At 38.4% G+C, this 144,179-nt stretch overlaps 1 protein-coding gene across 1 annotated transcript; it reads left to right on the top strand.

Annotated features, from left to right (window-relative positions):
• The first annotated feature begins 6,039 nt into the window (after positions 1–6,039).
• Positions 6,040–62,620, top strand: CLVS2 (clavesin 2). Its single transcript, XM_038132670.1, has 5 exons — positions 6,040–6,891; positions 15,914–16,088; positions 46,754–46,864; positions 49,371–49,591; positions 54,325–62,620. Exons 1-5 carry the CDS (start codon positions 6,503–6,505, stop codon positions 54,410–54,412), a joined length of 984 nt encoding a protein of 327 aa, XP_037988598.1. The 5' UTR covers positions 6,040–6,502; the 3' UTR covers positions 54,413–62,620.
• The last annotated feature ends 81,559 nt before the right edge of the window (positions 62,621–144,179 follow it).

Genomic DNA, 144,179 nt, shown 5'->3' on the forward strand with positions numbered 1-144,179 from the left:
CAGTTTTATTTTTTTTTATGAATCTGTGAGTAGGCTTGTCATACTGAAATATTTCTCTGGTTAGGGTTTGATGCTATGCCTTGGCTCCTGTAAAGCTATTTATCCTTATGTTGTTAGAGACCTATGATGATGAATAAAAGACAGATGCCTAGTTTGTTCTCAGAAACCAATTTTTCAGCCAGTTGGCATCTGGAGCCGCAGCCAGATTTCCTACAGAGCTCAGCTCTAGAAGTTCCTTTGTTTCAGATATAATGGGACTTTCTAGGTCAAGCATCCTGACATTTTCTACAAACATGCTTAAGTAAAGAACTCCCATCATGCTCCGAGACAGAGCTGCATTCCTGTACCTCACCTAGTTACAGAATGAGATCTGAGTTGATCCTCAGCTTCAAGTGGCTTCCACTGAGATTAAAACTGCAAAGATTTATTAGTTATTTGTAGTGACACAAGGTCATGAACGAGATCATTAAGGTTCTGGAAAGACCTTATAGAAGCTTTCCAGTCCCTAAAGGGGGACTGTAAGAGCTGGAGAGGGATTTTTGGCAGGGGTTAAGGATTACTTTTCACAAGTGACAGAACAAGGGGTGATGGCATTAGACTGAAAGAGGTGGGTTTAGATTAGGAAGAAATTCTCTCCTGTGAGGGTGATGAGACACTGGAACATGTTGCTCAGAAATGTCATGGATGCCTCATCCCTGGAAGTGTTCAAGGCCCATTTGGACAGGGCTTTGACCAACCTGATCTGGTGGGCGGCATCCCTGCCCATGGCATGAGAGTTGGAAGTAGAGGATCTTTAAGATACCTTCTGACCATAGTTATTCTATGATTTTAGAATCAGTTGCTAAGTCCCAGTTGTAGTATAAGAACTTGTTAAGTCACAGCAGGCTTCAAAGATTAACTCATACTGAAGAAAATATTTCAGGAGTCACAGAGCCTAACATTAGCTGATGCTGCTCTTGAGGCTTCCACATTAAGCCACTTTGAAGGCACACTATGAACCGACAAAGATGCTTGTTCAGACCACCTATAGCTGTTCTTAGGCTCTTAAAATGTTTGAACGAAGTTTCTAAATTGATTCTGAAAATGGGATCTAGACTTTGAATTTAGCTGGTTTTGATTTAGGTTGACAAAGTTGTATTTAGCACTCTTCAAAAGCTTCAAGGACACACTTAATATGTACCCACAAAAACACGGCTGAAGAGGAGTGGATGTGAGCCTGATGACATTCCTGGTTACATGAACTTTCAAATATATTTCTCAGCTCTTTTTAGCTAGATCACAGCTATGTAGGACAAGCTGTCTTGGAAATTTGATCCTAAGTGAACAACTGTCCTGAAGGAATGCCCAGAGCAGAATGCTGAGGACAATGTTACTCTGAAATCAAAACCAAGAATTGTCTAGGATCTTAAACTAGTTCAGAAAAAGTGTGGTACCAACGTTGGTCTTAATACCATTGGTCTTAACCAATACAGCGTTGGTTATTTTCTTATCCACCAACATTATTTCTTTTTCTAAATTTTATTTCTGCGTTCTATTTTTGGTCCTGAATACACTGCTCTATTGCTGATTTTAAACAATTTAATTCTGAATGTGAGTTAAGATCTCTGATATCAAACACCTACACAAACACCTTTGTGCCTTATTTGTGTTTAAGTTCTATTTCAAATCAGGTACCTAACTGCAGTGCTTGTAGAATTGCAGAGCACTTGGATTTTAATTGTATCAAGTTCAGGGAAAAGTGACTATAAATGCCTCAAAGAAAAATAATAGTTTCTAAGTGCAAGTGAAAAGATGCTGAGATTTACATAATGGATTTAGTCAGACACCCCTACTGTTTTATAGAGGGAAAAGTGCATGAGCACAATAAATAAATTACAATCTGCCATCAGCAGGCTGCATCTAATTGCATTGGTGGCTCCATTTTTCCCCTCACGACATAGGTGGGGTAACATGTTGGAAAGCACATATTTTTTCATTATCTTATTTAATTGGTTTGATAAATCTGCTTATAGATGACAGAGTTTTTTATTCCTTCTACCAAGTTACTTATATTTAAACCAGATCTTTTGTGTGTTTACATGCAAGACCTCAAAATATTGAAAAAAAAATTTTTATTGTCTGTGGCTCAGATAGAACACGACCAATATCTTATTCTTTCACCTACTGTGCTTCAGGCTGCCTTGCTACATGTGCTTTTCATAGTGTCCACCTCCTAAATCTAATCACTTCAGGAAAGAGCTGGCTAAAGCACCTCCTTCCACCTCCACACTGCCCTCCACAAGGGTGTTTTGATCTGTCATTCAACAATTCATTGCCAAAATGATTCTCTTGAAATGCTGTTCAAGTTGAGTGAATCTTATTTTAATATGACAAAGTAAAATTTAGAAATTGTTACATGATTAAAACAATTTTTATGGTGACTGAACCTGTCTTTAAAAAGGAAGTGCATAGAAAATGAAGAGTTTTTGATTAATTTATTTGGCTTCAATATTTCTTTATCCTCTTCCTTCATACTTTTCCCTGTATTGTTTGGATGTTCTTAAATTTTAAAAATGGTAAGAAGATTGCCTTAAATGTGGTCAAAAGGGGAAAACCAAAAAATGGAACGATAATGAAAGTTTCCAGATAAATTATCCTTTTTTGTTGTTGTTGTTTGTTTATTTGTAGGGTTTTTTGTGTGTGTGTGGTTTTTTTTAATTAAGAACCTTTAGAAATAGCCTTTCCTATCAAAATTTTTAACTTTTTAATTTTGACTAGCTTGCTTCTTTTGTCTATTCAGTGAATATACTCTGGAGTAAAGGAGAAAATCTAGTATAGGTGTTATATTTTCATTTGCAAAACAAAACTAAAGCAGATTAAGGATTGGGTTATAGAAGTCTGTATTGGGTTTGTACAGCCAGGTTTTGGTAGCAGGGGAGCTACAGGGATGGCTTCTGTCAGAAGCTTCCAGAAGCTTCCCCCATGTCCAGCAGAGCCAATGCCAGTCAGCTCCAGGATGGACGTGCTGTGGCCCACCAGAAATGGTGGTGATGCCTCTGGGATAACAGATTTAACAGGAGGCAAAAAAGTTTCTGTGCAGTTGTCATTGTGGCCAGAGAAGAGCAGAGTCAGAGTGAGAGTATGTGGGAGGAACAGCCCTGTGACACCACGGTCAGTGCAGAAGGAGGGGCAGGAGGTGCTCCAGGCACCAGAGCTGGGATTTCTCTGCAGCCTGGGTTGCAGACCATGGTGAGTGAGGCTGTGCCCCTGCAGCCCATGGAGCTCCACAGCGATGCAGAAATCCACCTGCAGCCCATGAGGAGATCCACGCTGGAGCAGGTGGATGCCTGAGAGAGGCTGTGGCCCCATGGGGGGCCTGTGCTGGAGCAGGCTCCTGACAAGAACTGCAGACCCATGGAGAGAGGTGCCCACGCTGGAGCAGGTTTCCTGGCAGGATTTGTGACCCCATGGGGGACCCACACTGGAGCAGCCTGTCCTTGAAGGACTGCACCCTGTGGAAGAGGGACCCACATTACTGCAGTTTGAGGATTGTGCCTGTGGGATGGGCTCACATTGGATAAATTCAAGGAGAACTGTCTCCTGTGGGAGGGACCCAAACTGGTGCAAGGAAAGGACTCCTCTCCCTGAGCAGTGTCAGAAACAATGTGTGATGAACTGACCCTAATCCCCATTCCCTGTCTCCCTGCGGCACTGGGGGGGAGGAGAGAAACAGGAAAGGGTGCAGAGAAGGTCTTACTTTACTTCTCCTTATCCTGCTCTGATTTTCTTAGCAACAAATTCAATTAATATCTCTAATTCGAGCCTGTTTTGCCCATGACAGTATTTGATGAGTGCTGGTCCTTATCTCAACTTATGAACCCTTTGTTATATTTTCTCTTCCCTGTCCAGCGGTGGGGGGAGGGAGAAGTGGCTTTGGTGGGTGTCTGGCATCCAGCCAGCGTGAACCCACTACAGGGTCACAGACAGGATAGATTATGGACTTGATTTTGCCAGACACTGGATGCCCGCGGCTTGCCTCGCACCGAGTGAATTTAAGGCTCTTGTCACATGACCTACTCTTTTATTAGCTTAGTTGCAATGGAAAAGGCAGAGCAGAAGCATCAGAAATGGAAAATGATAGCAGGAAAAGTCTGGCAGTTTGTTCCACAGGCTGATGGGAACTGCTATTCTGAAAGGCTCTCTGCGGAGGTAATGTAGAGGAAGATAGTAAGAGCAAAGGGAAATGAAGATTTCAGAATAATAGAAAATAATAAAAAAAGCACACAAACTATTTCAGGAGCAATAACTGCTCTAAGAAAAAGGTATCAATCCAGATGAATCACATCTACAAAAGGGGGGTAATTTAAAGTCATTTTATCAGACAAAGAGAAATAAGCATTTTTAGAGAGTGATTCAGTCCTTAGATAGATAGCATATCTTTCTCTCTTGTGAGACATCTCAAAACACATAATGAAATTTAGATTGAACAGAGCTGGGGCACAATGACTGGGCATTATTAGACTGGTCCTTCCAAAAGTTTCTCCCTAAACTAGGACATATGGGAAGTCTGATCCCAGCGCAGGAGCCCATATAAAATCCAGTAAACCAAAAAAAATACCTCTCTTTAGCCTCCAAAAGAACACAAATTTTGCTACCGAAGCATCGCTCACTGCTTGGACCTTGTTCACTGCAGAGGGCTCCCTCCTGCTGCCAAGCACCTGGTTATGGCCTGCAGCCCACGCAGGATATCACTGAAATGTTTCTATGAGCCCTGCGAACCCATCCTATACTTTGTTCTGGTGTATTCCCCCTGGTGTATAACCTCTGAACAGAGCAGTGGCCTCAGTGCCTTTTCAGTAATTCAGCCTGTATGCACTGGCTTTGTCACCTTGGGAAAGGAGCCCAATGCAGTACCAAAGAGCTGCCCTTCCCATAGGAAGGAGGAGGAGGAGGAGGAGGTACATGTTGCAGGCTTTCCCATGTTTGCCGTGTCTTTTGTGTAAGCTTCATTTTCACAGATGCATTTGCATCAGGAAGGTCCAATCCTGCAGACAAAGGCCAAATGCTTTTCAGTGGAAACTTTTCCCCAAAAGAGACTGCAGCATCAAACTTTCCTGCATGAAAAGACATCTTTCATCAGGGAAATATTCTGCACACAGAAGCAAGATATTGTTGCCCTTCGCACTATAAAGCAACTAAAGACATGCCGCCTCCAACACGAGGCCTCAAAAGAGGGCTCCTTTATTTTATTCCCAGATTTTTGAGCTCACAATGCTTCACGTTAGGAAATTCGGTCACAAGAGAGGATTACTCGGAAAACCACCGCTTGACGAACAACACCTCGCTGTTGTCACGACCTCGAGACCGGACTCTTGGTCCAGCTCCCGCGCGACGCTCCGTGGGGGCGTACGCGTGGCCCCGCTGACCCCGCAGCCCCCCGGCCACCGCCCCGCACCGGGCCACCACCATCTTCTTCCGCGCCCCCCCGGCGCCGGCGGCAGCGGCGCGGGTCTGCGGACGCGCCCAGCTCCGTCGCCGGGAGCGCCGCGGGTCGCGCTGCGCTGCGCGGTGCGGGGAGCGGCGGAGCGCCCGCCCCGCGCTGCCTCCGCGGCCGGGGGCGCGCCCGAGCGGCAGCGGGAGCGGGCCCGAGCGGGGGCGCGCACGAGGCGGGGCCGCGCAGCGGGCAGCCCCGCGCCGGCTGGTGCCGTCTGCGAGCGGAGCGGAGCGGTGCGGAGCGGAGGAGGGCGCGGGAGGGGGGCACGAGCATCCTCCAGGCCGAAGCTCCGTTTGGCTTTCCGGGCTCCGCGCCGGCGAGCGGGAGGCGCTTCGGCAGCAGTACCGGCGAAGTACCTGCGGATCGGCTTTCCTCCTCCTCGCTGCTCGCTGGCTTCTTTCAGTTTGGTGGCGGTGGAGCTTTTTTTTTTTTTTCCCTTCCTTCTTAACCCTCCCTCAAATCCAGGGAGACGCTTCTGAAGCGGGGTGAGCGCTGATCTTACGTAAATGGTGCTGCTCCGGGGAGGGCATCTCCCCTGCCAGCCCCGGGCCAGGGGAGCATCCTCGGGCGCCGCTCGCCCTGCCTAGCGACCGGGCTTCTCGCTGCCGCCCTGCCCGAGATCCGCACCGGCAGCGGCACCGGCGGGGGCGGGCGGTGAGCAGCAGCCGGCAGCCCGCAGCCCCGCTCCCGGCGGGTTTCGGCGCCTCCGCGGACCGGCTGCGGGGATGATGCGGCGCGTTGGACCCCGCGGCGGGGAGGGCGCTATGTCAGAGAGATAACGCGCCTCCGCCAGCAGCCCGGGGGCAGTCTCGGTGCCAGCCCCCCCCGGGACCCGGCTGCCTGGGAGCCGCTCGCATCTCGGCGGACGGACTGGCCGCGGCGGCGGGGCCGGGGAGCGGCGGGGCGAGGCCCGGCGCGGCGGAGGAGCGGCGGCCGGCCGTGCCGGGGCACCCCGCCTCGGGGGGACAAGCGGCCGGGAGGCTGAGGAGCACAGGCAGCAGAGCCGGGGAGGAGGAGGAGGGCAGCGCCATGACTCATTTGCAGGCGGGTCTCTCCCCGGAGACTCTGGAGAAAGCCCGGCTGGAGCTGAACGAGAACCCCGACACCTTGCACCAGGACATCCAGGAGGTGCGGGACATGGTCATCACCCGGCCGGACATCGGCTTCCTCCGCACCGACGATGCCTTCATCCTGCGGTTTCTGCGGGCCAGGAAGTTTCAGCACTTCGAGGCGTTTCGCCTCCTGGCCCAATACTTTGAATATCGCCAGCAGAACCTGGACATGTTTAAGAGCTTCAAGGCCACAGACCCGGGCATCAAGCAAGCGCTGAAGGATGGTTTCCCTGGCGGGCTGGCCAACCTGGACCACTACGGCAGGAAGATTCTCGTCCTTTTTGCTGCCAACTGGGACCAGAGCAGGTAAAAGCAGAGGCACTATCCCACCTCAACCCCTTCTCTCCAAGGGAAATGTGTGGGAAAGCGGTGCCAGCGCAGAGAGAGAGAGGGTGGGCAGCAGGGACACACCCGGCGCTGCCCACAGGGGGCTGGGCAGCAGCCTGGAAGGCAGAGGGAGATAATAAAGGAGAAATACGTTTTGTAGCTTAGAGTCCTTCCAAGCAGCTCATCCTTTGGGGTGTGAATTTTGGGAGGCAGGTAGACGCTGCTGGAGTGCTCTTCTCAACTGTCTGCTAGGAGGTTTACACCCTTCTGCCTCCCCTCAGCCGAAGTGAGCTGGCACGTAGATGATGTGCTTATCCCCCAGACAAAGGCTGGTTGCACTCTCGGCTGGTCTTTCTGTTTCAGCATACACAGAGCTGCTCAGGTGCCATGGGAGAAAGTGGGAGATGCTGTGTGTAGAACAAGAGTATGGCTTTTAAGCTGAAAAGTTTGCCTGTGCAGGAAGCTGAGACTCTGAATCCTTTCCCTCCGCTGAAGAAAGCTCTTCCTGAGCCACCTAGAAATGCCAGGATGGAAGTTCCTGTAACCACTTCTTTTTCCACTCATGCTGCTCCCAATGTCAATTCTCTGCATAATAATCCGAGTACACAAAGCTTTGACAGCAAATGGAAAACTGGTGTCTAGAACACTTTCTGATCTTTTTTTTGGGACTACTTTAACCTGGAGATGATTTAGTAGGGTGACCCAAGAACTGTCTCACATCAAGGCCCTTTTTAGCAATTGGCTTGATATTATGTCACACTATTTGTTTATTCTAAATACATTGTGGGAGAGTCACGCTCAGTTTCTCCTGCAGTCTAAAATTATACCCACAAAAATGGCTTGATTTCAGTACATTTAAACTCTCTAAAACCTGCTTCTGTGAGCACTGCACTGTTTTCTTTGGCTCCCAACCTGAGTGCAGGTTTAGGATCTGTTTTCTCACTTTTTAGTGAGAAAACTTAAAATCTTGTAAGTTGCCATCCTTATTGCCGTCAACATAGTGCTCAGTGCTCAGTGCAGGTTTCCTCAGCTCAGCTACTTTGAAACTTTGGGGGATTCAAACAACTGTCAGCATGGATAAAAAGGACAAAATCTGGGGGAGAGGCATGTTTAACTTTGCCCTTCAGGTGTTTGTTTAGCTGTCCTCTTGCGGGCTGTGTGGATTGCCATCACAGGGAGCATTCCCACAGCTCCCTGCCCCAGCTGGTGTTACAGCTATGGACAGGCTTCTCTCCAGAGGGATGCTGGCCCACCTTGGCTTTCCTCTCCTTCAGCCATGCCAGCCACACCCACACTGTCTGTGGCAGAAGTTTCCTGTCCCTTGCTAACCCATGAAATCAAGTCTTGGGACTGGGAGAAAGCTGTCTGGCACAAATCAAAACTGCCCACAGCCAGGGTAATGACTAGAAAAGGTGGATGAATATATGCAGAGCTGGGGCCTGTGTCCTTTTTCTGCTTTGCTTTTCTAGCAGGTGGACCATAAAAGCTGAGGGAAGAGCAGTGGTGATGAGGCTAAGGACTCACTGAGAGTGTCTCCTTTCCCAGATAAGAACCTTCTTTGTTTCCCACATAAGGACCAGGTCAACTTTTAATTTTAAAAACGACTCCACAAACTCTTAAAAATCCCTGAAAGAAGAATTAGCAAAGAAACACATGTTTAGGACTTTTATTTATAAGTTGTACGTCTATGATGAAGAAGTTCCCTTGTTAAAGGTAGCGCGACCTACTGTATACTGTTGTTTCTTATTAATGGAAAAATCCTAAAGCTTTGTGTGACACTTGTCATATTACTTGACTTGATCCTAGTCAAAAGAATACCAAGAATTCAAATGCAGAGATAAAGTAGCATTTAAAATAATAATTGCCGTGTAGAAAGAATAGGTTTATTTTCTTCTTGATGTTGGATACGCTGATATTTATAGTACATGAGCTCAGCTGACACAGCAATGAATTTATTGTGGTTTTTTTCATGAAGTCCTATCGGTATGATTATGTATGCTATGACACCGAAGTGGCTGGGGTACGCTAGAGTACTTAATGGACGTGTTTGCAATTGGGTGCCTACTGCTTTGGAGCGCTGCATGCTCACGGCACGCCCCTCCTCCCGAGCGAGGGATTTGTTTTCAGGCAGACCACTCAGACAAAGCAGAGAGAGCTGAAGCCCAGCTGCGGGGAGTGGCTTGCAGCGAGGCACATGACGAGTCAGTGACACATCTGGGAATGGAGCTAGGTCACTTTCTTTTCTAATTAATTAAGTGCCTTCCCTTATCTGATGCTCAGTGGCTGAACCTGGGGAGCACTGTGGAACTTATGCCTGGGCTGCCATGCACTATGTCTCAAGCTTATGCCTTAGCTGACTTGAGATATTGCAGTACATAACCCAGTGTTCCTTTTACAGCAACAATAGGAGGATTACTTACTGAAGCCTGTCTGGTTAGGCTCTCTTTGTGTGCTTCATAAACTAAGTTAATAGAGCACAGCAAACCTCCACTTTTATCATATATGTGCAAATTATTATGGCCAGGATGTAACAATTAGGAAAAAAAAAGTTCCAATTTGTTATTTAAATGAATAGCAGACATACTAGAGATGATTTATATAGCACTCTCAGCCTATGATTTGCATAGTTCCAATTAGAAAGAAAAGTGTGGGAGGCAAAAAATTTCTGTGGTAAAACAAGCCTGTGTACTAGATGTGAAATCATTAAATTAAAGCAGGGCCTGAAAACTGTACCAGATGTCCTGCCATCTGAACAACCCAATCAGACATGTATTTAAAACAAACAAACAAAAAAGGAAAGGTGAAAGATAATGGGCTCAGTAGCCCAGCAGTTTTCCAGTGTGACCCAGCCTAACTCTCCACCCTGTCTGTTCTATGGGGAAAATGAAGGTCACTGGCATTCCTGCCAGGAAGCTGGATAGCACTCAGGGAGGGATCAGCCTTCCCTATTAGCTTCCAGATTGTTGATTCTTAACTACATTTGGCTTGTAGGTGTCTATGTGCATTTGAAGACTCCCTTTCCCCTAATGTGTCCAGCTGGTGAAGTTTTTTTTCAGTTAACAGTGCAATTAACTTTAGCTTTCAGCTGCAAGGGATGTCTTGTCATGGATTGTCTTGTGTATGCTTCCTGGCACCTGGACTCAGGTTACCCAGGAATATCAGTCTATTTTGATGCTTTGTGTTTGAAACCGTTCTGGTATTAATTATATCAGGTTTTTCCCTAGAAAGTGCATTAGAAAAGTGAAAAGGTACCTAGTTCTGTCGGTGTCACAGTGACCCAGCCAGCTCACACCATTCTCAGTGAGTATGGAAATCCCCTGCGCTCATTTACTGCTGGTTCTGCTGTTGCATCAGACAGTTTACAGCAGGGCAAAGACGGAGTCCACGGGTTTGCTTTCAAAACTGGGCTTTCACGTGCACAAGTGCTGGAAACTTTTCCCCCTGTTAAATGAAAATGTAACTTCTGTAGCTATGAGGAGCTATGGTCTGCTCCTCAGCTCATCATAAACAACAGGCAAGATGGCAAGGTATTTTTCAAAGTCTGATGGAAGCAGCATGACAAAATAAATAGCAATGCTAAGAGTAGTAGCATATTAACAGTAAAACAACCCAACTGTTTAGCAGAGTCAATTTTTGTTTGGAAGTTATATCTTCCAAATGATAACTATTGACTAGTGTAAACACTGTCATTTTTGCTACAGTTACTCCTGCTGACTGATGCTGTTTTATTGTTTCCTAGTTTCCTCCCAGGTATCCCTGTCTGCCTATCATCACCTGTATTTAGACTGTAGGGGTTTTGGCTAGGGAGGCTTTATGATCAATGTAAAATTTAGATCAGCTGAATCTTCATTTGTGGCTGTGACTGTTAGCCACTGGGCTAATATGTGGCATAATGAATGGTATTAAATCTGAACCTAAAAGCTAATCTGGTAAAATACTTGAAACTATTTCTATATTTTCTTTGCATTTTTTGTAACAGCGGTAGTGCTTTTTGTATTTAGAATAAGATATCCTCAAGGCATGCTGCCACTATTTAAGCAGAATAGCCATAAGAGAACTTTCAATCCCCCATCTTCTCAGCATTTAAATCTGTACACAGACTGACAAACCAAGGAGATATGAGGCATCATTTCAAAGTACCCCTTTGTGTATCTTGAGGGCTCTTGTTTTGGTGAAATTCTAAAAATATTGAGCCAGAACAGTACCTTAGAGATGGGATGATGGCTCAGAGACTTGATCAGCTTTCTCTTTTAAATCACAGTGGCACAAGAGCTCATTTGACAGAAGCCTTTTTTTTTCTTTTTTTTGTCCAAATGGTGAGGAGCTTAAAATACAGACTGTGCATTCTTTATGTGTTTCAGACCTTCAAGAGACATATGGCTCAAATTTAAGCAAAGGAGACTTACTATTTATCTCTTCTAGTTCACATCCTGAGAGGCAGATTCATGCCATTCAGTCCTAATTCTGAAAATTACTTCGAATTGCTTTCTTTTAGGGAGGACATGACAAATAGCCATAGAGATAGTAGGGCAACTCTGCTGAATCACATTATCTGTTATTCAGGGCAAAAGTGAATTGACTGGAACCAGAATCTGGTTAAACAGATGATATGGTTGATGCCACTCATCATCAAGAGCATAAGGTATTGAAAACAGCTGACACAGCTGAGTTTGACATGAGACATCTGTACCCTGCATTCTCCCTGTCCTCTTCTCTTCTCTTCTCTTCTCTTCTCTTCTCTTCTCTTCTCTTCTCTTCTCTTCTCTTCTCTTCTCTTCTCTTCTCTTCTCTTCTCTTCTCTTCTCTTCTCTTCTCTTCTCTTCTCTTCTCTTCTCTTCTCTTCTCTTCTCTTCTCTTCTCTTCTCTTCTCTTCTCTTCTCTTCTCTTCTCTTCTCTTCTCTCCTCTCCTCTCCTCTCCTCTCCTCTCCTCTCCTCTCCTCTCCTCTCCTCTCCTCTCCTCTCCTCTCCTCTCCTCTCCTCTCCTCTCCTCTCCTCTCCTCTCCTCTCCTCTCCTCTCCTCTCCTCTCCTCTCCTCTCCTCTCCTCTCCTCTCCTCTCCTCTCCTCTCCTCTCCTCTCCTCTCCTCTCCTCTCCTCTCCTCTCCTCTCCTCTCCTCTCCTCTCCTCTCCTCTCCTCTCCTTCTCTTGGCCTGGTGGAGATCACAGTGGATGCATTGAAGAGGATATACATAGACCACATAACTTCGAGGTAAAGGTGAAAGGTCCTGGTGAAGTATTACCGAGAGTTGACAGCCATGTCTTCTAGACTGTTTTCCCCAGAAATCCTTGGAAATACATTGAATCTGTTCATGTCCCACAAAAAAAATAAATATCTCATATGACTTTTCAGTAGAAGGGAAATTGCTGCCACTGTTAAATTATAAGAGAGTGGAATGCTCAGTGAATTGTTTGAGGTCTTCTGTTCTTGACAAATAAAGGCCCCAGTGAGGCATTTCCCTCGAAAGCTGTATCACTCTTAGGGTAGAAATGGTAGCTGTCCCAAAGCATTTGAAAGAATCACTGTCAGTGTGGCTGTTCACTTGTCACACCTTCTCAGGCTCTATTGCTTTCAAGTCAACCTGAATGAAAATTTTCAAGAGGTAGCAGAATATGTCTTGCACACCAGTCCCTGTTTCAGTCCATCTCGAACTAGGACTCACGTAAAAAAGGAACATTAAGAGTGCATTATATATGTGATAACATATTTCCAGCATTTGTTATTGCATTAATAACAGGACTAAAAAACTTGTCCAAGTTTTCCATTGAATTAAGCATGGTTCTATAAATAGAAGGCATTAAATCCATTTAAATTAACTGTGAGTTCTTGATTATCCTAGCAATTAGTAATATCTTGCTAGCTACAATATGTCCCATAAGAGTATGCTTAAACAAGTGAATGCAACTGGATTTAGCCATAAATTAGGATTTATTTATTCACAGCTGAACTTCAGGCTGCTACAGAACATGCACTGCAGCCAATTGGGCCCAGCACACCCTGCATATCTGACAGCGCTGGGGCAAGTCATTAAAAAACTGGTGCCAGGGCAAAATGAGTGGCTTGCTGTTCCTTAAGTACATGTTTTTACTTAGCACAGATTGGTTAGAATAAAACAGAACCATCTTCCCCTCCGACTGTACACCATAGTCTCTTCAAATTAAAGGCTAATATTTTCTTTTTTTTTTTCTTTTCCTTCAAATTAGAAAGACAGTCAAAGCTGCCTTGGACCAAATATATTTCACACTCACTAGCTTGTCCTGTTTTTCTCACTTTTGATTGGTCATATTTCTGTATCTGTATGGAAAGTAATTTCAGTGTGGAACCAAAGTTTCAGCAACAAAATCCAGAGTAATTTTGTACATCTTATTTTTATGTAGGATTTTGATTTCTCCAAAGTCCAGCCAGGGGTGGAGAGTATTTTGTGGCAGAGCCTGTGCATCCTAGTGGTAGCAGTGAGGTGAAATGTTGGACAACATGGAGCTGGTATGGATTAAAGAGGAGTCTTTACACAAATAACTCTGTGCTGTGTGAAAGCTTCTGTGCAGTTTCTTCAATCATGGTTTTTTGCTTGAGCTGCTTAGCCGATACTTTCAACACTCAGTGTTTTGCACCACCTATGATTTCATCTACCACACCAGGTTTATATTTCTGGCTTGCCTTAGCATGTGTTCAGAGTAAAAGCTGCTTTAAATACTCACTAATGGATTTGTCTCTCTGGTGCTCTGCACTGTAAGTAAGGTATTGAAACTAAGAGAAGAGATCCAGTAGAGAATGAAGAATAGCTCCTATCTTCAGCTAATTGCCCTGAAGGGTATTTGAGGTGGGAAGCTTGATTGATAGTGACGTGTCCCTGTGTACTCCTGATGTAGCTTTTTTAGACTTTAAGAATACTTCAGGTACCTCCCTCTGGCAGAAAGTGTTCTTGATTGCTTTTAGTTGGACCTGTTTTGTGCAGGGCTTCTCTCTTATTTTCAGTGAGTGAACATATATAATATTGTTGTTGTGGACTGTATTTCTTAGACTATAGACCTACAATAGGAGTTGTGGTGGTGGTGAATATGCCACAGATTTGTGGAGACCCAGCCCTTGTGACTCTTACTTACTTTCTGTGGCAGCTGAAATCCTGTACCCGTTGCTGCCTGACAGTTTTCCCATTTACTTAAATGAATTAAACAAATAATTTCTGTTTAAGTGTATAGATCTTGTAGTGGACTCTTAGGTCTACATAAAAAAAAGCACTTTTAGGTCAGTCTTAGAGAGTTGACTGGCCTCATTATCAAAGAATCTTTGTGTCTGATGCACCAGATTTCTAGCAACCTTGTGCAATTTAGGAAGCTGTTAATCCAAGGCATGTGAAGTCTCCTTAAATTCCTTAGGGAGGACATTAGATATGTACATCTGAAACTTGGAACCCTTATTCCGGGACTGAATGTAGGGTTCTGCTTTGTGGATCCCTTCTGGAGAATGAGATCTTTTGAATGGAACAACCTAAATGTCAGGTAGGGTTGAGGCTAATTTTAGAATTTAAACATTTTTAATGTCTATTCCTTGTATGAGCTGTGGTCAAAATTGTCCTCAGACCAAGGCATTCCAAACCTCCTGTAAACCTTGGATCTCAGGAAAGTAAAGCATTAGAAATGAGTTAAATCTCAGAAAAGTTCAAAGGAGTGAATATGAAAAATTTTATCCCTGTCAATCAAACAAAATTAAATAAAAGTATCTCCAAAATGAAGAGAAGAATTTTGTTTTTATAAAATTACTTTTAATGCTTCCCTTTTTGTTTTCTGGGGAAAACACTTTCTCCTGTTCCGACGTTAGGAGTGTCCTTTTTTGATCCCTTTCCTGTGAATGCATAATTGGGAAGTTCACTGAGTTTTAGTTGGCTAAATAAACAAAGATGCAAAGATGTGAGGAGTCAGCTACAACAGATTAATTTCATTTGTGTTATTTCCTTTTGCAGATATTTTCAAAATACAGTTATGTCCCCAACAGAACAGTGTGCTCATTGTATTAAAGCAAGTCGATTTTAGTATAATTTAATTTAATTTCTAAGTAGGCACACATGCTCTTTGCTACATATGCAGAATGGTGAAGAATTCTCTAGGGGACTCACAATTTAAAAAAAACTTCTGTTTGATGCCATCATGGGAGACATTTAAAGGGCCTTGCTTAAAAATATCTGTACACTGAATATTTAACTCTTTCATTTCTGGAATATTTGTATTGCTGATTTTTTCAGGTTTAACTTTCTAGTGCCTCATTTGATATTGTGGTGTGGACTGGCAAATTTATGTCTGTTTTGGTAACTGTTTATAAAATCCTACAATCCTAGAATGGTTTGGGTTGGAAGGGACCTCAAAGATCATCCAGTTCTAACTCTTCTGCCATGAACAGGGGCACCTTCAGTAGACAAACACTTCAAAGCCCTAGTGTGTGTTACCTTCTGCTTTTAGGATCTTTGAGTTATCAGCCTTCTGTACTCGTGGATTTAAGAGAAAAAAAATTACACAGAGAGTGGGATAAGGAGAGCATGTGGAAATTCCCAATTTTAGTTGATAATTTTTTAGGACCTATTATTTCATTTCCTTAGGAAAATATAGGAGGAAACTTTGGATCTATGCTTCTGGTATTAGTCTCAGGTTTTGGTATCCTTGTGATTTTAGAAAAAAATACAATTTGTATTGTATAGCTCTTATACAGACGTGCAATTCCACATAAAGATACTAAGGCAGCTTAGGATACTATGGAATAGTTCAAATCTGTTTTTGATGTGTTACATTCATGTAGTTTGTTCTGGCTGGCTGGTGGTCTATAGGCACACAATCCTGCTCCAGAAGATGAGCTCAACTAATTGAGCTTTGGAGGATTTCCCAGATTTAGGCGCTTCTGAGAGCACATTTGCACTCTTGGATTTAAACATTTCATAAAGGGAGACTACTCAGAACTTCTCCACCTCTGTGGTCAGGCGCTCCTTTCCTAACCAAATCTCCTCTTCCCATTCTCAGGTACACGCTGGTGGATATTCTGCGTGCCATACTTCTTTCTTTAGAAGCCATGATAGAAGACCCTGAGCTGCAAGTGAATGGATTTGTTTTGATTATAGACTGGAGCAACTTCACCTTCAAGCAAGCCTCCAAGCTCACACCAAGCATGCTTAGATTAGCCATAGAGGGCCTTCAGGTACCATTATTATTTTCTTTCTTTTCCTAATTCTTCTTCGTTTTGCAGTTCATTGCAATGAACCTTTTATCTAGGTTGATAAAAAAGACCGAAGCAAAACAAAATTCCAACAACTTATGAATAGCAAGGCTATTAACACCTTAACTTGTGGGTGTACAGGCAAGCTGCTTGTGACAAAAGTGTGAACTCAGTCAGCTAACTGCAGTAATTCCTGACGTGTAGGCTCCTTCCTTGTTATAAATATGAGGTAATTTTTTGTCTTTATTCCAAAGTGCATGGCTTTCTGTAAATTCAGATGGTAGCTTCTGCAACAGGAAGTTAGAAGTAATCAGTTCATGTTGTAATTATGCACAGGGCTAATGAAATAAGGGTTGCTGCTGCCATGCCAGGTTGTTTTTTTTGTTGATTCTTTTGGAGACAGGCTCTACGTCATTTGTCATGAAAGTGTGGGGCCCTGTGATTGGACAGTTAGCTGGGACTATTTATTTACTCGAAGTTCATCATGTGCTTGGCTCTTTTTCTGGGTCAAGATTAATCTGAGCAGCAGCCTCTGGGATTGAGAATGCAGTGATTTAAATTCTTTTCAGCTCATTGTAAATGCGCTTTACATGGCACAAGCACATGGGTGAAAAGGATACTGCATTACTCGCATCTGTTTCCCATGGTATTTTATTCTTGTTAAAATGAGAAACTAAGGTAGTTGTTTTCTTCACAAGCCTGAGTTGCCATGTTAAAAATATCTGTAATTCACTCCTGTGGCAGTGTGCCTTGCTTTTAAAAGGACATGTATTCCTCTTCTGTAATGTTTCTACCATTTATACATTTTTATTACTCATAAAGGAAAATAACAGCCTTACCTTTGAACTTTCTTCACTGTGATAGTGAAATTTCTGAAGAAAGCTGTATAGCAGTAATACAGAATTTTGATCTAACTGATGAAATGGCTCAACTAGTATTCAGCCTGCTGTTGTACACAGAAGGGTAGTGACATGAGACAAAGATCTCAGTTCTCATTTTGTTGTATTTCCTTATGCAACAGTGTGATTTCATCATCTTCACAACTACCTTAGAAGGCAGCAGAGAGACCTGTGCTATAGAAGTGCTGCATTTTCTTTTATTGCTTTCAAAGTTGCTTTCTTTTTTGTGCTTTTTTCAAAGTTAGCCATTGTTTTCTGGTTTAGAACATGAGCAAATGCATTCGTAGTCTTTGTTTTCAAATGGTGGTGTTTCTTCTTGGGCATTATTCAGAGATGGTTATTTTGAAGAGAGCTGCAGTGAGTAAGTGCATCTGAAAATATGAGGAGTGACGTACCAAACTTCAGGTGGGCTTTGAGACTCAGCATTCTCCTGCCATCAATTGGTCCATGACTGAATTGAGGAGAAGTCATTTGGCTTACTTAACTTTCCCATGCCTCCAGCTTTGTAGTTTCGAATATTCCAAGTCTGATGGTGGCCAGCATGTATGGCACCATTTTGTGCCCTCTGCCTTCAGTGCTGTTTACTGCAGAGATGCAAGAGCGGGCCTGAAATACTCCAGAAGAAAGAAGGGAAAGGCATTTTAATGACTGCCTTTTATTTTGGAGGAAAATACATAGCGAAAACATAATTCTGAATGATGTCAAAGTAAAAAGTGCTTAATCAGGTAGCATGGAAGAGAACAAGAAAAACTCACACTATTTATTTATGATTTTTGTAAATACTTTCTATTTAATCAGAGATATGAAATTTACTTTGGCTTATAAGATTTAACAGGGCTCAAGATGCTGAACTTTACCATTTGGAGAATTTAAATATTTGTGTTGCTTAGGAAGAAGAGGACAGTGAGAGTGGGATTAGTGACCACTGAATTTGATGTTAACCAAATCCCTTTGCCTCCTGAATTAAATCTACTGAATTTGCCTTATATTTGCTTAGCTTCCATAGCGAGCAGAATACTCAATATGGTATGTACCAAAGGCTTTACAAGCTGTGGCATTTTTTGGCTTTTCACCATGGCTTAATGTTTAAGAAATTGCTTTTGAAAGTAACAGAAGTAAATATACAGTTTTCTACTGTATAGAAGAAGATGAGTTCTGGCATATACTTTGTTTGCATATGTGTTAAATGGGAGTGTGAAAAGAATAATCATACCCCAAACTTACTTGTATAAATTAGGAAAACTTCCTTGGTAGTGTTTCCAGGAAAAGAGACTTTTGATCACGACACTTACAGAACAGTAATTATCTGTAATCTGATGTGAAATTCTAGCATATCCGTCACAACAGTGCTGTACCAAACAATTGGTGCAGTGTAGGTTGGTGCTGATTTGTAGGACAACTGGTTTTGCTAGACAAGAAAACTTTATGTGGAGGTGGGGGCACTCAGCTGGGACTCTTGATGCTCCAGTCCTAGCTCATACACTGGCTGTGTGCTTTTGGAAAAAAGGAGCAACACTCTTCCTTGCATATGCTTGTGCCTACAGCATCCCTGTTGCTCCTTACTGAGGAGGATTTGCACTTAGAGCTCTTACACCTTCCGTAGTGTAAAGTCAGGAAGAAAACAACTTTTGAGAGCTGGAACATATGCCTCGACTTTAGGACTTTGTGTTGATTCTCCCTACTGTATTTAGTGTGTGGATGTTTGTGAGTTCCAGTCCTTAGGTGCCCCACTTTCCCCATTCATTGATTTCTGTAGCCAGTCACTGATTCTGGGCTTGTGAAGAAGCTCGTGTTACTCAGCAGCTGTGCTCCTGAAAGCAGGGAGTGTTACAGCATTGTGTGCTTCAATACCTGAGTTCCTCATAAGGTCTCTTTCAAAAACTTTACAAAACTTTGCCTCCTTCACCAGTAATGGGTTGCAATCTCTGTGCTTCAGCTATTTTTCACATAGAAGAGAGAACTTTGGAGAGCTCTGAAGAAAACCAGTCCTAAATTTCTGCAGACAGTGATGAACTCTGAGCAAAAAGCCCAAAATGTATCAGATGGTTTCTGGATAGGGAACAATTAAATTGACTGGAATTCATCTGGAGGGAAGAAGAAAAATTGTAGAGGGAAAGTACAGGAATCTGTAAAACCATAGGATCATTCAGCTTGGAAAAGACCTCCGAGCTTGGCAAATCTGACCTCCTCCTTAAAGCAGGGTCCCTTATGAGGTCAGACCAGGATACAAAAAGGATCGTGGGTGGCTGGAGAGAGTGGACAAGCTTCGGATGTTATTTGTTATTTACATTTTAAGAAATGGCCATCATCAGGTGATACTAGGAGGAGGCCTGGCTCTTGGTAAGACACCTTTGTACAACATTTGGGTAACTTGTGGAACTCTGTGCCATGAGGAATTCTGGATGCTTAAATAGCTGTGTTCAGGGAAAATGAAAAGAGAGGTGAACTGAGGATTAGTAAATATATAAAAACCAAATCAAAGTTCAGAATTCCTTATGCTGTACAAAGTTGGACATGAGGCAGATGCTGAATGGAAATAATCACATATGTTGTCCAAGTTGTGGCTGCTTTAGGCTCTGTGTTTTGGCCTCTGTTAAGGACAGTAGTTAAGCATAGGCAGGCTTTTGGTATGGCATGATTAAGTTTTGTATATTCCACTCCTTTGCCCATTCTGAAAACCTGCCTTTTGTTTAACTGCTTCTGGCACTGCCCTGACCCCTGACCCCCCGACACCTAGCTGAGAACTCCTGGGAAGAAAGAGGGAGGAAGTTCTGGGTATGATTATTTTCTTGGTGATAGTCCTTTTTTACATAAACCTTTACATAAACCTTTTTTACATAAACCTTTTACATAAAGCCTTTTTTTTTTAAAATTATCAAGACAGCAACACTTTCATAAGGCGGGTGAAAACAGTTTCAAAGACTGAAAATTCAATTTGAAAATTATATTGAAAGTTGGAATTATTAACTCTGATAGACAGCTTTGGGGGTAATTATAATTGAGTTTTGCAAAATGGAACACTGTAGGTATGTATGAATCACATTAACTGATTAACTGATATTTAGTATTCTAAAACCTGGACCACTAATTCCTCCTTAAATATTGATTTCTATTTAGTGCATAGTAGTAGTTGCATGCATGACAGATTTTTTTCATGCATATTTTCACTCGGGCCGGCTGTACATCTCAATGCTTTGTAAAAGTGTGTAGTTGGCTGAATGTGAATGCTTCTCCTCTAGTTAAAAAGCTGGTGGAAAAGAGATGATACACATTTAAATGGGGAGCTGAGCATATGTGGACAGTCAGCGTTGTTGCAGAAGACAGAAGACTCTTGCTTCTGGGACAAGGATGTTTGGGAGAAACAGGGATAGTGTTATGGGGGACAAGGCAGGTCTTATAACTGTGTCCTATTTTTTTTTTTTTTTTGTAACAGAGGAAGGCTTCATAAGCTAAAACAAACTCAGTCCTGTAAAAATGAAAGCAAACCAGAAAGTAAATGAAGGCAGCATCCTTGCAGCTACAATTACTTTCAAAAACGTCTTTCACACAGCTGTTCTTGTGAGCTGTAGGAACAATATCCCCAACCAGATTCGCTGCAGCAGTGCAAGTGGGAGTACCAGACACAGACCGTGTACAGTCTGGTGATGAAAGTGACAGGACTTGCTACTCCCATTTTCTTTAAGTGTGAACTCTGTCAGTGTCTTGCAGGGAATCTTGCTGAGCATTAGGGTTGGTTCAACAAGCACAGAGTGCTTAAACTTTGCCACCTGGTTCTGGACTACATCTATGCAACCAGCATGCTGCAGTGCCAAGGATTCCTAAGACAGGAACTTCCAGAAATAAGGATGCCTCTGGAAGCAGTATCATGACTTCATGTAATTGCATGGTCACATGCTCTGTGCAGTGCATAAGATTGCTAATAATGAGCTGAAGGAACAGTTTGTACTAGCAGTGAGCAGCAGTAAGCTGCAAATCACAAAATAGTGCTTTAAATGTTTTTACATCCTGACTTAAAACCGTTCACCCCTCTCAGTCAGTGCTTGAATTCTCTACCATTTTTTGAGAACAGAGTCCTGACACCTCACATATTGCTTGACAGAATATTAAAAAGTAGCAGATTCAAACTTTTAATGTGTATCTTCCATTTTTAGGAAGTCTAGTAAATAATTTAATTCAATTTTTTTTAAAATCAAAGAATTAAGTTGTTTGTAAATGCTAGGGTCCCCTGAGCCCAGGACTTCCCAGAGAACAGAGGTATGTGCTTGTAAACAGCATAACTTCATACCAGTTCAACTCATGTTCTGTAGCAACAGCAGTTAAAGGGGATATTTTTCCTAAGAGCTTGTTATTTTCAAGAGTTTTCTTACACTCGGTCTTCCTTACTTATAAAAAGACCATAAAAACACTTAGCAGCAATTTACTGTGGAAACCAGGTAGACTGGAAGTGATTGTTATTTCTAGCTCCTCGACTGCTGTCTGGGTGGACTTGTCCTGCTGGGTGAGAAAGGACTTTATGACCATAGCTCGAGTTCAGCTACAAACAGGTATGTCTGTGTAGACACAGACATTAGTCAATGTGGTCCCAGTTTTTAACCTGTTATCTGAAGACAGAATAATTAATTCCCTTGCTAGATTCTTTTATGATGCTCCTGAAAAAAAAAGAAAAAAAGTGGAATGCCTTTGGACTGTTAATTTATGTATTCTCACAAATGCACGTACTTTTAAAATGAGGGGATACCATAATCATTTTTTTCTGCTTATTTTTCTATCCCAAACTGAGAATATTTCCACTGAAACGTTGCTGTTAAGTGTTTCCTAATTGGGGTGTCTACTGTGACAGGCTGTGGTCTGATTTTCAGTCACGGTTTATACATTTGGAGTCCAGCTGACATTTATTTTTGATCAAGAGGACTCAAGACTTCAGTCTTGATCTTGAGCACCCAAGGCAGGAGTCTGAATTCCAGCATGGCTAAATTAAGAGCTTCTCATTAGATTCTCTTTCAATGCACATAGTGCCACGTGGGCTGCCACCTCTGAAAGAAATGAGAAGCAGCAGCAAACTGAATTCTCCTTTCCCCCCAAGAAACTCTGCTCTGTGGCATCTTACTGAAAACCGCAAGGAAGCTTAATGGAGTTAAATATCCACCCTCCAAACACTGCTACTGGAGCTAGTGGAGTATCTGCCTGCAGTAGGTTGTCATCCTCCCTGTGAACCTGAGCAAAGACAGACAGAGGGCACTTCGCCAGTGGTTTGCAGATATTTGCTGCAAGCAAGGCGTGATTAGTTGTGGGGAGCTTGGCTTTTGTTCAGACACTTTGATCTAACTGGCACAGACTCCTCTGCTTGTTCCTCCTGCCCTTTTTGCTCTGAGCAGGCTTTGTCACAGTCCTACTGTTTCCCCAGTTCCTCAACCCACTCCTGCTGACATTGTCTTACTTTGTACTAGTCTTCACTCATGTGGTTTATTTTTTGTCTCTATTCTGATAGAATCCTCCAAAACCTCAGTCACCATAGAGGACTACATGGCACATTAAGTTCATCTTAGACTCCTTAGGAGATTTCAGCCTTTTGTGATATCACTGACCAAATGCTCTCCACGTCTGGCTTCCAATCACCTTCAAACTTCCCATATCCAAATCTTCTTTTAACCAGTGTTCCCACTGCTCTTCATAACAGTCATGAAAGTAGCACTGGAGAATGAGTCCTGACCTGTTCACATACCAAGTGAGTCCTTTAGACACCAGGCTGTTAAGGAAACTCTCCTTTTAGTTTCTCACACCAGAGCTGGCCTGCTTGGTACGCATCACTCGCCCCTCATGGGGCCAGGCAGGAAACATTGGGAGCTTCTGAGGATGTTACTGGAATGACATGGCATGATCTAGAAAAAGAAGATTTTTTTTTCCAATCTGATGTTATTTTCTACTTAACAAAGTATATGTGGTTAGTGTAGAAACCAATTAAAATGCTCATAGTTTACATTTTTCCATCAGTTTTGTCAACAGAGAAAAACATCCAAATAAAAATACTGCTTCTTGAGAGAAGGAAAATAGAAGAGACTCTTACATGAGGATTGCTTCTTTCTTGAGCTTTTACTAAATGCTATCCACTTTTCTGTTTTCCTTCTTTTTATTGGGAAACTGAATCTATATGCATTAACTAAAGAGAGTGACTTAATTGCTCTGATTAGGCTGAAGAACGAATACAATACCAAGGTGACACAAACATGAAGGGCTTGTAGCACAAACTCAGTATAGGCAATTAATTCTTGTCACTGTGAATGACTTTCTCTTGTCTCTGGTAGACGACACTTCAACAACTATATGGTTATAACCATTCCTCAGCTCTCAGCTTCAGGATGCCTATTTATTTTTGAAAGTGATTTTTCTCAGTCAAAGTCTAAATATTTCTCTTTTCTTCAGTATCTTAAGGCAATAAAGGGAATAAATAGTAGTCTTCCTTGTAAGGTCACTCAGAAATAAAACTAATTTGTTGCAAGTTGTAATGTTAGAGACAGAAGACATGTTTTAAGATCATAGTTCACCTTCCTGCTAAGGCAAGATTATCCTGTGCATTATATTTTCTAGTGCTTTTCACAGTTTAATTTAAAAGCTTGAAGGCAAGTCTGGCACATTCTTTGGAAACCTCTCTGAGACTTCTTGCTCTTCAGATTTCCTCTCGGCATTAGTTCTAATTTTTCTATTTCAAAATGTCAGCTCCTATAAAACCCTTTGCTATTTCACTGTGTGCTGTTGGGCCCAAAGCAGGAATTGGTATGTGACTCTTAGTAACCCATAGAAAGGAATTGTTTTGATACAGTACCTATCTGCAGCAGCAGTGATTTGGAATCAGGACCTCAAGATGTTCCTCCTGACTTCTTTGGCACTGGAGATGTTGAAATGTGAAAATCAGTGGGATCGTCTTTATTTGGAGAACTTAAATCTGTTTTTTTTATACTATTCAATTTTCCTGTGTTATCAGTTCATTTTTTATATGTATATTTCACATTTACCTCAAAAATACACTCTGGACCATTTTGTAATTATTTTCTGAAACGAGTCTAACCTTTCTTTTTCATGATGCTAATAAATCCTTTGTGATCTTATTAGGCTGTGCACAGTTGTCTTTATGTTAGTGTCTTCTCCACATACTGCCCATACACTTAGTGCCTCTGCCAGCAAAGTCTTACAGTGCTCCATCCACAAAACAATACAATGTATTTTTTTGGTGATTTTGGTTTATACTCCTTAGCAAGTGTTCACCTCCTTTGACAATTGTTTTTATGAATCCAGTTTGCCTTTGGTTATAAGCAAAATTTTGACTTTGTTTATAAGTGATTGCTGTGCAGAAAGAACACGGCTGTCATAATTCACTGATGTTTAAAAACATCTGTGGGAACTTCTCTGGGGGCAGCACCATAAAAAAAGAGAAATTATATGGCTAGTAAAGGTTTCTCTCATCTCATGTTTCCTAATCATAGAACAATTTAGAAAATTCAATTTTTGTATGTTTTAATTGGCATAACTGTTTAAATAAGTGATACTTTGGTGATGATTTAAAGTAGTTCAGGAGCTGAAAGTTTAGATATATAACAAATGAAGAAAATTGTATTTATGAAGAAAAAAGGATTAATTCTTTCTAAAATATCAAACTCCAGTGTGCATAATATGCTTTAAAAAAAGCTCCCTTCCCCGAAAAGCTTTTCTGTAGTCTTTTCCTGTGTATTTTGCAAAAGTCAGAATATGTTCTTAAGAAACACCTCTTCTTACTATGTGGAATATGAAAATACTGCTTTTAATCTTTTCCAGTGTTTTCTGTAATGAAAAGGATTGGGTAGTAATGATTTGTTTACACATAATGAATATCCAACCATGGATATGGACTGAAATCTGAGGTGGCTGAACATATCATCCTTTTTGGGGAAAATAAATTTACATTAAATCAAAAAGAATTAATTTCACTCCAGCACCTGACACTGAGTCAGCATCTCCCCCAGCACAGTTCTGGCTGTGCCAAGGTCCTTGCTTGTTCTTTTGGATCACATTTTACATTGCCCCTCACAGTATAGGTTTTGACTACAAAATATGTATTCCTGTCCCTTATTTTATAGGACTGACTCTAACATCACACAGTGTCGTTGGAAAATGCAGTCTTTAATCAGTGATTAAAGATTGTGTTTTCAAATGTATTTGTTATTCCCTGCTCTTTTTTCGTTGGTTCTCATTAATCCTTTATAGCTGTTAAAATCTTTTGGGGTAGGGCTTCCTTTCTGAGAACTGGATTTCAACCCTTGGCCACCACCACCACTGAAAACATTTTCTGGAAGGAGAAAGTGATTCTGCTGTGATTCAGGGGAGGGCCTCCCTAAAGGCATGTTTCAACTGCAATTTTCATTAATTCTTACCTGACATTGCACTGAATGTGCCTTATTACCTACAACAGCTCCTCAGTTTGTTGGGATGAACTATTTGACTGAAAGTATAGATTAAATAGTATAGTATAAATTTAGAGCACTGCATCTTCTGGCTGAAGGCCACGGTGAAAATTATAAAGAACCCAGGGCAAATCATCAAGTACTGGTAGTCCTCCAGCTTTCTCCTCAGAAAGTCTTTGCAAGGGACAGCCAGTCCTCTGAAATCTGCAGTGGATCTTTCTGGGTTTTATGCAGAAACCCCATGGATTATGCTCCAGACACAGTGAGTCCATGTAGAAACACTGGATACATTCAATAATTCAAGTGCAGTTACAAACCCAGCCTTTGCAATAGGCAGAAGAGTATATGGTGAAAATGTAGATTCATTTTGTGAGGAAGATGAAAAAGATTTTGAAGGATAGTGCTTAACAGATGGAAAAAGAGGACACTAAGGATGTCAGGAGAAGACAGGATAATTATGAAAGGATAGAGCAAGGTGTTGGGCAGAAGACAGACCTAAAACAGCCCTTCAGTTTAGATTTTGAAATGTTTCAAAGTAGACAATTATATTTTTTTGGTTGTTATCAATCTCACTGACTAAATTGTCATCTCTAAAACAAAGTTTTTAAAAGCTATATTGACATACCATTGGAAAATAAAGATGAACATTTTTTAAATCATAGCTGTCACACATCTGCTGCAGTAACTGAGCTTTACCATAGCACCGGATATTATCATTCCCCTCTAGTTTTAGTCAGTGAGCACACCACCATAACATGGTGACTTTGACAGGCACCAAGCGTGCCTTGAGATTGTGTTCTTTCTCAAATTCTTAAATCATTTTACATGGGTTACATGGGTTAACTGCATACCTCCAGCATCGTGTTTCCATTATGAGGGGATGCAGTTAAATAGTTGTGATTGATGAGGGATTATGTACCAGTGAGAAGCTGCCTGAGCCTCGTAGCCACTTATTTTCTCATCCTTTATTTTTCAGTGGTTTGGAGATGCAGAACTGCAAGCAAGGTTTGACATATGTTTTGGGCATTAGCTGAGATCCATTGGGTCATGCTTTTCAAAGCATTTTGTTAGGAGTATTGAGCAATTGATTTTCTCTGGAAAACGCTAGGACGTCTTCATACTATTGCTATCAGTATGATCCAGTTCTGTTCTCCACAGAAATTCAGCAGGAGTGCAATTTAATGAGACCAGTGAAAGGAATCTGACTGTTCTATTTATAGCACACTAATTGATCAGGGTAGCCATGGTAGGAGGAAACTTCAGAGAAAATCAATGCAGTATCAAATGAAAGTAGCACACAAGCCTTTAAAGACAGCTGTGTGAAAGCCAGTTAAGAATGAATTTATTTGAAGATCCATGGGAACATGTTGGACCATGTGTGTTCTTGCTTTCAGTTGTAAGAATGAAGCCAAACTAAGCAGCATCCTACATGCAAGTTGAGCCTCACTGTGTATTTTTTTCTTCATCCTCTTATACTTTGTCCCATTAAATCTTCTTGGTGGATTGTTTTAGTTTCTTATGGGGACTGTAAATGTCTTCTTTTAAGAGCTCCCCTTTGACAACCTTACCCTGTTTTTGTAATGAGGATGGCAGCCACACTGTGTAGGAGACCTGCAGAGCCTCTTGGCTGTGTGTCCAGCACTCAGGCACAGTTCCAGGTCTCATGGCTTTCACTTAAATGCAGGGAGAAGATGGTCTGTCTACCTCCATTCTCATTCCTGTCATCAAAATCCTCTTAATCATACATGAAGCATAACTGTTTGTACTCATTGCTAGTGTTTCTTAAATCTCTGTAACCAACCTTTGCTTCCTCCCCTAATTGCATTGTTTCCTCATGAAATCTGCTCGTCTTGAACAGCCCCTTATTCACCATCCTTGAAAGTTATGGGTTTGTGGCAGATTCGCTCCTTTAGTGGGTGTATCTCTGTGCTGTGGGCTGACTGCCCATCAGTACATTGCTTTTGGGCTGCTGTAGAAGGATGAAGCAAGCAACAAACTACCATGGAGGCATTTTAGCAGTAACTTGTTTCGAAAAGAGTCAGAATGGGAACTTCAGTTACTTGGAATGTGCTTTTTGTTCCTGTGTTTGTACATAGACAAAAGTTTTACCTCTTCCCTAAGGGATAGCAAACATGACAATGATTACCAGCGTGGCTGTCCTGGCTGTCAGCGTGTCTCCATTCCTTCAGTGCTTGAATGTGCTTGCAATTAAATGAATAAAAAAAAATCTTGCTTCATTTTACGGCATTTAGAGTGCACATACTTTTTTTCACTAGGATTATTAAAGGCATGGCATCATGAAGTAGGTGCATGAATAATTCTGGTTTTCTGCTGCTTCATAAGAAAGGAGTAAATAATCTAGACCTTCCATGAACAGTTAATTTCTGTGGGCTAGTTTTATGTAGCACCAATAGTTAAGCATATTAATGGTGCTACATCTTCTGTTCATTCAGTTTTGAGCATATGTAGTGGCATGGAATTGTGGCTTTATTAGGCAGATGAATAATGTCAGAAATATTGTCAATTATCAATATGGTCTTCATCTTTCTTTAAGCCCTGACTGTGAATCCAGTTCCCAATGACATCAGCAGTTGCCGTGGTGAACTTTCATAAGCTAGTCTTTAATCTTTCATTAAATCACAGGCTAGGAAAGCAGACATGAGGATTGAGATGAAAAAACGTGCATCTGCAGCACTGATGTCTTCCCTGAAAAACAGGAAAGCCACACTTCTGTGGTTTTTGAAAAAAAAAAAAGATAATTTGCTGCATTGGTGAGCACATTTTCTCAGCCACTTACATTGTCTAAGCAACACCATGACGGGAGAATTTGCAGTATGTAAACAGAGGTGGGATGTGTGGGGCCTGAGAGCAGCTGAAATCGAACATGACAGGGCCTGAATGTGATGAATGACTCAGCTCTGTCATGTGCAAGGTTTGAGAATGGTGGTAAGGGTGGCAGGTTTAGGATGTCTTTTTCTTGCTACATTGGGCTTTGGCTTGACATTTCTAAGAACAAAACACTGCAAATTTAAATTATTGTTCAGAAGGACACTGGGGATATCTCTGTGTGAACTGCCAGCGCAGAGGTGACATGTGAACTCACAGTCAGACTGACACATGGGGAAAAAAGAATGGGACAGAGGGCAGAGTACTTCAGGGCCCATGTGAAGCAGGGTGGGTCTTTTGAGAAACAGCTCTTGAGTTGGGAGGGCAAATGGAAGCTGAGTTGTTCCTGACAAGCCCCCAAGTGTTTGGTGTACTGAGACTGAAAGAGTAGAAGTATCTGTGTTGTAAGGGACATAAAGGTGCAATATAAAGCTTTCATTGTGGAACAGCTCCCCAGAATAGCACTTTGGGCCAAGATGTAGCTGTCTCATTCTGTGCTATTTTGTCTAATAGGAGAAAATTATTCTTCCACGTGAAGCTTAATGTGCTTATGTCGTTACAGCATTGTGTCTCTAAGAGTGTCATCATAGGAGCTGTTACTGGCACAGGTCTTCTCAGCAGCTCATTTGTGCCCAGGTCTTGGTATACCAATACAAAGCTTTGTCCCTGTTCTGTTTGTCCTAAATCAGTCCTGCCTCCTGTATGGGACCATATGTTGAGCTGGTGTTTCCCTGCATTTATTCACCCAGTGCCTGCTTTTGGGGAAAAGAAGTATAGTATTTTTTTCCCCACAGTAGAAATGGGAAGCCATTATTTTGCACTTTACGAATGGAAAAAAAAATAAAGAGACAGGGAACAGACCTACAATTGCTTTGTTTTATTTTGCAAATACAGTAATTGAAAAAAAAACCCAGAAAATAGAAAAGCAGAATCTGGAGGATCTGGTTTGTTGGGGCTTTTTTTACACATTTTAAAGTTGGGATTGATTTCCTTTAAGGTTATGAAGCATTGCTCACAAATCTTTTATGCTTTCCCCGAGGCTTTTTATTCCTGGATAGGCTTTTGACAATTTAAAGTTAGTCAGAAGAAGTACACTAAGCTGTAATTTATGTTGCTAGGCATTATTACCCAAGGCCCTGCCTTCTCACACAGAGGAGCACACAGGTGAAACTGCAGAATAGAATTATCTTTGCCCAGGTTGCAAAAAGAGAGGTTGTCTGTGAGAGCACTCTGTCATGTTTTCCTACCAGCATCAAGTTCACACTTATGTCCTTGAAAAATATCATTTGCTCGGATGACAGACTGTCACAGGGCCGGGACATAGGTTATTGCTGTGAGATGAGAGCCTTTTGGCATTCTTCTGAGTCACTGGCACCATCTGTCCCTCTTCCTGAGGTAAGGCCGGATGGAGCGAGTGCAGCCCTGGCATGCTGTTCAGCTCTTTATTTGGCATTCCTGACCTTGCATCCATCGTGGTCTGATGGGGGGTTGGTTTGGGATGGCTTGCTTTGTTCCATGTTCTGCAGCAAAGCCCGGGCATAATCCAGTTTGACTCACATATTGTATTGCAGGAGACATGTTTTGCTGCAAAGCAGATGGTTTCAAAATTAGTGTTTTTTCTATTAGTGCATCATATTGGGCCAGGTGTTGCTTGCTTCTCTCACCCCTCCTTGTTCAGAACCTTGATGTTCTTTTCAACACGCAATAACAACTTAGAAGGGAATTCAGTCAGGATTCATACAGATCACAATTTGGTCACTCAAACAGTGTCAGCCTAGCTTCCCTTTTTGCTTCTGTTAGGTGGATAATGTGTTCCTGGCCTTTCTGTCTTGAGTTTGATCCTTTCAACATGGACTGAAATTCACAGCCCTAGGCTCATCAAACACATATTGATTTAAAAACCTTAACCCTTAGAATAACTTTTAGGCAGCACAAAATGTGGCAGTAGGATATTAAAGATAACAGGGTCAGATTTCCCACAACATTTTTTGTGGAAAGATGTGGTAAGTGTTGATCTTGCAGACACAGTGGTGTTAGAGGAGAACAGGACTTTGCAGGGAAACCCAGGGCTGTGAGTTTGCTGGCTGAGTTCATAGTGAGGATTGCTGCAACACTAGAAAAAATAAAAACAGAGTGAATTTGAGCTTAGGTGCTGTTAGTGAGCTTTCAGATGGGTAGTAATGATGGGTGAGGCTTGGCAGTGGAAGACACGAGTTGAGGTTATATGTGTATTGACACAGGAATGACACTGAAATGCTCATGGGAAAAAGGAATTCCCTAGGGATGATGTTCAATGTGAAGTGAGCAAGGAAAAAGTGCTGAAGTCTGTGGGTGATGAGGTAAAAGGTGACCCACGACACTGGAACCTGGGGAGGACAGTTGGCATGGATCAGAGAGACTGGGGAGAAGGCAGAGAGGATGGGTAACACAGCAACTAAGGGCATCCCGTTTCTTGAGCATTAACTGTAAAATAGAAATAGGATGAACAGCAAGTTCTTTTAGAATGAAATGTATTGTAATATGTTAATGAGAAGGAGCAGGAGGGGTGAAAATAGGAACTGTCACTGCAAGAAAATGTCTTTTGGCATAGAGTTAGAGGAGTTAGTGCTAGAAAATAAAATTTCCATGTTGTTTCCCAGGTAACAGGTGAGTGTGTTGAGGCTAGGAGATGTCCAGACTGTGAAGTGAGACCTGGGGATAGAGGCTCATGTTTGTGAGTGCCATTTGTTTTGCACTTCTTTTTAGAGTCTGAAAATAGATCTAAGTTCCATTAGCGTTACATAACATTGAGTCAAACACAGCTTTTCAATATCTTTAATTAGTTTTAACAAACAAATTTCTAGTTAACACATTTAAAGTAATGAATGCAGCTCTCCATCCTTGCAGAAAAGGCTCAGTGGTTACCTGCAGTGAGTGTGCAGGTGACTTTCACCAAAACTCATCCAAACCCTATTTCCTCTTGAGCTAGACATGATGCTCCAGTGCAGGAGGTCCAAACTTTCCCATCCATGATTCTGGTGTCTTTCTGTGCTTTATGTATTCTCCTTATTCTCTGTGTCCATCTTCATGCTCTTGCAAGCTCTTGCAGCCTCCCGTGCTTCTGAAGCCCTGCAGCTTTGGAGGGTTGGCAGCAGTCTCCTGTCCATGGAGATCATCAGAGCTGGTGTCAATTTGATGTGGATTTGAACAAAGCTAGGCCTGCCAGGTTGGACAGAGAGTTACTTGCTTGAATTTCAAAATTTTGACTTCTGGTTTGATTCTTGCTTCAGGCATAATTTCAAATCTCTCATTTGAAGAGAAAATACCTTCCCTACCTGGCTGGAAGCCTCGTCCAGGGCAATGCAGTATGATCCTTGCTGGGAATACTTTTCATCTGCAGAAATTGTAGATGATGCACATACTTGTGCACATGCTTTGATAGCAAATAGCATCTGTACTTGATATTGCATTGTGTAGTACTGAAAAGCACATGTCAGTATGATAGGTATGGATCAGGGAATAATTATAGCTTGTGTGGACTCTTTAAAACTATAGACAGCCTGCTGATCACGCAACAATGCATCTGTTTTATAAACTTTGTGCTCTATTGGAATAAATATTGTAAGGTCTTTGCTCTGATTCTGAGTTATACTGATCTGTCAACACTTGTTTAAAAATAGTGTTGTAGAAAAGATAATAAGTTTTTTGCAAACACATCTACATCTGTATTTTTGTTAGTGTCAAAGAAAAACCAACACAATGAGGGAGAGTTTTATTTCAAAAGTATAGAACACTTGTAAATCCTTTTTTCTCTTTGAAATGCAAAACCATGCAAAGGTCTTGCTCACATATTTTGTTTACTGTGAATTCAGCTTATCTGTTAATCTAGCTCCTGTTCCCACTGGGGTTGTACTGTTCACCCTATTGATGATAGGGAATAAGTTGTTTTTATTATATGCATATGGAGCCTCTTACATAGAAAAAGCATTCAGTAGATACTTAGAAGTGGAGAACTGTTTTCAGACAGGTACATTGTTCTGGAAAAGGAGAATCATATAGCCCAAATGAGTTGCTCTTTAAGACTATCAGAAGTAATTATCATCATCAACATTTACAACCCTGCATGCGGATTTTTTAATTTATTTTGGATTTATCACTTGTGTACTCAGACTGAACTTGATTCTCACCTGATGCAGAGTCCAGCTCCTCACAGGCAGTTATGTTGCTGTGACTGAGATTCTCCAAAACCCCTGCACACTCTCACTAGAGCTGCTTATCTGTGAGAGAGTTCTGGTGTCCTTCCTTTGTGACTGATATTCAGATCTGGGCTCTTCTCCCTCACTTTCCCCCTTTACCAAATGTTGTTACTGATCCCAGGGTTTGTGGTTGAAACCTTTGAGTTACCTGCTGAATTAATTGGAATATGGACAGAACTTAATTAATTAGTTATAACTTACCTTAAATGTAAATGACAATACATTTCTCAGTGATGTTGAAAAGGAACTGGGATGCTGAAGACCTGATGGCTAAGAAAGTAATAATGATGCATATTTTGCATGGAGAATTGTTTATGTCTTGCAGCCTTTTCTAGTCACCATTATACCTGTACAGAATATGAACATTAAAAACTTCAACAGGGATGATATGAACAGAAGCATTGGGGTAATACCAATTTTTGTAAAAAAAAGCCATTCAGTAGAGGTCACTGTAGTGGACAAAAACATCTCTCAGGACTCTTTACTGTGTGTTTACACAATAGACCTCATAGTGCTTGAGTAGCCACTTTGTTTAATTAATGGTATTTAAAAGGTTTAATTTGTGTGATGAACAGAATTTTAAAAATCCATAGCTAACATTTGAAAGTGAATATGTTTGTTTTCTATGAGGCAATAATTTAAAACTGCTTCACATTTTCCCGAGTTTCTTGCTAGTTTATAATGGACAGCTGCCAGTGGACAACATCTCTAAGAGAGTGTAACTATGTACTAGTAAAACTGACATGCCCAGGGCTGCTCCTTTCTGCTATAGGGGCTATGTCCTGACTATTTATTATTTTTGTTAACCTAAGCATATAGCTAGATTCAAAGGTCATTTTGGAAATGGTGTTTGATTTCTATTTACCTTCCAAATTGTTTAGGGCAGGGACAGTGGCTATGACTTGCTCTAACAGTTTCACAGTATAGATAATTGAGTTTCTCCTCCATGAATGTTTGTGGGTGCTGTTAATTGTGCAGTGTAGATGCTGATGGGGATTTTGTAGAATGATACTCTGTGTATCTTGGTACTTCTTATGGTACGTTTCATTAGGGGAAGGCCTGGCTCTGTAGTTAGAAATGGTGGAGTACACCCGATACAATCAAACTACTTCAAGTCCACAGTGAGTTGAAGTGAGTGAGCTGTATGTGAAGAACATGCTTTGGAGATCTTTGGTGAGCCTGCACTCACCCCTGCAGGCTGATGTAGCAGGATTGGAATGTCACAGAGTTAGTCAAGCTAACTCAGACCCACTTGCTATAAACTCTTACTCATAGTGATGACATGATCACATCTTATATTGGATAAGTTGTTATGTCTGGTGTTTTCCCATTCTTGATGACACTTTGAGGCAGTTAAATGCTGCTGTAAAGATGCTGGGGTCAGCTGAAAATATAGAGAGGAATTTAGATAGGCAGAATGAGATTCCTTGAGTTGTTATATTACCCAGTCATTGAGGTTAATACTTCTCTGTCTTCAATGGCACCATGGGACTTTATATACCCAGAAATGGTCAAGAACTTTCATTACTTTTTCCCTGCTGAGAGCTGGCAGCTTCAGTGAGCACACCAACTGTTCAGTTGTGCTGGAACTTTGGGGCAGAGTTGAGCCAGAGGAGAGGAATCAATTACTGAAGTGCCAACTTGGGCATCACTTTGGGTTCCACCTGGAGGTTGTTCTGCATGGCCTCACTTTGCAGGTGAGGTCTGTCACAGTCACAGGACTGCGTGATGAAATTTGCAGCAGTGTGACAGCTTAAAATAACAGAGCAATCTCTTTGAATACTGAGGATGTCTTGGGACACACAGGATTGTGCTTGTCTATGATTTATTTCATCACATAACTCTCCCTATCAGATCTGCATGAAATTCAATTCCTTATCCTGGTGTAAGCTTGTGTTGTGTATGATCACAGCAAGTAACAGAAGGATATCTGTTAGAATAGCTCTAAGATGCTGCATTCTTATCCACAGAAACAAAGGCTATAGTTCTTCTAAAAATTTAAACAGAAACATTATAGCCTTTGACTCTAAAGCCTTTCTAAGAAGAATCACAAATTTGCCATAACAACTAAAATAAAATGTTTGTGTAAAATATCTACCTTCTAAAGATTTTTTTTTATTTGAAAAGTATCAAACAGGTCAAAATTGAAGTGTTTAATTTTGGAAAAGCTGCCAGCATTGAGTGGAGCATTCAGATCCCCATTTACCTCTAGGCTGTATCTGTTCCTGTCTCCAGGAGACACTGTTGAGCACTGTAGGAAAAAATATTTCAACCAAATAACATTGTAAGGAAATGGAAGCTTAGAGCACTCAAACTACAGCTCCTGGGGGGCAGTAGAAAAAGCTAGCAAGAATTCTGAGATAATTTCCCCCCTGCTTTTTTTTTTTTTTACATCTACCATCTTTCTTTCCGTCCCTCCCTCCAGTGAACTCAAATTCTAAGGTAGCCTTTGCATTTTGTATTCTGGCAGGTTTAACTGCTGCATTCTTGTCACAGAACATTTAAATATTCATGCTGCCTTTAGTTTTAGTGCTGAAAGACTGTAGTGGATACGATGATGCAGGAATTTGGGCTCAGAAAACAGAAGATTTTTTAATGCTTCGGCTACATGTGAAGGTTTATCAGCCAGATTCTGAAATGAGCAGAGCTGATTGAACTACTGCTCTAGACGATCTATTTCAGTAAATACACAGCCAGGATCTTCAAATGGCTAAGCATACAGCTGGTGTCTGATATCCATGATGTGGCTTGAAATGTAGTTTATTCAGGATGATAACAAGTATCATAGATCTATAGTACTACACTGTACACATATACACACATCAGGAAATTTCTTTGTCTGAATTGCCAAAAACTAAGGTTAACAAAGAAACATGTTAAAAATCATCCTATGGTTATTCCAGGATGGATTTAATTACATTTAAGGAAATTTAAGTGATTTATCTGTGTGTTTCTTATTTCCATGTGTGTTGGCAGTAGGCAGCCTGTCCCCTCACTGCCAGCATCTGACTGATTAATTGGTCTCTTGCTTGATCTGTTTTCCTTTTTGTTTATGTATAACTTGTTCTACTGCTTTCTCTTTTTAATATGGTAGCATCAAATTTGTTTAAGGTCTGTGAACTAATGTGGATTAAAAGTCGAGCAGCAGCAGCTCTAATAAATAATTGATTTACCAGTAGGGCACAAGGAACTGATTCTCGTTCCTAGATAGGAAATGCCTTTTTTTGTCCTATGCTGATAGCCCCAGCTCTTATATTTATGTTAAAGTGAATAGACTACTGTAAATTGTCCAATTATCCATGTTAATATTTTTTAAGAGATTAATCTGCTGTTTGAGGCATAATGATTTTTATACACAGACACACATGCACTGTTTGACACATTCCTTTTAGATTTCAATGCAGTTCTGTTCATCGGCAATTGAAGATGTCTTATCTCTAGAAAATGTGGTGCATTTTGAGTCTGTATCTGCATCCTGCTGTGACCCCACACCTGGTAATACCTAACAAAAGATTTAGCTTGCTTAAACTATTTTTTTTGTACAGGTGCAAGAGCTTTGTGACACAGTCTCAACAACAGCATCCATTTGTGAATGGATAGGTTGGAAGAGATGGTATCTGTTTGTATTAGCATTGGCTCTGATTTTATTTCAGCTCTTCCCGTGTTGCTGAGGAATGACTCTTGACTGTTCAGCTAAGCGGAGGTAGAAGCTTGTTTACGCTTTAGTGTTTAATGATATTCTCACTGAAGTGAGGAGTTGTGTATTTTCAGCCTCCTCCTGAGGTACACATGGTGGTCACAGCAGGGGCCTTTACAGCTGTAGCCTGCACGACGTGGCTGGCGGCTGCATGGCTGTGGCGCTAATAGCGTGGATGCGCTGGGCAGCACGGCACGATGCCTGTGTGGTGCTGATGGATGGGAAGCAAGAGACAGCCAGCAGGGTGTCTCTGCCTTCCATTAAGTCCACTCACGCATGCCATATGCCATCATCCCTGTACTGGGGATTTAATTCTCTGGGTAGCATCAACCACTAGCACTGGAGTGACAGGAGTAGAGGAGAGCAGAAAATTTAAGCCATGCTGTAGAAGAGGGCTGCAAATCAGAATGTGGCTAAATCAGAAAAGCAGAATGGAAGGTGAGGGAAGGAGGGAGGGAGGATCTTTTTGCATACATTCTTACGCTTCCTGGAAAAAGTAGGTTACCCTGGTCTAGTGTATTGCATTGCACTTACGATGCTACAATTTGAATAAGGTTTTAGCAATAGAGCAATAAACATTTTGCAATCTTTAGTTATAAACATCTGAAGATGTTACATATGCAAAAGCAATACCTTTGTAAATAATGCTATATTTAGAAAAAAGACGTACTTTCAAATGCAACCACCCTTTGTTATGTTGCTTGAGATAGGAGCAGAGCAGCAAATTGTCAGTTTCAAAAAGGATATTGAACTTCTTTCCTCAAGGTGTGGTTAATGAATGGAGTTAATTTGACTGTTGCTGACTTTCCCTGGTCTGTGAGCTGCCTGTGTTGCCCTCTGACATTTCTGAAAAGGTGGGCTCACTGGTGGGTGCCAGAACTGGGGAGGCAGCTCATTCCCAGCCTTTGGAAACGGAACTTGTTCGGTGTTGTGTTGACAGCTTTGGCAGTGGCTGTGTTTTGTAATCCTGTTTCAAAGAGTGCGATGCATGAAATTTCAGGGTTTGCAGGTAAGGGCTTCCCTTTGTTTAGGTGGAGAAAGCCAAGCACATTTTTGACAGTAATTTGTTGAGTGACCTCAGCCAAGCCAAGAAGCTTGAGTAACTTGCATAGAGTAAATATTAACATCTACCAGCAAATAATTTTTTAATTGCCTTTGAGAAGTCTGTCATCACACTGGTTACTTCTGCTGGTGAGGAATTTCAAAAATAGCCCAGCTGTGGTAAGTGGTTTAAAAAATACCAGGTAAAAAGACTATTTAATCTCAGTGATTTTATATTTTTCATCAGTGTTGTTTAGAACTCCGTGCTCTTATGTGGTTTCCTTATGTTCAGAAGGACCCTTCTGTGTTTCAGTTTGTTCCCATGGCCTATCACTGGGCACCACTGAAAAGAGCCTGGCTCCAGATTCCAGATTCTTACATCTTCCCTTCAGGTGTTTATGTACATTGCTGGGATTCCCCTGAGTTTTCTCTACTCCAGCCTGGACATTCCTAGCTTTCTCAGTCTCTGTCCATATGAGAGATTCTCCAATCCCTGAGTCATCTTCCTGGCCCTTTGCTGGACTGTGTCCAGTATGTCTCTGTCTGCCTTGTACTGGGAAGCCCAGCAGTGGACCCTGCATTCCAGACAGTTTCAGAGTTGAGTTCTTTTCTCTGTGGGTATCCATGTGATATGAGCTGAGGCTACTGTTGTTTTCTCTTGCTCGGAATACATTCACATGGGTTCCACTTCTATCTTAGCAAGAAGACATCTGCATTTCTGGTTTTGATCTCCTAGTTCCTTGCACATGAATTTTCAAGAGTTTCGAAAGTGTGATTTTAAGAGAGATCCCACCATCACATTTCTTCATTACTGGCATACCCTGATAGCTCAGCAAACACATGAGCCTTGTCCTAGATATGTATGGTAAAACATGTAACTATTTATTTTCCTAGTTGTTGTGAATCTCTGGTTTTTACTGGAAGATTTCCTCCATAGAAAGAGTGTCACTTTCCTCCAGAGACACCCATGCTTATATGGCTTTACAAAGACAAGGGGCTGATGTCTGAAGTTAGAATTCAACAACAATGATTTATGGTCCTTTAGAGTAATAACTTGAATGACAGTTCTCCCTCAAACAATATTGAAACTCCCTGGACTCCCAGGCACATATTGCATGTACCACCAGCAGTCATTCAGGAGTGCAGAAGAAGAGGGAAGTTGGAGTTAGCATGCAGGAAATCATATTTTTTCAAGCACCTTTGTAAAGATAAAGTGTAGCTGAGCAGTTCAGATTAAGGTTTTCTTTAAATCTGAAAGGCTGAAATAAATCTTCATTCTGTACTATGACAAAAATATTGGACCACTTTTTGGAACGCGAATTAGATTTGTCCTGTGGGGAACTGACCTCTTGAAACTATATATGCTGCATAGTTCATGATACCTCTACTCTTAATAAAATATAATACTTATTAATGGATCTCAAGTCAGTTATTCAATTTCCTCTGTAATTTAAAGCTTAATTATGCTGCATTCTAGATCTCAGTGGCTGTCCTCAGCTGATTTTTCTCAAATCACTATCACTCCAATTTTACGGTTCAGTTCAATTCTCAGGACTGTCATTTGCATGGAGTGACAGATTAAAATTGGATGGCTAAAATGATTATGGCTCTTAGTGCTTACTGCAGTAATGGAGATTGATTCCTCATAGTATGAGGAAACACATGGCTCATTAAATAACTCTTGAAACACTATAGTTTTCGGTTTATTGTATTGTTGTAAATTGAAACTTACAAAGGGCTAATCCAGTTTTAATGCATCTTGTCTGAAACTGAGAGTTGCATTTTTGGAGGAGCTTTGAATAATAAATTTGTAGGCACCAATTAAGAAAGTCTCAATTTCTAGGGGAGAAAAAGTGAATATTATGGTAGGAGAAATGGTATCTTTCAACTCAGTAACTTATTGGCACTGAATAGCTATGCAGTGCCTTTTGAAAACATGCATTTTCCCTCTGTGCAGGATCTTTCTTCACCTTGTCCATCAGCAGACCTGTGTGCCCCATTGCCTGGACAGGTTCAGATTAGCTTCTTGCAAATTTTGACAGAAGTCAATCCTGAAAAACTAAAAATCCTTAGGCTGGGTCTGGTCCTGGGAAATTATCAGCTGGAATGATATATGAAATTACATGAAAGGTACAGGATTTGGTGTTTATTTACCCTATTTGAGTTCAGGTTTGCACCTAAAATCAGTCTTGACATGTGACTGTAAAACATGGGTCCTCTGTGCAGAAATAGTTTCTATTTCTCTTTCCCTACCTTCCTGTGAAATTTTGAAAAGGGGCTAGAAAAGAAACAAGATGAATGGTTTTCTCTTGTGGATCATAGTAGTGTCTTGATATCTCTCCCTGAATTGCTTTTTTATTTAATTTCTTCTGCTCCTCACTTTTATTTTATTTCTATGGTTTCTGCCTTGCCTTGTTTCTTTCAATCCCCATCTTAACATTATCCTAAAAAATCCCTTAGTTCCCAGGTGCTGTTTAACCTGCTCATATTTGAAAGTGGTCAGGTACAAGGAAGGGGGATGGTATCTGATAGCTACTAATGCTCCTCTTTGAAGTGTCCTCAGGCCTGTGGGAAGCTTTCTGCATGATGAAAAGCATCCTGACAGTAACCCTGTGGTCAGCAGTTTGGCAGAGACCAGGGGCTGTTTGGACAGTCTCACTGACTAAAAGAGGGTGACTTTAGGATGGGGGTGGTACAAGCTGAGATGCTGGTGTGGCATTTCAGCTCTTGCTGTGCAGTCCCTGGCCACAGACTTCTGCCTTCAGGAACTGGAGTATGGAATCCTTTATGGACAGTAATTTTCCACATTACTTTTATTCCATCAGTATTATGAAAGTATTGCTACTGTATTTATGCACAGCAATTTGCAGTATAGTGGTTTTTTTTTCTCTTTGTCTGTAATCTTAATCTAATAAGACATGCACAAGCTGTCTGGAAAACACTTTTTTTCCCCCCTATGGGAATTTCCATAGAAGAAATCACCGTCTGATAATTGTCTATTGTAAAGAATGATCTTCATCACAGGGTAGAAAACAGAACAGAAGAACCTACTTTTACCCTCCTTCTTGCTCTCTTTTTGGCTTTGCTGACTTGGAAAATAGCATCAGGCTGTAAAAATTTTTGGGTTCCTTTCCCTCTTTTTAATATCTCACATTCCAAATTAAGTGTTAGAAAAGAGGCAATGCTGATAGCTGAAAACAGTATTGTCCTTGAAAAATAGCATTATTAATTTCTTCTTTATAAATAAAGCCTTAATCTTCAAGGTTTAAATTAAACAAATAGGGCAAGGACCAAATTTCAAAACCCCAGGTCTCCATCAAAATGAAGAAAAATTTCTAAAAGAATTTCCAATTTGTAATTAAAATTAAATAAGGTAAAAACCTATTGAAGATAATTTGTAAAGAAATAAAGGAATTTCTAATTAAAATGAAGGTTTTACACAAAATACTTTCTTCATCAAGCCCACCTAATTAAAAATTGGAGTGATATAATCCCTTTATCCAAACAGTGAAAGCACAAAATCTATGTAGGTTTTAAATTTTATTATATTTATATATAAACATGCAGACACATACGGTCAAATGAATTTTAAATCCCACCTAATTAATTTAAACAATATATAATTTTTATGAGTAGCATATTGAAATGAAAGGTGGAAGACTATTTGAAATTAAAACAGATACTTCAATAAAAAAGCAATATTCTCACTGGATGGATACCATCTCTTTTCTCATTTCATCCAGCTTAACATATTTCTATATGAGTTGTAAGATCAAATGACTAATAGAAATGAAAAGGACTGCCAAAAGTCGAATTGCTTCACTGGAAGCTTCTTAGCCAAATGACAACATCCAGTTCTACATAATTAAATCTTATTTAGTAGGAATATCACTGAATGATGCAATTTGCCTTTAGGTACTGTCCTTTTGGTTGAACACAATAACAAAAATTTATTTGGGCACTTTTTGTTTGTCTTAGAAATGGCTCAACGTTGTGTAATAAAAATGAAAACCCAGACTAGGAGAGAACAACATGTTAGTTTTACAGAGGTAAATCACTAGTGCAGCTTTTCCAGGAGTCAAGCAAAATTTCACCACCTGAGTCTTCTTTTTTAGAGCTGAACCTTAAAAGAGCCTTAACAGAGAGGTACAGAGGGAAGGTCTCCTGTTGTTAGACAAGCTGAAGCTTAGCTTCTTGAGAATTTACTAATTTTCTCAAAATTAGTTAGGGTGCCAGTCTTGCATGTTTGGTGATTCAAAGCTGTCTACCAGCTCCCAGTCTAGTTGTGTTCCTGGTCAGCTTTCCCCCCTTTGTTTCAGTGTCAGCATTGTTCTTTGTTTTGAAAGGTTCTTTCCTCACCTGTTATTTATTCTCCCTGGTGTGTTTAGCATCTGTTTCCTTAAAAAAATCCAACTCAAATTCTTTTAGATGCCAAATATTCACTTTCCAGTCTCCTAATCATCCAGTCCTGCTGCTGGTTCCAGTCATGTCTTGGGCATAGGTGATCAGTCTTGACATGGAAGGTTGTTTGTTTGAGACATTGCAAGTACTCATGCCATGGATGGATGCTGGCAGGAAGTTTGGTATTAGGGATGCCTCGTTCTTTCCTACCTTTGGCAAAAGTTACAGTTCGGTAGCAAGATGGGTGTCCTGTCCTGATGTAGATGGCAGTGACTTTTGGTTCCTCTGGTAGTTCACCTCTTGGATAAGGATGTGAGCTATTCCTTCTAGTCAGAGTCTGTTCTTTCCATGAGTTTCCATAGTTTTCTCTTTAACATGCTAAAAATGGAGTTTAGCTGTGATGCATTTTGTAGAAGACAGAATGTTTCAGTTTCTTTCTAGTGGAGCTTTCCATTATGAAGATACTATTTTGGTTCATCATAATAAATTTTTTTTCTCCCTGAAGTGCTTGACTTAGAGGAAAAGCTAAAGGAGGACTAATGTATTATCTTGAGGAATAAGTCTTAAGTCACAGTTAAGATATTAATAGTTTTGTATGCTTTCTTTGAACTTGCAATTTTTGTTATGAAGATACTGCTGTTGCAGTTTTGACTTTGTAACCTCTCGTTGTCTGCAGATGCAACAGACTGAATTCATCAGAGCACTCAAGTGCAGCCTTAAGTAAAGGGTGTGAGCATGTTCATTATGTTTGTCTAGACTGTACTTTGAAGGACATCTCTAGAATGTCTGCAAAAACAGTTTCACTGCACCTAAGGACAGCAAACCCTCACAAATAACCCCAGAGTACACATGCCCAAGCACTCTCTCGGTGTCAATATGTGGCAAGATGTGTCCAGACAGGCTTTTTGCTGTAGATGTGCAGCATATTTTTAGGGCTCTGATGACAATGGACTGTCAAAGCGCCTTTGGGCACACAGTGGACTCAGCAGTTTCTGAGATTACACTTCTAAAAGCTGTGCAAACAAATTTGGTTACAGTAATGAGTTCAGCTAGGAGGGCTGCTTCATTAAAAGTAGACTTCAGAGATTTAAATGTAGACACTATGCTAAAGGAGTGAAGAATGCTGTGGCCTTTAAGAAGTTCTTTGATTTTTTGCATTTGGTAAAGATGGGTTATTTTTATGATAACAGTCCTGATACCATGAAGTGGTTTTCAGTAGGAATTTGGCAGTTTCTTCCCATAAGTACTGTTGAAAAAGTCATATACTGGTTTTGCTGTTACTGCCTATGCTGTAGGAATTCCTTAAGGCCAAAGTGGAGCAGGGGACCCTCTGTGAAGCCCTGAGAGCTGGCTCAGGCGATGGCCGAGCCCATCGCAGGGTGGAATGTGGTGGCTGGCAAGTGGAAACCTGGCTTCTTTGTATGTGCCAAGGGTGGTAGCAGGCAGCAGCAGCTGGAGAGAAAGCTTGTAAAGATAGATTGTGTAAATTATGTTTGGCAGAGAGGGTAAAGTTGCTGTGCTGTGCTGTGAGTTACAGAGCCATTCCACAAGAGTTGGAAACCCAGTGAGGGATCGTTCTGTGACGCTTCTGGTGCACTGGTATTCCCCCAGTGCTGCAGACAGTAGTGTAGGGGTGTGCCTCTTCCTTGGAAGCCTACTGTTAATTGTCACTTGCAAGCCTCATGTCGTGGGGCCTGTGGTCTCTGATAATAACTGCCTGCTTGTCTGTGTCTGTGGCATGGGCATGTCACAAGCTGTGCTCATCAGAGAAAAGAAAAAGTTATGTTCTGCTGCTGAAACAGAGTGAATGTGAAGAAAAATCCACCCACTGTTTAGACATAATTAGTTCTTTTTTGCAGTTTGCTAATACCCCATCAGATTTATTACTTTTCCTTCCAGTCAGAAGCACAGCTCTTTTTGCAGCTGATCTCCATTTCTTACTTTTGTCTGGCAAGAGATTTCTTTTACTTAGAATTCATGTGATTCATGGGTTATGGGCTCATCTGTTGAAGTACAGTATGTCTGCAGAGGCAGTTGTGGCTGCCACCATGCTTGTAACCTAATCTACATAAATCCCCAGAAGAATCACTGATTTGAAAGAAATTCTTACCTGCTGTTTGTGTAAGGATGACCATCTGTCTGGCAAATCCCCATGTGGAAATCAGGTACATCTGAGAAGAGCAAGACAACCTTCTGACACCTGTTTCTCCAGCTGATGTAGTTGCTTATTCTGCTTTTTTTTTTTTTTATTTTTCAGCAGGTGCTTTTGAGATTTGCTTTTGGATCTACTTTCAGCAGCTTTTGAATACTAGTTTAAGCACTGTGTACAATGTAGGATCATTCTGACTAAATCACCCTTTCTGTTTTTTGGCACAAATTTTTGGGGGTCCTAATTACACCTTAGGAACTGCTTCTGAATCTGGGCACCTCAGTTCTGTCACAGAGACTGATAAATACCCATCCTGTTTAGTTCCAGAAAATGCTTTCAGAATTTCTGAGAAACACTGAAACAAACTGGCTTTTAAGATCAAGTGGCACCTTCTGTTTGAGGATCATTCCACATATATTTGTGGTCCTCCATGTAAATGGTTTCCAAGATGTAGGAAAAGATAGTAGATGTGTCAAAGTGGTAGTTTTTAAGGATAATCTTTTTGTCTGCTCTGGAAATTTTATATCTCTAAAAAGATACAGAGCATTCTGAGGCCACATTAGAATACAAATGCCATTGGCACTCTGCTCTGAATCTGTGTTTGTACATGCCAGTTTGCCTATTGAGATCTTCTTATTCACAAATTATCCTCCGTTTCTGTGTGACTCTCAGCTCTGCTGAGATCTGCATCTCTAAGTGTGTGCTTTTTTGTGCATGGTATGCAGCATGGACCACCTGATTTCTTTGCTGGAGAACCAGCTGTGATAATCCAAATAAATACAACCTTCTGTAGATGAATTGTATCTCCTGTAACTAAAGGTTAAGGTGTCATCCAGTGATTTATCCTTCCCAAATGGATTTGTTGGATCACTGTGATACAAACATAATTTACTACCTTTTGCACATCATAGCTGTGTCCTCAGAATGGTGTTTGGGGATTTACAATACTGAACAGGTTGAATTATGTGCCAAATGATCAACCATCCTGTTTGACATTTAGTTAGTGCTGACAGGAATTGTGCATTTAGCAGAATGAGGCTGCTGCAGCAATCTTTTGATAGGATTGTTTTCTTCCAAAGCTGCTGTTAATCAAAAGTTTCTGAAGAAAAGCTGCAAAACAGACCATTGATTGCACTGACTTGTGCTCTGGCAAGCCAGATGTGAATAGTGTGTGTTGTGGTTGTCATCCTCCCTGTAAATTATTGTCAAGGTGCTGCCTCCTTGATGGAAAATCCAGCAAGCTGTTACAATTTGAAGGCAAGAGGTACCTTGCTGTAAAGAGCCCCTGGGTTAGGCGTGCCTGACAGGATGTGAATGGATTCTTGGAGACGAGTAAGTACTTTGTTATTCCCACAGGTCTAAACACATTCGCAGAACTAAAGAGGTTCTGTAGATATGCAGGCAGTTGCACTTTTTCAACGTTTATTCCTATCTGGAAACATTTAATGAAAGATTTCCTCCCTGCAGTTTCTGCTTTCCTTTTGTGACAGTTCTTGATTGGCTGGAATAGTTAATAATTCTTTTCTTGGCCATTTTGTTGGTGTGTGCTATATGACTCTGTGCTTCAAGTGGTGCTTTGCAGATTACATCAGGGCAGCTGGGTGCTTCCGTAGGGCCTCCTCTCTTATCTCCAGAGGAGGCAAAATAGGTCTGTTAGCACAAAGCACCATGTCAGACCATTTGATTGCCTCCTTTTGAGCTTTTGATCCCAGTGACACAGACCTGAAGTTGTCTTTATTGCATCCACATAGGAGGAGGAAGAGAGAAGGAAGAGGAGGTGTAACTGGAAAGGATGTCTTTGTTTGTTACCTGTATGGTCAAATGGGAGCTGCTGCTGCTGTGAGGAACCTGATCGTGATCTAAGTGACTGCCATGGCTGCCTATGCTGTGTCACCTGTTGAATTAAGCTTCAAATGAAAGCCATTGATTTAGGAAGTCTGTATAACTACTAGGAGAAGGAAGGTTCTTCACTGAGAAGGTTCTGACATAAGCCATGAAAACAAAAGGGAGTATGCATGCACGTGTTTACATCTCCTTCCTCAATGGTGCTACTCTAGGAAACATAGGAGCTGGCTTACTGCATTGTTTGTGCGTATGATCAACCAGGCGAAGACAAAATGAGGACAGAACAGGGAATTTGGCAGTTGCATTCCAGGATAGCGCGGCTGCCCTCCTGAAACTGCCAAACCCTCTGGCTTATTCTCTCGACTTAGAAATTGAAAATGCATATCAGAATCTTTTCCTAGTGAGTTATCTGCCCCTTGTGATTTTCAGCAAGTAAAAAAGAAAAGCCATTGCTTCAATACAGATATGCTGTCCTTACATTTAAGTTCCCAGAAGGCCTCTGACTATGTGACAAGAATTACTGCCATGGATATTGCATAACGGTTTGTGCATAATTTTTAATGCAGTCTCAGTTTTATGAAATATGGATAATATTGGAGACATTTTGAATAGTAGCTTAGATTTACACTTTCTTTTCAAGGGGGAGACAAAAGGGACATTTTTAAAGGGACATTTTTAGCGCTCTTCAATGACACTGGAAGAGTTGAGATTGTTACTATTAAAAATGAATAAAATCCCTAGAAGTGGAAAAGAGAAAAATACATTGTATAGATGGATTATGGGCAAATCATAAATGTTTAAAGCATTTCTGTAGGTCAGAAATGCTGTGCTTTTATTTGAATAGCAAAGCTATCCCAGCACACTTGCGCTGTCCAAGGTGTGTTGCTCCTTGCTGTAGAAGGTTGGAACTCAACTGAGAGGACGCAGTTTTGAGTAATCTTTCTTCTTGTTAAAGGTTTATTATTAAAATGAAGGCATTCAGGAAGAAAAAGGTATTAGATGCATGTGCTACATATGTTAAGAATTGGCTCAAATTTTGTGTATTTGTTTTGTGACACACAGGACAGCTTTCCAGCTCGGTTTGGAGGAATACATTTCGTCAATCAGCCGTGGTACATCCATGCCCTCTACACAGTTATCCGGCCCTTTCTGAAGGAGAAGACACGAAAAAGGGTATTCTTCTTTTTAATTGTCCGTTTCCTGGCAGTCGTCATCAGCAGATGCATCATACTCTAATAAAGTAGATTAACATGAGATATCAGCTTGCTATTGGTGGAAAATGTTTAAATATATCTGTGTTGTGAAGGGTACCTTCAGCTGTTTTAGAAACTTACACAACATTATCCTTTAAGGACACAGTCAAGCAGTGCACTTAAATGTATTTTAAAATGTAAGTGTATGCTTTCTCCTGGGGGTTATATAAAAAAATACTGCCAACATTACAGTTTCTATTAAGATTGTATTCAATTCGGTTCAGTTTAGTTTCTGTTAAAGTTATTTGTGTCTTTCTTTTAAAAAAAGAGTTAGTGACTACAAAGTCCTTTCCTAGTGTGCTTTCCTTGACATTAGCATGAGCGAAAATACCCAGCTGGCATCTAGTAGTATTAGTTTGCAAATACTAATTTAAATGAAAACCAATAAAAGGGAATTTGTGTGCATGCATCTGTGCATAAGCATGAGCAGGCTCCGAGATGATGCTGAATTTGTACCATTTGCATCAGTGCAATTAAATTAGAGCTTGCTGCTGATAGCGTATAGAATGATATTATTTCTGTAACAGGAAATTTGTCATCCAGGAAAACACAATCAACATCATGTACGACGGCACTACAAAGAACATGATGATTTTTTTTTTTCCAATGGAATCAGCTCCTTAAGCAGCTCTGTATTTTTTCTCCTCAAACACGCTCTGCAAGGCCACAATGATCCTTGGTGTTGAGGTGTTTTTTACTCACAGATTACGCTTGAGAGGCCTCTGGTATTTCCAGATTTTGAACTATAGATCACAAAGCCTTTTATGTAATATCTGTTATGAATATGCAAATGAAGCCCCATTTTGCAGGATTCAGTTGCACTCTGTTGACTGCAGCTTCTGCAAAGAACATTGTAGGGCCAGATATGTCTGGGGCCTTTTCAACTCAAGTGCTGCAGATGCATAACTAGGGAGTAAGGTGCAGCTCATAGGAGGGGTTACAGCATTGAAAATAAGTGACAAGGCAGTTGAACATGGAGGCTTATCAGTTAGCATCTAAATTTTTATTTAAACACCTGAATCAATGGCACATATTTTCAGAAATGCTGACTTTTTACACCAGTTTTTTGTCAATACTGAATACCTATAAAAAGTAGTCAGGTGGTTAAATATTGATTTGCAGTTCTAAACTTAGTGTCAAAATGTGAAAGTTATGACCAGCACATAAAATTTAAAATCAGCTTTAAAAAAACTTATTCGATGCAGAACAAATGATTGTTTGAACAAAAAAACCCCTCAAACCCAAAAGAATTCTCTTTATATTTTTTTATCGGGCTTATTATTTATCCATTGTTTTTATCCTGAATTATTATGTATTTTTTAAATTTATCATGTAGATTTGCAAGTGATAGTTACATTCAGATAAATGCAGTACTAGGCATATATAGAAAACAGTTGCTAAGAAGTGAAACACTTAGCTGTAAAGGCACCATAAAGCAAATAACTTTCACCATTAATAAATGTTCTTTCACAAAAGGATAAATTCCTTTCTGAGATGGAAGAAAATCACTGGTTTTGCACATGAAAAATACTAACTTTCCTGGGTCCACAGCTGACTGGAAGGTGGTCTGAAGTAAGCAATAAAAGACAAGCATATATTTGGTCTTTGTCTTTCTGCCTTTTGAATTTAACTCTTATAGATCATGCTAAGGGTATAGCTGCCCAGAGGAGTCCCTGCAAGGTGAAATGGAACATGAAAGATCTCTGCGGGGAAACACTAAAGTTAAACATAAACAGAAATACAAGTATTCATGTCACACCACACTAATATACAGATAGATAAGTGTAAAGTATATATGAATATCAGTCTACCAAAACCTTGATGGAAAATATCAAATAGCCTATCAGCTATTCCCTCAGTGTTGTCACAGTGTTTTACTGTTATTACTTACTTCTTGTATTGTCAAGTATAAATGGCAGTTACTGGTAGGACTAGATTAAGGAGGAGAATATTTCCAGCACTTTTATCATTGCACTGCACCATTTATCTTATTTATAGAATTCATGGCTGCATGCTGAAAGTCAATATATATTTCTTGTTGTGTATGGTATTATTTGTATTCATTTGTCATAATCTTAATTTATTCACTTAAATCACAGAATTAGGGAGAGGAATTGACAAGAGATTAACAAGGCAGTTTGTCTGTCTTATATTCTGTCCATCTAGCTACCAGACACCAGTTCTTACCCTCCCTTAGTCCCTTTCCCTGCACACATTTTAAGTTATTTATGCTTTAACCACTTTGGAGATTTATGAACATAGTATGACCATGCTCAAGGCAGAGGTGACATGTGCCTTCCTCTGCTAGCCCAACACAACCAGAATGTTGAAATTGTACAATATCCTCCTAATAATGATGATGTCGCTTGGGCTTTGATGTTTTTTTGGTGATACCCCTGTGTTTTCACCTGCATGCGTACATACAGATATTCCTGCATGGTAACAACCTCAACAGCCTGCATCAGCTCATACACCCTGAGATCCTGCCTTCAGAGTTTGGAGGGATGTTGCCCCCCTATGACATGGGCACGTGGGCAAGAACACTGCTTGACCATGAGTACGATGATGACAGTGAATGCAATGCGGACTCCTACAACGCTCCTGCAAAGGATATAGAAAAGGACCTCTCTCCCAAATCCATGAAAAGGTGAGTTAAAGGTACTGTTGTCTTCTAGTACTGCCAGAAGGTTAACTAACATTTGCCTTCTTCCTCCTTTATGAAGCTGTAGATAGGTCAGCCTATCATATAGAAAGAAAATTGTGTTTTCTTCCCTTTCTTAAAAAGATCAGTGTTTATGAGAGATCATGGCCATGATTACTGCACATGAGTGGTGGACTCAGTGCAGCTGATTTTTTCTGTGGTGCCATATAGGTTGTATAGACAGCACTGTCTTTGGAATCTCACCTCAGTCTACAGTATTTATTAGAGAAACAGTTCTAGCTGGTGTGAGCCTCCATGCAGAGGGTAAATTTGGGCCAATTATCTTGCTGGGTGGTGGCGTTAGCTCTTATCTTCCTCTATGTCATAGCCCACTGCCTGGTATCCACCAGCCGGTAGGTGCCAGGACATTTATGGCATCTGAACCATCAGTCACAGTGACTGCATGCCTGAGAAAATATGAGGAGAATCAGGATCAAAATCATTGCCAATTGTTATACTCAAGTCTGGTACACATTCTGGCATTCTGATATTCTTCTCTTTGAGAAGGTACAGTGTAACTGCTTGCTGCATTTTACCATTCAAAATAAAGTATAGGAAGGTCTTTGTTACCTCTCCAGTGGCTATGGAAGCAGTGAGGTCATTAACTTGGAAGGGGTGAATCTGATCCAAGCTTGCCAGGGCAGTAGGAGAGAAAAGGGTAAAGATTACAACTGTGATAGAAAAGGTAGCAGAAAGGGCAGCAGAAAGGGCAGCAAAAGTCAGAGTGCAGCTTATAAGGGACAGGCCTAGCAATGGATCAGAAAAGAACAAACAAGGAAGAAACCAATATATAAAGTCATTTAAATTAAGTTAGGATATGCTAGGCTGAGAACCCAGTTTTAGGAGACAGCATGTGATGCAGAAGGGAAAGAAACACTGGAAACAGATCAAAAAGGATAAAATATTTTCAGATTTCTCAGCCAGGAAGATGATTTTGGCTGGAAAATATTGCCTAGACTGGGAAGGACAGTGTGGTTTAAAAGGGAGATATTTTTGTGGAATCAAATGAGAAAACATAACATTGCTGTAGGAAATACAAAAAGGAAAAAAACCCAATAAAGTTTAAGGATTTTGTGTTGAAAAAACCTCCACTTTATTGAAAGTGGGAAATAGCAAGAAACTGGATAGGAATGAGCTAGGATAAGAAGTTAAAAAAGGTTCTGAAACTATATGACAGGGCTGCTGGAATGGCTGCAAACCTGGTCTCAAATTCCCAGTGAGGGAGCTTTGGCCATAAGTTCCCAGAGGCTCCAAAATCCCCAGTGCCCAGATATATGAAGCTAGAAATGTGTAACTAACAAAATTAATGGAGAAAATGGGACAGAGAAAAAAGAGCCAGGGGAGGGGAAAGGTGAGCAATACACTTATGTATGATTTGCATATAATACAAGAATTATGAGACAATAGAGAAGCTGTCTTAGACAGAAGGACTGAATTAAGGAACTGAAATGCAGTTCTGTATGAACTGCAAAATGATGTTGTGAGAGTAAATAACTTCATCCAAGGGTGCAACAAAATAAAATATGAGAAGGCCTGTGACAAGTCCTTTTGGAGGATCCTGTTTGGAGCAGAGTTTTCCAAAATGTCCTGGGCAAGAATATTATTAAGTGGAAAAGCAATGAGTTGACCAAATCCTTCATTCTTCCTCAAATAATTTTTATTCTCATTTAACTTGTTCTTGAAAACTCTTTTCACACAGTATTACACTTCAGTGTAAGCTTCAAATTGATATTCTTTCATTCTGGGTGAACTAACACAGTAGGAGACCTAGTGCAGAAAATAAACATGTTGAAATCTGTATCTGCATAATATTATGCTAAAATTTCTTCACCTTCTATGCATTCTTTCTCAGTTAGCATGCCTCCAGCATCTGCTGGAATCCTTGTTCCCTGCTGCTGGACATAAAAAGTACTAAGTAGACTTGCTGTGCTAGTACTAAGACTGACAGAAAGTCCCAAGACTTCAGTGTACTAAGTGCGCAGACTCTGCTAAAACACGAATAGAAAAGTTACGATAAAACAGATAAACTCTTATTTCATTAAAAATTAAATTTAACTTGTATTCAGCAACTGATGGGTTGTTTCTCTCAGTTTAAACCCACAGTCAGTATGATATATTAGTGCATAAGATTTTTAACATATAAAATCCCATTACTAAGGTGATGAAGAGTGCTTAGCTTGGAACAAATTTCACAAGCATCTAGCAGCTCTCCATCAATTACCTTATTTAATTTGACTTCCCATTTTAAAATTAGTTTACTTCCTGGAAGAATGCCTTTCTAAAACCAAACTGCTACTGAGAATTCATTTCTTTCTTACCCTCCATTTCTTTTTGCCCCCAGTGTGAACCACTGACATTCCTCCAGATCTCCTTGAACTTTTGGTGAATTGGATGACCTCACCTTGAAAGGAAGGTTGACTGGGGGGAGGATGATGGAGATAAGGAGGGATTAATGCCACCTGTAACACAGACATCTGAGAGAGCTTGTTTTTGTCATCTGGCAACATTGCAGCTGTCTCAGCAGTCAGGTTTAGCCTGTGGCTGTGCTCACCCGTGTCTGTTATCCTGAGGCACCCAGCTGGAGACCTGCATCCTCCTCTCACCTAACTCAGCAGGCCAGGTGTCTGTGTTGATAAACTTTGCGGAGGAGCTGTGGTTTGGTTCCTCACCTCTGCAGTGGGACTTGGTAGTATAACTCTGGCCCACTGTGTTTTTTCAGAATGTATTCAGTAATGTCTGTAAATTTTTCTGGGAGATGTAGGCAGAAGAGAAGGAGCTATAGACTTAAACAAATGTTTTTCCTTTAACATACCTTCATTTGTGAATTGCTGCTGAATGGGATGAAGCATGACAGTAAATTTGTGTTTAAAACTGAGTGCAAAGTATTTCTCCTTCAAGGCATTTGGGCATCTGAGCTTACAAACCATAGGTCAGGATTTGTGCAGTTGGATTTTCACACCTGCCTTGGCATTGGGGGTTTTGGAGGCCCTGGGAATTTATGGCCAAAGCTTCCTCACTGGGAACTGGAGGCCAGGTTTGCAGCCATTCCAGCTCCCCTTCAGTTTTCCCCAGATGAGAGCTGGAAACCTCGTCTGCTCAGTCACTGGCAGCCGAGGAAAAGGCTCAGTTTTAGCATTTACATCCAGTTGGCAAACCTTTGAAGATAATTTGCTTCCACAGCAATTTTTATCATGATGAACTGGATTTTCCATGAGTGCAGCTTCCTACCAGCAAATTTTCAATCAGCTTTGCATTGGCACGGTACCTTGTGAAGATTTTAAAAAGCATTTTTAATTCAGTGGTTTCGTTTTCTGCCTGAGGAACTGACTAGTGTTCAGGATAAGTATTATTGTACACTCTAAATTAAAAAAGTTTAAATTATGCTTATCACAAGAGAGATCATATTTTTAAAGCTAATTTTCTTGATTTTAGTATTAGTATGAGAATGGGATAAATATTATTAGAAAATATCCTTGTGTCTAAAGTTTTCACCCAAGCTTTAAGTCAGATGTTTTTCTTGTGCTTTTGTAAGTTTTCTTTAAATTTTTTTGAGAAAGACCTCATCAGCCTCATTCATCGGTTTCACTGGATGATGCCAGTTTATAAGAGGGGGGGATTGACTCTGTATGCTTATCTTAGGAAAGAATTTGTAATGGTTTTTCTCTGCACTGTAGCCCTCTAAATGGGCAAATCTGTAGCAATGCTGCAGGCACAGTGTGCTTCCACTGATCAAAAAAAAAAAAGCCTGCATTGTAGAGATGTACACATGCTCTTTAGTCATGTCACATCTTTACAGAAGGAAAGAGAAGCAGGCATTTCCTACTTGAGATTTTTCTCACTAAAGGAAACATCTAACCAGGGTTGCATTTTCTGTAACCCAAAAGTGGCTGCTTTTTGATGAGCTGAGCCATGGCTGATGTGAGACCCCATCTTAACACTCCAGGATTTGAGGATTTGTTTTCAATGGAACATTTTGACTTAGCTGGAGACTCGGTTTTCCTCTTTGCCTCTCACATATGGTTGTTGCAGGGCACAGGTATCATGTTATGCTTCTGGGCTGAATCAGAGAATCTAGAGAAATTTACAATCATCACTGAATTTGCCCTGCCTTGTTCAGTTGAGCTGAAAAGTGAGTTTAACACATTTGTGCTGCTTCAGAAATCCTGCTAACCATGGCACCGATCCTAGGTTTGACTTAGGATCTTGCACTGTTGAATTGAGATGCTATTTAGAAAAGGAGCAACCTGTGCTTCCAGCTAACACATCCTGCTAATTGCAGTGTGTGATTAGCCAGCTGGGTGGCTGAATTGTACCTTCTTTGCCAGCCCGCTGCTGTATAACCTTCTGGAGAGACAGTCAGTGCTTTAGTCACTGCTGAGGACAGCTTAGTTTTCTCTTGTGTGTGGAGGATACTCTCTGCTTCACAATTTCACTGAAGAGAGGATCCACTTTATTCCACCTTTTGCTTTCATATTTACAGATCAGCACTGAGCCCTTTAAACCCCTGTTATTCCTCCATGAGTGTATTTCCTGATGATTTGCAATGATCAGATGCTTGGGTAATGCTGTACCCTTATTTTTAAACCCTGACAGAAATTAAAATAAACAAAAGAAAGCTGAGGTTTACCCTCATTTGTCTTGATCTAGAAATGTCAAATAAACATGTTGTCCCTCTGCAGGTCTCAGTCAGTTGTGGATCCTGGGGTGCTGAAACGCATGGATAAGAATGAGGAAGAAAACATGCAGCCCTTGCTTTCACTTGACTAACAGTTTTTGAGCGTTGGACATGAACTGAGGTGGAAGGCACTGCCTCTCAGCAACAAGAAAATCATTGGGAAAGAGTGTAACAGCTGGAATCCTATTTACTCATGTTAATGTAGCATATTGGCAGCAGGTGTTGCTATTCTGCCTGAATTCTGGAAGCCCTTTGGTGAAAGAGAAGTGGAGAAAAAAAAAGAAAATTAAATAAAAAAGAAAAGGAATCAATAATTTATTCTGTAAGTGCCAACTTGTTTGTAAATACAATATAATCCTCCAATTTTACATTTATAAGGTATGGTAAACAAGTGCTATGGAAATGAGTGACTATTAAATATGTCAGTGAAGCACACCATAAAAGAGAAGAAAACATGTGTGCTCTCACATGCCCATGCACACATGCACAGAGAGAAACATACTGAACAAAGAAAAATAACAAAGGCAATTATGAGTTGTCCTTCCCGTGGGAAGCCAACTAGTACACTGACTACTGGATTTTTTTCTGCAATGATCACATAGCGTGCTAAGATAAAGAGGGAATATAAGTACTTGGGAGATGCTGTAATCAGTGCAGTGTTTCCTGACTGTGGGAATTGGTTTCTCAAATAACACTGGGGTCTAGGATTGTTATTTAGCATGAACAATGTGCATTGTGAGAAAGATCACGGGTGAACACGAACCAACTCTTGGATAGCTTTGTCATTTAGCTGTATGGGTCTTTGAAGTTTCTTCCCTAACTTTTCATTTACACAAGTAACCTGGCTTGGTACCATAATCTGGGTGTTGTAATGTGGGACACATTGGAGTTACTTCTCTTGCATTTTGGGTGCACATCAAGAATTTTTCCAGAACTCTGTTCTCCATTGGAGTGAGACATTAGTCCTCTAACTACAGTTGAGTAACCAGTACCTGAAAGTAAATCCTGGCAGCAGTGGTTAGTTGCTGAATTCTGTGCACTGGGAGACTGGATACATATATATATATATATATTTTTACCAATCTCTGACAAGCGTACAAGGTGACATTGTTAGATAAGTATATTTCATTGAAGGTTTATACAAGAAATCATACCTATTCAATGTACTTAGATATATTATAGATTGTATATTGAGACACTGTCATTATTAATATAGTAAAACTTTCCATAGATCAACAGCATCCCACTCCAAGCAAAGATTAATATGAGTAAGTTTTAGTCAAACATCTCAGTCTATAGTTTGGGACACCTTTGTTTTGGTTCTAGTGTAACTGTATATACTGAACATGTGCCATAATAGAGAACTACATTTTACCTCAAAAGGGCAACAGGTTTCACTAGGGATTGGGTAAATCAGCTGAAACGTAGGGGCTGTGTCATCTCTGTGTGCTGACTGATGTGCGTGCAGCCTGTGGTAGGCTGAGGTGAGAAGGTAATTTCTTATTAGGAGTTAAATCAACAGAGTGGGAAGACATACAGGGTGCCCAGCAAGACATCTGAATAATTAAAGGTATTGTAAGAGCATGTTCAGGCAGGGCAGGGATTAGTTATGAAAACACTGACCATAGTGGAGGTGATAGTTCACAGCAACCCTGCCTCCCAAGTGCTAGAGTCTAAAACATTTCTTCCATCACTCCAGTGATAGGTGAAGTTTCCAAGTTACTGGTTGTAGGTCACCTCTTCTCATCTAGGATGATTACAGCTGTAAGATTTGGTAGGCTGAGATGGGTTAAGAGCAGAGAGTGAAAACTTGAAAGTCTGTCGTCTCGAGTTTAGCTGTAACTCCTGTGGTGGCAGCTTCAGCATTTCTCAGGGCTGAGACGACCCTGACTCTTCCAGCATCACCCTTGATTAGCCCAGGCAACTCACAGATAAAGCTTTCCTCCTTCACAGGTCCTTAGCAGCACTGATAAATAGTGTATGCCCTAATATGCCATCAGCTTGCAGGAACTTGTCTGGACAACTCATTGCCTTTCTGCTTTCCTAATTCTGTTTTCATGGTATGTGTTAGGAAATGCAGAGAGGAAAGACATGGAGCCTGAACTTCTTATCAGTCTGTTCTAAAAGTTGTCAGTAGTAGAAACTGTCCTAATACTACTTTTGTGGTTTGAGAGACTTGAAAAAATGATCAGTTCTTATATACTCTTTTATTCAGTTCTATTTTTCACATTCCTTGTAAAATCATGCTGTAAAAGAGAGATGTGTCTCCAGTATTCGCATAAGTGCCATTTTTGAATGTATGTTATATATTTCCACACTTCTGGTTAGTAGAATAGTATATTGCCATGGTTATGATTTAAAAATTCTTATCAGATAAAACTAAAACATCAGTAGAAATTTTCTCCTTATAAGGGCTTCAGGATTTAGTCAGTACTCCACATTTATACAAGCTGTGACACAGTGGTGATCAAAATCTTCATGGATCCTTTTAGATACATGAGCCAGACTGGTGTAAGACAGCAGAATGCTGATTTCAGAGTACACCACCTGTCTAATCACAAAATGCAAATCTGTTCCGCTGTATGAAGCTTGAAATTTGTTTTGAAGCTTATAAATTTTTGTTTGAAACTCCTTTATTAAGTTAAATCCTTAACTGTAATTTATGTAATATTTCCTGATGTCTGATTTCAGTTTAAGGTAATGAGTATGAATACATTTTTTCCAGAAGGAGAAAGTAGGATATATTATAATTTTGTGTAACTGGGACCTCATCGTTCAGTAAGAACAAAACTGCTTTTTCAATAAGATCCTCTCTCTTGAAGAGTTGGGCTACAGGTCATCTTGGCTGCAGCTTTTATTTCACTGAATCAAATTCTGACAGTTGTAATTGCAATTGTGACATTGAAAAAGAATATGGAAATGGGTAAAAGAAATAAATATACTTTACCTGCTCTCACTATTCTTTGAAGGCATTTCTCTTTTACATATCAGGGTACATAAAGGGTTCCACCTTTCTTGTAGAAAATCTTTATAGGTAGTTCAATTTTTATGAGATGAATTTGGACTGAAAACTTTTTCCAATCTTTATTATCATAGGAATTGCTGTCTAATTTTTATAGCAGAATTGAAGTGCTAAAAACAGAATGCACATGCTTGAGAGGAACTCCTCTTAATTTCGTACCTTACTTGTGTATGGGGTAGAATAAAAACTTGTAGTAATTATGCATGCTGATATGCATATAAAAATATCCTGCAATATAAGGAACTTAGTGGAGAAACTGGATATACCTGTCCAACTACATTAAAAAAAGAATTTAAAAAAAAGAGTAAAAATTTATAGTTTTGGGCCTTTGATAAGATCTAAAAATATCCTCTTACATGATGACTTTTCCAAGATGCAAATGTCTAAAAATATCTGGAAAAATTATGGAAACGTCCATGACCAAAACCTACTTGTAATCAGAGATGTCAGTAGACTCTTAGCTTCATAGAGACAGGTAAGCAGACCCACTAAGCTCCAACAAATACACAGACTCCCTCCCAATAGTTATTAGTTGTAAAATAGTTTGAGATGTCTTTACAGAAATGTAAATTTACTGTATAGCATATTTAAGAAGATGTTTTGCACTCTACAAACATGCTATGCCTAGTCACAAACTGAAAACAGAATTAAAGAGGAGTGAAAGGGACCTTGAGAGGTCACTGATATGTGGAGGAGCAGATTCACTTTAATGTTGCTCTCAAATGTCTTAGCTCAGTACCTTGCATGGAATGCTCTTTGTATTGTTTAATGACAGTCACAGCCAAGCCTAAGCACATTACCTGACAAAATTGTAACCTGACAGTATTTTGTTCATGTCTTTTATTATTTTCCTGTTCCATTCCGGAAATTAAAGTTTGTCAAGCATCATAAGAACTATCATTTAGCATTACTTGGAAAACACTTTGCAATGAGTTTTGGTCATATACCTGTTATTCTGTTGTTATGATTATCAATGTATGTGTGTATCAAGTTTTTTGATAAAGTCATGTTTGAAAGAGCATGCAAGAGAGAAAAAAACAAAATCAATCAGGCTTCAGAATTTTATTTAGAATATTAAAATGGGATTTTAGGGGGAGTTTGAATTTTGTAATCTTTAATTGTGTCTGGGGAATGTCCTGCTGAGCTATTAGCAGTGTTGGGTTCCAAGACAAATTTGGAAGATTATTATCAATATGAAAGACAACAGCAAAGGTCTCAAAGGATTACACTGAAGAAAACAATCACATTGCTAGCTGGATCAGGTCTCTCTAAAGAAAGGTATTTTGCAGGTAGCCTGTGAGTGTGTACTTTGGGTAGTGAGAATAGTTCTTTTGTCCACAAACTTCAAAACACTCTATGAAATTGAGAAAATAAAAGTCATCCCATTTCTCAGGTAGTAAAACAGTAGTAGAAAATGAGTTAGAGACATATCCTAATGGAAGACATTTTTTCTGTGTGGAAAAGATGACACTGATCACTCACTCTGATTTTAACAGGAGAGAAGATAGTGTGTCCCTGTTTTGTGTGAGAAGGTCTTATTGTTGATTCACTCATGCCTAGTTTATTTAAACACTTTACCAAGAGACCTTTGCAAACCAGGAGTGATCTGCTTTCCTGTGGAGTTCAATCTGAGTGTACATTTAACCATTTCTGCTGAGGAAATGGCAAAAAGGGTGTATGTCCCCCAAATGAAATGCCTTTCTTCCCTGTCTGATTGTTGGGGAAAAAATGTAGTTTAATCCAAAGATTCCCCCAAAATGAAATCTGCCCAGTAAAGAATTCTGTCAGGAACAAAACAAGATATTTATCTTCCATTAACTATACAAGGAACATCAACATTTTGTTTAGAGGCATGCTCAGGTGACCCCGAATGAAAGTGCAAGCCAGGTAGCTAGAATCCCACGTCCTGTATTGCCCTGTAACTTTGAATGATCCTGTGTCAAAATCTGTATTTAGCAGATCACTTTGGACCTCCCTTTCAGTCTGCATTTCAGCTTTGAGTTGTGTAGGAATTTTTTCCCCATCAGCTTTTGGGATCTTAATTTGTTTCCTTCATAAGTGTCTGTTGGCACAAAACAGCACTGACCCCTGTTGGATTGCATAATTTGCAAAGTGGTTTTTTTTGTTGTTAAAAAATAACAACTTGTGCAGTGCTGGGCAGTGGTGAAGTTGAAACATGGGTGAGAAGTTCCCACTCTTTTGTCACTCCTCCTCCAGTGTTTTGTGTGTGTAAACTGCTTTGATTGATAAAAGACATGTAAACACTTGCATGGTATGAATTTAAAACTAGAGAAAAAAGAAGTTTCTGCAGTGAGTTCAAAATATGAATTGGTCAGCTATTGCTGTGGAATCCAAAGCCAAGGGGGAAGCACTGCACACAGGGCAAATAGGGAGACCTCCAAAGGAAGATGCTGATAATTCCTTATGGTACACATTTTGTTAAAATGTGGCCAAAGTATTTTGTCTGCAAAGACTGGGGTCGGCCAGATCTGTTCTCTCTGAACCAGTGGCTCACAGTAAGTCCTCTCAAATAAAGGTATAACAAAGCTTTCTTTTGCAGAGAATTCACTTCCAGAGAATTGACATATCTGTCAATTTGCAGTAGACAAATGGTGGGAGTTAATTAGGATTTTTATTTGATATGGAAATGCGGCTGTGATTCCTTAAAGAGGCTGTCGCATCATCAGCAACAAACAGCAGTGCCTAAAGGCAGGCATCTCAAATCCGGTCCCTTGGTTAATAAAAATTTAAGAGTAGAAGAAATCAAGGGGAGAGATAATAGAAGATGATAAAACACAAAAATTAAAAAATCAAAACAGAAAGAAGCAAGGTTGCAGTGGAAAGCTGTATGAATGGCAAAAATGATGTGATAGAATTCTCATTAACACTTCCAAGAAATTATCAGCAGTCTGTTATGGGTCCCCCGCTCTACATTATGAGCAGAGTTCCCATTTTTCACATGGCCTGCCATGTATGGCCACGATGGAGTTTCCCAAATCTTTAGAAAATGAGTTACCATGTAAAATGGTAGGTGCTGTAGCTGAGCTTGTGAACATCATTTAAGGGGTCAGAACAAGACAGCAGATGTAAATGGGTCCCGGGAATATGAGAAGTGCTGTGTCATACCTGGGTGAAGAAGTCGTGGAAGGAGATAATGAAAGGAGCCCTATGGCAGTAAGGAAAGGTGGCAGGCCTAGGGAGAAAGCAACATTCGGAATTTGGAGTGAACTGGTTAACCATTTTAATTATGAGGGAGGCTTTCACCTGCTCAGTAATATTAGGGAGGACTTACAAACCCCGTGACACATCTGCCATCAGGAAGGAGAGATACATGTTTCTCAGTTTCCCACACAAACTCAGTTTGGATATATTTAAACCTGATGCATATGCTAAACCTGAAGTGCCTCTGGTGCTGCTGTTTCCACAGTAGCTCGCAGGATGTGGGTATCATGTAGTATGCAGGAGCTGGAAGGGCAAAGCACCCCCAATTTGTCCATAGGAAGGGAAAGGAGGGACATATTCTTCAAAACCATGCTGCTGAGAAATTTTTTTGGGAGAATTCAGCACTTGCTCAAGTTACAGCCTGCCCTGCCCTGACATCAGTATCAGCACCTACTCTGTGGAAAGCTGTGAGTGGAAGTGGTGTGGGAATCTCCCCTGCAAACCTTGGTGTCTTGTGCTAATTATGCAGCCTTCTGGCTGTAGCTGGTGATCTGTGTCCTGTGTCTTTAAACAGTGCTGCTGGTGATGTTCATTGTAGCCATTAGTCACTCAGAGCAGGGATGATTTAAAGGAAACTGACAACTTTAAGCATTACACTTAATGCCTAAGAATATTAAATTGGTGATTGTTTCAAGTAATCCTTAAGATTATGATAACTTAAAGACTTCCAGGGTTTGGTTGCATGTATCCTTGATGGAACTTAGTGTATAATCACTTTCCTTTAAGTGTGGTTGTCCCTGAGGTTCACGAGCATCTTAGATGTAGCCATGGTAAAAGGAATTAAATGGTAGAAAATGTCATTCTAAAGTTATGAATATATTCAGAGGGGCACATTTAGATTACCTGACAATATTAAGAAAAATTGTTTGCAGTTTGATAATGTTCAAGTTGAGAATAATGGCTCTTTTAAATCATTTGCTTCTCTAGCTCTTTCACCCTATGGATTGTGTGAAATATGTTCTGCAAAACATTCCCAGCTTTTCATCCCTTCTCCTACCCTCTTGTGTTCAACAACATCCTGTCTTCTGTGTGTACTTTATTCTATGAATAACTGAAGAAAACTGCAAAAAAACCCAAACACACTGATAATATGCAGTGTAGATATTGAGGACCACTATTTTAAATATTTCCTTTCTATAAATCTCTGGTTAGCAGGGTGAGATGGAAAATGAGACCAAGGCCAACCACATCATAAAGGAATACAAAACAAAAGAGTCTGGCTAGAAGTGTAGATGGAACAACTCTTGTGATTTAAGATGCTACCTTCCCTGACTATTAGCTGTCACTTTTCACATAGGAACTACTGCCCCAACTTTTAATCAACAACATATTATGGAAGTACTTGTGTCCCAGTGAAGGCTGTGTACAAATCATGTAAACTCTGTTGATTCTGCACTCATGCAAATACAAAAGCACTCATATAATCTATTAAATCAGCTCTGTTATGAGAATAATGATTAACAGCTAGTTGTGGTGACATCTAAAATTGCAGATTGGCAGTCTGTGCCTTAAGGCTCCTGTGATCTGTAGTTCTTGCATAGCAGTAACTACTGAATAATGTTCTTTTTGCATGCAGCAATCTACTTTGGAGCCTTATGGAAAATATTATAGCACCATATCAAAATTCAAAATTAAATTGCAGGCGTAATTTACAAACAATGCTTGTATCCTCAGGATAAAATTTGTTTGTTTCTCAGTTTAGTATTGTTAGGACTCAGGGGGTCTGAGATTTGTAAAGCCAGGACAAGTTTATTAATCATAAATAAACTTTCTGTGTGAAGTTTCAATATTCTCTTTTCACAACTTGTTGTCAGTTTGAATTTTATTCTTGGACCTAGTGAAATGGTTAATTTTGGTCTGTTGTGTTCTAACTTAAAGTCTGAAGATAAATCAACTTTGTGAAACATCTCTCTTTATATTGTATATTTAAATATCATCAGTTCTCTGTGATCAATGGGCTGCTTTGGAGAGTGCTACTACTTTGAATCATCATTGGTTATTGAGGAAGAATGACATTCTGTTAAATAAAATATGACCAAATGAAAATTAAAATACATATATATTTTCGTGTTTGTACTTGGGAGTGTTTGTCTGGCTTCCTTGTGGTGAAACATATATGGAAGACATACTTAAACTGGATGAACTGCGTTTTTTTTACCAAGGTATTGAAAGAAAAATACTGAGTGGTATGTCAGCATGAAAGTCTGGTAACACTTAATGTCTCTTTCTCCCCATCAGTAAGTTTTAGAGAGTTAACATATTTCACATTTACAAAACCATTTTGAACTGTCACTTTGAAGTCTCTCTCATCTCACAGGTGAAGATCACATAGAGATGCAACACAAGAAAAGCTCATTTCGCCCTCCAAGATAATTCCTACTCTCCTGCCTCTAAGCTTTGTCTGTAGTGAGTTCCTTTGCTTTGTCTCATGTTCATTGACTTTTCTTTTGATGCCACATCAGGGAGAAGTGGTATTAGCTCTTCACAGAGATGTCCCTTTCTTCAGCAAAATGTTTCTGTTCTCAGGAGAGATTAACCAGGGTAGGATAGAGCAGGCTGTGTGACATTGGAGCACTGCCTGCTAAAGGACCATATTTCATTCTAGATTTTTTTCCCATGAGAGGCAAGGCCCAGGAAATTACAGTAATGTGTTTATGTGCTTCTTTAATGTCATTTTGGTAGTATGCCTTGCTTTAGACACAAGGACACTTATTCACCTCTTCTGTACATTTTCTGTATCTTTTCTTTGGTTTACACAGATTAAAAAAAAATAAAATAGGCTGCAGTAGCTTCCTGTTTCACACATAATTTTAGTGGTGTATGCAGATGCATTCCTTACAGAAACATGTTGAAAAAGCATGGATGATTTTTCATCTCTGCGGGAATATAGTCCCTCAGCTCCCAGGTGCTGCATGGTTGTACAAAATTTATAAGCTGTTGCTGCACAAGGGTGCATTTGATCATGAAATAACTGTACAAGCTACATGCCAATACAGCTCTCTGCTCCCTTGGAAATCCCTCACTGCATTCCTCTGACAGCAGAGTTGAAGCCCCTATAATGGTGTGGTTTGCAATGCCAGAGTTCTGAGTGATAACCACTACCCATTTGTATGCTGCCAGGCTGCTTTTCCCTGCAAACAATGTGATCTCAGTGTGTCACTTTTGGGGGGTGTTTGTGTGTGTGGGTGTGTGTCTGCTGGTCTCACCCCGCCTCCCATGTTGGACCCCCTTCCCCAGTGTTGGTTTTCTGTGGGAAGAAGGCAGAGGCCTCAAAGCTGGCATCTAGTGTTGCCATGTGACAGTGTGTTGTGACATGCTCAGCTTGCCCGGCTCTGATGTGCAGCTGGCTGGAGCACCCTGCAGTTCACCTGCGACTCCAGTACCTTCAGCTGCTACCAGCAGAGACCAGCCTGTGAACTGGGGGATGGGGGAAAGAGTGCCAGACCTGCCTTTGTTCTGAGGGACCTGGGAGGCAATGGAGACCTACGCTGAGGCTACACAGACATTTTAGACATGTAGTACCATAAAAGGAGATAGATGGGCAGAGGAATGCTTTTTGCTCCCTGTGAGCAGGAGTTCATACATGACCTCGAGTCAAAAGGAGAATGTCAGTATAACTCCCGTCAGTGTAGTGGCGTGGCCAGGAGGATGTGCAGGAGTATGGGAGCTTTGTCTGTGGAGTGAATTACCTATCATGCTACCACAGTGCAGCTCTGGTGCAGCCCACAGCAGTGCTGCAGTGAGGAAGGGTAGAGGAGTGGAGAGTGAAACTGGGAGCCGTGCTAATAATTTCAGTAGTACTGGCAGTGTTAACACACATCTGCTTGTTGAGCTCAATATAAACAAAGAAAGTGTTCACAAACCCAAAAATTCTTTGTGTCAGTAGCAAATAAAGTATTTTGTCACATTGCCTGCATGATTCTCAGCCTGCAGTGCTGTTTTCATTCCCATGAGATGAGTTTTCTGGGGAAAAACAGCCCTTGGCCTTCCAGACGTGTCCAGATGGTTGGCTAGTCAAAAGCCTTTCCAGTACCTGAACCCTGACCAACAGCATCCTTTCCCCTCTGGACAGATTACTGGGCTGTCAAGAAATCCTCTTCCCATCATCCATCAGCTTAACTGCTGAAACCCCTGGAGATTAGCAAATGAGAAAGTGCCTATGTAGCAAAAATATGTCACGCTGGTCAAAATGGCGATTTTTTTTTTTTTACACTATCATTCTCTTCTATTCAAATATACAACTTTGCAACTTTCACCATTAAATTTACAGAAAAGATGTTAATGAAAAAATATTATTTCAATATGACTGTTTAAATTTTATCTCCAGCAGTGGTAATGCTGCAGAAAACAGATAATCATATGGTTTGATAGCATTAATTTTCAGTTCAGTCTCTGAAAATAATTTTTTTTTTTTAACAGACATGCAATTTCTTCTTCATGGAGCAATGAAGTAAAAATGAGACTGATTTAAACTGTATCCCAATCCTAGAATCACCAAATAAAGTCTAACTCTGATGAAGAAGCAGTTGGGATGCTGATCTTAGTGAAATTTATTTTTAGACTTTGATGCATAAACCAAAATTTATAAAATTTGAATGTGAAATATGAAGCCTCGAACTAATTTCTAAATAAACACAATAATGGAAAATAACATGTTCAAAGCTTTGCAATTTTTTTCTTTTTCTTTACTGCATATATCCTTTTATAGTTCAGATCAAGAGACCACAAACCAAGAATATACCCTGAAATCTGAAAGTGCTCAGAATAAAGTATGAGGTACAATTGTGCATTATAATATCAACTGTTTTTTTTCTATTAAGGCTCTATGTTATCATTATTAGATCCTTTTAATGCTCATATAGCAAAGACCTCCAGGAGAAACAAATTTTCTTGTTAGGAAACATGGACCTGGCAGTCACATCTTATCTTTTTTTGATTTAATTTCTTGTTCATGTGACTTTCTTCTTTAAGAAAACTGTAGCCTTGGATCTCAGTTCATGTGCTGCATCAAGTTGATGCACTCCTGTGCAAGCAGGCTAAGCCACAATAATAGTCTCCTAAGTTTAGTGTCATTCATTAAAACCCTTTGACATAGAGTGTCTTTTGGAAAAAAAAATAATTACAGACTAAAGTTAATAATGAAACAATGATGCTGCTCTCAGGAGAGTGTTTGAAAAAATGCTTGCAAAATTACCTGTCAGATACACAGTCTCCTAAAGAGATGTGGTAGATGTGGTTTGCATTTAGGGAATGATGGTCTTCAACCTCCAGAATTAAAGACAAGGGAAAAGGAATATGTCTTCTAGTAATACAATTTTCTACATGAGCAGATAGTGATTGTACAAGAGGGAACAGTTTAAAACTAAAAGAGGAGAGATTCAGGTTAGATGTAAGGAAGAAATTCTTTACTCAAGAGGGTGGTGAGGATGCTCCATTCCTGGAAGTGTTCAAGGCCAAGTTGGATGGGGCTCTGAGCAACCTGGTCTGGTGGAAGGTGTCCCTGCCCATGGCAGGAGGGTTGGAGCTTAATGATCTTTGAGGTTCCTTCTGACCCAAACAGTTTTGTGATTCTAAGATTTAGACTACTGGTAATTTCTCACTATGATAAAACTGCCTCATTATAAGAATTTAGTAAAATACAGAGGCAGCTGCCGTGCAGTGTGGATTAATTAAAATTCAGTCATTAACTGAGATTGACCTGAAGCCACAATTCCTGTGAGTAACATCCTCTGCCACTTGATGTTTGGTGTAAGATCTTCCAGAGGCTTTCAGGGAAACTGGGAATGTGACCTGGTATTTTATATATATCACTTTTTCCCTTTATAAGTTCTCTCAAGTTCATTGCCTTTAAATTTCTCTGCTAATGTCCTGAATTATGAAAGGAAGGAGGTGGATCTACTAGAGAAGAATTTCTCTAATCTTCATTTATTGCTATTTTTGTGTGTTCCAATTTTATTGATGATGAGGTGATTTTTGTGTGTGAGGTTTTTTTTTTTTTTTTTTTTTTTTTTTTTTTTTTTTTTTTTTAAGGGAGGAGATGAGTCCTTTCTTCTTTTTCAAGGTAGTTCATCAAATTATGTTTTCACAATCCTGCAGCTACAATAATTTATTTTTGACTCTATTCCCACCAGTTTATTATTCAAATATTTGCTTTTTTAATGATTAAGCACCTTAAAAATGCATAATGATGCCAATTTCCTGCCTAGTTTCCCTTTCCTAGAAGTACCTTAACAGTGCAATATAAAGCCCAAGATGACAGCAATTTACACCTCTGCAGAGAAAATAAACTGCAAATAATGTAGTTTGTCTTGAGTATTTTCTGCTGGAAAAAAATGGATTTTATCTTTATTCTCACACATGGGAAAAAAAGCACTAATAAGATGACCCCTGTTTAATTATTTATTTATTTACATTTTAAAGCTCAGGTAAGAACTTATCCACTACAAAAGGCTATTAGGGAAAGTTGTGTATTGGTTGGGCACAACATAACGAAAAGGCACCTGCCTGCTGCCTTTTACTACTGCTTGTTTGCAGAGTGATATTTGTGGGTTTCCGACTGCAGAAGTAAGTTTGTGTTTGGCTGAAGTCATTAAATAATGAGGGGCCACAGAGACCAGTTACAGCACAGCTCCTTGGTTTGCATTTCAGATATGGAAACCTCTTCTTTACAAGTGGTGCTTTATATGGGTTTTAGTTTCCATGGGATTTTTGTCACAGAGCTTCACTGAACAGAACTGCTGCACCCTAGGGAGAAAAGTATCAGTGCCATCAGAGAACTAATTTTGGGAAGGCAGAGAATAAAACTGTCAGCTTTTTCAAGCTGAGAGAGTTTCCCAATGGACTTTTTATTTTGTGAGGAAAACTACCAGAGGCTAGTAGCAGTACTGGTATTGATTTTATTGTTCAAGTTTGCAGTCATTATTTGCAAGAGCATTTTGATTAAAATGACCTGACTTTGATTTTCCTTCTCAAAATGACTTTGATTTTAAAATTGATCTTCTGTTTGTTTATAACCTATAACTAAAATTATTTTTTTTAAATCAAGCCTGCTATTCTGATTATCAAAGTGATATCATGAGTTTGAATGATTAGCATTACACTTTTTAAAGGAAGTTGTGTTCTCATGTCCTTTTTGATTTTGTGTCTTTTCTGCCAAACTACCAGAATTTCCATGGAAGAGATCTTAAATTGAATGTGCTCTGTTGCTTGACTTCTGTCATAGAAAGTCATAAGTTGCAAATATATATTGGTTCCTTTACCAAATGAACTGAAATAAGATTAAAGAGCCTAAGAGGACACTAAAAGTCACTTACTTCCTGATTTACTGAACTAGGAAATAATAACGTCATTAACGCCCATCTTAAAATGCAAGACTAGTCTTCTGAAAAGTTTAGTTAATGCTTGCACCTGCTCTATAAATTTAAGCAATGCACTGCTTAGCTTTATTGCCTCCATCCTCAGAGAGTGAGGTCCATAATTCCAGGGCACAGATGATTAACGCCACCCTGTTTGCATTCCTGCATCTGTGTGATGAGTCAGGCTGCACAGGAAGGAACTGTTTTAGGCCTATGAATTTTTCCCATCTTTCTCTATTTTCCTGAGTGAGACTGGTCAGAATTTGTCCAAGCAGCTCTTTTCTACTGAAGACTTTGGATAAAGCAAAGTTGAAGCTGTAAAACATTTCAACATGTAGGTGACATCTACATTTTTGAGGTATTTTTAAAAAACAGTTTAAATATGTTTATTTTGATGAACTTATTCCTTTGATGATGTGTTAAAACAAGGGCATAAAATGCTTCTGCTTCAACTTGTATGTTTTATTGTATTAAAAACTTTGGGATTTTTACAATTAGTTATAATATAAGGCAAGTATAATTTCAAAATCCATATACTTTTCTTATGAACTAAATTTCCTTTTTTATCTTTTGTTTGGATCAGCATCTCTTGCTTGCTGTAGTGTCTTTCAGGAAGGTCATGATTTGATCAGTATGTACCTCCAGTCCTTCAGAACCATCTTCATCCATTCAAAGGTTTTCTCTTTTTTTTTCCTTTTTTCTTCATCCATCCACCCGAAAGCTTTGGCCTCATCCTCTGTCACCTGATGACAGCCAAAGACCTCAACCTCAGATCTTCTGAGGTGCACATTAAGTAAATAAGTTTGTGGCTTTGCATCTTTCTCTTCAAAATCCTACAATTCTGACTTGGGCATCAGAATCACTTTCTAATTTTTCACTTTCACATGTGAAAACCAACAAACTTCTCAATTTATGAGAGGAAATAAATCTACCAATCTACCAAACTTCTCAATTTGTGAGAGGAAATAAATCTACCAATCTACCCCTTCATCTACCCCCTATGGAGGAGTAGATATAGAGAGGGAAAAGTGAAGATCTAGAGCGACAGTGATAGCAAGGAACTAAAGCATTAGGATAAATAATGCCATGCTGAAAGTATTATTCCAGCATGTAATGGTTCCCTGTCCTTTCTGATTTCCTCTCAACTAAAAATCAATTTACTTTAGCAGAGAGCACATCATGTTATTGTTTTATTAATTAAAACATTTTATTCTGTTTGCAGCATTGGTGACTACCATCAATAGTCAGTCTGGAAAGTACAGTATTGAGCTTGATTGCACAGAGAGGATATAATAAAGCTAAAAATTTTTAATAGAGTGATAACAAAGATGATGTAATGGTATTTACACATGAAGAGTAAATGTGCTAAGACAGTTCAGCCCTGAAAATAGCCAGTGGGGTTTGAAGTATGATAAAAGCCTAAAAACTCATGAGTGGTTTTTAGTCTTCTGGGGGTTTTTTTGTTTGTTTGTTTTTTGGGGAGTTTTTTGGGGTTTGTTTGTTTGTTTGTTTGTTTGTTTTTTTGTTTTTTTCCTTACATGAGCAAAGAATAACATGAGAGACATGAAATTATCAGGCTGCACGTTCAGGATGCATAAGAAAAAATGCGTCTTCATTCACCCTCTAAAATATTTTCACTATTACCATAGAGCACTGTAGATGCTGAAAATATTTATGACTTCCAAAAATATATTCATAAAAGGATTATTTATTTAGGGTCATTAAACACAAAAGGAGTATGTCCACTGTCTCAGGGAGATCTTGAGACACAGGGCTCCAAGTATTGTTACAGTTCACCAGGGGAGCATCCATTCCTGCTTGCAGTATTCTCACCTTTCCTGGGCATCAGCTGCTGCCCACTGTCAGAGACAGGACTAGGCAGACCTTTAGTCTTCCCCAGTATGGCTTTTCCTACCTTCACTAAAATAGCTTGTATGCTACAGGCTCATTTAGTGTCCAACACTGTGATGGATTTGAGATTTGCTGATTGTAAGAGCTGTCCTCTTTTGGGATTCTTCAAAGGCTGTTGTACTGCAGGGGCTTGCTATCATTAAGACAGATGTGGGAAGTTCACGTTACCTGACGTTAGACATCTATATGTGAAGTAATCACCTGAATCCCTGCTCTGATCAGTGGAGAAGAGAATTCATGGTTATTGTTGTCTCCCCTAGGAGATAAGGTGTGCACTATGAAACACAGAACTCTCTGTAAGGGCAGCCAAGAGATTAACTCTCACTGCCCTTGACTGGCATCCGTGTTGGAGAAAATGTGAGGGGAGAACTGGTAAGAAAGGGAAGTAAGCAGAGAGTTGTATTCTGGTTCTGCTTCCTCCCTCATAGAACACATTGCAAAAAAAAAAATAAAATCAGGAAATGTGGCTTTTGAATTTTTTTTCCAATGAGACAGTGATTTATTTTCTAAAACAAGAGTGCAAGGGCAAGTCAGCTGGAAAATCTCTCTAGCATACAGACTTCAACCAATTTTGGGGTCCACAATGATGTTAAAGACATCTTTTGTTATCCAGAAAGATCATACTCTTCCTTTGTGAGTGTAACACACTTGCAAAAGATAAATTTGACTCGAAAAAATATGTTAATTGCCTGATTGTCACGTATTTTCTCCAAAAACCCAGTTCTACAATTCAGGGGGCTAGCTAGGAATGAGATAAATGCATTTAAATCACTCCTGACTCTGAAAAGCTGTATGATGGAAATGAAACTGCCTAAGAATAATATCAGACAGGCGGTGAACACAGAGCAAAGCATCTGAAGGACAGCACAAGGAAGAGTGGGCTGCTATTGATTAGGCTCAGAGGAGCTCCTGGTGGTTGAATTCATTCACAATAGAATTGTATCAGATGTATGACATATTTTTTTGAGTATTGTTTCTGTATCAACATAAAATAATCTGTCTTTCTGCCATGTAGAAAGAAGTTTGTTACATCAATGTTTTTCCTATCACCAGTGAAAACAAGTTCCCAAATATCTGCGTCTATACTTACAATTATACCTACACCTTTAACTATCTGTATATAATTTTCAAAGCTGAAAATTATTTGCTTGTTGATCTGCATGTTATAGGTTGTTGTTTCTTCACGATGACACTTAAATTGCTCACCACTCCTTCTTCAGATAAATTAAATATACCACAATGGAAGGTACTCCATCTGCCTTGAGACAGAGTTCTTCATACAATTTATGCTCCAAATGCCATGTTTTTCATTGTTAATCTGTAGGGAACTGCTTGCTGTTATGGTGTTTTGATGCAAAATTACAGCTGCTGGACATGAAGGAGAACATGCAATAAGAGCAGCTGACAAGTAACTACCTGAGTCAAAATGGGTGGCATTCATTTGACCAACCTTCATTTACATGTGACCTAACTCTGTGCACCCTCATCAATAAAGAGGAACAGTCAATTCTAAGGCACTACTCATCCTATCTTAAAGCAGAAATCTTAGCTAGGGGAAACTGTTGGAATGACTGGCAGGGGAGGCATAATGGGAACCTGAAACAGCCCATGCACTGCACAGAGGCAGTCTGCAGAAGAAGAGAATTGTTTCTTTATAACAATGAAAGAAGCTGTTTTTACACCTTTTTTTTTGTGTAATTAAGAGGTAGGTCTCTAAAGGAAAATTCTTGCTTAACAAAATGCAGTTAATAAGGCTTGCATCATCAAAGAGGCCCTGCTGCACATATGTCTGACCTCTCCTTCACCTCCCTCAGAAGATGTATCAGCTCATGCTAGAAGTACTGAAATGTGCTCCAGCTACTCTTCTAAGAGACAAGGCAAAATGAATGGACTGTGATATGGCAGAAAACCTTTCTGCATTGATCTTTATTATGGTGAATATTCAAGTCCTCAGAAGTGTGAGTAATATGAGTTCAGGCTTCCTGAACAACTGATCTGCATTGTGATGGATCAATAAAGGACACTGCAGTGTCTCTTAACAAGTTGTGCCTCTTTACATTCAGCACATATTGAACATCAAACTAGCTTATTAGATGGGTGTATACTACCATTTGACATTTTTCTTCTTCCCTTAAAAAATAAAAAAATCCAAAAACCATAGGGTCCTGTGCTGGATCCACAGACTCATTGCATATGAATCTGGAGAATACTTTTTGTGTGGTCAGCTAAATCTCTTCCTTGAAAAAATCAGCCTCTATTCAAGCAGCAACGGAGACCCAAAGACTTCCCTCAGAGACTTCACTCTAATGTCTCACCATCCTTTTGCTGAGGGGTATCATAACCCAGAAATCCACAGCTGTTTTAAGTGGACCAGTTGGTACTTACCACATTTTTAAATTAAAAATTACTCTATTTTTCATAGAGTGAAGGAAATCTTCAGAATTAGCAATGCTTACTCATTTGGGATTGCAGTTACCTGTAACTTGGTTGGGAGATGGCAATAACTCAGACCTTTACTCTGAGCAATGAATTTATGTGTTTGAGCACTAGCTGAACTTTGACTCATATGGGAACAGGGAGTGGAGATGCAGCTTTGGTTCTCTTGACCTACCAGTCAGCAAAGGAAGGATTGTTATTTGCTGCTTGCAGCAGTCAGGAAAAAATTATTTTGGTACTCTCTTGTTCTGTAATTTAAAAAGACAGCTAACTGCATGTGGAGGATTTAAAACAGGCAAAAGAGTGAAAGGGATGTGAGAGAAGGGATGGCAGCAAAGTGTTTAATGTATTAGGATGTCTATCTTGATGTGTCTGTTGGAGCTTTACTCTATCCAATATATGAAACTGCTCTCAAATGTTACAGTTCTATAAGCAGCCACCTGTAGTAAAATCAGGGCACCCTGATGCAGGGAATGACTGGCATCTGACTCCATTGATTCAGAATGCTGAACAATTGCTTTATTAAACTCTATTATATTACATTATGCTATACTATAACTATACTAAAGAATACTAAAGAAAACTCATGACTATCTCCCGACAGTCAGGACACAGCTTTTTCCAATTGGCCAAGGAAGCAAAACAATCTTCAGCAGAATCCAATTGACAAATCACTTCAGGTAAATAATCTTCTTAACAAATTCCACATGTGCAAAACAACAGGAGCAGCAAGTAGTGATAAAAATTGGTTTTTTCTTCTTCTCTCTGTGCTTCTCTAGGAAAAAACCTTGAGAGAGAGAATTATGTCTTTCTGTTCAGAGAATGTGAATGCCACAGTCACTCATCTTTTCCATGGGGTATTGAAAGCAGCCAGAGGCACTGGTAGCTGTGCACACACAGGAAGCTGGAGATGGACCAACATGTGTATGGCTCTCCTTCAGAAATGACAGGCTGCATAACCAGAGCCTAATTCTGTGTATTGCTGGTGTATCTGAATCTGGATATTTTTTCCTGAATGACTGAGGGCAGCATCAGAAAATTTGAGAGCCTGAAAACCAAGTGCGGCCTGACAGTATTCATCTCAACAGGAATCAGACACTCTGTGGCCTGAGTTTATTTCAGAATAGCAGCATGCTCCTCTTAACAAATTAAAAACCCCCTTCTTTCTGTGTTTCCATAAACTGCCTGAGCTTGTAACACATGGAATAGCTCTTACCCTCTTGTACGTCCTTATACTATGTTCTTCTGGCTCCAGCCATGGAATTGTATGTACATTTGAGTATATGTTGTTTCATTATACAGTCAGGTTTCTGTGAAGTGTTGGATGGTAACAATGTTGGCTATAAAGGTTTGAAGGATATTTTCTTGTTTGTTTTGAGAATTCTGTGATAGGGCCACCTAAGACTAATGAACGAAAAAGAAATGGTATCAGTAGCAGTTAAAAGGTAATTTAAAGAATTAACAGCAGGAAAAGAGAATGCTGTACACAAACTACTTTATACATTTCAGACCTTCTTTTTAAACAGAGGCTGGTGGTAGGTTTCCTATTGTGAACCCAATGCTTTTTACTGGAAATCAATCACTCCTTCCATGAAAACCCATTAGAAACTTTAATAATAGCAATCTATTGCACCTCACTGATAGGTTTTCCAGCAGTCTAATCTTCTGGACTTGTGTTTACCAATGATTTAGGATGGCTGGCTTCTCTAAAATACATTAATTTGTTGTAGTCCTACTGTGTTTAAAGTCTTGCAAAAAGACATTGTATATTGTTCATAGTCTTCCTCTGGGATTCTGGGGAATCAGCCTGGTGTGATTTGGAGCTAGCTTGGTTCCATGCTAGAGGATTGGTGCATTATTCATTAAAAAAAAAAAAAAAAAAAAAAAAAAAAAAAAAAAAAAAAAAAAAAAAAAATAGAAAAAAGAAAGCAACTGTAAATGTAAAAGAAGGAAGAATTTATGAGATCTCAGATTTAGGTGATTTTGGCATTTCAGACGGCAGCTTCAGGCCCTCCTTTGAGAAAGTCTGCATTATTTTCCCCATCCCCTATGACACTGCAATCCTCTGCTTCAGACCACGGTCTGTGTTATTGGTCTCCGAAAGGGATTAGTGAGAAGAGCAGGCCAGAGCTTGGGTCTTCAGTTTGGATGGCACTGAGCTCCTTAAAAAGCTGGGAAGCTATAAAGGACAACTCAAACCTTCTCTTTTAAGGAGTGATTGACATTCTATTTCCAGACACATCTTTAGTTTTCACTGTGATTATAACTTGCATGCACTTGTCTTTTTCTTTGGATGTGAAGGCAAGGCAACCTTTCAGCTGGGTGGAGAAGGTCCTTCTCTTCTGTCTGATTTAGGAAGAGAGCAAGAGTGTGTGCTTAGTGTGATGCATGTGTCTGCCCACTCTCACATATGGGCTGATCAGGGGTCAGATTTCTTTTCTGATATAGGGATGACCTGAAGGAACCTTCCTGCCAAATTCAAGTGTATGGAGAGGGTATAAGGACTGACCATGCCATTGTATTTGTCAAAATTTGATATTTCAATATTTAATAAGGTATTTTTAAAGGGTGTTGTAAATATTACATATTCAAGCAGAAAGCAGATATACTTTTGGATGGGTACCTAAAAGTTTTGAAGACAGTATTTGGGCATTGGGCGTAAGTTCATTTAGTGGGAAAAAAGGTTCCAGTTAGTAGAGTAACAACACTAATTTATCTAATAATATATTTATGCATGAGTCTGAAATGTTACTGTGAGCAGTCTAAACTAGTTAATGGGGAAGTTTTAATATCAAAACCTTATTAGACATTTCTGTGTTTTCTAAGCAGCTTGAATCTTAATCTTTAGTAGTGCTGTGACTCCAAGGGTGGTCGATATGTTTTCAATAACTTGTTATATTCCTAATTACCAATAGTAGTTTATATATGCCTATTTCAGCTATGTAATTGGAAGAGAAGAAGACGTTGAGGGTGGGGGAAGTTGTTTTTATAGCATAAATCTATGTTGTTTATGTTTTTTGCAGTAAGATAGTAAGAAGAGAAACCTTGTGGGTCTAGGTTTGTTACTGTTAGAAATCTTACTTGAAGATTTATAAAACTTTTATCTTATTGTTTTACTATATAAACATAAATATTTTTTAAAATATCAAGAATGTGATGGGTGTGCAATGATACATCTTACTGAAAAAAAGCATATCTGATTTAAGCCTGATTTATGCCTGTCCAAATGTCCAAAACCACACAGCCATATATCAGGCCTCATTGATGAGATAAACACTTGCATGTTTTTTGATAAGAATGAAGAAAGTTATCAGGCTGTGGGGAAGCATGGATATGGGGTTGAGTCTGCTGCTTCATTCTGCTGGGATGGGGTGCTGGGCAGAGCTGATACCAAGAGCTAAGGAGCAGGGGCAGAGGGAAAGGGGCTGCCAGCACAGCAATGCTTTGCTGCCCAGTGCTCGCAGCACTCTCCTACTTCTGAGCCAACTTGTAGGCTTTGTCCAAAGGATGTGACACAGGAAAACAGGATGTGATGAGCAACAGACTGTGAGCAAGGTTGCTGCTTGTGTGTGAAGATAGTGGCAATTGTTGGAAATTTCTCTACCAGTATTCATGCTGTCAGCAGTGTCACATAACAAAGTACACTCTGGTCCCCAGCCTCAGCTCCCTTGTTTGCATACTGACAGTTTCTTCATGAGCCCCCTTTCACCTCATCATCACTCTGAAATCTCATGCTCAGTTGCTAATTCTGTCTGGTTCTCACCAAGTCCCTGTTTCATATGCAATGTTTAGTTTACCAGGCATAGTCCAGATGCTTTTGTCTAGAGATACTTGGCATTTAAAAAGATCATTTGTTTGAGAGGGCCCAGACTGACAAGTTAGATGTCTCCATCATTATTATCTGCTATTCTGACAATCTATGTGTCATCCACATTTTACCAACAGTGACATTGTGTATTATTAGAGAGCATTAATAAAACATTATTGAATTAATCCCTGTACAGGGATCATCCTGTTAGAATATTCCTCACTTCAGTATAACTCTCCATTGACAGCTGCATTTGGGTATCTGCCAATTAGTGCATTCTTAATCCATTTAATGTGTTCTCTACTGGTGTATAAGAGACTAATTTTGTAATAAGACTCATATGTGGCACTGAATCAAACACCTCATGAAAGGCAGACTTCGCAAATTACTTTTGTCAAACAAGTTAGAAATCTCAGAATAGAAAATCATAGCTACAGTCATCCTGGGGACTAAATTACTGAATCTGAATAAAAATATCTTTTAAGGAGAAAAGTACTAAAATATTTCTTTAGGGCTAATTTCACGGAGGGAATTTAGAATGATGAGTGTGACCTCTAATCCAGGTGCAGTCCACTTTCAGGTAGGTTTATGAAAAGTGAGTTACTATAAGGTCTAGAATCTCCAGGGGAAGGGAATAAAAATACCTTTTGCTCATGTCATTCTGGCAGTTTCCTCCCTGAATACATTGCTCCTCAAATGTGAGAGAGGTCTTAGTACACTGTAGTGTTGAAAAAAAATGGAGTGGGAGCTTAAGTGGCTATGCAGGCCCTCTGACTTTAAAAAAACACACTGGCTCTTCCTTATCTTCTGAAAGAAAGATGGCAGAACAGGACAAGAAAGAGGCGCATAACAGGTTAAAGTGCCTAAATTCTTCTGTGCTCTCCTTCCTTCCATCTCTGTTTCTGAATGCCTAGTTTAGATGTCTCCCAAGTCTGCCTTTGTGCAAGCCATTTTTGGACCCCTGAAAGGATATCTGCACAGGTTGCTGTCTATCACTGTGCATGTGCAGCCCCCAGTCTCAGCCTGGCAAATGTAGGTTTCCACTGGTCAAGTTGTCATTTGGCACGGGGCTTTGCTAGCACTAATATACTTTAATTCTTCAGAGGGAGCAACATTATGTTGCTCATAGCAGCTCTTTGCCTTCCTGGCCCTACTGCCAGAAGACAAAATAATGAGCTCTGGGGTCTTCAGCCTAAGGGTAGGCTTTCAGTGCACTAAGGTTTTTGTACCTCTAAGTATCACCATTTGGTAACAGAAGGAAAATCTACCTTGAAAGTGTAATATGAAACAATCAAAATAACATCACATTAAACAATTTTTTAAAACTTGTCTTAATTTAACATATGCCTACAAACTGAGAACAGTAGCTGCACTGATCTTACAAATTTTTATAAGCCAGAAACAACTATTAGGATATTCCATACTAATGGTGATATTATGCAAAATAACCACATAGAAGGAAAATCATATAGACTTTTGGGAACCATAACATTTCGTCTTTCCAGATCTATCCTGACATCTATATCACAATTTTAAAATGCTGTAATTCCCTTGTATATGGCATCAGTCAGTTTTATGATCTTTTAGGTAATTTTATTGTGCAGGTCTTCAAAGGTTTAGTGTTACTCTGTTCAGTCATTCCTTCTGGTAATCATTGTTACTAAAGAAGATGAGAGGAAATGGATTTAAATATCATGATCTTGACAAGTTGAAGAAATGGTCAGAAAAACTAGGTTGCAGTTCAATGAGCTTGAGAACAAACACTGTACTTACCTGAAAAAAGAACAGAACATAAGACAGGGAAAAGGCAAATAAAAGTTCCCAAGGAAAGGATTGAGGTATATTGTAAATACAATCATATGGACCAAGATCAACAGTCCAACAGTGTCTATGTCTGACACTAAGCAACGTTTCATGCTTAGGAAAAAAACTACAAGATACAGGAAGGACAGAATGCCACCTCTCCTGACACTCTCTGCACTTCTGGCTCTTGAGATTAGAAGCTAGGTGGATGGACATTTCCAATGTCATTAGAATACCTAAGTGTAACTTCCAAGTTTTATTCCAAATCTCTGGACCTGTTATTATTTGTGCTATCCAAATCATCCCGTGGCAAAAATTTCACGGTTTAATTGTATACCTCATAAAACTTGCTTCCTTTTGTTAATGTTAAACCTGCTGCCTATAATTTCATTTAATACCCTTTACCTTATATTTTATAAAAAATAATATACCATACTTCTTATTCATGTTTTCCATGATTTTTTGATTTAAAAATTAATTTTTTCAAATTTAAAAATTAATTAAATTTTTTAATTTAAAAAATAATCCATGTGTTCTAATTTTCTGTTTTTGTAACTATTATTGAATACTGGGCTTACATTTCCAAAGAATGGTCCACAGGATTTCCACAGTCTCATTTTTGAGTCATAAAATCTTATTGCAAGCTGCTGCTATACATATAGAATTGCAATTACTTACCTTCATGAGACTTGCTTTACATTTATTGTTTCCTCCTGAAATCTTTTGTGCTTTATTATGAGACTCTTCTTCAGCTATTTTCAGCCAGTTTAGCTGTGACTAACATGAGTGTGAGTGCTTGTACTGCACCCCAGGTGGCTTAGGAGTAGATCTGTATACCTATATCAGTTTGCCTATGTGCAGAGCCACTCACAATATAAGTAGGTGTGTGGTCAGGTATCTGATTTGTGGTGACCCAGCTGACACTTATGCACATAAATAAGGCATCCACAAATATCTATATTTGCCTGTCACCAAAATTCTGGTCCCCAGTGAATTAAATGTCATCCTTGTTAGAAGCAGAACTTCATGGTGAACAAGCATTATGTGTATGTAGCTCAATCCTTAAATCCCAAAATTGAGAGAAAAGTCAGTTATAGCCTCTGCATGTTGGTGCTATTGATATTGAATTATTTTCAAAAAATTATTAGATTTCTGTGGAATGGAGTCTGCAAACTGATTCATGATAACATGAACATCATGGCCTGGACCTGGTATAGTTTTTAGACAAGGCTGAACCGGAAAGAAAAATAGAAAAAAGCTTACAGGCAGTGCTGCTGTGTGTTCTTTGTGGACAGCTGTGATTACCCTTTGTTCAATTTTATGACTGTGAAAAAATTATTATAGAGCTTTCACCCAAAATGTTAAAGGTAAACACAAACCTGGGAAAATAATTTTCAAAATGTAGTGTGCCCAATTAGGCATGAGTTAGCTGAATGCCTGACTGCACACCCAATTGGCACATTAAATTTGTCATGGTTTCGTATTCAGTTTGGGTAATTGTCCATGCAAATGAACAGGTACTCATATAACCTGCAATTTTCATAAGTAATTGACATATTTGCATGTGTAATTACTTTCTTTGTAACTGAAACTCAAATTTTGACTATCTTAATGTTCATCAAGAGCATGAGCTTTGGTCCTTTCAGGAGGAAATGAAGTTCAGTGATCCACTTACAAATTGAATTCACCTCAGAAAAGTGGAGAATTATCTCACCAACCTAGATAATCCTAAATTGTTCTCTTTCTGATTTAGGAAGGAGGGGTATCAGACTGCATCAGCAGTGATATGTGACAAGATCCCCGCTAAATACAAACAACAAGATTCTAGATACAAAAATATTATTCTTTGTAGCCACTAAGTCCCTAAAGGCTTTTTTTTTTTTTTAGAAAAAATAAAAATGGGAACAGTTGGTCAACCCATCAAAGCTTTGTAGACTAAATACCATAGATACTATATAGGCATCTATATATTGTTGCAAAAAGCTTAATCTCATCACTGCTGTGAAATAAACAGCATAATAGAGATGGAATAACTCATGACTATAATGTGAACAAAAATCGATAAACTCAGGTCAGGGAGGACAAATAAGGGAGAAGCACAAAAGTATTGTCTTGCACATACAAGGTAATGTACTTGGTAACTGAAAGGACAAAGTATATCCCAAAAGTCTCTGGTTAATAGCTAAAAAGAACAGGGAAGTAACCCTGCAGGCATGTAGACAGAACTTCCCAATGTGGTCTGAAAGATAAAGTTGGAGCTTAATGGCAGGTATGAAAAATGGTCAAAACAGAAACAGGATGAAATACTTGTTCTTTGAGACAGAATGTGGTGCTTGGTAGAACAAAAACAAAGCATAAATTAATGGAGTTGTGCAGCTGTGAACATCACATCTGGGACACATTATCAGCAATGCAGGCCACAGGGTTTCTGTTCCTCTCAGGCCTCTCCTGCCAAGCTACATCGCTGTTTTTGTTACACTTTGAGAAAGGCATTAGAGAGTCCAGGAGAATCTCTAGAAAAGGTGGCCATTGGGAAATATTGAAAAAACAGGATCTGGATAAGACAGAATGGAAAATATTTGGGACAGTCTAACAGAATTTAGGCATATGGAAGTGTGCTACAAAAAAAGAGAGCATAAATTGTTTTCTGAGCTTTAGGTAGATAAAGAAACAGTGATAAGGTTTGTTTTCATTAAGAAATGATCAATTTGGATATTAGGAAACTCTTCCTCCTTATAAAAGAAAGTGACGCTGCTAGTCATAGATTTGTTCTGTATGAGCAGGCATCTGCAGTGGTAGTAAAATTTTAATTGCTGGAGATATTAAAAACAATTTAGCCATATGTCTTTCATGAGCGACGCAGGGATAACTGGTTCTTCCACAGATGGGCTAGCTAATATTCTCAGGGTTGCTCACAACTGTTCTTTATATAATGCTGCTATTTTATAGTTGTATTTAGAATTATGTATTCTTAGTAATTGCATAGTCTTTTAAAAAAAAAGCAGAATTGAAAAATTTTAATGAGCCAGCAGGATATAGTTTCACAGACATTTACAGTTCCTCTCTGTCCTCTGGCTTCTTTATTTAGTGTCTGTTTCCAGAAAAAGAGTGGCTTAGTGGCTTAATATGCTTGGCCTTTTGGAGGGTCCCTGAGGACAGTCTGCAGGTAATTTCAGTGTCCAAGAGAAAAACAATCATGAAGTCTTTAGCCCTCTGAAAGTTGGCTAATCCAAGAAGTCAGGGCTGTCAGGGTTGGATAATCCTCAAGGTCTCTCAAGAACAAAATGACTCTGACTTTCAGTCTATTTTTTGTCATTTCTTATCCTGGCTTTACGCTCTGAGTGTTTCTGGGAGGTAACTGTGGAAATGGTGCTAACCCCCAGACTCATATGCTACATTTCTGATAGGAGCTCATTCTGGCTCTGCTCCCGACTCTGGGGGGCTGGAGCAGGTACAGAGGAGGGAACATAAGTCAATACTCATGAAGACAGAGTTTTCCATCTTTCCTGAAGTTGTATCCATAAAAGCCATGTGCAGTATCAGGCAAAAAGCTGGAAGAACACCAAAAGTCAAAATTTCAGTAAAATGAGTGTGACATATTTTAATTATTTTAATCATTGCTTGGTATAATTATTTTTAATGATTTGGTTATTTTAATGAAGATTTCATAAGGAAAATAATGAAGAGTTTTGCTTCTGACTCCACTACCTCTGACTCGGATAATTAAGACACAGGTTTGTCTTACAGCAAAGCCTGCCTGGTATTGGTGAGTGAAAAGAGTCTGACTGAAAGCAGGAAACAAAGGGGACTGCATCTAACAGAAGCATCCAGTGAGCATGAGTTAAGGTGAGCTGGCAGCTTGGAGGCATCCATCTCCATCCAATTCCTGGCAACTTGCTCGAGTGGCTGGCATCCAAGGACCAGGCTGCCAGACATCGCAAGGAGTGGTGATGAAGTTTGTATTAGCAAACATGTTTATATTCTGAGTCTGCAGAAAGAGGTTTCTCTAGAAGTAATAAAGAGGAACTCTGTCTGCTGGAGTTAGGCAACAGTAAATACCTGTCAGCCTGGTACATCACAGCCTGGGCCCCCAGAGCCATACCTGCTGACCACTGTGTACCTGCATGGCACATGCTGGGAGCAGTGACCCTTGAAAATGCTGTGAATCAGTGGAAATTAGTGGTGGTCTGCAGAGGTTTGCCTCACTGAAGGCAGATCACTGCAGTCAGATCAAGTAGGAGTCAGTGTGATTTCTAATTTCCTAGTGATGCCTGTGCAGCAAAACCTGACACAAACCTTCACTGGAAGGAACTGTGGCTACTGCTTTCTTTGGGAGAGGGGAAGGGAGGTTGACACATTTATATGGATAATAAAAAAGACCACTGATCTTGGCAAATTTAGATTCAAAGTCATAGCCATATTATTCTAGCTGTTTTTTCCAACTCTAGGGATCTCCTCACTATGAAATAATGGGACATATATTCACACAGGTGCTCCCTTCAAAATATGAAGCAAAACAAACTGATGTTTAAAACTCAGTTCTGTAATTTCTGTGAGAGAAGGTCTTTTCATTCAGTATTTTGGTATTGATTTGATTTTATTTTAATCCTGCTATAAGGCCCATTTACAGCTATCAGGATTTTCCCTTGTAAGTGCCTCTCTTCCCTAGGCTAAAGTAATTACATTTAAATGATGGTTTCCCCTTCAGAATGCTGCAGAAGGACAAATATTCACAATGCAGTGGTTTCATAGTAGTCACATTTCAGTTTTACTTGCAGCAATCTTGAATGTTTAAGGAAGAGCTGAGAACAAAATTGTTCTGTATCTTTAGAAAACACATGAAGATACTGCTTTACTTCTAATATTTTAACAAGGAGTTATTGCTATGAATTAAATTTACTCTGATGTCTCAATCTGTCATATGAATCTATATGCCCATGGCCAAATCGTAGGTCAGGTTTCTTGTCATTCAAAGAAGTGGCACAGTGTGAGACCCCTAAAATTTCTTAATAGTGGGTAGCAAAAAGAAGTAGGCTGGGAGGCTGCAGGTAAGAGGCATCTTGAAGTTTTCTTTAAAGGAATCTTTACTTTGTTTTCTACAAAAGGATGTCAACAAGTGTCTGTCCAAAATACAAAGAAAGTAATATGATTGACCTAAAATTTAGAGCTTTTTTAATAAGAATTCTTCCCAGATTAAAGTGATGTAAAACAGATCTACTACAGGAAGTATTTTACTTACAGGCAGCTGATAAGGATTTTTGTACATTACATTTGTAAAACTTGTGTAGCTGCAGATATGATGGTAAGAACTTGAAACAAGACTTTCTCTTCTGCCTTCATTTTGCTAGACTCCTGTTTATATTAAAGTCTTTCATTGATAGGATGGTTTTCTGAGGTCCTTTCTTCACAGTGTTACCAAAAGTTAAGGTAAATGGAAAAGATCATTGACATTTGTATTATGGCTAAGGAACATATGTCCTCTCTTTCTCTTAATTGTTAGCATATTCCAGTTTGTAGGGGCCTACAATGAGCAATTCATTTTTGGTAAGAGGTTTCCTGCTATTCTGAAGCAGTGCATTAGCAATGACAGTGACAGCTCCTGGTGCAGAAGATGTTGGTAAGGCAGATGCAGAGACACTGAAGCCCTGGAACAGGGGACCCAGGGAAACTTACATCTCTGTTACTGGAAGGATTAAAAAAGAAGACACGTAAAAATCTCTTTGCAATAATCTAGGCGCAGTTTACCTTACCTACTCAAGATTCCTTCCAGTTTAATTTTATGTTATTCATTAATTTTTACCACATATCTCAAACTGGATCATGTTTTCTTTCTTTTTGTTTGTTTGGTCTTTTTTTTCTTTTGGTTTTGGGTGGCCTTTTAAAATTTTAGTTTATTTATTTTAAGCTGCATCCCCCAGAACTGTAAGAATGTTAGCTGTCAATGAAAAAACTGAAGTAACTTCCTACCTTCAGAGAAGGGCTGGAATACTTGACTCCAAGATAGCCTGAGGACACGACACAAGGAGGATTTAACACTATAACTCCATTTTCTGCGAACAGCAGAACTGAGGAACCCTACTTTCCCTTGGACTGTAGCACAGCATTTCTTGCTTCTCCGCCATCATAATTCCAACTCTGTGCAACTATTCTGTGTTCCCTACCATTATACTGCCCATTTCCCTACAAGCCCTCCTCAGTTGGTCAGAATGAGAACTTTGTTTTCCTGACAGATCAAAAGGTGCTGATCTTCCTCTGGAACCTCATGTCCTAACCCTGTTTCTTTATAATGGTGCTTGGTCAAGCACCAATTGATCCGAAGCTGTTGAGAAGGTGACTGCTGGCTGCTGCTGCTGCTGTGGGGCAAGAAAGAGAAGTGCCAACCAGCTCCTGCCTTTCCACCACCTGGTGCCCCGCCGGCACTCCACATGACTGGTGGTTTTCCCTGGACTTGCAGGAGCTTGGTGAGACCCCAGTATCTCTGTCAAAATGTGATTAATATTAGTTAATGTGCAGCAGTGAATCATGGAGACTGATGGACGGATAGAATGATGAAGCCTCATTTAAATTAGGTAAAAGTAACCTTTACCGTTTTAAAGATATTGAGATTTTGGAAACCTGGCTCATGGTTTTTGAACCAATGGAATTGTTAAATCTGAACAAAATGTGCCTTGTAATAGATGACTCTACAATCTAGTATCTTGCAAGCCCTGTCATTGGCTTCTCTAAATTAGTGTCTTTCTTTGCCAGTAATGTAATACCACTCTTTCATTTTAACCTCAGTGATGTGGAATTGTTTTGGTAAACTAATATATCTTTCTCTGGAATCGAGAAAACTACAACTAGTTCCAAGTCACATGAAATAAATTATCTCAGAGGTGATAAAATATGTCCTGAAGGACTGATTTAGATTTTAATCACCATAAAGCTTGATGTACTTGTACCAGAGGATGTTTTTGAAATATGCATATGTATTTACACCACCTGCTCACAGGAAAGGACAAAACAACCTGATACTGGTTCTTGTTAGAATTAATTTGGTTTTTTCAGCTGATGTGGATTTTTTTAAACCATGGTTTCAATTATTTTGCCCCTGAACACAGTGATTTTGAACTTAAATATCATATTTGGAATTTAATAACCTGACTGTAGTTTAATAAGCGTAGAATCTTCTCAAATATTTTGTATATATAATATTGGTTTTGATAACTGTACATCCAAAATACTGTATTATCATGAAAGACATACATGAAATATTCATTTCCAGCAGGATAATAAATAAATAATTTGAAATGATGACTTTAAAGACTCAGAAACAATGCTCATAAATTTATTCAAGTGTAATATTGCTGAAATACCTCATTCAATATCTTTTTTTATTTCCCTGTCATGATTTAATATGACAGGAAAGAATCCCCAAAGACTCCAAAACAGCATGAGTTCATGACTTTGCTGTGTTCACCTAGACAAATCCAGTTAGAAAAACAGGTCTGGAAATCATAATTCTAAGACTTAAAATTGGAGGATTTTTATACATTTGATGGTGATCTGTTCTTTTTTGATTGCAGGTATAAAGTAGGAAATGGGCATGAAACAGACCTGTTATCAAAGGCCAGCCTGAAAAATCATATTTAAAGGCTGAGTGTACCAAAAATAACATTTCTTCAATGCTCTGCTTTTTTTCTGTAGTTAAACCAGCAGTAAGTAATAATGGCTTTGACTGCTGTGCACTTATCTCTAACCTTATCTTGACTTTATATTCTCAGCAGTATTTGGTCACTTTCAGACAAGAAAAAAGCTTAAATTCTTATTCGTAGTGAGGTTGGGATTTACTGCCACCACATTCTCTGTCACTTCATCCTGGACAGAGAAAGGGAATGAGTCCTGACATAGAGCACATGCCCTGGTGGAACAGTGCTGTTGTACAGGGGGCTCAGCAGGTCTCCTAGGAAGTTTGGTAATGTGGAAAGACAAAGTCATCTCTTTTTAATGCATTGTCTCCTTTCAGTTCTACAGCAGTTGAAAACGTATTTCTCCCCTGGGGCCAGAGGGGGAGAGGTGTGGGGTGCCCAGGGAAGCTGTGTCAGCTCTGGTCTGGGAATTTCCAGTCCCGAGGTACAGCTCGGGAGCAGACCCTGAGCAGACCCCTCTGACCTCAGTGCTGAGCACACTGTAGCAGGGCTGGAGTAGGGATATCCAAAGGTCCCATCCCAAAAAAGCTGGCATCAGTTTCCTAAGCCATTGAGCAGCAGTGTAAAGATATATGCTACTCAGTAAAAAAAAACCCCAAAAAGCATTTTTACAAGAAAATTTCAATTACAGTATTTACCAGAATCACTTTTGTACCGGTTCTATCAATAATGGAAAAATGTGTTCTGGGCAGAAGCAGAGGTAAGGAGTCTGCCTGGGCTAGACAGTATAGACTTGTTTAGCAGACAATAGAAGACTACAGTTCATCTATTTCAGATGCTTGTTTTATAAATTGTACCTTTGACAATGCAGACAAATTCTCCATTCATGAGAAACAAATCCTGTGGTGACTTGTAGCAAAGATAGCTGTTTAGTCAGGTGAATCTCCTCTTTTAGTCTCCTCCTCTGGGAGCCTTGTGAATGACTTTGCAAACTCAAATTTGCCTGCACAGAACACAAGTTGTCTTTAAAGCCTAACTGTTACTGCAAGTCATGGAAGTATTCTTTGAAACATGTTTGCATACCCTGCCAGCAAGGATTTTCTCCATTGCAGAAAAAACTGTGCAGATTAAGGAATTTTCTCTCACAAAGGAAAATTTCTGGCATTTTATCTCTCTCTTTTATAAGGAAATGGGTCAAATAAAACTCATATATTTGAAAGACAGTCAGGTTTTTAGGGACAGCTTGCACTTACTGATATTTGTGTGTTCAGCACTTCACATTTGAACAGACATAGGGAAAAGCAAAATGATGGGCATGGCTAACCTGATCTCAATGCAGAATTTTTAAAGGCTCTCTTCTCCTATCATGTTTTTCTCTGAAGCTATGAAATGATGGGTATTTTAAAAATAATTTTTGACATAAGCCTTTTGATTTTTCTTCACCACATCAGTGTGTTACATAGGAGCTAGTGTGTCAATATTGTGAGGAATGTGGTTGATTACAGAAAAGGATTCTTGTATCTGTATGGGTTTTTTTTTTCATCACAGTAAAATAGGATTGCTATATCAGATCAAAACACTGGCTCATCACACCCTACAGCCTGCCTGTTGCCCTAGCTTATATCTAAGGGTATTTAAAAAACAAGGAAAAATTCTGTACTGCACCAAGGCTGCTGGGGAACTCTGGATCCAAGTTGGATATAGACAGGGTTTCTGACTGACCTCTTTACAAAATGTGTTTCTACATCTACAATTTTATTATCTGTTACTTCAGAGGCATGATTGCTATGGTAATATAATTCACTCTTCTGTATAAATAAGTCCATAATATTTGAGGCAATATAAGGCACTTAAAAAAAAAAGAATCTACAAGTCATTGTGAATCTGCAAGAGTTTTAATTAGGCACTAATGAGAGACACCAGGAGTTATGATGCTTTTGCATAAAGAGAAAGACAGAAATAGAAAATACTTTAATTATTAATATATTGCTCCTTTCCTTCTAAAATATTTTATTCTCTGTTTCTCTGATACTTGGCCAGGGTCTTTTGTTTACAGATAAGATCATAGAAGTTTGCTGAATCAAGGTAACATCTCTGCTGAAGGGGACATGAATGCATTATTGGTATGCTTCTGACCTTTTGCCAAGAACAAAAATACATACTCAAAGACGAACTGGACGTAGCATCAGGGTTTCTTTTGTAAAGCTTCCAGTTTGCTGAAGCTGAAGATTTACATTTTTAATTACTATTGGACCACGTAAAAATTTTTGGTGTGCAGATGGAAGGCATCACTTTGACGTGTTTCTGTAAAAGCTGCAGCTACCATACTGCGAATGGATAGCTGATTAATCAGGAAGCTGGTTGGAAAGCTGTGTTTAGTTCTCTTTCCACATCTCCCATAGACTTGCATGACCTTGGGTAAATCACCCTTGCTAGGTCCTTGAAGGAACATCTGCCATTTTATGTGTTTCACAACTCCTGTGCAATGAGTAGGAAGCCATATAGATCAGCTTTTCATGACCTTGGAAGTGACTTACTATAGTAGCAACTTAATTCAACACAGAGCAGGACCAGGGCTGGAATTTAGGCTGGGGGACTGACAGGGCAGTTATGGTTAGGAGGAAGCTCTGTAGGTGGTCTGATACCATCTCCTGCACAGAGCAGAGCTCAGGTACTGACCAGTGAAATCTTGAAAATCTCTGAGGATGGACTTTATGTTGTATCTCTGGGCACCAGTTCTGGTGCTTACCATTCTTGATGGTGGTTTTCTTTTTTTTCCTTACTGGAAATTGATTGTTGTGTCTGTGAGAAGACCCTGATTTTGCCTTTTCTGTAACTGCACTTTAGGTTGTGGAAGATTGCAGTTAGTCTTTACTGTTAGTCTTCTCTAGGCTGAAAAAAACCTCTTCCTTCATCCTTTCCCCATGCAAGCCCTTAACTATGTGACTGACCCTGCTCTGGCCTCTCTGCCAGTCACACCTCTTGTACTAGGGTGGCAAAACAGATGACAGGACAGCACATGCCTCCACAGAAGTGTCAAGAAGAGGGGAATACCCATTTTCCCCAGCTCCCTTACTGTATGCCTGTCAATGCAGCACAGCATGCTGTTAGCCTTCCTCATTGCAGGGATGCACTTCTGCCTCATATTTAACTTGTTTTCTAACATGTTTTTTCTGCAGAATCATTACCCAGCCAGGCAGTTGCTAGCCTGTATTGTTGCACTTTGTTTTTTTGTCTCAAGGCATTAAAAATGGTCTTTGTTGAAGTTTGAATCTTTGATCCCAACTTTAGGCTAGCTTTTGGTCCAGCAAGTGATTTACCCATCTTGTAGCCTATTCAATCAGTCCATATCTCCAGATCTTACAGTGATTATTTTTAATTTTTTTCTGTATTCCTAGTTCCATTGCTATAACTTAAAATTTTGCTCTCTGAGTGAATGACAGAAAAAACACACAGGGAAAGCAAGTTTTTCATTTTCATTTATCAGTGAAGAAGAGTGATTTTCGTGTCTGAATACACTATCAAGCAGAAGCTGTTCTGGAAAATGTCTGTAGCATAAATATTGTAATGTTATTACAGGAAGAGAGAAATACTGAGTCAGGCTGACTGGGTAATAAATAATGCCCACCTCAGCTAGTGCCAGAAATCACTAGCAAGGATGTTTGTGAAGATGAGAGAGAAGTGCTGTGCACAGGAGGTGTAGTTCTGAGTACTCTAGCTATGAATGTCCTGGCCTGTCCTAAAGGCAGCAGAATGATTGTTTCACAAGGTACAAGTGGATGCCAAAGATTAACTGTCCCAGCCATCTCATCCACTGCTTATTTGCTGCCCTCCTTCCCTGTGGGACAGTTATCATTTTGTGCAGGTTACTGATTAGGCATTAAACTTCCAGAGGAATAATCTTAGCAGGAGTCAGCACACTCAATTTCCCTGAAGCTGGAGTGCTGAAAACTTTTACATGCATTTTATTAAATTTTGTTCTCATTAAATTAGAATTATATTAAGCATATTTGACTCCTATTGCTATTTATCCCACTTTCTCTGGAGTAAAGTATTTGCTGGAGTCAAACATTAATGTTATCAATCAAATCAATTAATGTTATTGATCAAATGTTCAGTGTTATTCCTACCATATATTTAATTCAGTAAGAGTTCTGACCTCAAGAACAAGTCAAACAAATTTAAGAGCAGTGGTCTGTTCACTCTAAATGAAAATTAAGTACTTGATTTAAAGGAGTAAGTTCAACACTATATGCACAATTTTTTACCATATTTCTATTCCTTCATAATGGAAAAAGATTTTGTTTGGAGAGAACAATGAAGTACTTCTTGCCTTATGAAAGGAAGAACTTTAAAGAATCATGTTAGCAGACAGAAATGGAATATATAAAAGCACAGCTGCCTGAAGGAAGAGGCCAAAGGAGACAACCATTAAGTAATTGGATTACCCTCTGTTTGGCCCTTTTCAGCTGAGTGAGATTTATTTTGATAACATGTTGTTTGCTTTCTTCCAGGTATGCACACAATGTAGCAGCTATTCTCAAAGACTGAAAAAGAAATTGAAGCATGCATCTCAGTAAAAGTCCCCGTCTGCATAATAAAATAATACATCTTTCAGTAACTTGAAATCTGAAACAAGATTGTTCCAGTAGCTGTAACCTGAATAATACGCAGATGGAGATATTTTTTACATAAAAAAATTCTTTATAAATTGCAGCTGCAGGGACAACCTCAGGAGGAAATGAGAACTTCTCTCATTTTACTTGAAAATGGATTTAATAATCAAAATAAATCTATTTTAAATTAGAATAAAGCATCACAAGACTTTGGAAGCTGGACGTCCAAAGCATCCTCGATTCAAATAAATTATGTTTTACATTATTTTATAAAAAATTGTCACCAAGATCTAAAAAAATTGATTGTGCTTAGATCAACTATAAGTATAATTTAAAAAAAAAAGTTATTTCCAAGTAGAAAAATGCAAGAGTTTTGTTAGGAAATATTAAAACAGTAATTTGGACAATTTTTATAGGTAAAAACCCAAATATTTTCTTCTAATATCTTAGCCTTCTCTACAGATATATAATTTAAATATTCTCTGTCAAATATATATGCTTTATAGGAGCTGTAAGACTTGCTTATTTTTCTCAGAGCCTCCATCCTAATTTATCTAGTTTCTGCATATGTTGCTTGAGGAGAATTTCAGCAAGGACCTGGTGCATCTTCCATCTCTCTGGATGGAGCGTTATCAACGTTTCCTTTGCCTTCTCTGAACAAAGGTCTGGTGTGAGAGTGGTCCAGCCTGTGACCTTCAGCTGTGTCCATGCAGAGCACCCAAGCCAGCCACAGCAACAGCATCTGTTATTGAGATAAGGATGGGTGTGGGGCCAAGGGGAGGCTGGCTGGGGTTTGATTTGAGAGGGATCGAAGCGCTGCCTATGGAACAGATGGCAAAGAGAATATTGGGACTTTTGACTCAAAGTGGCAAACAGGAATGAAGCTAGTTCTCTGCTAATACTAGAAAATCAGCGAGCTACTATGGAGGATGGGATCTAGTTTTTCTCCCTGTCCTTTACTCTCATTTAGTTGTGTGGTTGGGCTTATTTCTTAAGTCACATATTTAGCATCTATTACTTTGAGCTCAGAGTTTGCAATGATTTTTACTAAGGACTAGGACTTTACTTTGCAACCATCTGGAGACTGAACTATAACAGAATTCAAGTCTCTGCTTATTCAGAGTATATCTTTCTGGAGTGCACACACTAATGTTTCTGTATTTGTACTCTCCACACAGTAGGAACTAAATAGGATTTTGTTTAATTTGTTGGCATCAGACCAGCTTTTCTAAAGCATCTTCTGTTTCCTCAGGCCGGTCTGTTTCTGTTGTGGTCAGGACAAGTGTTCTACCCCTTGCCTCTGAGCAGCCCCATTGCCCACAGAGGGCACTGCAGCCTGCCTGGCAGGGTCCTGCTTTCCACAGGTGAGTGTGGTGATGGACGTGATAAGTGAAGCACAACCTCTCTTCCGTGCTGTATAGCCACCTGATGCCCTTTCACATATTTCTACAAACTGCTACAAACTGATAGTTTAAGTCTCAGGATCTTTGCAGTAGTGTAAGGACAAGGAGTTTGCCCAAACATTTTGTCCAAGCATTGAGAGTCAGAATTTATATAAATTTGTAACAGATAGTATCATGGTAATTACTGCCCCAATATCATGACTCCTGCATAAAATCCTTTTCATAAACCTATCAAACTTCATCTTAAAACCAGATAGGTGCTTTTGGTTTGGTTTTTTTTTTTTGGTTTTTTTTTTTTTTTTTTTTGTCCTTAATGATATAACATTTGGAAGGGCTGGTTCAGAATCCTTATTCTAATACTGTTTAAAGTTAATGACAGTGCCTTCTTTTGTTTTCCATAATGTATTGGGGGTTTTCTAGGCAGTTGTCCTCCTCAAGATTTCTTGACGATTTTCTTCAAAAGCTCGAGTATTTAATACTGTTAGAAACTTTGTACATGACTGTTTATATATTTTACAGTCCCATCCCCTTAATTGAGAAAATATTCATTCCATCACATAAAATGCTTTGAATGAAACTGGTGTATTTTTCTCAGCTAAAAGCTTTCTGCTTGAGTTGCCTGGGATAGGATTTCCATGAGAAGATGTATTTCTGGATCAAAAAGATTATAAAATATCTAGAGGCTTATGCTCTCACAAAGAGGCCTTTGTGCTCTCACAGGTTTAGACATAACTTTGAGCAAAGTCACTGAAATATGATAATATTTTTCTGTTCTGCAGCTTTTTTGGTGACACTTTATCACCAGAAACCATCACACTTTCTGATTTTACACTGACGATCCAATGCTGGACTAATTACAGAGTCTTCAAGGAACACAGAATGCAAACCAGAATAAAAACATTGTTAGAAGCTAAGTTAAAGATTTACAATTCTTCCTCAATTATTGTGCAGAATTTCAGCTCAGAAGAAACAAGACAGTAAAAAATGTAATTAAAATGCCATTAATCTTACGAATAGTGCAGTTTCAGATGATAAGATTTCCTATTGCAAAGTCACTGACAAGCCTGAAGGAATTTACACGGACCTATGCGAGCTCTGCCTTTTGTTAGAAATGTCGAGCAAGATCTGGGCTTAACTTGTAGAATAAATTACTATCTATAACAGAAATTAGTGTTACTAAATAGTAAAATAGTGCTTAGTTATGAAGCAAAATCAGATGTAACTTCCAATAGGAAAGACATGTAAAGGCATCTTTGAAACAACCTGTAGTCTACTGTCCTTATATTCTGCATGGAAGTGCTTTGATATAGAACCAACAACACAGAGATTTCTGTCTCTCCAGTGGTTTCTTGCCTTGGGCCTGATGCATTAGGGAGTGGAAACATGGAATTTTAGACAAATATCAAGTGGAATTTTCTCAGGTTTGGGGATTTTAGCAGACCCTCTGCCCCAAAGGATTTTACACTCATATTCTCACCATGCCATTTTCACTCAGCAGAACCAAGAACTGGTGGTTCTTGTTTAGAGCCTTGTGCATCACCTTTTGCCTGGATGCTAATCCTATCATTTCACTGCCCATCCTCTTTCATGTTTTAATCTGGAATAGGAATCACTGATGAATGAAGAGCATGAACTGGTCGCTTGGCAGGAATGAAGCATTCTCTTTTTCACTCTTGCCTACCGTGTGCCTTAATTTTCCTTCTAGAATGTTGCTACTGACATCCATCTATACTTCTCTCCAGCTAAAGATGTCTAATTTCCATCTAAATATGAAATATCTAGAAGGTACAGAATAATCTGCTGTCCTGAGCCTTGACAATAGAGGCAATGGGTCATTTTGCCTGTTTCTGCCTTTGCTAGCATTGCAAAACAAGTCTCCACAAGAAAGTAAGGAACTGGAGGTTAAGAGTTGATAGTTTGATGCCAGGAAGCAGCACTGAGTTGTTTGACTGTGGAATGATTTATAGGGAATGTATGGGTTTTCATGAGGAAAGTAGAAAGAGTATTTTTTTCTGGTAATGTTGTATGTAGAACACATTTTGGGAGAGAATAAAGCAGAGCAAAGTCCTTACTAAAAATCTGAGAGGGTCTCACTGGAGAAAATTTGTGGGTTTTTTTATCTCCCTCATCAGAAAAGCAAAAAAACCCCCTCTGTTCACCACTGGATGTCTCCCCATTTCTCCACTGTTTCAATGGATGCTTTCCACAATGTAGCCAGGATATTACTTGTTGAATTATTTATTTTTCAACAGAGGATGTGAAGTCACAGTGACCCCAGTTTTCTCCTGCGAAATGCTCTTCACAAATAACTACTTTGAAAGTCAGTGCAGTACATAGGTAAGATGCCCTAGGTATGTTTAATTATTTAAGTTAACTTTCATCCTGTTTTCTCAGCAGTCTTAGTAATTTTAATATGCACTTTTAAGGGAGACTGTTACAAATGTATAATTTCTCTTCTCTGTGAATAAAGTGCTGTTTTCCCTCAATTTGAATTTTTTTTACTGATTTCAGGAAGTGGAAAAGGACAGGTTCATATCTTAGATAACTCAAATTTGGCTTGGATTTAATTATAGCTAATAACTGAATAATGCATTAGGAAAGATGTTGTGAAAACCCACTAAAGGGAAATTCATATGAAGTATGTGGCCACAGTGAATAAAACTGCTTTTCTAGTGATTTATTCCAATGAACAAATTGCTCTGCCCTCAGGACCTGAAATCTGAACCACAGGAACAAATTTGGGTGACTTTTCAGCAAACAATATGTAGGTTTTAATAAAGCAGGCAATGGGTTCTGGGACAATTGTTATTTATTGTCATAATTTTAAATCTGAAGCAAAGATATATTTCATTTAGATCAGTTAGTGTTTCAGATGAACAGCAGACATTGTTGTAACAATGTAGTCCAAATAAGAAGCTAGAAGTGTAATATTTGCTTTATAATTTGCTTTTTCATCTACAGGGAACTGCATCAGTATTTTTTTGCCTAGATACATTCTTTTGTGTATCTTTGCATGGCTGCATTGTATGGATAACCATTCCCTCAAACATCAGTCCTCGTTCTCATGCTTTCTCATTTCAGAATTATTAGCTATCAGATCACAGTCTCTGTGTGAACAACCTTCTACTTTGTAGTCCTCAGTATCATTCCTTCCTGTTACTCCAGTCTTGAAGATCATCTAGTTCTTTCCCATCATCCCTGAATTGATAATGTTATTCTTTATTAGGCCTTATAAAAGTTTCATTATTACAGTCCCAGTTATTTTGTTCTCAACAATGTTCTTAGGAAATTAAATTAATTTTGCTGAAGAACTTTCTTCTGAACCATCATTTCTCTAAATATGCTCCCCAGCCTGGCATATTGATTTCCAATGGGTTACAAAAGGGATCTTTTTCACACATGAGAAGCAATTATAGTTTCATTTTATGTTTCATCAAAGTTCTTTCTACTACAAAATTGAAGAAATTCAAGTACCTCTAGCACTGAAGAGATCAGACATAAAACCTAGTAAGTATCTTTCCTGTTTGGATAAATTATCTGCATATTTTAAGACATCACATGGTGAAACAATTACATGATCCTAGAGAAAATATTAACATTCAGTCACTGGGATCTAAGACTTAGAATTTAAATCACAGAGTGATTTATTCAAACATGCAATAAGCAGGGATATCAGTGAGGAAGTGAGAAACCAGTCTGTCACAGTTAAAAGCAGCATATTTGAGAAATGTAAGAAGGCATCATGCTGCATAAACACTTTTCTATTATATAAAAAATATTATATACTATACAAGTTCTTTATAAAAGGTAGCAATTGTATGTCACAGCTGGGAGTCGTTTCACTGCATAAAAATTTAAGAAAAATACCCTTTTGAGTGCACAGATTATATGCTTTAGCCCTTCATTTTGAGATTTATTCTGCGGAAATTTGCACAATGCTTTTGGATTGCAAAGAAAAAAAATTTTAGTTCCAGAAATTATAATTAGAGGGGGCTTCTTTCCATTCCAAATGAAATAGCTGGAAAATTAATAAAAGAAGAAATTGTGAATGCTTACCTGAATTTGACTGATAGGGACAAACCAATAAAGACATGAGAAAGGAGAATTGTCCTTTGCTAATATGTTACAAGAATCTATCCAGAGAAATTATTAATTTCTTATTACTTAATAATTTAAAATTAATAATCATTAATTATTAATCCAAGCAGGCTATTGTGCTGTTTTCAGAGGTTTTAGAAAAAGGGAAGAGGAATCAAAGAGAACTATTACTGTCCCAATGCTGATACTTTCAACCTAGGAAAAATTATTGTGGGACAAATCTATTTCATTAACATGTTTAAATATTTTCATTGCCCATCAAGAAATTACAATTCAAACACCAAATGATGTCTAATAAACAGCTTTTCTGATTTTCACCAACTAGCTCCCACAAATCATGAAGACAAATTGCTTCTAAAATCAATTTCTTCATACTTTTGAAACTTCTGTTCGAGTAAAAATTGTACTTTGATAGGCAATAATGCCACTTTCATTGTCATTATTTCTCTGACATTCCATAGATAGAAAAGAATTGCTTGTTCAGGCAAATACCTCACCTCTGATACTGATTGCACAGTACCAATATGATTCAGCATCTGTAGATTCTTCTCTTATTTCACCTCTATATGGGGTTGTAAAGATAATTAGTAATTGGACTCAACTCTGTGGGATTTTTCTAAAATGACTATAAGTGTTTCTATTTGGAAACCATGGGTCTGTAAATTATGAGATAGAGAAACCTTTATTCTCCAATTATTTCAGTGAGGTTATGCCACTTCCATGCTAGCAAAAGTCCACTTAACTAGCCTGTAGGAGTCATACCTAACATTTGTATTATTAGAACAAGTATTTTTTTTTGTTGTTTCAGAATAATTGTCTTAAATTTTACTTGAAAGGTCCTTGTGTTTTTTTAGTTTAACCATTTATTTGGTTGCAGACTCCATAAATATTTTTATTCAGCTGGATTTTTTTATTCAGCTTGGAACATTTTCAAAATCAAAGTTTCTTGAAGAGAAAGTGAAATAAAGAGTCTCCTCCACAGAGGCTGTTCTTTTGCCTCTCTTTACTAAATCAGGTGCAGGAGAATCAGGAGAGGAAATAAGGGAAATGAAATATTGTTAAAAAGCACCCATTAACAGGAATTGTTGCAAGAAAATATTTGAGGTGAAAGGCTTCTTTGACAAGTAGCAGAGTTGGCTTGGTTTTCATAAATTAAAAGTTTGTAATTTGTCATTAATTGACCAAATAAAAAGAAAAGGAAGGTGGAATTCATTAATGTAAAATTAAAATTAATTACCTTTTTTGACAAAGCATTATCATCCAAAGAGAGCTATACACAATAGATAGAAATGTGAAAACAATGAGGTAATAGCAATATATTATGTCATCAAAATTTTCCAGTTTGGTGCAGAAATATTACTGAACCACAAATCTGCAATTTTTATTGACAGAGCTTAAGTACTAGAAAGCCTTCCATACAACAGAGTTGTATGAGCACTCCTTTGAGATCAGTTTCTCAAGGATCATTGATGAGACTTTATGACTGCTCATGACTGGTTTTTTTCAGAGGAGTTTATTCTGAAATTAACTTTCTTCCAGCAAATGTTGCAGGAAGCAGTCCATAGGTGGAAGAGAAGGGGTCGTATTGGGGCTTCTCTTGGTGTAAAAACATGTGGAGACGGGAGCTGCAGTAAGCCATCCAAGCTGTGGTGCTCTTCAGAACACCTTCAACAGGGAGTGTATTGAACTCCGGTCAATTTGCTGGAAAAATGCAGTGTGCTGTGGAGTATGGTCAAAGGGCTCACGACATAGTTGGAGCAGGCCATAAGGGTTTGGCAGACATCTGAGACAGGTAAAATTACAAGACTATGGAAGGGAGCTGCTGTCATGGAAGGAAATGGGGGTTACATTAATTCAGCTGCTGCAGAGCAGCACTAGTTTTTGTCTCCTTTATTTAATTTGTTCATTCTGCATTAATAACGCTGCTCTCCATTATGATCTCCAGCAAGTATCTTTACCTTTCTATTCCTTTGCTCTTATATGTAAGGATACTGTCTTTCCATATTTTAGAGAAGCACACTTTTAGAGAAGCGCACTAAGTTTAAAAAAATTATTTAATTAATCTTCTGAAGAACATGACTCCAGGTGAGTCTATTTAAAATCATAGGGCAGTGTGCAAAGCCAATTTTGGCAAAGATGTGTCATGAAAATTTTATATAGAGAGAATTAACTCCATTAATGTGTTGCTGAACTAGTGGAAAAGAAAGTCTGATGACAAAAGTGTATTGGAAAGAATCTTGGAGATGGTGGAGAATGATGAGCCCTTTTAAGAAATAAAAAATCTACTACAGATACGTTTAAGAATGGAAAAGAGTGGTACTGGAATGAGTGAATTAATTGAACAGTGTATATCAGACATCAAATGTCAATGCAAAACCTAGGAAGTTCCAAAAACATTTAAATAGTCACACTGATGACAATCATTGGCAATCCTTTTTGAAAGGACTGGCTTAGACTTTTGGACGTTTTGACAGTGATTCTTCATTCATCTACTTCTGTTTCACAAATCACAGGAATCACATGTTTCAGACACTTATTTTCAGACCATGTATTTATTATTCTTTGGGAATAGGTAAGGAACTTAATATAGGTAGCTAAGTTTGCCTAGGCTACCTCTCTAGTCCATGGGAGTGATAAGCACTTTCAGAAGGTGATTCAGAGCAATCAGAATCAGTTTCTATCTTCACTGGCTACATTAAGTATTTATACATGAATGGAATAGATATACTCCACTCAGGATGTATCTAGTGGGAGGCAACCACTGTGGTGTGGTAACTTAGTGGCTGATGCACCAGAATATATCAAGGAGAAAAGTGGTACAGCTGTCAGACCACTTCTTAATATACCTGTTCTCTAATGGAGAGAGAGTGATGCCGATATGTTCTTGATAAAAAGGAGCTCAAGTGTTCCTGTACCAGGGCCATATGAGAAAAAATGATGACTCAGGATCTGACTTCAGATTCTGTCAGGGTTTTCCTAACAGCATCTCATGAGCAGTTTGTTGAGATATATGGATCTTGATGAAAGCTGTTAGTTCAACACATTATATACACAGTATATATTCAGATGATCAGTCTTTTTCTTCTTTATGAAATATCTTGTTTTATGGTACATTTCTCATTAGGCAGCTGAGTTTAACATTAATTATGAACCAGATTCTAAAGGACAGTCAACAAAACCACCTGATATGAATGAGCACAGCTGAGCATTAACAGGCCCTTAAACATTTGGGATCTTTGCACGGGGATTTCCCCAAAGAAGGGTCGAATGCAGATGAACTTAGCTCTGCCTTCACAGCGCTAAACCTGAAGACACTTCACTCTGGGAGCATCAAGATGAATCAGAATCCAAAGTCATTTCACCTTGGAGCCTCCTAAAAAGGTGCTTTCCTCATACAAATGAACATTTTTTCCTGGTAGCATGTCAGTGTTATCTGTCTTACAGAGAATGCTGTATTTTGGCTTAGTGCATTTGGCTTAGTGTACATATTGTAGTACCAGGAATTGAAATATTGCTGTTAGTTCTGCTTTGGTATTTGTGTGGTAATTGGATGTATCACTTACAAGCACCTAATTAAGACAAATAAATCATGTCAAGAATCACCACATTTGCTTTATTCATATTTGCTTGCAATATAATGGAGACAGACAACAAAACTTCAGCAAAGGTCAGTGCACAGAGTCGCCAGTGGTAAATACAACTATATGCATCCAAATGTCCCCTCTAGCTGGAAGTATTTTGCTGATAAATAACCCTGGGAGAAATGAGGATACACATTGATGAGTCAGAAATTGTCCTTGACAAGCTCAAAGATCCAATCAACTTTAATCATTAGGGAGAGGTGAACTTCTATAGAGTCAGCATGAACAGGAGAACCTTTTCTTAGTAGTATACCACAAATGAATCCCTTAATATTAGCAGATTACTGCTAGTCCAAATATGTGGCTTTTGATTTAAATTGCCTTTATTATGTCAGTGCACATTCCAGGGCCAAACTGAGAGGTCTGACATAGTGTCTGCCCCACAAAGCATGGTAGGTGCTCAACTGTAAATCCCATGTGCTCAACAGTGCAGCAATTATAAATATTTGTAGGGTTTCCACTAGGAACTGGGCATTTGGCTATGCATAAAGATCTGTTAATCACAGAAGTACATGTGAAGGTCTTACTCAGCTTTCCCATCTGTGGAACGTGCATTATATGAGCATTCAGACAGTCCTCCTGCAATCCCCACCCGGTGTTCTTAGGACACACCACACTGCCCATCAGAGACGATGCAAAGAGAGATGGTGTGTACATGCATATGTGTGTGTATGTCTCCATAGGATGCATGTGGAGACCTGAATATCTGGCACTGTCATACTCAGCAAGGCAAGTGTGACAAGGCAATCCTTATTTCATTCACTGAAAGAAGATAGATGGACTTTATGCACAAAAAGTTTAAAAAGTGCTGATGATCAAATCAAGAATGGCCAGCAGTTGTACTGGCTTATGTAATGTTGGCTTTTTTCTTCAGGAAGTGAATTGAGAAAACAATTGCTGTCTCAGCTGGCTGCACAGTCATGTGGAAAAAATGCTCAGCCAGTAGCAGACAGGTCTGGCTTGAAATCAGTTTTTAGCACTGAGTCCTGCTATTCCATTGCTATTCCCTTGACCTCTACAGCTGTTTGATTATAAAATTTAGTCATGTGCCAATAACAAGTTCTCTGAATACTATGGTGTGAAAAATGAATGGTTAAGTTTTCAACAGATGTCTGATGATGGATTATTTTTATCAGGAGATTAATTGTTTTATTGGGTTCTGCTGTTCTGCTGTGCTCTTAGGCCTCATATCTCAATGCTCCATCCTATACTTTTTATTTTCACAGCCATAAATGTGGCAAGTTGAAATACAAGGCAGCAACTGCAGTCTATCATTTTGCACATGAATGATCTTTGTGAAGGATTTTACCTAATCTGCTAGATAGATACAAATATCTATCTAGATCTCCTGGGTTCTCCAATTTGGTAGAGGGTTGTGCCCCTCCCCATTGCAGAATAGTTGGATATTGTCAATCTGTATGTTTGCAATCTGTGTGTTGGAAGTACTCAAGCATTTACTGAGGCTTCCAGGCCTGACATATGCAAAAGGCTACTGTATTTCAGTTTAATGGCCACATTAAAATTAAGACCCTTGGGCACAGCCAGATTTTTGCACAGAAGCTGTCTCTATGGAAAGAACTTCTAAAAGGGAACCAGATGTTTAATTCTGAATTATTTCAGCTCAGAGCTTATTCTTAGTGTTTATTACTAAACACTGGTAACAAAGTACATGCTTTTTAAGAGTCAAGAGCACTGCACATGTTCACTGGTCTGCAGCACACTGACCTTGCATTCTAAACCCTTGATATAAAGTGCCCCAGAGGTTTATTGAAAAGCCACGGCCAAATCTTCCATTTTCTTCAGAACTGCAGATCTTCAGAGCTCAGACACCTGTTCTAAAACAATCACCTAAGCAAGAGTACCCTTGCAGGAAATCTGTGTTTTAGATAGTTTGTACAAGTACCTGTGGAAATTAACACATACATTTCTTGACAAATTTTGAAGATCAAAAAAAATTATACCAGGAAAAGATGTGAACGTTTAGTGCACTTCTGCTTTATCTCATTCCTTTATAAAACAGCACAAATTAAAAATCCCAGTTTCAATATTTCTTCTCTGACGAATGACAGTGTAGGCTTGGGCTCTTCAGGTTGAAAAAAATTGTATGATTTGGGGTGCAAGAGAAAGCCATGAAATCAGGAGTATCATAAAGGACAGAAGTAGGAAATGACTGTGCAATACCTTCTAGAACACAAATGAGGTCAAGCAAATGAACCTAGCAAGTGACTGGTGACAAGATAAATGCTATGATTCCTCACACAGCATGCAACTAAGCAGTGGAGCCCATTCACTCCTAAATGTTTTGGATGTTAATATTTTACAGAGTTTAAAAACTGGTTAAACTCATGAAAGAAGAATTTGTTTAAGATTACTGATTAGAAAGAGAGCTTCAGTTCAGGACAGTTATTTCTGATGTTTTTGATTTTCCAAGGAAAATGCTATTGTACGTCTACTCTATTTTTACAATTTCCTAGGCATCTTCTGCCATTGGTCTAAGCAGAGCAAAAATATGTCTGTTTTTCTATTTGGGTGGGAAAATTTTCTAGTCTGGTTAACTGGTGTGCTGTTTTATTGCCCTAGAAGGGGCTGTGCTTACTTTACCCCATCTTTGGTGTATGCTGTGTGACTTTTTCATTTAGATTTTTAATTGTTCATGGAGTAGACAGGAGAATTGAAATCCTTCTTACTTCCCATTCCAGGTTGTATGTCTCAATCTAGTTGACCCTTCTGGTGCAGCTAATGCAGTGCAATGCACTGCAGATTTACCCAAGCTATTTCTAAATGTACTTCCAGGATCCTAATCCACTCACTCACCTAGCTTGGGACTAGCTCATGGACTTCAATACAGCTGTAACCTAACAAGCATGCAAAAGGAACTCTGGCAAGCAACTCCTTTGCTTTAGTAGTTTCATGACATTAGGTGATGCTCCTTTCCCCTTTTTCATGTTTCATCTTTCCTGTGGGTTCATCCAAGCTTCATATCTAGAGAATATTTGCAATTGTCAGGGAAAAAAAACAGGTTTCACCTCTTATCTCTCTTGACTGACTGGGTCACTCTTACAGCATTATAACACTTGATTCTAATTGTATGCAAACATTGATAATTGTAATGAATAAGTGCTCTAATCTGAGAGTTCATACCATTTATACTGTTTATAGCATTTGCATGGATGTGGCTTTCAGTGCTATCAGAAGGCTGAACAGAAATTGCACAATAGATGTCAATTAACTCCTGAGAGCAACTTTTGTAAACTAAACTAATACTCCTTATTTACGTGTTAGAACAAAAAAAAAAAAAAAAAAAAAAAAAAAAAAAAAAAAAAAAAAAGAAAAAAAAGAGAGATAAGAGGGTTATGTACAGGAAATAAATTATTCAGGATTTGAAAAAAGACATGGCATGAAATATGATGTATTTGTTGTAGAGAATTCACTATGGTGGCATGGAAATTGAATGAAGGTTACCTCAATCTGTTGAATAGCTAAGAGACTGAAGAAGAATGTAGGCGTTAGTTAGTCCAGTTGGTGTGGCATGGAGACTCCACATATTTTAATAATATAGAAATAAAGACACATCTCATCATAGATGCCATGTTGGAAGGAGAATGTGTGGTGGTTAAAGCACTACTGTTGGTTAGGTAAGACTTTCATTTGCCCATCACAGAAAAAGGAAAAAAGTACTTTCAATTTGGTTATTTAAATTGCCTCTTTATTCCTGTTGCACTCAGAGCAATTACGAATTCGGACATGTCCTTTGACTCACTGACAGCTCTTTTTTAAAGCAAACATAAAGAGAAGAAACAAGAGAAAGCCAAATTTTAGGGACAAGATGATGAGAAATTTAAGCCCTGAACTTCACCCAGTGATAGAAGCACTTTTATGTGATGTCACCCCTTTCAGTGGTGCTGCAATTCATTAACTTGCAACGTGGTTCACTATTAACCCTTCACGTACATGGTCCTCTGAATGCACTCCCTATGTGAAGTATTTATGAAGAACCTTAGCGTGGCTATGTGTTATCACAAAAATGAATAAGCATATTGGTATCTACAAGTTAAAATTTTGTGTAAGAAAGTCTTTTATCATATGCTAAATTAAGCAGACAGAGCATTCATAAATTATGTGTCACTTGCCTACTTTTTATTAATAATTGCTGTTTCATTGGAACTGTTCCTTATCTACAGCACAAACATGCCAAATGAAGTTTATTTTGATTTATTAATGAAGTCTTGCTAATTTGATTTTAGTTATAATTTTTCATTTAAGTGAACTTTGTACTGCTTTTATTAACAAATTCAGGCAGTAAAAATAATTAGTGATAGAAATCCTTTAACAGTATTACACTACATCTTTATTATACCTTAATTCCTTAAAAAAGGTACCTGCAAGAAACCATTGCAACCACAAATGCATTTATGATGAATAACTGAATCACATTGTTTTGACTGCATTTTCATTGATATTTTTATGAAAGACAAAAATTGCCAACATGTGGAATCTTAGTAAAAATCCAAGTTTATCTACCAACTGTGAAAAATTTTGAAGAGGATGAGGAAAAATCTGCAAATTAAGACAAAGATAAAACTTTTCAGTTTCATTTTCCTATTTTCTCTTCATCAGTGGGTTTACAACCTTTTCTTTTTTTTACAGCTTTTTCTTCTGAAATGCTTAGAAGACTGTTTTTTGTACACAGTATTTCTGATAAAAATCAGAAACTTCTTTTATAATAGAAAGGTGATTTCATCTGATAAAACAGTATATTTGGACAACTTGTAAAAAATAATTCAAGAATGTATTTAGTTACGGGCAAAACTGGGTGGATATGGTGTCCATGAATTCATACTGTCACATTGCAATATCTTGTGCTGGGATGGTTATTCAATTCCATAGACACATTTAGAGTTTGTGTATAAGTATAATGTGACCTGACAACTAAATCTGGTTTTTTGGGGAAGATGATTCCTTCAGATGTATTCCAAACATTTCTTAAGCTTTTGCTTAAGAAACATTGACAACAATGTCAACAGTATGGTGAAATTGAGAGGTAAAATGCCTTATTCAGTACAATAGTAAAAAATCAAGGGTTTTTTTTGTGTTATTAAAACTTAAGCATGCTGTGAGTATATGTGCTGGTTTTGGCTGGGATAGAATTAACGTTTTTCACAGTGGCTGGTATGAGGCTGTGTTTTGGATCTGTGCTGCACACAGGGTTGATAATGTAGAAATGTTTTTGGTTTTGCTGACCAGGGCTTACACAAGGCCAAGGCTTTTTCTAGTTTTCATACTGACACACTGGAGAGGGAAGTTAGGGATGCATGGAAGGCTGGGAGGAAGCACAGTCAGGACAGATGGCTCCAACTGATCATTTCAGACTCTATGACGTTATGCTCACTATATAAAGTGGGGGAAAGCAGTGAAGTGATTCCTTGTTTTGCTTTGCTTGTATGGGCAGCTTTTGCTTTCCCTATTAAGCTGTCTTCATCTCATGCCAAGAGTTTCCCAGCTTTTACACTTCTGGTTGCCTCCCTTATGCTACTGGTGGGGGAGTGAGTGAGTGGCTGCATGGGGCTTGGTTGCTGGCTGTGGTAAAACTGTGGCAGTATGTGTGAGACCTTGGGTCCTGTGCGGGTCTTCAGTGCTCTCCATGTCCTGGAGCTTGATTTTTCCATAGCAAACATGAAGCATGTTTAAAGGTTTTGACTATTTCACACTTTGGCAGAAATAAACTTGTAGGTATGGGAAGGTATCAAAAGGAAAGGTATCTAATGAGTATTCCATTTATAGCCCTAAATTTTTTGGAAACCAGTTTTCATGCATCTAGGTCCCTCTTTATGGCTCAACAACTAAAATAATTATCTTCATAGCATGTTATATACAGAGAAATATATTATTTCTTTGTTCTCTACACATTCAGTATCAATTTAAGTGCTTCTCTTTCATCAGGATATGGAAAGATAGTCAAACAATTGTCTCTCTTTATAACAAAAAAAAGGTGATATGTCTTCTGAGGTCCAGATTTCAGACTTCCCTTCCTCATAATATGTCCATGCTCTTGATCCCTCTTTGCCTATCTCAATATAATGTATCTGAAAAAGAAGGTGGTTTTTTGTTTTGTTTTGTTTTGGGTTTTTTTTTGCAAGTTGAAGAGAAGAACTGGAGATCTGTTCTACAGTGGGCATGACACAGTTTGTTTTTTTTTTTTTTTTTTTGCTTAAAAATAGATTTAGCCAAAAACAAGACAGTGTTGGCACTCTATGTGTTATGATAGGTAGGGGTAATGTTCACTTTCATTAAAGATGTAGGAAGCACAAGACAACCATGTACTTAGAGCTTTAAATTTGTCATGCACTACAGGGTTGAGTCAGAAAAAATATCTTGCACTCTGGACAACTGATGAGCAAATATAGCCCAGTATGGGCCTGCTCTCCCCAGCACATTGTTGAGGAGCTCACTGCCAAGGTAGGAGAGGTTCAGGGACAAGTATTCTGTACTCGTGTGGTGAGAGGCACACCTGACTCTAGTATTGCACCTGACAGGCAGCTCCGCTTCAAGGACATGACCTGCCATTGGTTTGAGGAGTGGAAATGTTCCAGTCAATTCTATGAGTGCAAATTCAGGCTTTCAAGTTGAAGGAAGAACTTTGCCAAAGTTTTATGACTGAACGGAAACATTATTGGCTATCCTGGGTTCATTGGTGTCCCTGCAAAGGAGTGAAATGGCGATTATGAAATGAGAGGTTTGCACCTCTGCAAATCCAAGAAAAGTGTAATAAGTCAAAGGAAAAATAAACAAAACTCCAATACAAGTAGTACCAGTAAAACAAGCAGCTCTTCTCTGTTTTTATAATATCCCCAAAATTTTCAATAATCCTTATGTTCTACATAATTTTGTGGGAATGGGGAATGTCAGGGGATATTGTAAAAATATTTTTTAGAGTTTGAGCTGGTTTATGTTCTTGTTGTTTGAATCCCACCTGTGTATATTTTTGATTTTAGACTGTTTCTTATGTTACTTCTTTTTGTTCTTGAAGAGAAATGGGAGGGAAATGAAAAGCAATGTCTTTTTTAAAGGATCTTAGCAGCCAGCTCTGATATTTGGGAATGTGTGAGAGACTGGAATGTTAATGGTTAATGACTCAAACTATTGGCCATTTGCAAAAGCAGCAGCGTGCACAGATATCACCAGAGTGTACAAGCAAGATGTTGGACAAGATAAAGGAAGAGGCTGAAAATCCTGTGAGATGGGATAGTGCTTTTTATTGTGCCAAAGTCCTTGCACAAGTGACTCAGCTCTGAAAACTGCCCTCCAGGGAAATACCAGGACACCTGTAGACCTGAAGGTGTTCTCTTTTCTGATAGGCCATAATTGACTCAACCATGCTGATGTAAGAGGCAGCTGTACTGTACTAGAAGGTGTCATAAAACATCAAAGACTCTTCACTTGGCGAGAAGAAAAATACAATTAGAAACTCTAGTGGAATCTCAGTTAATGAAGTAATTAGGTGACATGGAATTGAAAGGGTAAGTGACATGGAATTAAAAGGGTAGGGGGTGTGAGAAGAGAAATTACACTAATGTACCGAATCTGATATTAATACTTTTGTTTTGGCATCTAAAACCTGACATAAATACACCGCATTGCACTTATTTTTTTGTACATCAAGATTATTGCCATATACTAAAACCAAATCCATTTCTAGCTTTACTTCTAATCACACAGCATCACAGAATCATAGGTGAGTCTCACATGGCTTTAGTCTTGTGAAAGCTACTGAGATCTGCTCTTAACAGGAAGTGAAGACAAGCTTGTTTCTCTCATGGGTGATTCATCCTGTCCCTCAGATTTTTATTTTAGATTAGGTGAACTCATCAGCAGTTACCGGTCTCTTACATTGACCTGCCTAATCATTAAATGACTTAGACTGGACACCTGACAAAACAGAGATAAAGTGAGACAAATCACATTCAGTGCCTTTTGAGTGATAAAGTTTTGTATTCACTCTGAGATTTAGCTCTTCTTCTATATAGTCACATGTCTGCACTGTGACCCATTGGGAAATCAGAAATACAGCCTCAGAGCCTGCTCACAGTTTTATAGATTTATTCTCATAAAGACGAAAGTAACAGAAATATATAATACAGATGGATTTTTTTTTCATTCCTCTACAAATTAAAGCAGCTCCAGATGCAGAAGTTAGTCCATTTGCAGGAATCTTCAACAACAGGATTTAATTTCTTTATGTTGGTGCTGCTCAACCTTCCTGAATGAGCAATTGTGCCAGTGGGATTCACAAAGCTTTTATTGAAGTGAGGTCTGACTTATCAGAAAGAAACTTAACATATCCCACTGCTTTCAAAAATATCTGAAAATATGCCATAGTGTTGACTATCAGAATGTAATAGTTTCAATGAAACGCCCCAAATGCTGTTTTAAAAGCTGGTTAAATTTAAAGGCGCATATAATTTCTTGTCACTTCAGGTATTCCTTGCTACAGCAAGGAAAAGAGTAAGGATATATAGTAATTCAACCATAACACTTGGGGCTAGAATGGGGGCTGTGAAGTGATTATCCTTGCTCCCAGGCAGGATAGGCTATTACAATGTCTCTCTTGATGCGTGTTTATCGAACCTTCCTAAAAGTTATGAAAATTCTGTGAGGTCTAAAAATTTCCCACTTATTAACTATTTTTACAACTAGACTAGTGGTAACTAACTAGTGGTATTTAACATTTAACCAAAACCCTGAAGTATTTATATTTTTTTGTTTTGGCAGTTGGAGCCAGGCAGAGAATCTAATCCTATTTTTATTTCTGCAGTGAGAGGAGTGTGCGCATTTTCTTTTGTCCTCACACATCAGAATTTTAGTCAGCAGCCAGAATCACATTTCTGGAAGTAATACTCCATGCAGATCAATAGACTTGGAGCCTACTCTGCAGGAGAAAAAAATATTATTAGATATGAATATTTGTTCCACATAGAGTATTCCTGGTATTGTTTTATGAGGTTATACTCTTTTGCAAAGTAAAGGCAGAATTATTAAGCTCAGGGCTGCTGTTTCAAAGAACGTGTAGGGATTAAAAAGACTGAGTTGGTTTCTGTTCTGTCATGAGTGACTGAAAGATGCAGGCAGTGGAACAAATGTTTCATAGAATCTTGTGGAAACCTGAGACAGGAGCTGTGGGAATGGGAAAAGTTCTTCTGGTGTAATATCAGGCTCTGCACTTCTCTTCCTGAGCTTAGATACTCACCTCATGGGATAATAGTGAGTATTCTTTTTCTTTGACAAGAAAGAACAGTTGCATTATCTAATATTTTATTCCAATATAAAATAAATTAAACATATGAAGAAGCCTTTGGATGCATTAAAAGAGCAAAATTAATTAACTTTGGTAAGGAGTTGATTTTCTGTCAGACACAATGATGAGATCTGGGGCCTTCTGCATTCATTTCTTGTACCAGTGAGAGTATAACAAAAATTATTTCCCGTTGAAATTGAGTTAGAGAATAGAATTCATTACATTTTTTTATGTAATCCCACATATTTCTAAGTTTTTAAATTAGATGAGTTTAGCTGTTACTGTTTTTTTTGGTCAGTTTTCAGATTAAGACAAGTATTAACACGGTATTATACATTGGACTTCTGATAGTTAAAGATAAGATGATTTTTCAGCTAAATTATCATTATCATAGTATATCATTAATAATATATATATATATATAAAATTATATGTTATTGAGGTGTGTGCCAAACTCCATGCAAATATGTTGCAAATGATGGTTACCAATGACAACAATTAACAGAGGAACCAGACTAGAGGAGTTCAGGAGCACCCTGCTTGGGTGCCTTGTTTGGCATGAGCTGGGCTCACAGATTAATGAAGCAAATAATTCCCAGTCTTCACACACATGGTGAAGCTCATCTCCATAAATAATTTTCAGGTCATATCAGGTGGGTGAGCCAATTACTTGCCTGTGAGGTGACAGCAGTTCAGTGCCCACGAAGAGCCAAGCTTTCCAGCACATCACAGATGCAAGCCTCCATCGTCTACCATCCCTTGTGTGATCATTTCTTTTCCAAAGAGCACTGGGATCACACTGCACAGAGGCTTTTTTTTCCCTCAGAGGAACTAGAATTCAAAATTTAGTGTGATGTTTTTCCATCTACTGATGACAGACATCTCAGTGTATTTGGGTGTTCGCCAGAAAACAGAGAAGGAAGGAAGGAAGAGAATACTAATTTTTTAGAGTCAGCAGATTCAGCTGCAGAGTTTGCAGATTTATGCTGGCTAGGCCAGTTTATTTGATCAGGGATTGATATCCATCAAAGCTATTAACAAAAAAAGAAAAAAATTAAACCAAAGCAGACAAAGCCTGCTTGTGGTTTGCAAGAGAAATTACTTGAATTTCTGTTTTGAACATTAGCACTGGATGTCCAAAGATAGCCCCTCAGAAATACTTGCAAAATTGATTGTCCTGTCACAGAGAGGAACAGAAGATGCTTGAGAGTAGTAAAATCTAACTTTGCAGTAGTGACCTTATGGTTTCATTACCTCCAAATCACCCAGAGCATCATGTCCCTTGTGCCTTGACTTTGCTCTTACCTGCTTTCACTGTTCTCCTGCTTCTCATTTCTTCCTGGGGTGAACAACTAATTGCAGATCTGATCTCTCAGAAAGAGAGAGAGGAAGTAGGGAAAGAAGATCTTTCTCAAAAAGGAGAGATTCCACTGGCACAGTTGCACTCACATTTGTGTCCTTAATCTCTCACTATCATGTGCGTGATTTTCCACTCAGTTTTTCTTTAGGCATGTTTTTTTCATAAGTTTAAAATTGGTTTCATAAACCAATGCCTAGTTTGGCTATTTTGGAAGCTTTCTATTAAGACAAAGTCAGTTTTCAAACTCTTAAATAATTTAATTTGGTTAATTTTAATATACAAACCTTAATTTTTAATGTACAAATATGTGCACATTTAATATGATCTAAGTTGTTATCCTAGCTAAACATCTCAGTACTCCAAAATTAAAAATATTTACAGCTTTTCCACTTTTTCATCTCCTAGAGAATAACAATGATGGGGTTTTTTTGAATCTGTGTCTCTTGAAGGTTTTCCAGTAGGAAAAATCTGATTTTCAAAATGAAATACAATAATGATTAGCATAGATTCATCAATGCACTACATTGAAGTGATTTATTCAGATCTCTGCCTCATGTGAGCCTTCACAGCTGGCAAAATCAAATTTCAAGAGTCACATATAACAGTAAATTGGCATAGATTAATCAATGTTGATAGGAAAACAGTAACATAAACCATTACTAAAGTGACTCTAGTTGTGTTTGTGGGAAGAAGAGACAGGTCTCCATCACTGGAGACTGAAAATTGTTGTAATTACAGACAGCATGGGAAAAAGAGAGTGCTTAATCTACAAAACTTTCTTTAGTTTGACTCAAACAGATTTTAAAGAGCTGCACTTTATTCCAGCCTGAGTTATTACACTCTATATAAAAGGCTACAGGTTAAAATATAAGGCCTATTTCAGCTTTAAATTCCAGGAATTTACCATTGTGTGCTGAGGGGGTGTGCTTAGGTCTCCGCAAGTGCATTTCCATAGGAGTCCAGGTGCCTTGCTGCATCCACACACACAGATATTTCTTCTCATCACTCTCTGTATGCTTTTTTTTGCAATGACTGTCAAAGTGCTGATAGGTAGCTAGGGTGTAGCTCCACTAAATGCATTTTTCAAGTGGTACGTGTTTGACCCACCAATATGTAGAGAAGTCAGACACAGTGTGGAAAGCAATAATGGCTGGCATCTTGGAAGATAGCACCTCTGTTGTGTATTTCTGGATTTAATTAATGTTTACTGTGTTTTAAAAACAACCTTTAAGGTGTGTAAAATTATTGGGAATGGTCTTCTTTTGATCTCATGAAAGTATCAAACAATTACATTTGAATAATTTTCTGTCACCTAAAAGTTTTGGTTAAGACATTTATATGACCAAAATAAAAGAAGGATCTGATCTAAAAATTTATACCAGAATTTTCTTAAACGGAGAGTTCCATTAGAGGCCTAAAGTCTTCAGCTCCAATCTACAGCTGAGTTATTTTCATCTTAGTTGATGATATTATTTATACAGCATACCACTATTAGAGAAAAAGTGTTGGAGAATGACTTTAACACTCTTAACATATGCATTTATCTAAATAAAAGCAGAGAAATATGTATATTTTTGGAAAAAAAAATGGCAATGATTACATGTGATAAAAGACCCCTTCATAGCAGAGGTCTCAATATGAAGGGTGATAGCTGTCAAATGGGATCATACCCAAACTTGTTAACTGCTCTATTTCTGTGTGTTTTTTTTAGGGAATTTGTCAGCTATGTTGCAGAAATCCTTTTCACTGTAGTCTCCCAGTCACTCCTGTCCATGACACAGCTGCCCACAAACAGATAAAACTGTAAATTATCCCCATGAATATGTGAATTTTTCTCCCATACCTGGATTAATTCTGAAGTATTCTTGCCTTTGATTATATTAACTTGTAATCCACTGAAACTGTAGGAGATCAACTACATTCCTATCAGCTGAAAATGCTAAACTATTTTTTCCTTTAAATCATTAACTTTTAGGCAAATTAGAATCATGCTGCTGGCTTTATTTTCTGGAAGCTGAAGCACCCAGATGTTTCATTTTCATGACATTTAGCATTTAATAACCTCACTGTTACTGGTACTAATTTTCTAAATGCCTTTTCGGCTTTTGTTTTGAAAATAAATACATGACAAAATGCTTTGGTACTTCAATTTTCTCTTCTAGCCTTTGGGGAAGATTCCAAAATAATTAGCTAAATGTTCAATCAGTTAAAAACAAAAAAAAAAAGTGAATTCGGAGCTGGATCCAAATACCCCTATAATCTATAGGAAATTATTAACTTCTATTACATCTGCCCAGAGATGATAAATCACTTGGCAAGGCATTAATAGGAAAAAACACTCTTGACAATAAACTAAAAAGGTGGATGATTTGTATAATTTAAACAGTAAAGCATTTAAAATCTTAGAAAAATGGGTATTTTAGTTTTTATCTTCAACTTTTTTTTAACATTTTTTTCTGAATTTAAAAGAACTCTTAATGTTATTTGGCTCATCACTCCAGCTCCTTGTTCTAGTTTACTAATTTGATTTATCAGAGAACATGTCATCATTCCACTTGAAACATAGGTTTGCTAATATACCTATGCAATCACTTATATGTGTAAAACAGCAGAACAATGCATTGACTTTCACACTCAAAAAAAGCCATCAAGCAGTAGTGATTTATTCAGATTTTCTCAAGGCAGACTTATACATATTCACATCAAAGCAAAGGAGACTCAGCTGTTTTGGGGAAGGCTGGCTGTATGACTTTGGCAGGAAGAGGCAGATTAGAGAGGTGCATGGAAGGTTCTCATCAAGTTGTCTTCATGTTGCCTTTTCTTCACTGAAATGGTTCTTCTAAGCCCTAATTTAACAACATGGTACTCAAGACTTCTCCTTTTCATTGTTTCTTTTCTGAAGGAAAAGAAACTCCACAGGAGTTGGGTTGCACAATAAATATGCATTTATATCTTTGTCATTCAGCTGGAAAGTATGCCTGGAGTATTAATGGTAGCAGCTTCATTTTCCTATTTCTTTGGCAGATTCAAAACTAAGAAGACCTCCATTTTGTAATACCTCTCTTTAGAATTAAATAAAGCAGGTGAATTAAATGTTTCTGTTACTCTTTACCATAATTAAAATTTTTCAGTTTGGTGATTCAGTTTAAAAAAAGATTGCTGTTTCTTCTAGCTGGAGCTTAAAATGGGATTAATGGGAAAACAAATTGATTTCTGAGCAAAATTTAGCACAAAGAATAAAAAAAGTTAGAATTATGAAAGTGAATATCACACTTAATAGGAAGAAATTTCTTATTACCTCTGCTACTACCCAAATTCAGTGGTTTGCAGATTCAGCCACCAGCCATACTATCTAATACAATTTTATTGGTGACAGACAAACGCCAAAGGCTTAAGACATGGGCATGCTTATTACCATTCGGTATTCTGAAAGAAAATTAATAGAACATTTTAGGTAAATTCAAATCTGGGTAAAAGTTTCCCTGTTGGCAGAGTATCCTTTAGAATTCCAGAATGATAGAATGGTTAGGGTTGGAAGGGACCTTAAAGACAATTTAGTTCCAACCCTCCTTCCATGGGCAGGAACACCTTCCACTAGACCAGGTATCTCAAAGTCCTGCCCAGCCTGGCCTTGAACACCTCCAGGGATGGAGAGTCCACAACTTCTCTGGGCAGCCTGTTCCAGAGCCTCACCACCCTCACAGTAAAAACTTTCTCTCTAATATCTAAACTAAACCCAACCTCCTTCAGCTTAAAGCCATTCTCTCTGTCACTACATGCTGTTGTAACAAGTCCTTCTTTAGCTCTCTTGCAGGCTCCCTTTAGGTACTGGAAGACTGTTATTAGGTATCCCCGAAGCCTTCTCTTCTCTAGGCTGAACTGCCCCATCTCTCTCAGCCTATCTTCATAGGAGATATGCTCCAGCCCTGTGCTCAGCTTAATGACTCCCTTCTGGACTTGCTCCAACATGTCTACATCTTCCTTGTGTGGGGGTTCCCAGTCCTGAACACAGTACTCCAGCTGGGGTCTCACCAGAGCAGAGTACAGGGAGAGAATCATCTCCTTTGATGCACTGGCCACGCTGCTTTTGATGCAGCCCAGGATACAGACATCTTTTTTCACTGCTAGCACACACTGCTGAGTCATGTCGAGCTTTTCATCTACCAGCAGCCCTAAGTCCTTCTCCCCAGCACTAGTCTCTTTCCATTCTCTGCCCAGCCTAAAGCTGTTTTTGGGACTGCCCCAAACCAGGTGCAGGACCTCACACTTGGCATTGTTGAACTTCATCAGGATGACCTGGGCCCACCTCTCAATCCTGACAAGGTCCCTCTGGGTGTTATTCCTTCCCTCCAGCGTGTTAACAGCATCACACACCTGGGTGTCATCAGTGAACTCACTGAGGGTGCACTGAAACCCACTTCCCATGTCACCAATAAAGATGCTGAAAAGCACCAGTCCAAACACTGACCCCTGGGGAACACCACTCGGCACTGCTTTCCATTTGGACATTGCACCACTGACTTCAACACTTTGAGCATGATCATCCAGCCAATTCTTTATCCACCCAGTGGCCCACTCATCAGATCCACGTCTCTCCATTTTAGAGACATAGATGTTATGTGGGACAGTGCCTTTGTTCAAGTCCAAGGAGATGACGCCTGTTGCCCTTCCCTCATCCACCACTGCTGTAACCCTATGGTATGAGGCCAAGAAATTTGTCAGGCAGGATTTGGCTTTAGTGATGCCATTTTGGCTGTTACCAATAATCTCATTATTTTCCTTGTGCCTTAGCAGAGTTTCCAGGAGGAGCTGCTCCATGATCTTGCCAGAAGCTGGTGTGAGACTGACCGACCTGTCGTTCCCTGGTTCTTCCTTATCTCCCTTTTTAAAAATGGGCATTATATTTCCCCTTTTCCAGTCAGTGGGAACTCCACCAGATTGCCATGACTTCTCAAATATGTTGGATAGTGGCATAGCCACTTCCTCAGCCAGTTCTTTCAGTACCCATGGTTGTATCTTGTCAGGTCCCATGGACTTGTGCACCTTCAGGTTCCTTAAACGGTTTTGAACTCGGTCTTTTCCTGCAATGGGTGGAGAAGAAAAATGGAACAACTCAGGTTATTCTTAATACAGAGCAAGAATCAAGCCAAAGGGAACACAGGGGCCACTATTTGAGCAAGAACATATTTTTCCCTTTGAGAATAAGCAACTCAGCCAAAGAAAAAAGCTCAAAGTTGTAAGCAAATTTTGTCTAGTGAGTATTGGTAAAAGAGCTGTGTAATAAAAGTGGTATCTTGAAAGTGCAATTTTTACAATACTTTTCCCAAAGAAAGTATTACTGAATGAATTGCTAGGTTTTTGGACCAGGCAAAATAAAATGTATTCTAAAATTTTTACTAATCTCTATCATAATAAAAGACAAAACAGAAAATTGAAGAAAATTCTGCTTCAGTATGAGAAGTATTTACAACAATTACTAACCCAGTCCTTGAGATGTGAGGACTTCAGAACAAATGGTTGTGTGGAGTATATATCACAAATGACATGCATACACAAAAATCCATAAACCAAGAGATATCACAAAAATGTTATGCTATTTGATTGTTTAATCAAATGACAAAGAATTCAGCATTGGGAGGTATACTCTGTTTTGCCTACAGGTAAATAATAGGATTCCTTATGTATTTGGCTAATTGGGAGTTTCTGGAGAACTTCATTCAGGATAAATGTTTAGTATGCAAAATAGAGATCTAGTGACCTTTTCAGGTGTTTAAATTATACATGTTTATTATTTTCAATTGCCTTTGTACTTCTTCCTTCTGGAGAACTAAAAGGTGGCAGAAATATCAACTCCTTTAAGATGAATATTTAGCAAATACTACTTTTATATGTGGTTCCTGCCTAGGAACCCTCATAAAACATTTTTCATTTCCTTTTATTTTGTAAATTACCAGTCCCTCACATATTCACTTTCAACACTACTATTCATGTAATACTTTTAATTTTTTTCTTGGCTTTCAAAATCTTCAGTCCCTGGAAAGATGTGCTGCCAATGGTATGTAACTGAGCAGTCAGATGCTGACTTTCCTAAGTTCAAAGCAGCTTAAATGACCAGTGCTCTCCCTAAGGGGCTGAGTCTCTCATTTCTTACTATACTGAGAGGTGGAAGAAAAGTTTAAGATAGGAAAGGGAAAAGTGTTTCAGCTGCTCTCCTGAGTGCCTGTGTCCTAGCTGATAAAGACTAATCTCTCTAAAGCTGTGCTTACTGCACTTCTATTATGTTGTCCTAGAGTTTTTATCGTGGAGAATTTTGCATCTAAACCAGACTACAATAAGCAGTCAGTGGCTGTGTATAAAAAAATCTAGCTGTGAAGGTCTTGAGTTGGGGATTGGTGGAATAAATTTTTGTGACAATGTACAATTTACATTATGTTCTGTCTTCTGTTCTAAGTGGTGACCCGAAGTGTGTGACAAATAGCGTTTTGTTGACTTTTAGTAGGACATGTATAGGATCGGTGTAACAACCAGCTGTGGTGGGTCAGCCTCGGTTAACAGCCAAACTTCCACCCAGCTGCTCACTCCTGCCCTCAGGAAGAGGAAATACGAAGAACAAAAATGAGGAAGCTCATGGGTCAAGCTAAGAACTGGCAGATTGTTTACTAATTACTGTTGTGACCAAAGAAGACTCGGGGAAAATAAGCTCACAAAAATGTATGGTTTCATGATTTGGATAGTGGGAAACAGAAAGGCAAACATTAAATTTACATCTTTCCTCCCTCTTTCTCAACCTTAAGTCACTCCTTCACACCAGTCTCTGTCAGTAATGGTTGGCCCATGATGGTTCCTCCTTACTGCTTTGTCCTTCTCCGACTTTCAGCGTGCTCTGGCATGGGTGTTTCACAGGCTGTAGGGATATCTCTGCTCTGGTGTGGAGCAGCTCCTCTTCCTCCTCATCTTTTGGTCTTGGTGCTCCACCTCTGTTTCTCACTCTTTTTGTTCCTCCTCTGTTTCTCTATGACGTTCCCAAACCTTCCTTACAAATGCCGTTCCCCGAGGCACCACCATCATGGCAGCAGGGCTCAGCTGTATCCTGAGCTGGGTGCCTTGGAGGCGTCTGGATCGGCTGTGTCCAGCCCGGGGCTGCTCCTCACAGAGGACGCCCTGCAGCCCCACGAGCACCTGGGCACCTGCAGTGCTGTGCTCCAGCACAGTTAACCACTAAAGAAGACCTAAGTCTTCTTACCCAGACTTCCTGAGCACCCCTCACTCACTGGTGCAATAGAAATGAGCCACTGAGGAAAGCTCCGTTTTGTAAAATGGATGGAATTGGACTCCAGCCGTGACATAGGTAGAAGTGTGAAACTGAACAGGGACTCAGGGCTGGGGATGGGGTTTGAGGACGGCACCAGCAAGAGTGAACAGCTCTGGGTCAGGCAGCAGTGTGAAACTTATCTCACTGGTCCTGCTGGAAATTGACCACTCCTGTTGACTTCATCAGGATTTTAGCATCTCAGAGAAAATTGTGCAGGCAAACTGCTGAGTGACACACCTCACGTGGTGTGTCCTTTGCCCCGCTCACCAAACTCTGGGGGGCAAAGGATTCTTGAACCCCAGTGCAGAGCTGAGCCACTGCAGCTGTATCACTGCCAGGCTGTTGTCTGTTTCCCACACCAGATCATCTGCCTTAACCACGGCTGATACAGGCAAACCATAGCTCCTGTGAGGTGTGGGAGTTGGGAATCTTTCCATTTTTTGCACTCTCAGTTTCTTGGTGGCCATTTTCCTAATTGTCTGAATTATAAACTTGTCTTTGGAGATCACAGCTTTGTCTGTACTGGTTATGCAGTTGTATTATATATAAATAAGCACTTTGATGAACATAAATGATTCGGTGTAGATGAAGTCCTACCTTGAATGACTGCAGCAACCATTTAGCTTTCCATATGTCAGAGTGAAATCAATAAAGTGTGTGACAAAGCTGGCTAAGTGTCACTAAAAGCCCATTGGGAGTAAATACAATGCGGGATTAGGAATTTTTTTCCAGCCTAATTGCATCTTTATAAACAGAAGGTTTCTAAAGTTTGCATATGTAAACCCTTGTCCTGCACTTTTGAATTCACAGAACAACATATCAACAGCCACTGAAGCAGGGTTTATATTTTTTATTTTCCAAAATGTATAACAATCAGCATAAGTTTGTGCAATATTTCAGGCTAATTCGAGTAAAGCCATGCAAACCAGGAAATTTTTTTAAGTTTCCAGGTGAATTTACAGAGCAAATTGCTTGCCCCTCTGAGAGTGGACCTGTTTTTTTCTGTTTTTCCAGGCAGTGACACAGATTAGGAAACAAAATTAAATTACTGATTTTACATCACTTATGCAATTATATTTACTGTTTTTATTTCCAAAGCTTTCATACATCTAACATTGAAACATTCCTAATTGAAACATTATGGAAATGAGATCCAGAACAAATTCTTGTCTCCCATCTCAGATGGGAAGGAAAGATTAAGGCTAACTATAATGAAAAAATTCCAAAAGAAGATGAAAAAAAAAAATAAAGGCTTATAGTATTTAATTTTTTTGTCCTGATTATTTACATTAGATAAAATCTGGAATTAACTGATTTTTCAGAAAGTTAAAATCTCATTTTTAAGACAGCTTTCGCAGTAAAAACCTAGGGCAATAACATCCATCCTAATATATACAAAATCACAAATTGGGAAGGAAAACGTTGCTGGAAATATAAAAAGAGACATCAAAAGAAAATTGAAGATCATAATTCTACCATCAAAAATTCTCTGTTGGCAGTGCTATCTCCAGAGCAGATCTCACAGGGGTCTGTGGGGATATTCACCATGAACACTCATGTCTATGGTGTGATTCTACATGGGAATAGCTACTTCTAGACCAGGACCTGTTCCCACCTCTTTCTGGTCACCCCTGCCTAAATGTTACAATGATGGCTTTTGCAGCACATGACCTGTGCAGTATCAGAGCACATTAAGACCAACGGCCCAGTTCACATAAGGCCATGACCAGTAATCAGAGAATACCAACTGGACCCAGTAGTGTAACAGCAAAGCTTTCTGAATTGCAGTAATCTGTCAAACAATCAGTTGTCCAAAACTCACATGAGTCAATTATTTGATTAAAGTAAGATGGATGGGCAGGGAGAGTGTAAGAGGGAGGAGGCCAATGCTATCTTGGTCTATACTAAAAATAAAAAAAGTGATATACAGTTTTTGGCATGTTCAGACTCTACAAGTAGTGGGTTTGCACAAAGAGGATCACGTTGCTTCAGCAGGCAACTACATAACTAAGGTCACTGCTGTATATTTCCCAGATTAAATGCAAAAAATATAGTAATGAAATGCAAACAAATAGCAGCTTGCAAAATTGCATTATTTACATTGCCATAGACTGGTGAGATGCCAATTTTCATTCATGTGCCTTTAAATGGATCAAATACCATCTTGTCTCATTTTTAGGGTAACCAATTCTTTATTTCTTCATAAATGCACAAAAGAAGGTTGGGGACAAGCACATCTACTTTCAGTTCTACTGTAAGCCATTTACAGAAGTGTGCTGTGAGGAAGTTCTTTCATTTTATCTAGTTAAATGAGATACCTAGATTATTTAATGTGTTTATGTTTCTTTTTTTTCTTTCTAATTCTTTGTTAATTTGGGTTTGGTTTTAGTTTTTGTTTTTGTTCACAGATCTGAGACAGTATCAAATTCACATAATTACTGCACTTTTGGGTTGCTTTAGTTTCGTGAATGACATCTCACATCCTAGCTTTTCATCTGGCTTAAGATAATAGCAAATTTTTGGCTGTTATATTGTCCATTTACATGGCTTTTGCTGCAAAATAGTCTGATTTAGCTACAGAAGAAAAGTGCAAGCACTATAATTACTTCATTTGTTTCTCCGGACCTCCATGTCGGTATAACAGCGGTTTTTCTAACCTTTGCCATGTGGTTTCACTTTCTCTTCTCACTTAGGGCCTTAGGAAGAGAAGAGCTTGTATTTCACCAACAGGCAGGGCAAACAGTCCATTTAAGTTTCAGATTAAGTAGAAATATTCATCATTAACATGACTTGTGGAGTCAGCTTACTGATAGTGTATTGAGCTGCTCCGAGTAAGTGTGAGCTTCGGGCTACACTGGTCAATGAGACATAAAAATAGCGCCAGTCACAGAGCACATTTTCATGACTTAGTGAGGCATTTTCCTGTCAGCAATTTGATTGAACATTAAGAAGAAATGGTTTAGGATTGCAGCTAGTCTTGCAATCTTGCTGATATAAGAGCTACATTCAACCTTTCACTCCTTAGATAAGATTAAATGGGAAACAGACTCACTTCAATGCTGAGCATGTAGGTAAAGAAAAACAAGAGCGAAAGAGGCATGAAAACACACGCACATGCTCACACACACAGTCACATCAATGCCTTGTTAGCATTGCAGCCTTTCCATGAGAAACTGGGCACTTTTACATTTCTATCTTTGTTAAACACCGTTCATTACTGCTTGTTCTGCCGCTGCCCCATGGAAACAGTTCCAGCTACATGCGTGCAAGTGGATCACGATCCTGCAATGACAAGTACCACTGTAGCTACTGTGGACCTCAGCAGAAAAGATAAAGTGCAAAATGTCAGTGATCACAGGACTCAGTCTCTCTACTGCCCCGGTTTCCTTGTCTTTCTCTTGGAAGTCTTTGAGTGAGTCTTTTCTTCCTTGTTTGAAGGGGAATTAATAGGAAATTGCAGCCCAAATCCATTAGGTCCATTTAGGAAGACACATTGAAAGTAGCGGACAGGAGCTAGGAAAACAAGGAAGAGATGATTAATGTTTATGGTTTCCAAACTGGGGCCATGAGTCTATTCCATGTTCTTTTGAAAACATCTGCATGATTTCATTCCCATTAAGTCAGTTATCACAAATCTCTAGTGTGATCACTAGCCAGGTTTCACATATCAACAAGATTTTAGCTAAAAAGCTCAATGAGAGATCTTGCAGCACAAGATGAGAAATCACAGACAATTTCACATTTAAATACATATTTTTCTCAGAGTTATAGTCCTACTTCTCCCAGAATACTTTCATTTTGGGATAGCTGGATGTAAGGCCCCAAAACTCATGCATATATTTTCTGGTTTTTATATTTCACAGTGACTTTCAGATACATTGAAGAGTTCCAGAAAGACTCATATTTAATTCATATCTAACTCATATCTATTTTATTAGACTTCAGGTGAATTATCTTAATTGTGAATAATGAGATCATAAATGACGGTATCTATTTTCTGACCTTTCACAGTCATGGATGTTTTCTCTCTTTTAATTTTTGAGTACTGTGTATATAGTCATACTTTCCATCATGTTTTAAAAGCTCTCAAGAGCACATGCTCCAGCACAGATGGAATTGATGTAATTTGCTTGAAAAGCTGAGTTTTGCACTGTGAGATTAACATTGACAAGATTTTAAAAGACAACTATTAATCAGTTAGGTGTTTGGGAAAATGGCTGGAGGAATGTTGGCATCAGAAACATGTTAGTTTTCATTCAGTTGATTTTCTGATGACTTTTTCTTTCCCCTGCTGTTCATCCCATATTAAAAAAAAAAAAAAAAAAATTAGCTGTTCCCTGTGACAATTCTAAACTGAGATGGACTCTAGGGGCTTCCTGCATTATAAACTGGGGTGCAGGCTTTATTTACTGACTTCCAAGTCTCATTAAATGGTAGAAAACAGAGCAGTGTGTCAGAAATGCTGGTATATTCAATCCAGTTGTATTATCCTTTGTGGTTTTCTTGCCTGACTCATGCAAAGTTTAAGTCTTTTTTTTGTATAAAAACACACTTTAAAATAAAATTGGAAATTAGATCCTTCTGGATCTAATGACTTACTGCTTTTTTACCAAGTCTTAGAATGGATTTTTTTTCCCTCCAAATTCTCAGTGGTTTTGTTTCTCTGTGAGATGAATCTCAGCTTTTTTTAGAAAACAGAGATAAAGCAACTCCCCTGATTAGAGCTCACAGCCCAAACGTGTCAGACCAAGATTGTCCTGTGAGGCTTGACAAGCCATGCACTGGGTGAATGTGCTAAGTCCTCCACAGCTGACCTTTCTATGTACAGACTTGGGCAGAACTAAAAAGTTTCTGAAACATAATTTCAACAAATAGACTTATTCCATTCTTGAACTAAGGTAACTTTTATGAGTTAAATTAACTAAAAACAATGTATTGCCACAAAACCTACTATGATTAAAATTTAATTAAATAATTAATTAAAAATCGTACCAAAATACTTAGTCAGAGATTTTTCAAACAGATCTTTTAAAAAAATCCCACAAACACAAAATCCCCAAAATATAATCACAGTGGATGCAAGATTGACAAAGAGAAATTCCTTGCAAGTATTTTAAACTTGGTTAGGTTGTTTCTGTATTAGAATTGTAGCATGCCTGACACCACAGTGTTTTCCAGAAGTATTACCTGATCATTATTCTAAAGCTGCTAGTAGAACTAGCTGCTGCATTCTTTCATTTGAAAATCTCATGTATAATCTCTTGTTAAAAGCCACTAAATTCATGAAGGGGAAAGGGCAAACTTTAAGATTTTGGCAACTCAGCCAACAGCTACAAAAATAATTATGTGGCCCATAAGTCTAAATTGGAAAAAAAGGAGATGGAAATTAATTATTTTGAAAAATATTATCTAGGAATCATGTTTATTTGGAATGTGTAATGCTAAATATCACTGTATAATTTTTTATTTGGAATGTTAATGCTTTGTTATTTCTATCTGCAGTGTTTGTGCAGTGATACCAGTTTTTTGGCTGGTATGTACTCATGTTGATTTCAATATGGTGAAGTGATATTCAAATGTTTATATAGCCTATTACTTATCATCTATCTTTAGAAAACATCAGAAAAATGTTGCATAAAGAGGAACCTCAGAAGAAATAGGGATAGTAGTAATGAATTTTTTAAAATTTTCTAGGATAAAGAGTGCAAATGGGACAGGAATAAGAACAAGGAATTAGAAAAAGCAGGATATGTAAAACAGGTTTAAAGGTAAGAAGGAAAAAAACAATCATGCTTCTTCCAGGATGTGCTGGTTCTGGCTCAGGTAGGTTTTGTTTCCTCTATAGTAGGTAATATAGGATGTTGTTTTGGACTCTTCTGGAAACTGTGTTGATTATTCAGAAATTTTTAGTCCCTGCTGGGCAGGACTAGCTCAATCAAGGCCTTTCTGCCTTCCACCCCCCCCCACCAGTGCCGGGGCAGTGTGTGCACAAGGAGTAGGGAGGGGACACAGCCGGCACAGGTGACCCCAACTGACCCCAGGGAAATTCCATATCGTGTGGCATCGTGCTCAGCAGATACAGCTGGGGGAGGAAAGAAGGGGAGCACATTTGAAGTGATGGCATTTGTTTTCTCAAGCAATGGTCTTGCATGATGGTGCTCTATTTGCCTGCAGATGGTTGAATGCCTACCTGTCTATGGAAAGGAGTGAATGAATTCCTTGCTTTGCTTTGCTTGAGCATGTGGCTTTTTGTTTTATCTATTAACCTATCTTTATTTGAGCCCATGAGCTTTGGAAAAAAAATTTGTGGTTTTTTTCAACAATCTACAAATACAAAAAAAGTTTGTATTAATAATTTTAAACTGAATTTTCCTTGGAATTAATATGAAATATTTCATTCTGAAAAGTCCCCATTTTTTTCATATGTTCTTTTGAGGGTTAGACAAACTCAAAAGGCACAATGCTTAATGCGTTTATCCTAATACTAAGGCAATGTTTACACCTGATTTAAAACTTAAGCAGATTCACTTGGTAAAAGTTTTAACTATTTTGATATGTTGTAGAGTATGTGTGATCTAGTGGCTACACTTATAAGAGTACAAGATTTGATAAGCAAGGTGTTATGTTTCCAAATGTAGGTAGAGAAAGATGTAATGTTCAGCTTTTGGAAATAGTCAAAGTATTAAAAAAGTCTTTTTTCCACACTATCTTTGTATATTGTGTCTTATTAATTCTCCCAGTGCAAAACTACTCACTTATAAAAGCAAATTTCATCATCACTCCACGATGGAATGGATATTTTATATTTTAGCTAATTAAGCAATCAGAACTTTGAAATAGAAATACTGCAAGTTTCCATATTTTCTGGCAAGTATCTCATATTTCTTTTTTTTATGGCTGATGAACTTCATACTTTTTAAAAACTGAATTGTCTGTCTCTATCATATTCAAATTTTTTGGTAAAATAAAGACAGATGTCCATATAGTAAATCTATACAGGATGAAATAGTTTCAGTATTACACTTTTTATTATGGCTTCTTTACAATTTCTGTTTCATTTTACCCTTCTTAGGCTGCTTTATCTAGCAAACCTCAGCTGCAAAACATGCAGATAAGAAATTCATTGAGAAATAACATCTTTACTACTGTGTCTGTAACAGTGTTATGATACAAACCATAGTCAAGAGAACAATTTGAATGAATTTTGGCATGCAAATAAGAATACAAATACATCCCACACTGCTTTTGCAATTCCCACATTCAATGTGAATGCAGAATGTGTCTTTTAAACTGAAGAGGGTTCTCACTTTGAATGCATTGTCTCATATCTTAAGAGCAAATGTTACCAAAAAGAAAAAAAGGAGTAACAGTAGGAGAAAAATGTGGTTTAACAGTAGACATATTAAATAGACATTGTTATCAGCTTAAGCAGGAAGAAAAAAACAGCCTTATATCTGGGTTATACTTTTGTTTAGGATGTAGTGTATGAGAATTAATATAATTACTTAAATTCCCCTTATGAGTGCTACTGAGGAAACAAAAAAGTCAATGCCATTAGAACTGGTGCTCTCATATGAGGACATCTGGTACCTAAGATAAATTTATTTCTAAAAGACTGGAGGAAGGGATATTCAGGAACTTTCTCAAAAAAAAAAAAGAAAAAAAAAAAAGAGTAAAAAAGTGCAATTTTTGCCAGAACAGAAATCAGAGGGAGAACAGCCAAGATGAGTTCCAGAAAGAAAAAAAACCAATCAGAACCTCCAGGATTCAATGAAGTATAGAAGTATACAAATGGAGCTTATCTGTGCCCTTGATCTCTAAGTGATATGCATGCCACACAGAGGGCTGGGTTCAAGAAATGCGAGGAATATTGCAAGAGCACTGTCTTGGTGTTTTCAATTCTTTAGCAGAAAGGTGGAAAGTATCCTATAATAGAATTTAATAATCCTAAAGAGTATAAAGGTGCTCCTGTTTATGTATTACAATAATTAAAGTCTCATTTCTATAAGAAGATACCTGTTTTTAATGCAAGTCACCAAATTAAATATTCATTAAAAAGAAAATTCTCTAAGGCAATAACAGTTTGGTTATTAAAGGAAAATTACAGAGAACATGTGACAATTGTTTTCTACTTTGAATCCAATTTCTTCACTCAGAGGCTGTCCTAATAGAAATAAACAATTCAAAAAACTCAAAAATTCAGACAATCATAGCATTAGAAACTACTATTCAGTAAGCAATTACAAATAAAAGAAAACTTTTAACAACTACACTCATTTACTTATGACTGCTTCTCAGGAATGCACATGAAGTGCAAACAAATTTCAGCAATCAAAACTGAGCAACACAACAGCAAAAAATTTTCTTCCAACATCTTGGTAGCCAAAGATTTTTTTTGCTTACTAAAGGGTCAGGAATAGAAGCAAGTAGTTCCCCCCTTTCTTCCCTTCTTTTCCTGTCAGTCAATTTCAGCCCTGTTACATACTATTTCGGTAACATTACAGTATGACAACGTGACCAGACAAAGCACAGGGCAGATGGGGAAGGGAAATCATGTGGAATCTTTTATAAATATCACAATTTTAACCTTCACACTTGCTAAAAAGAAGAATGTAAGTATTTTTGCTTAGTGGCCCTGTGCAACTTTTAATTGCATCTTAGTTTAATCACATTTAATTACATCTTATTTCTTCAGTAGAAAAGTTGAATGCTGAGGGCCTCTGCAGGAGACCAAATACTGTTTTCTTAGGTTCATAAAATGGCCCATAGATACCTGCTATTCAAAACAACATATTTGGGTCAAAAATTATATTATTTATTTTTCAAGAAGTTGTTTTCAACTCCTTTCTTATTGATCATGCTATACAGTCATACTACTGTAATTCTCAGAAATTATAATGCTTAATGGGAAGAAGAATGGGAAAAAGAAGAGGAGAAAACATTTATATGTCCATTACAAATAAACAAGGAATACCACTACCACTTTAAGTCAATTCTATATGTCTAAAAACATCCTCTTCAAATGACATTTTTCTAGCATTATATAGACAATATATAGATAGGAAAAATAAAGCAATTATACCATGAGGGTGCTTCTTTAGTGTCTTATTTTGTGTTTTGAATAACAAAAGAAAATGAAGAATATTTGCAAAGTAGCTCCCAAAGCTACTTTCAAAGTGTCTGTAATGCAATGCAATTAATTGCATATCTTTGCAAAGACTGTCCAAGTCTTCAAATCTGTTTTATCAAGAGGTCTGTGAGATAATAAGTTATTTAATGAAAAATGGCCAAAGATGTTTGAGGAGCAGAATTAAATACTAACAATAACATTGTTAATACAGCCATGAGAAATCAGATTCTTCTTAACAGCTCTTTTTCAGGCATTTGGGGGACTTCTCCAGCAAGGTCTGGAGAAGTTAAAATAGATTTATTCTATAGGAGTTAATGCACCTTTTCTCATAAATAATGATCAACAGTGAGGAAAAAAACACCCAGAAGATTGCTTCATATGAGTGTCTGTGGTCCCAAATTTTGCTGAATACACAAAAGTGTATTCAGTGTTTCAATGTGGAAAAAAACAGTATCAGTACAAAGTCAGTAATACATGTCTCTAATAACACTTTCCTAGTATAAAAAATTATGAAAATGTATCTAATCAATTGCACTAGAAAGGCACTCTCCTTGTAGGTCATTAGAGGGGAAAATATCACCACAGTAAAAATATATATAAGATTAAAGGAACAGAACTGGTTAAGAACAGTTATGATCTGACACTTGTCAAAGTCAGTGCTCTTTCTGAAACATAACAACAAAGCTCAATGAATGTGAATTTTATTCTAAGAAAACCAATTTTGCAATAGAAGGTGAAACTGATTATTTCTGTCTTTTAGATTGAGTGTGATAGATGACGTCTAACAACAATTTAAGGAAATAAATTTCTATTTCGTTAACTGGCTCTTGCCTTGTCTAACAAGAAGGATGAATGGATAAGCTGTATATTTATGGAATATTGTTACATTCCATGTTATGGTCACTGCACACAAACCACGTAATTCTCCCATAAATGTGTGAATATCCCCAAAGTGACATTCCCCCAAAAGTCATTAAAAAAATTCTTTTTGTTAGACAGTAAAACCATGCAAGATGTAACAGTGCAACACATATGGGATAATGCAGACATTTCCAACAAAGCATAGCAATAATCAGAGCACACAGGCTTTACAATTTTGCTAGCATTGAGTTTTCAAAGGAGTCCAGTACTGGCATGATTTGTTTTATTACTGAAACATAGGAGCAAATGGATGAATCATTCAAAAAATTATATATAAGAGGGACCAGAAGTTATTGAACTTTTCCACAGTGCAACAGTAATAGTAATAGTATAGTGATTTTGGTGGGCAGCAAAATCGAATTGGATTCTCTTGCTATTGCTCAATAAACACTGACAGTGTCATGGTAGGACACACTGTGTGCTGGACATGAAATTTAGGCATGTTGACATGACATTGTGTCTGTCAACTTATTCCTCTGTCCAGTACATTCAACTAAGGTAATTTCAACATGTCACAAGAAAATAATTGTTTCTAAATAACTGTCATTCACACTTAAAGATTGGTTTAAATTTTATACACAAACACATTTATGTACATAAAGAAGGATAAAACCAAAGAAGAAGGAATAAAAAATCAGGGATCTTTTTATGTTAATAAGAATGGATACCAAGTAACTGGATGTTAATTCCATATATATATTTCACTCTAAAGGCATGGGATAGAGAAAGGAGGGTAGGAGAGGAGAAGAGAAGGTAGAGGAGGGAAACAGTGTCTGATAAGGTAGTTAAGCAGCTAATGAAAGGGAAGTTGGTGTTTGAATTATGAAAGTGATTTCTTAATTTCAGTTATCATTCTAACTGAAATCTTTATTAAATAAAGGTTTGGGGGATTTTTTGATTTTGTGTAGCGTTATGTTCACACCCTTGTCTTCCTCAGTAACAACTCCTCTGCTGGGAACAGCAGGACTTTTATGACAGTAAAAACTCAGCAAAGAGACAGTGTTGAACTATCTGATAAACTTGAACTGCTGGCAAACCCTGGTGGAACCAAATTCACCCTGATTAGCAACAAGCACTGGAGGCTCTGCCTTCTGGATTTAGCTCTAGCCATGTGACATAAAGCTGGGAGGCAATTCAGATCCTGAAGGAATGAGTAACCCATTGGAAAAGTTCCTCTCTGATTTACTATGGAGGAAATACGCTTTTTTCTAAGTGCTTAGGATTAGAAAAGATCAGATCTGTGCCTGTGTGCTACTTACAATGAGAAATGGAGCTAAATTAGAATGTTTTCCTCGCCCTGAATTTGCACAGTTCTGGGAATAAGGAAAGACAGGAAGAAACTGTAGGAACTCAATAGGCTGTCTTAAAATATTTCACAACATCTGCTGCCACTGATTTAAAAATTGTATCACATAATTAGGATTTTTCCACTGGATTTCACCATACTGATGATAGTCTGGAAACATGAACTCACTCCAATATCAGGAAGCCTGGTTTCAGCTGATAATTTTTCAAAAACAAAACCAATGCTGATGAAAAAATATGACAGCAATTACTTTCCTAAAGCTGAAGAGGGATTTGAAGAAATGGCCACTTATCTGAAACAAAGATAAATAATCTCTGACTCAGAAAACTGCTGAAGAATTACATTTTGTATATAACTTTACTTCCACAGAGTATGTCATGGGAATACATAATATGTACTTTTTTTCTCTTCTCTTGCAATGTGATTTAAGAAGGTATGCCAGTCAAACTAAAGGGCAAAATGAACATAACAGTGTTCACTAAGATACTAAACATTTATATTTTGTTTGTGGGAAAATTGTTCAGAGACTTATACATTTGTCTTCATTTGTCTTGAAATAAATTTCATATGTATTTACAAGTGTTTGAGCCTTTTAGTTTTGTTTTAAAAAAATGTTTTGACCCAGTTAAGGGGAAAAGAATGAGCTCATTGTTAAGCAGGCATAAATAACATTACTAATTGGATTCATTTTTCAAATTTAAGCAAAACAGCTTCTCTCTACTGGACCTAAACCAGTGTGCTAAATAATAAATTTTTCATAGTCTTTCTTCTTTTCCCATAGGCTTTTTATTTAGGTATATTTAGTTTCATCAATCTGTCCTGCATTTATAGAAAACATAGGTGTTTCTTTAATAATTTGCTAGATAAATAAATTTTGGGATTAACATAAGAAGGAACCAATTAATGAGTTAATTGTAAAAAACCACAGCTTTTGATTACTTTGCGTGTTTTAAATTTTTGCTTATCCTCCAATTATTTTTTTTTTCCCAAATATCCTTTATTTCCGGGATCGCTCTCTGTGAGTTTTTCCTTAGTGTATTCTCTGGTAGAACTTTTTTCATCCTCTTTAAATATAGAAAAGCACTCTAAGCTCATGGGGCACATTCTCAAGTGTAATGGGAGAGGTCTAATAATGTTTGTGGACCCAGACTTAGGGCGGACTTCAGCCACTTTGAGCAAGATTTATGTTGAGTATCAGCACCCACATTTGAAGTCATGTTCACCCAGCAGATCTTCAACGACAACAGGAAATATCTCTCCACGGTAAGCTGCAGAGCTCTCCAAATTAAACTTAGTGCTGTGCATATGCATGAGCCACATGAGCCATCTCCATACATTACTGGGTGTGCCTGGGAGCATAAAAATTAATCTGCAACTATTTCACCCGGTAACTATTTTGAAGTATATTACACAGAGGGGTTTCTGAAACAGAAACAGACCTATCAAAGAGATGTCTTGTCTATTAACCTCAGGTACCAATGACTCTTGTATTGATGGATCTGGAATTGCGCAAAATCGAGACGAACAAGCAGATTGCACTCCACTCACATTATTTTGTAACTCGGAAGCCCTAGTGCCCTCCTGGAAAATAGAAGCTGTAAAACTGAGGCTTTCCAGTTGAAGAGGGCTTTGAAAGAGTATCATCTTAACCCCTTAGAGATTGCACAATGACTACAAAGACATAAAGAAACTATCATTTTTCTCTATCATTTTAAAAACAAAGTACCTACAGCTGCATTTTGTCAAGGGCCTGATGAAGGGGCTTGGTTATACTGAAAACATGTCTGGCAGACAGGAATTGAGGTTCAATCTCAGTAATTCCCAATTGTAAAAAAATCTAGACAATAAATAAACTCAAGATAAGGTAATTCAATTACCAAACATAGCCAAAAGTAAAAAAGATTAATTCAGAGCAAGGGATGAATATTGAAGAATCTCCTGTGGAAAAAATGACATGAACCCAAAGTGCCTATAGATTCTCACTGTGAAGTTGTTTTGTTTTGAAAGATATGATTTGGGCATTTAAGTTGAATGTCTGGAGTTCATTATTTAAATTATAATCTCACTATCCTGAGAGGCTATTTATAAACTCATCATTAGCATAAAACTCAATATTTTTTTCTCATTTTGGTATGTCTTTACAGATTTTGAGTTTCAAAACTTATCGCAATCTATTAGAAACTTTCCAGTGACATTTAATCAGTTTCAGAGAAGATCCTAAAGTTTTCATTTTACCTAGTTACCAAAATATGGCTGAAATTTTCCTCTTGGATGTCTCTTCTACTTAGAAAAAAATAAGCAAGATTAATTCAAGGTAAATTAAAAAGAGATTAATTAGTCCATATAAAATGTTGTGTAGATGCTCATTCAGAATTAAAGCAGCCTTTGTGAAAATTTCATAGCTTAAACTAAATTAAATCAAGGTCACCTTAGTTCTTAATAAATGACCACTCCAGCATTTAGCATGGTTTAACTGTGCTTTTTAAACATATGTATCTTCTAAATGGGCAGTATTCCTCCATGTCTTCATTTAGACAAGCCTGAGGAGATTTAGTCTCCAAGTATTTGCTTAAAAGCCAACTTCAGGATAATGGAATGACTAATAGCGAGTTGCTGGAAGGCCTACATATACAGGCTCAGTTCTCACAATTCTGACCAACATAAAATGTTGGGACATTCCTGTATATCTGCAGAATGAAGGATGTTCTTTATGAACTCTCTTGCAAGGAGCCTTAATGCACAGTTCATCCTGCTCTAATGCTGAATTTTTGTACTGGAATGATTAAAATCTTAATGAGAATAACCTACAGAGACAGAGGTCTTGTAAATTAATGGAACAGATCTTTTACAAGAAATTCTGAAACTTCTCAGAGTGTCAGTTTCTCCTAATGATATTCTAGCAAACAGCAGACTTTCTTATGTCCAGAAAACAAAAACATAAATATTAGAGATTTATTGCTGAATTCTGTGAGTAAATTCTAGTCAGTACAAGTTCATGCAGCTGAATTTCTGGAAGAAACTGCTGAGAGTATATCTGAACCATTATACATCTGAGACACAGAGACTGGGTGGCAAGGAGAGCAGAGAATATATCATCTGCAGTTCATCACCTGTCTGTAGGTGAGAGCTACCTGCACTAGAGACAAAGTTCTTGCCTTCTCTTTTGACTGTTGCACAATGTTTTTAAAGCTGTTCAATGCTTCTGTATTATAGAATATTACCAATGTTTGTGCTTAATGAACTTGACAAAACTTGCTACTTCAGAATGATGGAAAAGATCATGTTTTACTCCAAAGTCTTCAAATGCTCCAGAACCAAGGAAAAAAATGAAGCCATCTTACTTTCTTTCAAAATAATTATATATGGGAAAAATCTCACACATTGCACTACTGACAAGTTTACGTTCTCTCAGCACTGGTGAAACCTCCTTCATAGTCTCCCAAATGGTTGTCATATCAAACCTCACATCAAATAAAACTTTCTGCTTTTCCAGATTTAGAAATCATCTTTTCTTTGGAAAATATATTACTACACAGAAAGTGCAAAGCACTGAAACAACCTCAGTAATAAACCAATTCCCACATGCTTTTAAGACATATAATGATTTCACCCCCTGCAGTTGTTGAGGTTTTCATGTGGTGATTAATATGTGGCATTGAATATTTATTGATAGTATGATAAAATGATTGCTTTTTATGCTAGAAAATATTTGAGAATAGGTATTGTATTTGAGAATCTCTGTCATGGCAGAAGTACATGAAAAATCTAGCTGAGGTGCTTTTCCTTCCATAAAAGTTCTTGCATAGTATGTTCATATAAGCAGTATTCCAACTCTGCTTAATGTTAATTTCATTTGCACAGAAGTTTTTTAACTAAACAGTAAATATAGCAGTTCCCACATGAAATAAAGTTTCAAACCTTTAATAATGTATGAGGGTAGAGGCACAAATTTTGTAAGTCTATTTATGACACAACTACAAGGAAGTTATCATGACTGGTTTGGTTTCACTTGACCTTGAGAGTAATCCACACTCTTTTCTAATTAAAAACAAACAAACAAACCAAACATGTGGGAATAGTATCAGTTTAAAGGATTCTCACTTTTTTTTTTGCACCACAGCCTCTCTTTATTTCTGCCACATTTGCACATCTCTGGGCAGTAAAAAAGTCAACCCCTTCAACTAACTGTATTATAAATGCAATATACATTAGCTCCAGAGTTTTCATTCAAGAGGGCAGTTGGAAGGTAATAAGAATAATATAATGAACTTTTGATCCATTTAGATTTTCTTTCTCTGATGTTAGCCTTGAAAAATCACAACATGTATAAGTGTACAGTTGTTCATGTAAGGATAGATTGTACATAATCCTCACTAGAGAGTTGAATTTTTATTCTCCTTAAATTTTATTCCAAGAGTCAAAAAATGGCTTCTGTGTGCTTCCAAATACATTTGTTATAAAATAGAAATAAAAATGGAGTTCCAAGAATTCTCTTTTTTTTTTGCTGTTGGTAAATTTCAGCCTCAGTACAGGTGTCAACGTTGACATTCAGGGGAGGGAAAAGAAGAGGAAAGCATTCTAATTAATTGCTTGCAGATCTACAGGAGAGTGAAATTTAGTGTCTACTGCACATTGCACCATTACTTATGAAAGGTACAGTAGTGCTTAAAATTCTGTTCAAATGTGGCACATTCTAAAATTGCAGCTATATACAGCTTTTAAAATTGCTTAATCTTCTTTATCTGAGTGGTTTTTAATATCAGGGAAAGGTTGAAGAGTTCTGAGCAAATCATGGGAATTTATTCAGCTTTTGAAGTCTGAATGAAGATTTACCATTTAAAGTTTTAGATTAGCTCAGAATGTGTAAATCCTTTTCTACTTTCATTTATCAGAAAAATAAAATTAGTATTCAGTGAACTGGGGGAAAAGCACTGTCTTAATCTGCAAACAGAACAGGTGAGAGTCATTAAGTTGCAATTCAAATATACATGACTTAGGACTTGGTCTAAACTTTTAAATTCTCAATTTGAGCAAATACCTAAAACCAACATCCCAAAGAGTAACTTTGATGTTCTTCTGGAAACCTTTCATCCATTGTCTGAAAACTAAGTATTCTTTTTGGTGGACAATGAATATTTTAAGAACACTTACACAGTAAGTTCTGTTTGCAAAGCCAGTTATGAAGAACTGATTTTGCACAGAGCTGCTTATGATCTGAGAAACATCCAGTTGAGAATAACTGCCCAGTGATAATGTACAACTAAATAAAACAATCAAAACAAGTAATGTAAATGAAAGTCACAGAAATACAGCTTTTGAATGATATAAACTTTGTAGGAAGGTCGTGGGCAAGAGAAAGTCCAGTGAGAGAAAATTTTTGGTACGTTTTTGTTTTACACTAAATATGAGATTTTGATGCATAGGAGAATTCTTTTCTCTCCAGGCAAAATCTTTGGTTTAATGTACTGGTTATATATTATGATTATCATTTCCTGATATATAAAAAATTCTGTGTTATTAAATAGCAATAAATTTTTGATAGTATGTATTCTACCTTCTCTGTCAGTTGATAACATAATAATAAAGAGGAATAAAAGTCAATATCTGACTCCATATCTGAATTCTGTGTTCCTGATTAAAGAAAATAAGATGAAAAATAGTAAAGCTGTTCTTTTTTTGTAAAAGTAGTTGCCCTTATAAAAGAAAGTGAGCCATGTGTGAAAGTACTTTTGTATAATACACAATGTAACAAATCCAAGTTTTATTTAGCACTTAATTTGTACTCTCTCCTCCTTGAAATCAGATTGTTCTGCACTTGTTTTATACTTCTGTATCTTTTTTATTTTTCTATTATTTAACATTCCTACATTTGGAAAAATAGGTATTTCTAAATAAATATATACATATAACTGCACATATGTTACACATTTTATCTCATGATTATAGGACTCTAAATCATTCTACTCATAGTAAAGAAGTCAAAAAAGCTTATACAATAAAATAGGCTGGATAATTAGAAGTGAAATACTTTCCTCAGTAGGTTAAGACTACAAAGTTGCATTAGGAGGAACCATATTCATATGTAGCTCATATTTTCTGTGTTAACCAGTTAGATGTCACGTGTGATTAAAGATTTTGATCCTCGTCTGTCATGAATTAATGCAGTTCCACTGAAGTCATAGTTATTAACTTAATTTATATTAGTCAAGAATGTATCTGGAACGTATATTTCCTTTTGCTGTAAACTAGTAAAAACATGGTTACACAATGGAGGGAGATTTTCTCCTGAGATGCCCATCTTTATTCACCATTTTTGCTGGAGTAGAGTGGAGGCAGACTGTGATGGGAGACAATATTTATTAACGTGAGAGAAAATAAATTGAACATGTTTCTCCCTATGTGACTTTGTTACAGAAAAGATTTTCTTAGAGAAGAAAATATTAGTTTTAAATACTGCACTGACATATTAATTACAGACCTCTTGTTTTATAAGGTAATCAGACTAATATATGTTTAAAAATTTAGAAAGGTGGCAAAGCAATACCATTTCAGCAATTCATTCTTCACAGGAACAAGATTTATGGATTTGATTTGCCTGGCTTGTCTCACATCTTGTTCCATAGACTTGAATTATAAATGTGAAAATATTGTAAGTGTTATCTGCCTTAAAAGAAAAACAACACCCAAACCAAACCAGACCAAAACAAACAACAAACCACAACTTTCCTGCGTCCTTTAACATAAAGAAAAAAATCATGTACCTGATGTCAGGTTTTGATGTCGTGGATCTTCTTTTACTGGTGGGACACATTAAAAAAACATAGATAATAAATTAATCTACAGTTTCAGGACAAAATACTGAAATAAATTTCAACAAGAAACATGTTTGTTTCTTGAAATCATCTTTCAGATAAGAATTTCTATACACCAGATTTTTTTTTAAAGCCTGACTCTCCTAGTAAATAATTTAAACAGATACATTTTCTGTTCAGTATAACCATATAAGCAAACTGCTTCTAGACAGTAGTTTAGTGAACTGGCACCAGCGCTACAGCTGTCCTTTGAGATTTCAATGTGCAAATTTTTTATGCAAGTCATTGCATTTAACCAATGTAGAGGAGATATTTATGTCTTCAATCACTTACCTAATAAAATACTGTAATTTATTGCCATTAATTGTTTTTAGAGGTATAACAGAAAGCATTTCTCTATTTGCATATTACTGTGAGGAAACAATCAAGGTAGTTCTGTGTCCAAGAGGTTAGCCAGAATATGGGTGGTCATCAAGTCTGTCTTATGTATAGAAAAGGTCTTGTGTAGTTATTGTGTATCACTGGAGTTATTTTACAGAATGAAGCAGGTGACCTAAGGCACCAGACCAGCTACAGAGATGAAACTTGCCCTACCTCATTAGGGAGCACAAGAGCAGACTGGGTGGGGCCTGCTGATCCTGGGCTTCAGGGCTGGGGGCTGGACAGGTCCCTGCTGTGCCAGCCAGGGAGGATCACAGGCAGGGCACCGCTGCAGCCAGACTGGATGCACTGATGTAATCCTTGATACTCGTATGCAAAGGAGGCACCACAGATTCAATTACTGGGGATTTATGTACAATTTCATCACTTTGGTTTACTTGCATGTATGTAGAAACACTAAAAAAGCTCCTCTTTCTAATCCCATAAAATCCTCCAAACCTGAATGTTTGCATTTTTATTGCTGTTTGCAGAGATTTTCATCCCTTTATTACCTTTAGTTTTGTCATCTTTCAGCTGTTTCTTTGCAGTTGTTTTTTCTACAAGGAAAAAGTAGCACAGTTAAATTTCAGTAAACTGACTGTTGAATAGATTTTACCTAGAGTTTTCAGGTAAAATTCTTTGAGAATTAACACAGATATTTTAGGGATTGCCTTAAACAACAATACATGCAAATTTGCAATCTCATACTATATTTATTGTGATCTTCTACATATATATGAACACACAGAATAAATTCCTACCTTCTTTTTCCTTAATTGTCTTCGGTTTTTTTGTGGCTAGAAAGATATGAAAAGAAATAACATTAGGTGACAGACATCAGAAATACAGGGCTTTTACAGTAAGTACATTGTGCAGAGATTGTCTCACTGGTAATTTCCCTGGAAGAATTACTGTGGTAAATGTGTCTCATGGCATGTTTACAGTGTCAGTAATATTGCAACAATGCCTGTTACACTTAGTGGCACTGGCACTTCTGGGCTTTGTGTAGAGTGGTTAGAAATTGTTTGAGTATTGCTGGTTGCAAAGTAGTTTAGAAAATCCTGATAAAGACTCTAGCACTTGAATTCAATTCCCTAACTACTGCCAGATTTACTAATTCATTTTTTGCCAAAATACACTAGGGAAGGACTCTGCCTATTGCTTGCTTCTTACTCTCTTTCTCAGAGTGATCTCAAACATCTGAAAAAAAATAAACAAACAAAAATCCTCAGGATGTGGAGCTAGATGGACCTTTAGAACTACCATATGTGATCATTCAGAAGTCCTGTAAGCAATAGATTGTGATTGATTTTATTGAGGGGTGTTTTTCCTAGTCTACATTCACTTAGAGTATGTACAGTTTCCTTTTCCGTATTGTTTTTCCCCAGCTGCAAAAGCATTTGGTCTGTGACTCCATTCAACCAATCAAGGTAGATTGAAATTAAGCAAAATATATCACTTTAGGCACCTGAGCCCTTTTCAGTATTCCCTGTTGACTGCAGCAGAAAAATAGCTGGCTGTCTTCAAATGGTTCATTTGCATTTTGCATCATCCAACCACTTGTAACAACACTTTCTTCAGTGTCCTCTGGTGCGTGTCACTTGAGTCACACCAGCTCTTTCAGTGAGGATCGCCTCTGTGTAGCTCACCAGAACATGTTGCAGAAGGTGAACAGTGAAAATCACATAATCAGATGGAAAGAAGAGCCTATGGCAGAGGCCTCTGTAGCCGCAGCGCTGTTACTTCAGCCATGCTGCTTTGGGTTATCACTGTTCCTTGCTGATGAGCAACGTGCGTTAATCAATGCTGGTATGTTCATTAGTTCTTTCCATGAGGTATACTAGAAAAGGCAATATTTACCTGATGTTGGGATTTCAGCTGTTGGCTCTCCAGGAAAATAACCAGTAATGAAGAGAAAGGCGGTGGGGAAGGAAAGGAAAAGAACAAGAATGTCAGTGCCATGTTTTTTCAGGGCAATCAACCGTTTAAATAGACCTTCTCTTTCATCTGCAAATTTTCTGCAGGCTATTAATTTACAAACAAATGTGCCTTAACAGTGGGCGTGTATCTGGAATTTCACACTGAAAGCTAACAGTCTCACTCTTTGAAGTACTATAATCCAGCATACAACGATTCCTGCAAATGCAAATGCTGCACCAACCAAAGCTTTCCAGCAAGCAAATATTTAAACAGACTCATTTTAAAGTGTGCCTTTAAGGTAATAGCTGACTATGTTATTTTCCAAAAAATGTATTCTGCTTAAGTTGCCTCTCTTTTCTTATCATTCATATTTCCCATCCAAAGACTCACACTGACCTTGAATAGCTGGCATTGTCCACTAACTATTTCTCCCACAATAGCAGTTTGACTTGCCTTTTAAGAATAAAATCTCTTGAGAGATTTTGATGACATCTTTCCACTCCACCTAGCACAAGAGAAGCATATATTCCTGTGCTATTATAATACCCAAAATAATTGATGAAAATTGGTCAATCCAATGGATAGAAATTCTCTGGTGTAAATCATCATCATTAATTTTAAATCAAAGAAATTAATTACATTGTCATTTTGAATCCAACAGTTTTTTACTCATCACTGCTTCATTAGTCCCAGTTTTATGTAAGAATACAATTTGAAAGAAAAAGCAAAGATTCTTTTCTTCGAATTTAGAGCAGGACAAAAAAGGAATGAGATCACAAAGCATTTAAGGATATTCCTTTGACTGAGCTTCTCTGTTCTTTCTTTCTGCTGAGTTTTGGCTTTGTGAGTTTTGGCTTCAGATGAACATGAGCTCACACCAAGGTGAAAATGTTTCAGTCAATGCTTTTTCCACAGGAAGACTAAGCAATTAAACATCATTTTCCCTAACACTTCCCAGGAAACTTTCACTCAAGTCTTGGCCCATAAGGAGACCTGTAAATGTCAGTGCTCAATGCTTAGGAACCACTGGCATGCAACAAAGGCCAGTTTTGCTGATATTAAATGCTAAAAAGCTAAACTCCTTTAAAATTTACCTTTTTGCTTATGATCTTTCTCATAGCTTCTTAAAGATGACACATTACTGCATTATGACCCATGGAATAATTAATATGGTTTTTTTTCATTTTCAGAAGAAAAAACTAAGATTTTTTTTTCTGAGCTACTGAATCTAGGAAAGGGTTTCATGCTCTCACTTCTTAATTGAGGGAGTGTCTCTCTGGGGGATCTGGATGGGCCCAGTTATGTGCATGTACCCTAATTTAGGATCAATTGATTTCCTTGGACAGTGAGGGATGGGAAGACTGTTGACCTGAAAGGGCAGTAGGTTTGACCCTCTGCTGTATGAAATGAGAGGGCCATTTCCTATTCTCAATGCATCAACAAACTTCCACTTACTCTGAGAACATTGGGACACATATTACCCCTATTATGGGGCTTTCATTATAAACATAAATGGGAATATAATTTGCCAATTCTTAGGGTCTTTTTTAAATATCAGCCTACATGTTCTTCCTCTTGACTGCAAACTACAGTTTGGCATTCCTGCACGTGTAAAATCTGCCACCAGCTTTGTTTTCTGTTCAAGGTAATGTCTTAGAACTTGTGAGTCTTTAGTCAGTATGCAGGGAGTTAGTTAATTCTGTTTCATTATGCATTCAAGTTTGACGTATGGTCAATGGCCATCAAAGACCCTCTTGTACAGTAAAACAGAAAGAGTGAAAAATGAGATGCTTTACTATTTGCTTTTAAAATTGAGTGAGTGGCTGTGTGGTGTATACCTGCCTACCAGGTTAGGTCATAGCAGCAAGCTACTACTATGAAATTGTCTGCGTTGTTAATTTGGGTAGTTCTCAAACTCAGCCTTGTCTTTCTGATTATACCTGCAATGATCCAATTTCTTTAGTAACTTAAACCATATATGCTTTCACAGTAAGATTGAACAAGATGAAATGTGTTAACGAATTCAGCCCAGGATAAATATACTAATTTATTTTACATTCCACTAGACCTGAACTCTAAAATCAGTGGGTATTTTGTGTCCATTTCTTTATCTCATACTGAATTACACAATAGCTATGTTCATGTTATGGTAAGTACACTGTACACCTGGCTAAGAAATACATGAAGCAAAGCTATATAGATCTCTATAAATAAAGAAGGCAGTGATCCAGCTAAGTGTTCTCCTTTAAGTGGAGAAAATCAATTTAAAATAGACAGCACTGGTGTTTAAAATCTTAAGCTTGATCTATTCAAGGATGGTGTACTCAAAAAGGGGCAGTGTATAGATAATTACTTTTATAAATAACCATAGGTTGGCTTGTAGCTGGTTTTTCCCTTCTTTTCCTTTTTTCTTTTTTTTTTATTTTTCAAAAGGCACTGTTAACCTTTATAATCATTTCAAGCAGCAGAATATAAGTTCAAGAATGCGGTACAAACATCCCTCTGTAAAAGGTCAAGGGAAAATATCCTGGCTATTCCTAATATTCATAATAAACCAGGATAATATAACTCTTGATTAAAAAAGCATTGTAGACAGTGATTTTTGTGATGAAATTAGTCACTTAAATCAGTGATGAGCCTCTAACAGTAATGAGTGCCGTCACTGGGTCTCCCAGATAAATCACTGCAGAAGACATTACACATCAGTAAACAGTTCCAGAGAAAACAAGACTGAGCAAAAGTGAATAATAGAATTAAATAGAGCAAAATTTTCTTAAAATACTGGCAAAAATGGAAATAAGCCCATGGATAGCTTCACAGAAAGTAATAATTTTGCAATAAAAATGGAACATTTCAGTTCAGGGCTCTCAAGGAGATCCTTCAGTGTAAGCACATTTCAGATACATTAAGTGTATTTCAGATACATAAGTGCTCACACTTTCACTTTATATCTGGGGTTCAGAGCAACACTGTTTTCTTACAGGTGTTTCAGAGCAGGTATTCATCCTCTCTAGCTTTAAGCACCTAGCACAGGTGACAGGTCTAGGAAGTTAAAGCAAATCATTTTGCTTTGCCTTGTTATCCCCTTACTCTCCGCCAGAATAACATGTGGTCTGGTCTTGATGTGCCAGGCACAGCACCAAAAACCCCCACAGATTCTGTGCTAAAGAGGCAACAACTAATTCATCTGTGAAGGTCCATACTTCAGCATTTTCACAATTCAAAGCACGCAGTACAAACACTGTCCTTCTGATTCTTGTCTGACCATGCTTTGCAGCATGTAATGCACCACAATGAGCATAGATCCTAGTCTTCATCTGTTCAGAAGCCTTCCTCAAAAACAACCTTAAAAAGGACATTATCCCATAGCTTCAGTGGAAGTTTTTGCAATGTGACAAATTCCCCTTGAATCCTCCTTAAAACTAATCTAAATTGGAAATATTTCTTTCTCTTCTTTAATTTAATTTAGGTTTTTTATTAAAAAAAGCTTTTATTGGAACAAGGCCAACAACGTGCTTAGTGAATTAATGATGTAAGTAATTTCCAAATGGTAAAAGAATTAAGGAAAAGGTTGTCTAATTCAGTTATGCTACATGCTATTTTCTTGTTTTCAGTAAACTGTATATTTGCATAAATATAAATTATACATCTACACTCATCTAAACCCATCAGAATATCAGTTTTGCTACCAGTATAATTTACATTATTTTCTAGGGAGCAAAATTGCAAACACAGTTTGAATCTTGCATCTTCACAATATTGCATTATAAATGTGCTTGATTTTTTTGTGTTTGGCTGTCAGTAAGCAGACAGAATAAAAGAGTTTCGGTAGTATAAGCAAGAAAATAGCATTATCTCACATGACAAAATTGCAAAAATGCAAATTTAGACAACATGCATCTGAAAAGAAGGTTTATATTCTGTAAGAAATAAATCATTACACCTACTTGCGGTGTTTTTCGGTTTGACTGGGAAGTAAAAAGAGGAAACAAAAGTGGTCAGAGCAGTCAGGTTTGGCATAATACTGTTATGGCAGAGAATGGCTTTATTTGTTCTGTATGTTTCCACGTATCGAAACATACTTTTACTAATCTCACAGTAATTAATAACAATCTAATAATGAATTATATTAGTATGGGTGTTCTTATCTACAGACTGTAATTGTTTTGCTAGAGTTAAGGATGACTAATAAAAGGATGAAAATTTTAAGGATGACTAGTAAAACAATAAAAATTTTAATTCTTCACTTATTTCCTTTCATGAAGAAGCATGGAGCAGACATTTTTTAAACCCGTGATGATAGTCTATGGTCAAACTGAACAATGCTCCCTCCTATCCCAGCATCAATTTTGCTCTGTCATGTGCAAGTGCAACTGTGCATGAGCTGTGATATCAGAGACATTTACCACAGATTATGGATGGTGCCAGATCAAGATCTAAATACTATATCATATGATACCTGCAATGGATGAAAATTTAAGTATTTCTCATCCTGGGAGATTAACTGTTTTCGGAAGTCCAAATAAGAGGCAGACCCCCAAAAATAATTAGCAAAATGGAGACATTTAAAGTAAGCAGTTTCAGAAAGCAGTTCAAATTCTTTGCTGACATGTGCCTTTGACATCAATGGAATTACAGAGGAAGAAATTTGACCTTTAATGTGTACATATATCTATATCTTAAAATGACGACCAGCATTACAAGTATGTTCTGTGCTATTTAGTTTGTGGCACAGCATGTCAGGGACATGCTATACATCAAAATAGATCACAGAACAATGGTTTTGATATTTGTCATATGCAATTGTGTTTCACTATTTCTTTAAGTAACATTTTCAAAACAAATGTTCAAAATTAACTGCAGGAGTGCTTACCTGGTTTTGTAAGGGGAATTTCTTTTTCATGTCTGACTGCTTCATGCTCTAAACAAAAAACAACAGCATAACAAAATTGCCATAATGTTTCTCAGTTACATTTTGCACTTTAAAAATTTTTTTTTATTAAGAAGTATTGCATGTATGTTTTCCAGGATTAAACATTCCCCTTCTGTTGTTTCATGCTGTTATTTTGAAAAAGAAACCACAAATGAATGGTTATTAAAAGATTATCCACTGAGGGATCTGTCACAAAATAGCAAAGTTCATTAGTACTATGCATAACTTCACAAATATAGCTACTATTAATCTACTGAGAGTCATGCATATGTCTTAAGGAAGAAGCAAGTTCGTAGGGTCTTTTGTAATTTCTTAAATGTAATTTTTATCCATTTCCAATTTTGATTATTGGAGAGTGCAGAGTAAACTCAGCAACCATTCACTCATCCTTTGTTCTTGATTTGGATACACTTGAGCAGAATTCCCAAAGTCTTGGACACATACTATTACATATGAATAAATTATATTTAAGCGTGGAAAATGCATATCACCTCCACATGCCTGTTTCCCTACCCCTCCTCCCATCTTTCTACTTCATAATTATTACTGAAAAAATGATAATTTATGTTATGTTGCTGGAAATAGAAAAATTGAAGAAGCTTTTTTTTTTTTTTCAAATAGGTCTAGCAAACAAAAGTCAGACTTAGAAAAACCCCACCACACAGATCTCATAGCACAGTAGCAGCTATGCAATGGAAACTGTGGCCAAAATACATTTCAGGGCTGTGGAATCAATGGACAGCTCTGCTGACCCTGTTTCCAGGTGATGTTCCCACAGCTCTAGGACTGTGTATTACTATCCTTTTGAGAAATGAGCACCCAAAAGCATGCTGTAAAGTGGAAAGTGCTGAAAATGTGAATGGCCTCTGAAAAAAGGGCAATATGCCTCAGCCTTTGTGCTACTCAGATGAATAATTGAACTCATGATAGCTGTGATTTCAGGTGTGGAGACAAGTTGAGAAATGCTGAGATGAAGACATCATATGGGATTTCAAATGGGAAACGCTTTTATGAAGCATGAATGAAAAATTGGTTCAGTGAAGAGAGATTAATTTCCCATACTGGCCTTTAAAAATCATTAAATTTTTTGCGCAATTAATTGACAGTTTTAATTATTATTATTGTAGTTGAATCTGCATTCTGAAGGTGTCAAAGGTATAGAAAATCAGGCTGTGTGGTAAGTTAAGGTATTGACTGTCTTGAGTCCTTTTTGACTGAGAAGAATTCAGGATGCGGTTATATTAAATTAATTTCTATTTTTCTTTTTTTAAGTAATTTTTAATAGTGATTTTTAAAAGATTCCTATATGAACTCCTATATGAATTTTTGTTGATGGGACTTTTGCTATGGGAAGCATAGAATGAATTCACTCTTGCGCTGAAGCAATTGGTTATGTCAAATGAGCTTTTAAATAGCAATGACAAGACAGTATGTTAAATGAAAGGAATGGAAGACATGGTGAAAAAGACACTATAATTTTAATCAAAAATAGAAATTGCCAAGGGCATGC

The sequence above is a fragment of the Motacilla alba genome, chromosome 3 (assembly GCF_015832195.1).
Source record: "Motacilla alba alba isolate MOTALB_02 chromosome 3, Motacilla_alba_V1.0_pri, whole genome shotgun sequence".
Lineage (NCBI taxonomy): Eukaryota > Metazoa > Chordata > Aves > Passeriformes > Motacillidae > Motacilla > Motacilla alba.

Excerpts from the sequence above, each read along its gene's own strand:
- CLVS2 (XM_038132670.1), top strand. The coding sequence starts at position 6,503 with ATGACTCATTTGCAGGCGGGTCTCTCCCCGGAGACTCTGGAGAAAGCC. Across the intron at positions 6,892-15,913 it reads GCCAACTGGGACCAGAGCAG|GTACACGCTGGTGGATATTC; the intron begins GTAAAAGCAGAG and ends TCCCATTCTCAG. Across the intron at positions 46,865-49,370 it reads AGGAGAAGACACGAAAAAGG|ATATTCCTGCATGGTAACAA; the intron begins GTATTCTTCTTT and ends GCGTACATACAG.